The sequence below is a fragment of the Solanum lycopersicum genome, chromosome 8 (genome assembly GCF_036512215.1).
Source record: "Solanum lycopersicum chromosome 8, SLM_r2.1".
NCBI classification, from domain to species: domain Eukaryota; kingdom Viridiplantae; phylum Streptophyta; class Magnoliopsida; order Solanales; family Solanaceae; genus Solanum; species Solanum lycopersicum.
In genome coordinates, this window is record NC_090807.1 from 55786727 (window position 1) to 55895350 (window position 108624).

Sequence of the window (108624 nt, forward strand, 5' to 3'; positions counted from 1 at the left end):
TGCATCTAACTAAGGTACATAGTGAAAAGAAGAATATAAAATTAATGCATAATTCTTTAAACTCTTAAAGATATTATTTTCGATAAACTAATCAACATCCAGAAGTCTTTTTTATCGAATCAAGCTAAATCATAAATTTGACAATAATAATAATAATAATCGATATAAGAAAAACATTATTCAAGTATGAAATGAAAAAGATAGTCTTGAGTAGAAATCATAAAAACTCAAATCAAAGAAGTTACATGAAAAGAACACACAACACACATTTTCCTTAGAACCTTAATCACAAGAAAATAAATAAAAATAGAAATATAGAATCAATGCATAATTTTTTGGACTTTTGTCTGATATCCCTTTTGATAAATTAATCAACATCCAAAAGCCTTCTTCACCGAGTTATGCTAAAAGATGAATTCAATCCTAGAATAATAATATTAATATAAAAATTAACTATGAAATAAAAAGAATAATCTTGAATTATATGGAGAAAACACACAAGATGTATCTTTCTTTGGGACCTTAATCATAAGAAAATACATGAAAATAGTAATACAAATCAATGCACAATTTATGATAGTCTTGTCTGACATCCCTTTTAACAAACTAATTAACATCCAAGAGCCTTCTTCATCGAGTTATGCCAAAAGATAAATTTGATCCTATAATAATAATAACATTAATATAAAGATTCTAACATGAAATAATATTGAGTTACATGAAGAGAACACACAACATACATCTTTCTTAAGACCTTAATCATAAAAAAATACATGAAAATAATAATACAAAATCAATGCACAATTTTTGTTACTCTTATCCAACATCCCTTTTGACACACTAATTAACATCCGATAGCCTTCTTCATCAAGTTATGTCAAAAGATAAATTACTATAATAATAATAATAATAATAATAATAATAATATAAAGATTAATAGTGAAATTAAAAAAAAAGTCTTGAGTTATATGAAAAGAAAACACCTTAATCACAAGTAAATACATGAAAATAGCAATACAATATCAGTGCAAATTTTTGAATATCTTGGCCAACATCCCTTTGACAAACTAATCAAAAAGTCAAAAAACCTTTCTTCATCAACTTATGTTAAAATATGAATATGATCCTATAATAATAATATAAACACTAATATTAAAATGAAAAGAATAATCTTGAGTTGGAGTCCCATAAAACAAAATAAGATAAATTTATAAAGATAAAACTTGAGGAATATCATTATCTTAAATTTTGTAATTAAATAATTGGGGTTATGAATATTAAAATTTAAATTTTTAAGGAGTTAATGATATAATTAAAAATAAAAGTTTAGTGGGTATAAGTTGTGAATATGAAAAAAAAATTTAAAAAAATACAAATAAAAACAAATAAAGGAAATAAAGAAATAATTTTATAGTATTTATAACTATAATTATTTTGGATTGAATAAGTAAAGAAACATTTTCCACCAAAACATAATCCGCTTTTTGAATTGAAATAACAATAAATGTTGCCATGAAGATTGAGATAACAATTCACTAAATGATTCATTATTACAATGTTAAATTTAAGAAGTGGGCATATTTTTTTAAAAAAAGATTTGGTTTTAAAATTAAAACTAAAATTAAATACGATAGAGGAGACGTGATAGCGCATTGTATCAAAATGCTGAGGAAAATTAAATTTTTTGAGAAATTAAATAAATGTCTTTTTTAGTCTATAAATCAATGGCATTGATGATGGAATGATACGTCTAATTAACTATCTTTAATGTTGTAAAATATTTGCAAGTAAAAATATATCTTTTAAAATCAGAAAATGGGAAAAAAAAAAAAAAAGAACACCACAAAAAATGCAGCCCGAGAGCGCCACATCACCATATTCATATTCAGATTTATAAATAGAAATATAGATTTTCAACTAAATATTTATACTTCACGAAGGTTCTATTATCCTCTGAGCTATTTTAAAGTGAAATTATTTTTTAACTGAAATGTCATTACCATGCATGTGTCTTGTGGCGAAAACACGCATCTGACACGTATATTTTATTATTTAATAATTTTTTTTTAAAAAACAGTTCTCCACCTTCTTCTTCCTTTCTTGCCCAATCATTTCTTCAACTCTAACTATAATAAAAATCATGTTTATCTCAATAAATTTCTATATCTCTAACAATTCATAAAAATAAAAAATTCAAGTCACCTTTTCATCTACTCCGAATCTCTAGAGCCTAAAAGATAGTTATCCTAATTAAATATTTCATCCAACCAATTTAACAATTTTTCTAAATATTTTTACACTTCGATCGATTTTCTTCCTTAGACATTTTCATATACACATTAAATGGGTCATGAATATTCGAGAAAAGATTCATCCCCTAAAGATTTCGTCGACAACTCAAAATGAAGACCAATTTGTAATATCAATTTGAAAAATCTCTCTCTCTTGTCCAATTCTTTATTATTTCTCCCTCTAAAATCTTCATGATTAATTTATAATTTAAGTTTTTGATTTTGATTCTTCATGTGTTTTACGAGAATATGTAGGATTCTTCTTTATGAAGGTAGACGAAATTGTTTTGTTTTAGTTCCTTTTAGGCAGAATGGTCTGGTGGACTCTTGTACTTGTATCTATTTGTATTCTCGATACTTCTACTTAGTCTTTTGTCATCTGGACCCCTGAACCTAACCAAAATGAGATTTTTAAGCCCCTCTGACCATGTGTGTAGCTCACTCTCCTTCACATAAATGACATGTCATATCCATGTCAGATATATTAGTGCCATGTCATAATTATTTCATAACTATTTTTAAAAATTATTAATCAAAATTATTTAATAAAATAATAAAATCATAATTTATTTTTTAGAGTATTATTTCATCATTTTCTATTCAACTTTTTCTTCAACTTCATTACTCCAATTTCATGTTTTGCATTTTCATACGTTTTTTTGTGTTCTGTTTGATCTATTAATATGTTTGTTTAATGATAGAAAAAGTGGTGAAGATCTTGGTTAGCTATAATGGAAAAAAGATGAAGCCACCATACATCAAATTCCCCAATTCACTGCCAAAATCAATGGAGAAATTTCATGTCAAACCAATTTTTTTTTTCCTTTTTCATAATCATTTTCAGCCATTTTCATCCCAAATACAACCTTTTTCTTTTCTTCTTCAAAATCTATTAACATCAACTTACCAAATCGGAGCACTAAATCGCGATCGCCGGAGACCACTATTTCACAATGGAGTAAGGGAGAGAGAGGTGGCACCGGTCAATGGAGAGAAGAACGAGGTGGTGAGGGTGCGAAGTGATGGCGGTGAAGAGGTTTTTTGGTCAGATCTAGTGGTGGGATGACTTAGGTTGTTGATTTTGTGGAGGTTAGGAAAGGAAAATGTTGATGGTGTGCGGTGGAGATATAGACAAGTGAGGGAGAGAGTTTATCGATTTTGCCGGCAAAAATGGCGACGACGGTGATGATGAATTTTTCATAGATTTTGGATGAAAATGGCGAAAAGAATAGGATATTTGGTGAAGAAGAAGGAATTTTTAATTAATTGTTTTTTTAAAAAAATTATTTATTATATAATTTTAATTTTTTTTAACCCAAAAGTGTCATTCACTCGCCTTAAGGAGTGTGAAATCGCACACTTTCGCCAACTCAGCCATCTTAAAACAAAAGCGTGCTCAATGGTCAAAAGGGTCCGATATATTGTGTAAAAGGGTTCAAATGACAAATAGATAAGTAGAAGGGTTCAGAATACAAACTGATACAAGTATAAGGGTCTACCGGACCATTTCGCCTTCCTTTTAATAGGTTTGAAAATACTTTTTAAATATACAATAATTTCACTATGATTTTGTTACTCTCGAGTTCATGACTTAAAAAAATTAATTACGGAGTATGTTTTTTTAAAAAATTTAATATGTTAGATATATTCTAAATAAGTCTATTAAAAAATTATTTATTCATAAAATGCTTTAATTGTTAATAATTTTTATGTCAAACATCTATTGAAAAAGTTTCAACATTGATAATGGTGAAAAATATTAAGTTGTATATATAAATAACAAGAAAGAAAGAGAAAAAAAATAAGAAAACTTGAAGGACAAAAAAAACTGAAATTAAAGAAAGGGCAACTCACTCTCTCAAAAAGAGTGAAATACACTCTCCATGCCAAGTCAACACTTAAAGATCATCTCCAACCCATCTCTAAATCATCCTCTATTCTCCATTTGGAGAATTATTATTCACACTCTCTATTTGACTTTTTCACTAATATATTATTATTTCTATTACTTTTTAATTAACATATTATTTTATATATAATTTAATTAATTAAATATCTAATAAACATAATTTTTTTAAATGCAATATAATATTTTTAAAAATATATATATACTACTTTAATTTCAAATTAATAGTTTTTTTTCCCGATGTTCATCATTTTATTATTAATTTTCATTTTAAAGAGTACAAAAAATTAAAATGGCAAGATGAAAAATTTAATTTAAAAATACAATACATGATATGATAATTTAAATACAAGACAACAATACAATACATTACATAATAATTTAAATACAAGATAACAATACAATACATAACATAATAATTTAAAGACAAGATAAAATACAATACATTACATAATAATTTAAATACAAGTAACAATACCACACATAACATAATAATTTAAAGACAAGATAAAATACAATACATAACATAATAATTAATTGATCACAATAATAATTTAGTAATCTGATAGGTCGTTTCAGATCTAGCACTATTCGAAAAAAATTAGGATATGATTTCGTAAATTGTTGCGATTGTAATTGTGATTGTGGTTGTGACTGCAATTGTGATTATTGACTTTTTTTTCAAGTATTCGTTGTCGTTCTCGTTGCATGTAATAACGAACATTTGAATCACTAATAGTTTCTCAATGCACCAATTCAATATGTCGTAGAGACTCCAACTCCAACTATAGAAGTGGTGGTAGATGAAACTCTCCGGTTTGAACAATTTTTAGTTAGATATAAAAAAATTAAGGACAAAAATGCTCATTTTTATCTCTGTAATGCATTAATAGAGCATTTATGGGAGCAACGTCATTGTTTGAAAATTGTGTAAGAGGTCTTTGCTGCTTGACTGCGTGAACCAGGTCCAGGTCTTGCTTTTGGCATTCCCGCTGTTGACGTCCCATTGAGTTAGCTAGTTAAGGGTGAAAGAGATTTAGGAATGAATAGCAGGCAAAGTTTATGTAATTGTATGGCACTTTTATTTGGATTTGCCCCCCCCCCCCCCCCTCGAATTTATGTATTAATATTTTCTTGCAATTTATGCTATTTAAAAATTTAAGATAAAATATAATATTATATCACATTAAAAATCATATAAGGTAATTATTTGGGAAAAGAGAAATAAAAGATTTATATTATGAAATAAGAAAATAAAAATGAAATAAAAATAATAATAGAATATTGAGGAGACAGAAAGCTTCCTTAGAGAGTAAAATAGAGAATTTGGTTGGAGTTGGTTGTCTAAAAAGATAGACAACTCTATATTTGGAAAGTAGAATAGAGGATTGAATTGGAGATGCCCTAAGTGGTTGTTTATTTCATTTCAAAGTAGTTTAGGAGAGTAATAAGACTTTCACGAAGAAAAGATGTGTAGTTGAAAATTCGATAATAGATTGGGAAGTCATTTAGCTATTCTCTTTTAAATAAAAAAAAAAGAAAAATAGGACATAGGATTCAAAAATGTCATCTTTCTAAAACTATAGGGTCTAAAGTGTAAAAAATGAAAAAATACACCAAAGTCCAAAAAATCATCAACTCATTGATGTTTAAAAATAAATTAAAATGATATACTAAGAATCAAAATAAGTGTAATTTACTCTATGTATCAATTATTGACTAAAGAATAAATGAAAGTGAGAATGATATTTGGACATATATATGATTAAATAGTTACTCAAAAGAAATGTATGAATTATTGGGTTGGTGTCTCATATTTATTTTAAGACTAATAATAATTAGAATTATTTTTCCATAAATTTCTTTAAAGGGGAAGTACTTCTTACAAAGCTTCTTTCTTTTCTTTTCATTTTCATGTTAGTTAAAAACGAAGGAATTATATTCATTAAAATATTATTCTATTATAATGTGAGGTAAATAATCCAATATTCACCCTAACTCTTAGTGATTTGAATATTAATTACAACTTAGTCGTAACAAGGAATAATAAACATCTTTTAGATCATAGAGTAGTGATTTAGTAGAAGGAAAAAATCTTTTTACAAAATTAAAAATAATTTGCTCTTTTTTGTTCTAAGTCTAAAAATAAAGAAAAGGCTTTCAAAATTAAATTTGATTTTGGTTCATTATCAAATTCGTCGATTAAAGTTAAAGGAATCGTCAAATTCTGTTAATATTGATATATTAAACACATACATTTTTTGTTTAAATTCTTATTAATCAATATTAGGAAAAAAAGTATGTGATACTATTTAGTTAACAGGGGATTATTAGACAAAATATTAATCAAAAACATTATTTTGAAGATTTACGAGAAGTTTAACTAAGACGCAAGAGAATATATCAAGAACAATGTATAAATAATATGAAAATGTTATTTAATTTAAAATCGAAAATATTGCACGTATAGAGATTAAAAAAAGATTTGATCTAAATGATAATCTTTATGGAATTTTCAAAAAGAATATTAATAGAGAAAGTCGATCATGCAAAATAGAAGAAGTACAAATGATCTGAGAATTTCAAACTCTTTCATAATTTTTCTTAAGAAAATCACGAAATTCAAAACATTATAACTCTCGTATTCACGCTTTCTTAATCGTCAATTGTATCAAACCAATCTACAATCGCTACAACAAAATAAAGAATTTTGCAATAATTATCTCGCAACAATGATATACGTAAATGTTTTTATATTATATTAAGCGACCAAAATAAATATGAATATTTATAATCAATATTTTATATAAGTATAGCTAGAGATTTTAGCAACTCCAAATATAATGACTAACTCAATCACTGTTAACTATTTTTAGATAATAAATTTTATTGCTAAAACAATATATTATTATTACTAAATGTCTCTTTTTACCATGGAGAAGTGTTATATAATATCAAAAATAATATGGAATAGATTCATAACTCAAATTTTCTTTGTTTAATGTTTAACGGCTCCATATTGAAAGAAAAGAAAAAATTATAGGTTCACATATAGAGTAAAAACACAAGTTGAAACTATTTTACCTTTATTGCAACATCAAATTTTGGATAATTATTCAGACAAAACAATCAAATCTTTTGTCATTTTTTCATCAATAATGATATCTTAATTGTACAAATAGAATTACATTTCTTCTTCCAACTCCATTTCAATGCATTTTAAATGACATAAAAGAATCCATTTCAATGCATTTTAAATGACATAAAAGAAATTTTGAATTGGGAATTTTGTCGAATATTAAACGATTGGATATTTTGTAAAATTAGATATCTTAAATAGAACAGATACATGTGTTTATGAAAGAACATGATTATTATGAAAAGTCATATATTCATGAAAAAAATATGATTAACAGATTATTATGAAAAAACATTTCTTAAATTCTATAAATATAAGAACTCTCTAAAAATGAAGTAAGAAAAATCTACCGGTATACACAAAGGCTTCGTTATATTCGAAAGAGAATTGCTTGTATTTTCTTCAATATGTATAAGGACAATATCTCTTTAAGAAAAATGATTGTTTACGCCTCAAAATCATTTTTTATACAATTTATACTTCCTATTATTTTTTTATTTTTTTACATAAATAGAATAATTATCCTTGAGACAAGGACATATTATTAAAAAGTGAGGACATGTGTAAAGAAGAGTCACTATCACAAATTGAAAATTAGAAATGCAAAAAACCAATATATTTAAATTATTGTTGGAACAAGCAACGGACGAACACATTCGTGGAGTTCTATAATGGATTTGCATTGAAAATGTGCTAATATATAATACAAGTATTTGACTATGAATATAAATCTAGGTAGAGAGTGAAAGTCAAGAGGGGTGAATTAAAATTCCCTTAAGTAGATTTCCTGCTCTGGTCAATCGACTCACCTGCACGTTAGTAAAACAGATAAACAGTAATATAACTTGCAGTAAGAAAATAACACATAGTGTTTTTATACTGGTTGGATCATCGATGTGGTGCCTATTCCAGTCCCCTTGGGTTACAAAAGTTTCCTTAAGAGCTTGTTGAGAACTTGAGTGTTACAAAATGTTACAATTAAGAGCACGTCTGATATGCAAATCAGACCTTCTTCTTTGACACAATCTCTACATGTATAACCTAAACTCAGATCTTTCTTTTTTTTTCTTTACAATTGTTCACTCAAAGGTGTACAGAGTTTTATGAAAGATAAAAGAAGATTACAATATAAGTTCAAGTGAAGTGAGTGCCTCATAACTAAGGCTAGACGAGGATTATATAGTGATTGAGGACTGCACTTGTTAAGGAATAATCCAGAGGTGTTTCAAATCAAGGATCCTGGTTAAGTCCTTGATTTTGGCTGATTGATTCATGTCCATATGAGCTAGCCGATTCCTTCCTTCTTTGGAGATTTTCTGGTGATCTTTATTCCCTTCCTTCTTTTGAAGATATTTATGTGATCTTGTGTAACGACCTGTTTAGTCGGTTCGAGCAGTAGAACTATTTTTGATAAAAACTGACTGGGTCGACGGATCACACGACGGACCGTCATGGACTCCGTCGTTCCATACTTGTGTAAATTCTTCTGCTGCTCTCCTCATTACCCTCGACGACAGGTAGGACGAGCCGTCATAGGCACGACGGTCCGTCAAGGGCCTTCGTTCAAAAACACTTCAACTCTGAAATCTGGGTACTGGGATCGACTCTCTGAACTTTGTGACGGACCTGCAGAACGGACCGTCGTAGATACGACGCACCGTCACAAGCTTCACTACTGATTTTAACTCTCTGAACTTTGTGACGGACCTGCAGGACGAACCGTCATAGATACGACGGGTCGTCAAAAGAGGCATAACCCCGACTGGGTCGGATTTCTGCTAAAAGTTTTAAAGGGGTGTTTTGGACTATTCATGATTATAATTATGGAATTAGTGGGGTAAGTTTAATAATTTATTTACTTGGGGGTTAAAGAAGCTAATAAGGGAATAAATAGTGGGTTACTTTTATCATCTTTTATAATTGATTATATGATAATTAGGTTAAAAGAAAAAGAATCTGAAGAAGAAAAATAAAAAGAACAGAGAGGGAGAACGAGCGAGAAAGAGAGAACGAAGAGGAAAGCAAAGGCATTGGGAAGGTAGCTTGCTTGATCACGATTCTTCGGTGGAGGTAGGTTATGGCTTATTTCTATGTGATAGATAAACTCTAAATAGCGATTGATATGTATTGAGTGATATTGTAAAGTCTCCTATGTACTTGATTGTGTAGTTGTATGTTTTGATTGTGTGGTTTGTGGTTGGCCTAAAATTATGAGACTGTTGAATTTCTAATCTTGAAACCTCTCTATTAAGATGGCACCTTGACATAAAGAAGGCTTGATGAATTAAAATAATGAGATAAATGGATCGGAGTGTCACGTTCCGACACGATAGCATTAGGGGATCGGGTGTCACGTTCCGACACGGTAGTATTAGGGGATCGGGTGTCACGTTTCGACACGATAGTATTAGGGGATCGGAGTGTCACGTACCGACACGGTAGATTAGGGGATCGGGTGTCACGTTTCGACACAATAAGGATAAAGAGAATGAACCTTGAATTATGTTAATGTACTCAAATTCAAAGAACCTATTTCCCAAATGAGTATGGTGTGGAGGCTTGAGTCCTCATAGGTGTGCTTGGTGGTGTTGTCAATGGTTCTTATACTTGTTGATTGTCACCTGTTAAGTATTATGGTTGATTTTATATTATTATTCAGTATATATTGTTTTCTATTTTGAGTTGGCCGATGATACCTACTCAGTACGTGTTCCTTGTACTGACCCCTACTTGTAATTTTCTTCTTTGTTATTTGTGGAGTGCAGCAAGCGTGCCATCGACTTCGACTCGTCCTCAACTCTAGCCAGTCTTCAGCACATCAGATTTCAGGGTGAGCTATTATTCCTAGCTCGTGCTGGATTCTCTCCTTCATGTCGTAATGTCTTGAAGTTCGGACATGGACCATCTTTTTACTATTTTTAGCTTCTTAAATACTCTTAGATTTAGAAATTCGAGGGTAGATGTTCTTGGTGTGATGACTTCCAGATTTTGGGAATAACAAGTATTTAACTTGAGAAGTTGATTTAATTGGTTTCGTTAATGAGTTTTGGAGCTTCCACATTATTTATATTATTTATAGTTGAACTATTTATAAATGTTGGGGTTTAGATTTGTTGGTTCGCTCACCTAGGAGGATAAGTGTGGGTGCCACTCGTGGCTCGTTTTGGGTTGTGACAAACTTGGTATCAGAGCGTTAGGTTCGTTGGTCTCATCACACAAGAACGAGTCTAGTAGAGTCTTGAGGAACGGTAGGGGACGCCCTTACTTTTCTTTGAGAGGCTATAGGACTTTAGGAAAATTCCATTCTTTCATTCTTTCGTGCTATTACTTGGATCCAATTGGTATCTAGTTGATACAAATTGGTATCTGACATCCTCACTCTATTTTGCAAGATGGTTAGAACTAGAGCAACAACTGCGCCAACACCAACACCGGCAAGTCAGGGTGTGTCTGAGCCAAATATTGGGGCGGTAGCTCGAGGAGGAGAAGTGGCAAGAGGCTGTGGTAGAGGTCCCAGGAGGACGATCTCTAGAGGTAGAGGACAAACACCTAGTCCAGCTAGTAATAGGGCGGTGACTCCTCCACCGACTGATGAGGTAGTAAGAGAGGGTGAGGAAGGGGAAAATGAACAGGGGCAAGATGAGGAATTACCACCCCAACCTACCCCAGAGATGATCAACCAGGTTCTTACTTATCTTAGCGGGTTATCTGATCGGGGCCAGACACCTCCAGTGTTTCCTATACCAGCACCTCAGGTTCCGGGAGTACAACATGCAGCTGTTGTGGCTCCCCGCATGGATGCCTTATTGGAAGTAGACATGTTTCCTCGATTGACTACAGGGTCTGTAATGACGAGTGATCAGTATGAACTTTTCACTAAATTCTTGAAGTTGAAACCTCCAGTCTTTAAGGGTGCTGAATCTGAGGATGCATATGATTTTCTGGTTTATTGTCATGAGCTGCTACATAAGATGGACATAGTAGAATGATTCGGTGTTGAGTTTGTGACCTACCAGTTTCAGGGGAATGCCAAAATGTGGTGGCAGTCGTATGTTGAGTGTCAACTAGCACAGGCACCCCCTATGACTTGGGCATCATTCTCATCATTCTCTAGCTTATTTATGGAGAAGTATATATCCCGGACTTTGAGGGACAAGAGGAGAGATGAGTTCCTGAGCCTAGAGCAAGGAAGAATGTCTGTTGCTGCTTATGAGGCAAAATTTCGTGCACTATCCAGGTATGCCACTCAGCTTTGCTTCAGTCCACAAGAGCAGATTCGCCGCTTTGTGAAAGGATTGAGGTCAGATTTGCAGATCTCAGCCTTATAGGTAGCTGCTGCAGCAAAATCCTTTCAGGAAGTGGTTGACTTTGTGATAGAGGTGGAGGGGGTAAAGCCAGACAACTTCACCATGGCGTCGACCTCTAAGAAGTTCCGTACGGGAGGTGAGTTTAGTGGTTCTCACTCCAGAGGGCAGAGTTTAGGAGGTTACCCAGACCGACCTATTCAGTCTTCACTACAGGCTGTAGCTGGGGGTCCATCGCAGACCAGTCAACATTTCTCTGAGTTTGGAGGTTATCCCCAGACTTCGTCATTCTCACAAAGACCTATGCTAGACTCCAGAGATTGTTATGGATGTGGAGAGACTGGACATATTAGGAGGTATTGTCCAAAACAGAGTTACAGACCCACAATAGTTAGAGGTAGAGGTGGTCATGGGAGAGGCCGCCATTCTGAAGGACGTGGTGGCCAAGGTAATGGTGGTCACCAAATCAGCCGGGGTGGTAGGCAAGTAGGAACTACTGTAGCACAACATGGTAGGGGCAACGGGCAGACAGGTGATAGGGCCCATTGTTATGCTTTCCCCGGGAGGTCTGAAGCAGAGACATCTGATGCTGTTATCACAGGTAATCTTTTGGTTTGTGATTGCATGGCTTCTATATTATTTGATCCTGGATCCACATTTTCATATGTATCTTGCTACTGGTCTTGATTTACATTGTGATTTGCTTGACATGCCTATTCGTGTCTCTACTCCTGTGGGTGAGTCTGTAATAGTTGATAAGGTGTATAGGTCTTGTCTTGTGGCTTTTGTGGGGAGCAATACTCATGTAGATTTGATTATTCTAGAGATGGTTGATTTCGATGTAATTCTGGTTATGACTTGGCTTTCTCCAAATTTTGCAATCTTAGATTGTAATGCTAAAACTGTGACATTGGCCAAGCCTGGGACAGATCCGCTAGTGTGGGAGGGTGACTATATTTTCACCTCAGTTCGTATTATCTCTTTTCTTCGTACTAAGACGATGATTAGTAAGGGTTGTTTAGCCTTCTTGGCCCATCTCAGGGATGATACTTCCAAAGCACCTTCGATTGAGTCTGCTTCGATAGTCCATGAGTTTCTAGATGTGTTTCCTGCAGACCTTCCTGGTATGCCACCAGATAGGGATATTGATTTTTGTATTGATCTGGAGCCGGGTACTCGCTCCATTTCCATACCCCCTTATAGAATGGCCCCAGCTGAGTTAAGAGAGTTAAAGGCCCAACTTCAGGAGTTGTTAGGTAAAGGCTTTATTAGACCAAGTGCATCCCCTTGGTGCTCCTGTTTTATTTGTGAAGAAGAAGGATGGAAGTTTTCAGATGTGCATAGACTACAGGCAACTGAATAAGGTAAATATTAAGAACAAGTATCCTCTTCCTCGTATTGATGATTTATTCGATCAGTTACAAGGTGTTTGTACCTTTTCAAAAATTGATTTGAGATCTGGTTATCATCAATTGAAAATACGGGCAGCAGATGTGCCAAAGACTGCGTTTCGGACCAGGTATGGGCATTATGAATTCTTAGTAATGCCTTTTGGGCTTACGAATGCCCCTACTGCGTTCATGAGCCTGATGAACGGGATTTTTAAGTCATATCTGGATCTCTTTGTTATTGTATTTATTGATGATATACTGATATACTCAAAGAGCAGGAAAGAACATGAGGAGCATTTGAAAATTGTATTGGAATTGTTGAGAGAGAAAAGGCTTTATGCCAAATTCTCCAAGTATGAGTTTTGGCTAGATTCGGTGTCCTTCTTGGGGCACGTGGTTTCCAAGGATGGAGTGATGGTGGATCCATCTAAGATTGAAGTAGTGAAGAAATTGGGTAAGACCTACTAATGTTACAGACGTAAGGAGCTTTGTTGATTTAGCTAGCTACTACCGTCGATTTGTCAAGGGATTCTCTTCTGTCGCTTCCAATTGACAAATTTGACTAAGCAGAATGTTCCATTTGTATGGTCGGACGAATGTGAAGAAAGCTTCCAGAGACTCAAGACCTTGTTGACTACTGCACCAATTCTTACCTTGCCAGAGGAAGGTAAGAATTTCATTGTTTACTGTGATGCATCTTATTCTGGTTTGGGTGCGGTGCTAATGCAAGAGAGAAATGTAATTGCTTATGCTTCGAGGCAACTGAAAGTACATGAACGTAACTATCCGACACATGATTTGGAGTTGGCTGCAGTCGTGTTTGCATTAAAGCAATGGAGACATTATCTATATGGGGTTAAGTGTGAAGTCTATACAAATCATCGTAGTTTACAGTATGTTTTTACTCAGAAAGATTTGAATTTGAGGCAGAGGAGGTGAATGAAACTACTGAAGGACTATGATATTACTATTTTGTATCACCCAGGAAAAGCTAATGTTGTGGCAGATGCTTTAAGTAGAAAAGCAGGGAGCATGGGAAGCCTAGCCCACTTACAGGTTTCTAGGCGCCCATTGGCTAGAAAGGTTCAGACTCTGGCTAATGACTTTATGAGGCTGGAAGTACTAGAGAAGGGAGGATTTTTGGCCTGTGTGGAGGCAAGATCTTCTTTTCTTGACAAGATAAGGGAAAACAATTTACTAACGAGAAGCTGAGCCGAATTTGAGATATGGTATTACGAGGAGAGGCTAAAGAGGCAATAATTGATGAGGAAGGTGTTTTGATAATTAAGGGAAGGGTATGTGTGCCCCGTGTTGATAATGTGATTCACACGATCCTCACAGAGGCTCATAGTTCAAGGAAGGGTATGTGTGCCCCGTGTTGATAATGTGACCTAAAACAACATTTCTGGTGGAGTAGAATGAAGCGTGACATTGTTGATTTTGTTGCCCAATGCCCGAATTGTCAGCAGGTAAAGTATGAACACCAGAGGCCCAGAGGAACACTTCAGAAAATGCCCATTCCTGAATGGAAATGGGAAAGAATTGCAATGGATTTTGTGGTTGGTCTTCCCAAGACATTGGGTAAGTTCGATTCTATTTGGGTAATTGTTGACAGATTAACTAAGTCTGCTCACTTCATTCCGGTCAAGGTGACTTACAATGCAGAGAAGTTAGCCAAACTCTATATCTCAGAGATTGTTCGATTGCATGGGGTTCCACTTTCCATCATATCAGATAGAGGTACGCAATTTACTTCTAAATTTTGGGGAACATTGCATGCTGAAATTAGGTACTAGGTTGGATCTTAGTACTGCATTTCATCCTCAGACCGATGGTCAGTCTGAGCGAACGTTTCAGGTGTTGGAGCATATACTTCGTGCATGTGTGATAGAATTTGGTGGTCATTGGGATAACTTCTTACCCTTGGCAGAGTTTTCATACAATAATAACTATCACTCAAGTATTGATATGGCCCCATTTGAGGCACTGTATGGGAGGAGATGTAGGTCTCCCATTGGTTGGTTTGATGCATTTGAGGTGAGATCATGGGGTACTGATCTCTTGAGGGAATCGTTAGATAAAGTAAAATTCATTCAAGAGAAGCTTCTAGCAGCTCAGAACAGGCAGAAAGAATATGCAGATCGAAAGGTTAGGGACTTGGATTTTATGGAGGGTGAACAAGTCTTGCTGAAGGTTTCACCCATGAAAGAGGTGATGCAGTTTGGGAAGCGAGGTAAGCTTAGTCTGAGGTATATTGGTCCATTTGAAGTTCTGAAGCGCGTGGGGGAGGTGTCTTATGAATTGGCATTGCCTCCAGGACTCTCAAGAGTGCACCAGGTATTTCATGTGTCTATGCTGAAAAATACCATGGGGATGGAAACTACATTATTCGTTGGGATTCAGTCCTCCTTGATGAAAATTTGTCTTATCAGGAGGAGCCTGTTGCAATTTTAGGTTGAGATCAAAGGAGATTGCATCTATCAAGGTTCAGTGGAAGAATCGGCCAATTGAAGAGTCCACCTGGGAGAATGAGGCTGATATGCAAGAAAGATATCCACATCTTTTTACAGATTCAGGTACTCTTTCTCACCCTTGCTTTTCTTCTTGTGATCGTTCGGGGACGAACGATGGGTAAATTGGTATCTATTGTAACGACCTGTTTAGTCGGTTCAAGCAAGAGAACTATTTTTGATAAAAATTGACTAGGTCGACGGATCACACGACAGACCGTCATGGCCACGACGGACCGTAATGACTCCGTCGTCCCATACTTGTGTAAATTCTTCTGCTGCTCTCCTCATTACCCTCGACGACAGGTAGGACGAGCCGTCATAGGCACGATGGTCCGTCAAGGGCCTTCGTTCCAAAACACTTCAACTCTAAAATCTGGGTACTGGGATCGACTCTCTGAACTTTAAGATGGACCTGCAGGACGGACCGTCGTAGATACGACGGACCGTCACAAGCTTCACTACTGATTTTAACTCTCTGAACATTGTGACGGACCTGTAGGACGGACCGTCATAGATACGACGGTCCGTCACAAGCGGCGTAACCCCGACTAGGTCAGATTTCTGCTAAAAGTTTTAAAGGGGTGTTTTGGACTATTCATGATTATAATTATGGAATTAATGAGGTAAGTTTAATAATTTGTTTACTTGGGGGTTAAAGAAGCTAATAAGGGAATAAATAGTGGGTTACTTTTATCATCTTTTATAATTGATTATATGATAATTAGGGTAAAAGAAAAAGAATCTGGAGAAGAAAAATAAAAAGAACAGAGAGGGAGAACGAGCGAGAAAGAGAGAACGAAGAGGAAAGCAAAGGCATTGGGAAGGTAGCTTGCTTGATCACGATTCTTCGGTAGAGGTAGGTTATGGCTTATTTCTATGTGATAGATAAACTCTAAATAGCGATTGATATGTATTGAGTGATATTGCAAAGTCTCCTATGTACTTAATTGTGTAGTTGTATGTTTTGATTGTGTGGTTTGTAGTTGGCCTAAAATTATGAGACTGTTGAATTTCTAATCTTGAAACCTCTCTATTAAGATGGCGCCTTGACATAAAGAAGGCTTGATGAACTAAAATAATGAGATAAATGGATCGGAGTGTCACGTTCCGACACGGTAGCATTAGGGGATCGGGTGTCACGTTCCGACACGGTAGTATTAGGAGATCGGAGTGTCACATTCCGACACGGTAGTATTAGGGGATCGGAGTGTCACGTTCCGACACGGTAGTATTAGGGGATCGGGTGTCATGTTTCGACACGGTAGTATTAGGGGATCGGAGTGTCACGTACCGACACGGTAGTATTAGGGGATCGGGCGTCACGTTCCGACACAATAAGGATAAAGAGAATGAACCTTGAATTATGTTAATGTACTCAAATTCAAAGAACCTATTTCCCAAATGAGTATGGTGTGGAGGCTTGAGTCCTCATAGGTATGCTTGGTGTTGTTGTCAATGGTTCTTATACTTGTTGATTGTCACCTGTTAAGTATTATGGTTGATTTTATATTATTATTCAGTATATATTATTTTCTATTTTGAGTTGGCCGATGATACCTACTCAGTACGTGTTCCTTGTACTGACCCCTACTTGTAATTTTCTTCTTTGTTATTTATGGAGTGCAGCAAGCGTGCCATTGACTTCGACTCGTCCTCAACTCTAGCCAGTCTTCAGCACATCAGATTTCAGGGTGAGCTATTATTCCTAGCTCGTGCTGGATTCTCTCCTTCATGTCGTGATGTCTTGAAGTTCAGACATGGACCATCTTTTTACTATTTTTAGCTTCTTAAATACTCTTAAATTTAGAAATTCGAGGATAGATGTTCTTGGATGATGGCAGCGTTGCTTCAGTGAGGGCAGCTCGTTGCTTTCTTTCTTTGGCGTTCTTCCTTTTTGATTCTCATGCTTGATTTAATACAAATCTTCTTTGATTGAGTTCCAGCAATGACAGATTTGTCTTGCAAGATTTGATTTGATTCCTTGAGATTAGATTGATTTGAATGAATCTATCTTTGGTTAGATTAATTTGAGTGAATCAAACTTATCCTTAATTGATTGTTGTTGATTTGATTCTTGAAGCATCAATCTGTAAGATTTTGTGTATCTAACACAAATACACTAGTCTTGATTTTCCTGCGATATAAGGTATTTTGTCATTATACAAAACAGTATAAGTTAACAATCTCCCCTTTTTGATAATGACAAAATTTAACTATACGATTTAGTTTAAGTTCCCTATTTATCAATTATTGACTCCCCCTTTCTGTATGCTCCCCATTTATGTATGCTTCCATCTTTTTGTATGCTTCCAGTATAGTTATCTGAATTCTCCCCTTTGACATAATCAATAAGGAAAACAAAATAGACAAGAACAACTTGACAAGTAGTAGACTAAAGAATTTAATTGAGCATGAAAACTTCACGATATTTGAAGGAAATGAAATCTTTCTTCAAAAAAGGATTTTGTAAAACTATCAACTAATTAATTTTCGAATCCAACAATCTCAGCAAGAAATCACCATTTTCAATAAGATTACGAATGAAAAAGATGCCTTGTACAGATGCAGAGTTAGATAAACTAATAGCATTGTACAATCAAAAAATATTGGAACGTCTTCAACAGATAAGTTGAGTTCCAATAATTGATGCATCACCAAAAGAAGTTGAGTACCACAACGTCCAACTGTTTCCCTAGTGCTTTTGCTATACTTTTTTTATCACTTGCAAAATCAGCATCTAAAAATTCAGATAAATCAAAATTTCAGAAATGATACCATGGTCCCTTTGAAAACGTTGATTGATCGACTTGCATTGCGATATAGTAAAGGTCCACTCAATCCTTGATATAGTTTTTCATCAAACATATTTCCTTGATCGATGAGAATTCCATTTTAAAATTTCTTTATTTGTTAGTTGATTTTTCTCGAATTGATCAATTTCTTCTTTTATAGCTTGCATCCATGACTCATCCATTTATTCGTTGGGATACTAGAGCTTCTGATTCTGTCGTGTGAATTTTATCATCCCAAGATAAACTTTCAAGATAGCTTGTGTTTCATCTCAATTCCCTGTGGATAGTAATTTTGTTAGCTGGAATAGTAGAATTCACCTCTGCAAGAGCTGACTCTTCGACAACAGATTCGATTGATTATGCCATAAAATGATCAGGAATATCGCGATCCAACAACATTGTTCTTGCTATATCTTGTAAGGAACGATTATTTCTTTTCACCTCTCCATTTCCTTGAAGTGCTCTAGGTGAAGAGAAATTTTGAGTGAAGCCGTTTGAGCATAAGAGTCTTCAAATGTCGTTCTAATCTAGAGGACTTCTCAGGAGCATGCAAGTTTGTCCAAGATTTTGGTGTCACAACCAATGATCATTATAAGTTGTAGTAAGACAAGAAAGATTAGATAGATTAAAAACAGCTAAGACATATATATATATATTTTATCACTTTGATCTCCTCTGATGAATGAAATTCTTTCTGATGTTTGATTGGGCAACTTGTTTTATTGATGGAAACTTGAAACCAAGCGTCACATAGTTGACTTATGTTGAGGAGATTGTGCTTGAGTCCTTCAACAAGATATACTTCTACTAGATCACATAAGGGTGATAGTTCCAACTCCAATTTCTTCTCATTTGCATTTTCATTGAACTGTAAATACCCTGCATTGTTTTTGTTATGAGTTCTAAAATTCTCTTTCTTTCTGCACATATGTCTAGAGAATCCACCTACATTCCCTTTCTGCAGGTTCTTTTGGCCTGCTCCTGCAAAACAAGTAGATTAATTTCTTTCCGGTACCCAAATAGATTTGGGTCCTTGAGGGTTAGGTTTAAAAACTTATGGTCTCCAAAGTCCATTTTCCAGTAGAAAATTTCCTTTAGCTAAAAGATTTGTGACCAATGTCACCACAGGTATAACAAGAGAAATTAATACCAGATTCAATAGTATGATATGAGGAATTAGATGAAGACCTGTTGGATCTTTTGAAACTTTGATTCAAAGATCTTCTCCCGTTGAATGTAGTTTTGTTATAGATTTTCTGATATTGTTCACCTGCAGTTTTACTTTTTTCAATTCTTGTGCTAGCAAGTCGACTTCACTTTGACTTGCTTCGAGAAGAATCTGCCAGTCTTTCTTTTCTTGAGTAATCTTATTGTATGCGTCGATTACTTTTTGTAATTCATCGGTAACCATGTCCTAAGAGTCCTTTAAGTCATACAGTCAGAACAGCTAAAATATCTTACCGCACTTGTTTCACCTAGTGCCATGAAACATATGTTGGCGGTTTCATCATGATCATCTTCAGATGTTTCTTCTTGACTCCAGGCTTCGTCATTTCTTCGATTATTTCTCCTTCTTTGTTCTGGACAGTTTTGTTTGATATGTCCTTGTTTTTCACAATAGTAGCATCAATCATCATTTCTTTTGAATTCATTGTTGTTGAATTCCTTTTGAGGTCTATGTCTTTTTTGTATAAGCATTTGTTTGACTCTTCTATTTATGAGTGTCATTCCTTCGCTTTGATATTCATCGATTTCATCTCCAACGTCAGATGTCTCGGTCGTAAATGCAACACTCTTCTTCTTTTCATCCTTATTGTACCTGTTAATGTAATTATGCTCATAAGCCATTAAATTACCTCAGAGCTCATCATATGTCATGTTCAGCAAAATCTCCATCTTCAAGAATGACCGCTTTAGTTTTCCAAGCTTTGGGAAGGCTTCGAACAAGCTTATTGACTTGTAACGAGTTTGAGTATACCATTCCAAGAGATTTTATTTCACAAACAATTTTACTTAATCTTGAAAACATGAATTTAACATTTTCATTATCGGACATTTTTAACAACTCGTATTCATTTATGAGTGAGCTGATTCGAGCTTCCTTTACTTTAGTGGTTCCTTCATAGGCTACCTCTAGTTTGTCCCACATCTCCAGTTTCGCAAGTCAATATTTTTTCATATTCTGCTCCGCTTACTGCACAATACAATAAACTTATAGCTCTAGCATTAGTTTGAATTACCTCTTGTTGTTCCTTAGTAATATCAAATGGCTTTTCAGTGCCATCTTTTTCAGTTAATCCTGGAATAGGCTTCAGGTCCTTCTTGATTACTATCCATGCTTGATGATCCTTTGAAGAGACAAAGATTCTAAATCTGTCTTTTCAGTGAGAGTAATGGTGTCCATGTCCATTAAAGTATGGTGGTCGGTGTGAGGAATGTCCGTCTTGAAGTAACGCGCCGGGATTTAGATAGTGTGTCATTGGATCTTTGCTCACGTATGGTTAAACACCGAAATATTGAGACCTGCTATTGATTTGAGTGAATCAATCTTCTCCTTAATTGATTGTTGCTGATTTGATTCTTGAAGCATCAATATGTAAGAATTTGTGTATCTAACACAAATACACTAGTTTTGATTTTCATGTGACATAAGATAGTTTGTCATTGTACAAAACATTATAAGTTAATAGAGAGGTGCTAGTCCATCGAGGCGAAATCAGAATTTTAATATAATAATTGATTTTGACTTTATAATGATGATCTCAAGTGTTAATAACTGAGTTCTAAATTTGATGCTTATATATATTAAAAATTTCACTACAAATACACTACTTGAATAAAATTGTTGGGTTCGGCTGAAAACGCACACACACTTCTACATGATCCATTTATGATTGCATGAGATACGTTATGAAGAGATGATGCAAAGCGGGGCCTTTTACTCAATAGCAGACAACGCATAAGCCTCAAAGATGTAAGTTGTAGAGATAAAATTGTGCAATAACAACAACAGAATATTAACTTAATACTAAGATATGGTAATCAACTAAATAGCAAGATTGACATCAAGATTTTTATGTAGAAACCTTGTATATAAGGAAAAAGACACGGTCTAGAGGAACAACCAATCACTATAATGAAGAGTTTCACATTGCATAGTCCCAAATAAATACTCCAAAGATCACACTAAAAAAAAGTCTACCTCACTACGATATTGTTCACTGTCAATTTCTTTAAAAAAAATACAATGATAGAGGCCCAACCAACAATAGTTGTGTGAGGCTCCATTCATTTTTTTGACACTTATATGTAGCAATTGTATGGAGCATAAAGGCTTGGATCTCTATCCTTGTGTTTTGAAGAGGAAAAAAATCTAGTTATGTATGCTCAAGTGAGAAAGTCCCTTACTTCGGCTAGTAAGGATTTTCATTTTAGGCAAGCAGGCTGCAGCGCGAGTGCCCTTTTTTTTACTTTTGCTACAATAGAAGAGATTTCCATTAGACTAGTTAAAATACTTAGATAACACACCGGATTTACATAAGAAAAAGTTCATTTAGAGAAAGATTAGCCTGTCATTGCACTAGTAGCATCTACAAGCCTCCCCGCTTCGATTCGTTTGCTTTCCCTTTCTCACTCTGAAAGAAAGAAGAAAGTCTTGCTTTGCCTCCTTCCTTCTTTGCAGTATTGAACAAGCGAGTCATCGATCTGAGGAAAGAAAGGGGTCGCCTTTGAAAAAGAAAAAGAAACTCACTAGGCCTTCAGAACAAATGCGATTCTGTTCATGCTTCAGACGATCTGGCTGCTACTCAGGTCAGAGCCTAAGCTAGTGATGCTTTCGGCTACTATACTTCCTCCATCTAGGCTGCAACATTCGGGATGTTTCGTCTAGCTGTACGACGCTTGTATTGCACTCCCACAACCCCGTTTTCACGGTTTAGGCAGCTCATTATTGACCCCGCACTACTACGGGAATCACTTTTGCTTTCTTTTCCTCTTGATACTAAGATCTTTCAGTTTGCCTGATTCTCTCTGGCCTGTCCATTAATTCAGCAGCAGTTCAAAATGTTGCTCCAGAGTTCCCTCCTAAACTGCAATCAATTCCAAGTAGATCCTCTTTCCCCCTTACTCCACTTTGTTTCGCTCATTTTCTCTTTTTTTCTACCTGCAAAAAAAAGTTATGAGATTGGTTTTGTGTGAGTTAGTGATTATCAAAATTGTGACATAGATAAGATTGGAGTTCATGCAGTTGGAATGCATGAGACCATTTTTCCTTTTTTTAGGAATTGCTCATATCTAAAGCAGCTTTCACAAAGCACCTCACCCCATACAACTAGTTGGCGGGGCTGTTCGCGTTTTGAATCAAACAAAGTAAGTAGTAGGGACGTTCAACCAATTGACTGTAAGGAGAGGGACTTCATAGCAACTTTTATTCTAAAGGAAAATGAAAAACCAACGTTTAGTCAATAGGAGACCTACTTCCCTCTTTCCGACCTCATCACTTCAACTCAAGGGAAAACTCATTTCCTAGTCAACGGGCTGAGCGCACCTTTGGTACTTCAAGGACAACAAGCAGGCGCATAACTTATGATAATAATCAGGCTAGGGCACACCCTAAGGAATAAAATCTCGATAGCAGAAGGAACTTTTTCACATGAAAGAATCTTTCTTCATCTTTCTTTATGCAATGGGCGTCCTTAACATCTCATCGAGCCTAGAATCCAATCTCACTCACTTATTCACTTATGATGATATTTTGAGTTCGCCCTTACTTTGAATTTTTGAGAAGGACTTAAGAGATATATTTCCAAAGGCGAACACCCCCCCGTCCTTTACAATATAGTCATAAAGTACTTTTCAAAAAAGTAAGGAAGATGGCATTCGAAAGGCCGACCACTACCACTATCTTATAGGCATTCTTGTGGTAAAATCAACGACTATACGGCTCTATACCAACTCATGAGAGATAGCAAAACCAAGCCGCTATCTATAGGCAAAAGGACGAAAGCCCGACGAAGGCTTATGCTACAGTAAGAAAAAAGTAGGTTGAGGTTATGAAGTCACTTAGTCGTATACTATAAAAGGGAAAGGCTTCGTACGGAGTCACGTCGGCTGTGGATATAGACTAGGCTATAAGGAACGGAGTCTTAAATTATGGAGTCAATTTACCTTCAGGGAATAGAATGGAGCGGACTAATACTCTATTCCACTAGAGGAAAAATCTTTATTAAATAGAATGTCTCCCAACAGCCGAGGGGACAATTGTCATATTCTCAATCGACTGCATGGAATTACATCAGTACATTAGTTAGACGAGCTGGTAGCTAGCTACCCCGATTCACACCAAGTTCTCTTTGTCGGGCATGGAGAAAGCTCCAAGGATTACCTTGGGGTTAGACCACTCTACGGAACCCTTTTTGACGGCTGCTCTGTTCTTGTCGGTATTTTTCGTTCTTCCGGCCAAGATCAATTTGCTTAAGGTAATGATTGAGTCATGACGAGCTAGACTGATGACGATCTTTCAAGGACAAAATGCCCTAGATATGAGTATGACTTTAGTGACTCTTCCTCTTTTTTAGTTTTTTTAGTGTTAAAACAATAGATTTTTCATTTGCCAATGAATTGATCCACCCCGATTCGACTTATAATGGGATTCTTAGCTAGAGAAAGGTTCTGTGACATGGACGCAGCCCAACTTAGTCAGTCGGTTGGCCTACCTAACAGATGATGATATTCTCAATCAATTTGATCGAATTTCATTTTTTCTCACTATTCAAAAACAGTGGAGCTTTTGATCAAGATCTTCTCGCTTCACCCGTTTGGGCTCTCGCTCGAATTGGAACCTTTATTTGTAGATAGACTTTTGCTCAATCTAATAGCTATCTATCGGGGGCCAATAAAAGAGAAAGTTTTCGCATGGGCTCATCATTTGATGCAGAACCGATGCGAGAGGGAGAAGCGGGGGGAGGGATCAAATTAATTCATGTTCATATACATGCTTCTCTGGTACGAAATGGGCCACTTTAAATAGGTTCATTGCTCTGGCCCATAATATGATTAATATAGCATGGGCTGTATGAGCCCCTCTTTTGTTTCATTCCTTCAATAAAAGAAGAATCCATGCCCAAGGCTAGTGCCAGCGCATAGTCAGAGTCTTCCCTGCATACCTAACATCCAGTCCTTCTAGTCGAGTGCCTTACGACGCCTTTAACAATGAGAGAAGGCGATACCGAAGAGAATAACTCAAGGGCACTGGATACTCCATCAACTTAATTTCGTTGCATAAATGGAGGGAAAACCAAGGGTTTACACGCAACTTCTGTGTAAGACCCTAAAAATGACTTAGGTGAAGCTAGAGCCTAACATGGTTGTCGTGATGGTATAAGGTCCTAAAATGGTTTGTAATGTGGGTTTAAGGTAGTGTCTAAGAGTTTAGGTGCATTGGAAGTCAAATGTCAAGGGACGACCAAGATGTTTGACGACTAAGTGACCAATGTGCTTCATATGTATTTTTATGTGTTTATATGTGATTCATGAGTTTATAAGGTTCTTAACTAATTTATTGTAGTGTATATAGGCAGTGTTTCAAGTTTCGTGAAGTTTGGAGGTCAAACGTCCGAGAACGTCCATAACGTTTGAAAGGCTTGCCTTGAGACGACCTTGTGTGTCTATGCATGTTTTGTCGAGGGTTACGTGTTAATTTTGGATGAAAATCATGTGGTATGTCCTAAACTTGTATACGATAATGTTTGGTTTGGAAAATTCTGGGTACGACTCCACATAGAACCCAAAAGGGGCCCTTAAGGAGGACCCTACTTGGAGCTCAACACTGTCAGGCAATGACAATCCACTTGCCTAAACGACTGCCAGTCGACCAGGCGACGGCCCGTCGATGGAGCCACTTGGCCTGCAGGTTGAAGAGTTGCGGGTGCAACCCATGGGACCCCATCGATGGGGCGTGGGTGAGACCACAGTCCGTTGATGTGGGCGTCGATAGTGCTGCCTCTTTTCCTGCCAGCTTTCTGTTAAGTTGAGGGGTGAAGTTGTAAATTCACTCCAAGTCTTATAAAGTTTGAGGACGGTTGTTTTGAGTGTTTATGGTTATTTTAAGAGTATATAAGTCATTAAAATATCATTATAACCCTAACACCTTAATCAAAACATATTCCCTCCAAAAACCTCCTTAAGAGTTCATGGTGAAGATGGAGATTTAAGATGGTTCTTCAATGGAGTTTCTTCTTCAATTTTCATTGGATTCTTAAAATAAGGTGCGATATTTCTTCATCTAAGGCTTGATATCACCTTAGAGAAAATTTCAAAGATGATTTTCAAAGTTTTCAAAAAGATGAAAAGTCAATTTTCTACTCTAAGTCTTGGGTTCTTGGATAAATGGTTTTCATACGTTAAGATATGATGTTATTGATGTTTAATTGTGTTTTTCAATGAAATTATCCATGAACCCTTGATCTTCACAAGTCTCTCAATTTGACTAAAATATGAGTTATGTGATCATGCTTTGATATTATTGAATTCAAGTGTTTGTTATGGGCTTTTGATTCATGTATAGATTATGGTTAATTGTTTTATAGTCTGTTTTAATTTGATCAATTGAATATTATAAATTCATAGATGTATTGAATATTAGGCTTATTGAATTGATGTTGACTTAAGGTTTATGAGTTTTAATGTAGTTTCATATAGGCTTTTGATTGATGTAATGATTATAGTAAATAGATATCTAGGTTACATTAGATTCATGAATGTATATTAATTTGACCTAGTTTCATGAATATTGTTATAATTATGTTGAATTGTTGGTTATGGCCATGGGTAAGGGCCATGTGATGTCGAATTGGATGATTTAGCTTTGAAATCGAAGTGGTAAGATTGAGCAGGGTTATGCTGCCCTAATTCCTTTTTTTCTATGTTAATTAGACTTAAAATTATGTTGTGATTGGTATGATCCACTTATGGTGGCGGTGCTATGTGAATTGATATGGCTTTGTCGGAGTTACTTTATGCAATATGATGATCATGGCCTTGTCGGCACTACTTGAAGTATTATGATGATTTGTGTAGTTGATTTATGTGAAGTATGAGCATATGTATCTACATGTGAAGTAATGTGAAAGTATGTGTTCATTCTATGTATGTTAGGAAATCATGTAGACTATGACTATGTTCTTATATGTGTATTCTTAGATGTTCATACATGATTGTTCCTACTTGAATATATGAGTTGTGATGGTTACATTGACGATTAAAAGAATGTTGTGCTATATGTGATAAAGTAAAGAATGTTGTGTATTGTTTTAGTAGACTTGTGTCCCTTACTTGATACATGTATGAATGATATGTGAATATGTGATATCTTGACTTAGGATGCTTAAGTCTCTTAGTCTTTAATGTATGAATGATATGTGACCTTAAATGAAGTTAAGAGGGTCTTTATGTGAAACCTTAAACCTAGTGATAAGGTTATAAATGTTGAAGTCGAAAGTCGTAATGGTATCCTTTAAGTAAAGGAATGATGGACTTAAGGTTGATTGGCTGGAACAGCATCATATCAAACCTTAGGAAAGTCATCATGAGCTTTTTGTCACCATTGGAAGGTAGCCCTAAGAGGACCTCTTTGGTAGGGTAAATGTGATTAGGTTAAGCACTAGATATGGAACCTAATTGTATAAACCTTTAATGTGAATTACTCTATGAGAACGAAGGCTAGTACCCAGTGAATATGGTAAGGGAAGTAGTTCTAGTTAAGAATGAGACTAGAATACAAAACATGCCCTTCATATTCCTTAAACAAGTGCCTACATGGGATGTGTCCAAGTTCTACCATTGGCAAGTAGAACACCCTCATCAGAGTAGGTTAGAACTCCGGATACCATGTCTAGCTATCATGGTCTATGTCGGTTATTGTCTATTCTCATCATATGGGATACCTACTAGCAATAAAGAAGTTCTATGAAGTTTAGGTGGTGGTATTTTATAAATAAGAAAGAGTTCTTCGTGTGTGAAGAAAGTTTTAAATTCTTACATATTTTAGAATGTTTATTATGCAATGAACGATATAAGAGGCTTAGATGAGACTTCTTGAAGTCTCATTTGCCGTGTGAAGACACAAGGATGCTTTAACTTCTACGGTGTACTTGTGGGTCATGACATTCTGTCCATGAATCCTCTTTTGCATGGTTACGGTACTGACCGCTAGTTCACGCAAATCTGAAGAAGTTAACACGGACGAGCCACATGCAGGGAAACTTGCACGTGTGTTTCTGGTCGAGCTTTCTTGAGGTATCTAATAACCTTGCTTCTGCTCGCCGCTGGCGCACCTCTCCTAACTATTGCCCATTTATTTTGGAATAATCTTTTTAGGAGGGATAATTTCACATATTTCTGTCAAATACTTCTATTATTAAGTACGACTGGTACCATTTCGATGTGTTTTAATTCTTTCAAACAAGAGAGGTTTGATGCTTTTGAATCCATTGTATAAATTCCACTTTTGACTCGAAGTATGCTCTTTATAATCTCGGCTTATGATTCAATTTCCATGTATTTCCGCGTGTTCCATCACTTCTCGTTCATTCTCGATACTGATCGTGAACACGATGAGCAGCAGGATGCTGAGGTCGAAATTCGAAGTGAAATTTTGAATTTGTCTGTTCTTAGTAGTCATGAGAAAGAAATACATAAATAAGAAATAGATTATTCTCTTAGATCTTGTCCAATACTACCAGTATCAGAAACACATCTTATTCGCCCGTGTGAGAGACTTCTGTGCCAGCCGAGAATAACTGGACACTAGTTGTGCGAGTGGAATGACCCAACTGGACCTAGTCAGCCCGAACCGTCTTGCAATTCTAGAGGACTTTGATGTGAGGTCAAAATACACATCATTTTATCATTATTTACCTCATATTTATAATTTATATTTGCCCTTTTTGAGCAAAAATTGTATGGATTATGCTAAATTGTGTATTCTTGTTTGTAGGATTACATTGGTTGAAAAATGAAGAAGTTTGGAGTTAAAACAAATTAAAAATGGAAGGTTGAAGAAGGAAATCAAGCAGGCAGCTTAATAGATTAAAAGTTATAAAATAATAATTTACAACAGTAGCTCACGCGGCCAAAAAAAAAAAAGGAATCCAATTCTTTTTGTTTTGGATTCCTAATTTAATATGGACTCAATTATTTTACTTAGGGTTTTGTTTATTTATAAATAGTCCATAATATTATTATTTTGAGGAGGTAAATTACCAAGAGACAAGACAATTTAATTTAATTTTTCTTCTAACTTTGGATCTTTGTAAGAGCCACCGTGGAGGTCGGAGAATTGTGACTTATTCGGTCGGAGAATTGTGACTTATTCTTTCTTCTCCTTTATTATTTATTTGTATTCGTGATTAATAAAAGATAGTCTAGCTATTGTTCCTAACTTTTTATGATTAACACAAATATATTTATTTTAATAAATTTGGATTGTGTTTTTGAGATAATGAGTAGCTAAATTTCACAATTAGAGTTGTGGGAACCATGTGTAATTAACAAAGTATGACTAGTAACTAAGCAATTCTCTAATAGGTTATTGCATGTATTGATAATTCTTTCGCTTAGAAGTCTTTTTAACGAGTGCACGCGTTAGAACTCACCTTGTTGCTACTTGCTGGACCAAGAAGGTAGTTAATAAGAAAAGAATTATCAACATAGATTTAGTGTGATACTATCTAACAGGCTAGTGTCGATTGGTGTGATGTAATAACTAAGGGATACATCGATTATGATGTCTAATATGAGGTAATGGTAAGGGTTAGTAAATTATACACACGTAGTCGGACCAAGGTGGGGGTAAAATTCTCTAGTTGCCAGACCAAGGAATTAGAGATACCTAACTTATCACTTTTCATGTATTACACTAGGAAAAAATTGTTATTACTAGGATTACTGCATTATGAGCTTATGGTGACACATTGTTAGTTATTTTTATTAAGGGATAATGCACAAGTACCCCCTCAACCTATGCCCGAAATCCCAGAGACACACTTATACTATACTAAGATCCTATTACCCCTGAACTAATTTTATAAATAATTTTCTATCCCTTTTCGACCTACGTGACACTATCATATGGTTTCAGCGTGTGTTGATATTTTATAAATAATTTTCTACCCCTTTTCGACCTACATAAATATCATGCATTTATACACAAAGTATATACTAGAAAAAATGACCAAAATGATTCTTAATGTTTGAGGAATGTTTTAGTTGGGTCTTTAATATATTTCATTTAATTGAAATGAACCTTTATATATAATAAATATGTTTATTTTGATCTTTTACCTCCTAGTAGATTTATCAAAAGAAAAAATAAATTTTAGTTTGGACCCCAACTGACAAAATAAATTCGTCATTGTTGTCTTCTTTGTTTACTACAAGGAAAAACTTCATGAAATATAATATTGCTTCCTCTAATTTTTCTAACAGAATTTACTTTCTCTTGCTTAAAATAGAAATGAGTATTTGTCACGATCAAACTATCGGATAGTGCGCACACCATTCTAACACCTCAATAGGAGAATCCTTACCACCCAAGCCGTTTGGCCATAAATTTTCCAAATAATATTTGGGAAAAATTTGGCAAATAATGTTTGTCCATACAATTTGCCATTATTTGGCAAATATTTTTGGCAAATATCTCAAATTTCCAAATACTAGTTTTTTCTAGTATTTGGGCCAAATCTCATTATTTGGGATATTTTAAAAATTAAAATTTTACCCCAATCTTTTATCTTTTACAAAAACACCCTCTCTAGTAGTTGCTTGCATTGTATTACATCATTTTTTACGTGAACACCAAAATAGTGATGAAATATGTAGTGAATATTAAATAATGATATGATTGTTGATGAAAATTATTAAAAATTGGCTTTAGGTAACAAAGTCATGTACTTTGTCTACTTCACGATGTATGGAATAATTCTTGTTGCACTCGCTCCAAATTACCACATTGCTTTAGTGTCATGGACATCATTGTTATTGTTGTAACGAACATTCGTTGACTTGTAATACAAACTTTTAGTTAATTTTGATAGTTTTTAAAACTTGTGTGTATAAATCATATTTTTCTAAAAAGGTGAAATATATTTCCCAAATTTTATGGCCAAACACATGGTGAAATTTCACCCAAATTTTCACCCAAATAATATTTGCCAAGAATATTTGGAAATCTATGGCCACATGCTAGCTTAAATTGATGATGTAGAAATAACCAAATTCAATATATTAACTTATTTACTTGTGAAAATCAATTTTCAACCTTAACAAAGTATACAATATTAAAAAATACTTAAATCTCTCTCTAGGGACGACTAGCCTAAATAGGTACAAGAGAGAATACAATATATGAAAATAAGGCATAGTTCTCACCATAAGGAAAAAAGAGTAGAAGTTGTAAGATTTTTATCATCATCTTCACCTAAGAAACATTATTGATGATCAGACTATGTCAAGTGATATAGCAAGAATAACATTTGTACAAATAACACGCACTGGTAGGCATCATTGGTCAACTCAAATCCACCACATTATTATATAAAAATAATTAAAAGATTACGTAAGATTGAAACCATTCATTTCTAACTCTTTACCATCGACTTTACTATTGAGTACTACACTTTGGATTACACACTATATCCTCAAGTTACCCACCTCATTCCACTACCAACAATCCACTAAGAGTCATTTTCCTTCTTAACTTTTCATCGCCTAATCCTTTTATTATATATTGACTTTTCGAACTACTCATTCAGCCGACATCAGAATCTTCTTATTGAATCTATTTCTAATCTTGTAACCACCAACTAATTCTATTGACCAGTAAGACTTTTGCTTATTTTCCTTAACTCAACCCTCACGTGATTCAACACCCTCAAGTAATTTATACCATTCAAGGATCCTTTAAACATCATCTACAATATCATACAAGCAATTTCGGCCTACATTACCCATGTTTACATTATAAATTTATTAGATTTATAATAAATGATCAAAATGAACACCTTTTATTATATATTAAGGATCATCTTAACCAAGTAGAATATGTGAATGATCAAAATGAACACCTTTGTTATATATTAAGGATCATCTCAACCAAGTAGAATATGTGAATGATCAAAATGAACACCTTTGTTATATATTAAGACCTATTTCAATCAAGTAAAAACATAGTAAGGATCAAAATAAAGCATTATTCATACATTAAAAACTATTTTGGTCATTTTTTTCATATAAACTACTTGATGTAAATATTTTAAAATAGATATAAATCGTAATTTTCTCGTGTAAGCTGCTTTTAATTTTGTCAATAGTGTAAGCCAATAAAATCATTTTCATAATTTGATTCCCCCCTTTAACTATTACTATTTTATTTTGATTTAATATTAATTGTTTTCTTAAAAAGTTGTTCATTTCGTTCATTTTTACTTGTCACAATTTGACTTGATTCATCTGTTAAAAACAACTTATTGGTATATGTATTTTGCCGCAATATTTCTATTAAATAATATTTTATATAAGATTTTGAAAAATAATTTAAATAAGTATTCAATATTGAGAATAAAACATGAAAAAAATATTATACTTTTTGATATGCCAAAAGTCAAAAGTTACGAATACAAATAAAAATCTAAGTAAAAATGAACATATAAAGCGCAAAATTAGCCATTTTCACTATCAATCTTTTGGACAAGAGAACGTCCCTTGATATTTCTTAAATACTTCAAAACATTTTGAGTCTTCCTTTTACAAAAGTCAAAACATTTTCAATAAAATAAGTATTCAATATTGAGAATAAAACGTGAAAAATTATTTTATTTTTAATACATCAAAAGTAAAAAATTATGAATAAAAATAAAATCTAAATAAAAATACGTAAAAAGCACAAAATTAACATTTTTTTATTGTCAATCTCTTGAACAATAGAAGATCCGTTGATATTTCTTAATACTTCAAAACATTTTGATTCTATTTTTTTTACTACTACAAGTAAACACATTTTCAATAAAAATATTTTCTGCTCAATCCAATTTAATTTGGAAGCTATAACAAATATTTGGGTAGGATATAAGTTATTTCATATTATGATATAGAACACGAGATAAATAATTTTAAAATTATTTAATAATTTTCTATTAAATACAAAGTAATATGATTTTACATTTTTTATCTCGAAATATAATAACTTATAACTCACATGAAATATAAAAACAAATAAAATAATCCGATATTTTATCTTAAAATTATTATAATTTGTAACTCACGTCAATGGTAAATATTTTGAGCTTTTGCTAAAAATATCCCTAAAATTAAAGTCGTCAATATAGTCTAGGCCTGTTGGGCTGAACTGACCTAACCAATAATTTAATTGGGTTGGTAGCCCATTTGAAAAAAGAGTTTTTTAGCCCGGCCTGAATAAGCCTGCTGATTTGAGGGCTTGATAAATATCGGTAGGGCCGGCCGGTGGGCCAATAAAAATTAATTAAAAAATATAATACAATATTAAAATTTAAAATTAAAAAGAGTCCAAACTCAAAACAATTAGGTTAACATTTCTATTTAGATATTTATACTTTTATTTGAAAAAAAACTTAATAAATATTATAAAGATAATTTTATTTGTGGATTTGATTAAAAAGCAGTAACGTTAACATCATGTAATATTGTTTTGTCGATATTTATGATAATATTTTTAAATTACAATTTATAATTTAATTTAATAATTCAAAAAATAATATAATTTTTTTAAAAGTGGGCTGACCCGGCAAGCATGTAGCCCACGTACTTGTGGGTTGGGCCGACCGTTTTCTGGCCCACACCTAAAGTGGGCTATCCCAACATGGCTCGTAAAATGCCAAAACCTGTATGGATTAGCCCGGATGAGGTGGACTAGCACATATTGACAGCTCTACCTAAAATATGACTCAATAAATCCTTATATTATCTAAGTGGGCAAAAAACATCCTTATACTATCCACATAAAATAACAAGAACCATCCTTCACTCTATTTTTTTAATTAAGAAACTGACTGAACCAGTAAAATATATATATATATATTTAATTTTATAATTTGGTCATGTTTTAGCCACAACGAGAGAATCAAAGTTACCTAAAATGAATAAAGATATGGATAAGAAATCAATCTTTCAGTCCCATAATTTAATTTTTGTGTGTTGTTAGTTTAAATGTTTATTGCATTATCAAGTAAATTGATTTGCAACAATACATAAGTTTTGAAATATTTATACAATAGGTTCGATAATTGGAAATAACATGTAAAATATTTCATTTTAAAAATATGACTCCCAATTAATTAGAGGTTTTTTTGAATAAAATATTTAGTACGTATGTACGTTATATACAATGCAGTTCACATTTCATATAATATACATAAATATTAAAAATTTAGTGAAATTACGTAGAGTTATGTTATGAAAATAAAAAATAATTATTTTATTTGAAATTTTTGAAGTTGGAGTTTGTATTTGGCTATACTTTTAACAAAGAATATTTAGAATTTGAATATAGTTTGTCTGAATATGTTAAAACTCTCGATTTCTAAATTTTTTTAAAAACATTCAACTTGACTAGCTTAATCATGCGTACACTTTTTCATTCAATTTGACACATTTCTTTTTGGTGGTCGCTTATGTTTCTTAAAAAATTAGACAATTTAGTACAAGAATATTTTTAGTTCACCTAATATAATATAAAAATGTACTTTAAATTTAAAAATGATTTTAGACAAATATTTTTACTTCACCTAATCTCACAAACCTTTTACCTATTCCCCAATTAAACAAAAACCCCAAAATCCCAATCATCTCTCCCCCTTCCCCTCATCTTCCTTCTCATTTTCACTTTTTTCCCCATTTGCTCACCTCATCTCCCACTTTCCTTTCTCTCTCTAAACACCCTTTTCTCCCTAACCTCTCTGTCTCCTTTCTCACGAGATTCTCCATCCAAAATAGAAAAGAAAAGTTCTAGGGTTTTCTCTGCTACAAAGACTCTGTTTTTATCTAATATTTATAGCTGTTTTTCTACTTTTCTTGCAAAAACCCAGCTGGGTTTTGCTAAATATAAGCTTAATCTTTGTTTGGGCGGAGTTTTTGAGGTGGGTTTTTCTTCTTTCTTCGTTTTGCGATGCAATCCGATCTTTATCACTGTCAGATGTGATGACTATTTTAGTTAGTCAATGGCTTTATCTCTGTCTTTCTTCGCCACACTTCATTTGACTCTGCTCTTCTTACTGTTTTTCGTAAACCCTTTAGCGATTAATGGTTATTCAGACGAGGATATAGACTCTGAGTTCATTCTTTTTCATCAAGATTATACCCCACCGGCTCCACCACCTCCGCCGCCGCACCCCCCGTCGGTATCATGTGAGGATGATCTAGGAGGTGTTGGATCGTTGGATACTACTTGTAAGATTGTATCCAGCGTCAATATAACCAAGAGTGTGTATATAGAAGGGAAGGGGAGTTTTTATGTCCTTCCTAATGTTACCTTTAAGTGTACTTTCCTGGGTTGCGAAATTGGAATTAATGTCACTGGGAACTTTACTTTGGGTGAGAATTCCGTGATTCTAGCTGGAACATTCCAGCTGGTGGCAGATAATGCTACCTTTTGTAATAGTTCTGCTGTGAATACCACTGGCTTGGCTGGTTCAGCGCCTGCTCAGACTAGTGGGACACCACAAGGAGTAGAGGGAGCAGGTGGGGGTTATGGTGGAAGAGGGGCTGGTTGTTTGACAGATAAAAAGAAGATGCCGGAGGATGTCTGGGGTGGCGATGCTTATGGATGGTCCACATTGCAAACACCATGGAGTTATGGAAGTAAAGGTGGGACAACGAGTAAGACTATGGACTATGGTGGGGGTGGAGGTGGAAGATTAATGCTGTTGGTGGACAAGTTTCTAGAAGTGAATGGCAGTTTGTTGGCTGATGGAGGTGATGGTGGTGTCAAAGGCGGCGGCGGCTCTGGTGGTAGCATCCAGATAAGAGCTTATAAGATGTAATATTTCTTTTGCTTTATTTTCCTTTTCTTACTATATATTTAGAATTTCAATTTTCAGTATCTCTGTCCTTGATTTCTTCCATATTATTAGTTTTAATGTTGTTAGTAGTGTACTAGTGTTACTAGACATGTGGATATTCTTGTAATTCCGTAATTAGTTTTCAGTAGGTTCATATTTTTGTGTGTGAATGTGTTTCATTTTCTATAGGATGATGACCCATTAGAGTGTGAGTTAATAGGAGATAGTAGAGTTGTTTTTGAGGGAATACATGGAACTCTGCACCCGTGGGACAAACAAAAGGAGTTTGTCACTTGTGAAAGGTGCCCCCAACATGTAGTTAGTATGACATTCAATGAGCTTTTGGTTTGCACTGGATTTTTTGTGAATGATTATGTCATGTTTCAATGAATATCTTCAGCGAATACATGGTATCATATCACTGTAAAATATGCTTATACCAAATTTTCTTGCTTGTACAAGACTGGACTTGCTCACATGGCTGTTTCCACATCATTAAATATGTTAGCTAGATACATGCAATAGGTTCAAAGCCATGCTTGAATGGATCAAAATAAGTTGGTTTTGAAGAATGGGGTCGGCTGAACTTGCTGAGATATCATCAGGAACACGGAGGCCCAGGAAGTAGAAAAGAAGGATACATGAGGTGGAAACAACTTGCTGGGCCTCCTAGTAGAAAAGAAGGAATAACAGCTCATAAATTCCTTTGTGCTATGCTAGGAACAACATGCATGTACTCTCCATCATGATGACAAAAAAATTCCTCTGTGCTGCGCTAGGAACAACATGCATGTACTCTCCATCAAGACATAGACTCTGCTCATAAAGTTTTGGAGGAAGTGTGCCTGTTGCAAAAAGGAAGATGAAAGTTTGATTTGTATCAATATTTGTGTAGTCATAGGTATTTGAAAGATTCCTTGCTATCTATGCATGCTAGTTATTTATAGATAGATTTGTTGACTAGTTATGTCTTCAAATATTTACACCGAACAAAACAGAGATTCAAATATTTTATATTTTACCTTAGATACTATGAGAAAGAGAGGTGAAGTATTAATTAATTTCTAGATACATTTTATAAGTGCTAGGTCTACATCTACATTTGGTAACGGGTAAAGCTTGGAGGCTGTTCTGGGAGTACTAGCTCTACCCCTCGATAGGTCTTAAATATAAGACACATGATGTTTTCCTGGCGAAGGACACGTTCTCACTTTTTTTTTGAGAAGGTAACATTGTGTATATTCATTGAACCAGTGCATGGGTTGCACTAAACCATATTTACAGCTTGTCAAATAGTACGAAAACTGAATATGAATCCTAACAGCAACCTAGGATATCTGAATCTGAAGGACATTTTCCTACTTAAGACTTAATTCTTATAAAACACTGATCCTTAAGAATTAGCTCTTCTATTGCTTCAATTCTACATGCTAACAGCCTAACACTAATTCTTTAACAATTTTTTTTTGATGAAGTAACACTAATTCTTTAACATTCTAACACTCTCCTTAAAGCTTATACTAGAAAACGAATTTGAGTATGTCTTGTTAAGTGGATAGCATCCCAAGAAACTAAGAAATCTATTTAAAACTGTAGAATTAATAGAAAAAACTCATGTACGATGAACCACTGATGATAATTGAGCAGTAGCACTCATATATTACCTTCACATTGAAAACAAAAGCTTATTTTTTCACTCATACCAAAAGAACGTGCTTTTTATGCCAGGTATATGGATTGAATCGTGAAGTTCATGTCTTGGTTTAGACAATAAATACCATATTAACCTACACTTTGTTGACACCCCCTCACCCAACATCCCTCTCTCTTGCATGAGGAGATAAGATTTTGTTAAATTCTTCTTCTAGAATACTCACTCTGCATCAGTGTGGTGGGTGATATGGAAGGAAGAAACAAGAGAACTTTAAAAGAAAGAAACATAGTCAATTGTGAAGCCCATGAACTAATGTATCTATACTCTAGATCATTGGTGTAAGACAATGGATGCAAAATGATATATGTAGTTTGATAGTTCCGTAGTTACTTCTATGTGTACTAAATAAATAACTGGAATTTTATTTTGTAGTGCATATGCAAATACACCACCCTGGTGGCTGGTGCCAGTACAACTTTTCATAAATTTGCCATGTGATAAAAAAAACGTCCTAATATATTCATGTAGTTTTTCTGTTTGTTAAGTACGGGAGCAAAGTTAAATTCTCAAAAAGAAACTAGACAAAAGTTGTCCTATCAGAAAGAAAAAAATGGAGGATGAAGGGTTTAAAAGGATGTGAAAGATCAAAGAAAGGATTGATATATTAAATGCTGATGATCACATGCCTGTGAAAAGTAACTGAAGCTTTATATGTACTACTGGGAGCTTGCTCTGTAAACTATAAGAATGATAGTGGTAATGGTTCATTAAAAGTGGGATTTTTCCCCTTAAGTTGTAGTGTTTACTTGAACTGAATGTCATCCTGATTCATTGTATCTTTTTATGCTGTTTAATTATTCAAGTCAATTCATTCCTGTCATTGGGGCATCTTGGAAGTGCCTCCTAAAGATCTTGACGTGAATAGATGAGACTCACGGCCTCCACAAATGAATCCAAGCATCTTTAGACTTGAAACTTCAGAAATACCGTGCTGGCTTTGAGAACTAGCTGAATGTAATATTATTGTAACCTTTACTATCATGAATAAGCTTTTGGTTTTAGGTTTTCATGCCGTGTATTTGAATAAGACGGTATTCTAATATCTTGAGTAATGTTTCCTCTTTCGATTTTGGAGTAAATTCATTCATGTAGGAAACGTCGGAGATGGTTGTGCCCTCTTAGAGGCTAAAGTCCTCTAAAACATCACCCCAAAATTTTGTAATTATGTATAAATGTGCTCTTTCTCTAACAAATTCACATGTTATATTTGGCACTCAAGTAGATACTTGTAGTGAGTGGTGTGCAATACTATGATGAGAACTTGCAATTCAACAGGTTATTTTGTTTTTGATAATCGACAAAATGTCCATTGGGTTAGTTAGCCCAACATCTACTGGTTCACAAGTTCAAAGCTTGAACCTTCCTTTATTTGTTGAATCATTAGTCTGGGGGCTTGCTCTATGAATAAGGTATACATTACATTAGAATTACAGTATGTTTTTCAGGTCCTTGATGCATACTCGCACTTTGATTATCATAGCTGCAGTATCCTTATTCTGTTTAGAAGTCTGGTTTCTGTCAACCTTCTAAAATATTTTTTGGTTGTGTTCTTCTGTTGGGGGCAAAGCTTTTCCAAGAGCATTATGGTTCGTGTGATTTTTTTTAAAATAAATAAATTATACAAATATGAACAACAGAGGCAATTGTGTGTGAGAAACAACTTTTTTTAAATTGGGACCACACATTCTTTTACCGAGTTACAGATATCTGAATACGTAGAAATTTTCGACACAACATGCTCATAACACATAATAATATTTTCGAAAATGTTAGAAGAAGATTCCTCTGATGTTCTCTTTCTAATCCTTCTTGGTGCTTTATAATAATATCTTTACCTTTTCATCAAAAAGTAGGGGAGGGATAAGATGACGACTTTTACAGCATAGTCTAATCAAATACCTCAGTGGACATAAGGGGCATATTTTTCTTCATTAATGCATCAGTTTCCAAGGTGTCTTTGTGAATGCATCAATTCCATAAATTTTGACATCGAAGTGGGTATAGTCATTTATACAAAAGGCTCTAAATAGCAGCACATTAAAAAAGAACATTGAATGTGACGCTTGATGTTTGCATCTTCTTGTTCTCCTTGATCTATTTCCTTGTTGATTCTGTTCGTCTTTTCACAAGTTTCTTTTGCTGCTAAAAAGAAGTATTCTTTTTTTCTCAAAAGTTGTTCTTGCACCTAAGAAAGCTTGGGCAATATAAAATAAAATTGTTGTTAATGGCTCTCTTAAGGGGTTTAAACCCCGAATTCTCTGTGAAGCTTACGCTCACTTCGCTTGATTGCCGCTTTGGTGTACACATCAAGGTGCTAAGGCTGCTGCACCTTCACCTATGGGTTCTGTCTTTAAGGGCAAACATTGTATATGTAGCTGACTTAATAGTATTTCCTTTATTTTGTCTAAATATTATGGTTCATATTTATATATGCATTCTCTCGCATTACATTTTTAATTGTTGTTTTCTCCATTGACTCTTCTTTACCTACTCTAAGATATGGTGGTCATGCTTGCTAGCTCTTTTTTTCTGGCAGATATATAGTGAATATGATTCCATGGTCTTCTCGCACAGGCGGGGCACTACCTTGCTGCCGCCATCAACTTTGTACATTAACCTAATAAATTAGTTTTGTTCCTTTGTAGGTAAAAGCTATCATTTCTTAAGGTTCACTTCTGAAAATTGTGTATAGAAGGTTACCCTTTTTTTTAACAAGGGTGTATACTGTGTAGAAGGTCACCTTCAAGGGACAAAAGGTAGAAACCTGCTGTATGAAAGAATACCGACACATTTATCTTATTCTTTGAATGGCTATATATGCATTCATATTTTTTCCCCTTGTCTTACCTTCCTGGGTGATCCCTATTTTTTTCCTCTATCTGTTGGTTATCAGCAGTTTTGAACAGTGAACTAGTGATTTCCTTCTTTTATATGTAAGAGTAATTTTGAAACATTTGAAAATGGAAGCCCAAGTGGCTGACGTAGAAACTTTACTGTAGGTAGTTAATAGAGATGGACTAGATCTTTTCCAAATTTCGTTTTCCAAAACTGCTTGGTGTGTTGCTTGGATCCCATCCCTTGTCAAGCTGAAGTAGTTGAAATGAGGAACAAGGAGAGCCTTTATTCAAATAAATTATATTTTATGATGACCTTCACCCAATTATGCCCGGTAATAAAATAGTGCGTTTGTTCTTTGTCAAAATAAAATAAAATAGGGGGTTTTCTGTGACATGTACTCTGCTTTTCCTATATTTGTGGAGCATATGTATTTCTGACCGAATGTGAGAGGATAGATAGGGATAACCGAAGGGTTTGACCTAGTGATCAATGAAGTTTTAGGTGAAACATGAAGTCTCAAGTTCAAATTCAAATGGAGACAAAAAGCTTTAGGCGATTTCTTTGAATCTGCTATAGTCTTGGTGGACGGAGTTACCCGTTACCTGTGTTGATGGGATGTAGCAGGTACTTGGTGAAATAGTCGAGATTGGCACAAGTTCGCTTGGACACTATCATTGCAAAAAAAGAAGAGGAGCATAAGAACAGAAATTTTTATAGTACAATTCGCGAAAAGGGGTACTTGTGGGTGGAAACATCTCTACTGTAAGACTCTTTCAATAGGATGGCTGCTGCCGTGCATGACCATAGAAGTAATGAAGCAGAAACATATATGGTGTTAGATCATTTGTGTTCGAGTTTTGCTTCTAGAAAAGATGATAGGCTAAAAATGGATCTGTTTTATAATATACACCTAGGTGGTGGTACTGACATAAGGTTAGTACAATATTACCCTAGACCTTCCAAAACTCTAGCAGCCATCTATACAACATGTTATTTCATATTTATACACAACGAACAAGCGGAACAATAGAGTTATATATCCGTTTGTATTTATTCTCCATTCCTGGTTTCCTTCCTTATTTCTCGTATTCCTCTCTGTATGAGACGATAGATACACATTAGGGTGCTCTTCCATATTTTTCTCCTCATATCGTTCATCCTTTTGCTTGCCAATGTCACTCCATCTGTTATAGTTAGCACCTATGGTATGTAGAAAATGGTCAGGGCCAATAACTTTGTAGCAGAATGTATGAAAAAATAACTTTGCAGCAGAGCTGCAATGAAATGAGGTGATCCACATTTTTTCAGTGGGTTTTGTGCATGCAACGCAGAGTGAGAATGGTGCATTTTCTTCTTCATCAATTGTCAAGTGCCGAACATAGTGCACCATAGAGATAGCGTGCACTCTGCTTTCCTTTTTTTTTTTCCTTTTCAAATAAACAAAAATAAATTCTAAAAGGCACATGAAAGAAGCAAGGGGACAGTTCACGGCTGGAAAACCTAAACACAAACTTTATAAAGAAATTTCTTCCATTCAATACTTGAACTTCAACTTTTTATTAGTACCTAGGAGATGAGATGGCTTGCCTAGCTGGATGACAGATAAAATAGGCCAGTTTTAACCTTAAGCATCACTAAGCGACTACAACCTAACTCGAGAGGATCATTGGTTTTCTTCTTAAAATAACTTTTTTCACTTGATATGTAGCCCACATATAGAAATGTTTAACTCTTCGGAAGGTGCAGTATCTCCTTAGTTTACTGAATCAAACCAATGGTTTAGCTTGAACTTTTACATTTGTAATGAAGATATATTTCTCACGCATAGTGTATACCTAATTAGGTGCTTTCTATGTGGTGTTCTCATATGAACAGTGTAGTGGCTTTGTTGACATTTTATTACAATTGCCTAGCCCAGTTATTGGTATGTCTCAAGTTGCAAAAAAGAGTCAAATGCCTTTGCCTGCACTGCCATTTAACCCTTCCTTTTTTAACCAAATGCAGGACTGGAATTGGTAGAATAAGTGCTTGTGGAGGTGACGGTTTTGCTGGTGGAGGTGGTGGAAGAGTTTCTGTGGATATTTTTAGTAGACACGATGAACCAGAAATCTTTGTATATGGTAAGGCTAAGTTTATCTTGCATGTTTCGATAGTTGAGCCTAGGGAGCCAAGCTTTGGAGAATTGACCTCCTCATGCTTTTGGATTTTATGTTGCACATGGTCAATTAAACAACTATTTCTGCATAGCAACTATTCCTTTAGCAGGTTCATGCCTGATCTCTTTTTTGGATGAAAGATTTACTCTAGAAATACTTGTAAATAAGCCTCATCATGTGGGCTTCAGTATATAGTTAATTGTGGCCTTTGGATAGGTAAAATGCTTGATTTTCTATATCATTTTGTTCAGCTGGTACTAAAGGCAATGCAACCTCCGTTTTCTGCCTGCAGGAGGAAGCAGTCGTGGTTGCGCAGAAAATGCTGGCGCAGCAGGAACATTTTATGATAATGTCCCCCGTAGTCTTACTGTCAACAACCACAATAGATCAACTTCTACAGACACACTTCTGTTGGATCTTCCCCAGCCACTGCTGACGAATGTTTATATTCGCAACCATGCTAAGGCTGCTGTCCCCTTGCTGTGGAGTCGCGTTCAGGTTGATGGATCTTTCTTTGTGTTTTCAGTTCTTTCATGGAAGTTACTAGATGTGTACCTCAATTAATTGAACTTTTTTGACACTGAGTCTATTGAGTGAAGTATCACAGAGAAATGAAATTTTCGTTGAGCCTTAGTAAGAAGTTTTTGTTGTTCCTATTATAAAAAAAACTTTTTGTCTTAATTCTCTAGAAATATAGTCCCATCTTTCTCTTTTGCGCTATAGTATTATGTACGCCAAGCTCTTGCCATTAGTTGGTTTTGTGTTTAAGGTTCCACTTTGTGTTTCACAGATTAAGTGTCTTTAACTTGTTTTATTTGATTTTCTACAGACGGGTTTTAGATTGGAGAAAAGGGATTGTTCTGGTTTCCTTAATTTATTTGTACTGATGCTTTACCAATGCTTTTCAGTTGTATAGATAACCTGATGCTTTGTCAGATAAGTTTCGGAATTGAGTTATGTTCCAAATTATGTAACTCATGGTATTTCTAGGTTGTGTGTCACAGGATGGGCAATGAAGCTGAAAACGTTTAAGTTCTGCTTGATGTCTAACTTCTTTTCATCTAAGATGAAGTTGATTTCCTTACATGTGAAAGGAATATGTTAAAGATAGCAAAGCAAAAATCCCAAGAGGAATGGGGGGTCCAAGCGCTCTCAAAGAACAAATGATACAAAAGATTCGGATTCTTTTTTGTTTTTCCAGTAATACAGTTGTCTTATTAAAATTATCTTTCTAACACCCCTTTTAATTGAAGAATTAGTTAATCTGAAGCCTAATAATCAATTTACTTTTGCCCATCAAAAAACTAAACAAGTGAAGGTGTTTTTTTTAAACCTTGAGGTGACCTCATGCCTTGGGAACTTTGCTAGCATATTGCATCATGGTGGTTCTCCATATGCCTTCTGTTTGCACCTCTGCCTTTGTTTTTCCGGTTATGAGCATTTTATCTCTCTTATATAGGTCCAAGGTCAAATTAGCCTGTTGTGTCAAGGAACACTGAGCTTTGGGCTGGCACGTTATGCAATGTCAGAGTTTGAATTATTGGCAGAAGAGCTTTTGATGAGTGATTCTGTAATTAAGGTAAGCGGAAGAATCTTGAAGTGCCCCCTCAAGCCATTTTTGTGGTTGTATCAAAGTGTGGATGGAGTGTTCCAATTGTAAACTCTGATGCACATATATATTTCGTTTACAAATCTTGGTAACTCTCAACTGTTATAATCTAACTTGTGCCTCTACTTGAATCAATTTCTAACTGTTTTTATTTTGATGCATATACTTGTATTGATCAGTGGAAACATCAACAAATTCAATTATATTGTTGTGTGGTATTTTATTGCTGAATGTGTACACTTGTTAGAATCAATGCATGTCTTCCCTAAACCTATACATGAAGGTTGAAATAACAGCTTAGCTAACTATCAGGCCTCCTCGCTGTAGTATTGTAATATACCCTAATGAGCTTAACTAACCATTATCCATAAGCCTCTCCTTAAGTCTTGCGATTTCTCGTACTGTAATATAGAAGCGTGAAAATAATTTTAAATGAAGAGAAAGGCTCCAGGGGTAACTACAGCTGAATAGACTGAAACAGGCCTCGATACCAGCTTTTCACACTGCTGTATAAGGCTTTTTGTACTTAAAAGTGGCTCTCCTTTTACTTAAGATGCCAAAAGTTATCAAGTATTTCACCAACTCTGTATTTTGTGCAATGTGCAGCACCAGTTTTAAAACTGTGGTCCAGCACCATTTTTCTTTGCTGAAAAAATGATTTGCACGTGTATGAGCAAAAGCAGAGTTCATATATTTGCTTTCCTTGTTGATTATTTTTGTGTTCATAAGCAGCCAAATGACTTGTGATCCTCTGTATATTGTTTCTTATTTTATTGAAGATTAATGTTTTTATAGGGAAGAGTTCATCAAAAATAATAATTTAAGGAAGGGTTCTCATAATTATTTATTGAGATCAAAGAGAAACTGGAACCTTATTCACTGATGATATCTGGTCTAAATTGCTGCTTCTGTTCTCATCATATTATATGCTATTATACCAACTTCATCCAGCCTCAGTTTCGCTTTTATGGTTTTATGCTTACTTTTGGTTTCTTTGGCCTTAGTTCTTGACTGTGCTTCTAGAAAACTAGAAGCATTAGTCAGTTGCAGCTTTTGTACTCGTTGTCCCCAATAATGTGTCTTGTATTAATGTAGTTCTGAAGTTTTGCAGTGATGTTATCTGACTTGTTTTTTTTCCCCAGGTTTTTGGGGCGCTACGAATGTCTGTCAAAATGTTTCTGATGTGGAATTCACAAATGATAATTGATGGTGGTGGTGATCAAAATGTTGAGACATCAATGGTTGAGGCTAGTAACCTAATTGTTCTTAAGGTGCTCTTTCTTTTCTGTTCTCTGTTTTTCTTTGTTGTCTTTGTGCGGTTGTTCATTTGAGATGTGTTCTAAATGCCATCTTATGCAGGAGTCATCTCAAATTCGTTCGAATGCAAATCTTGGAGTTCATGGCCAAGGGTTGCTGAATTTGTCTGGACCAGGAGATGCAATTGAAGCTCAAAGACTAGTACTGTCTTTGTTTTACAGTGTCAACGTGAGCAGAAATCTTCTTCTGTGTTGTATTGTATTGTATTGTATTGTTTCTGTTCTTTGTAGGCGATGTGCAATAGATTTCTAACTGGTTCTGAACTTGCTTCGCTTGACACTTGATATTTCCTCCTTTCTTGATTTTTTTAATTTGCTTTGATATCAGTATATTGGTTTTTGTATCGCAGTTAGTAATTCCTTTTCCCTCGCCACCTTTCTGTGAATATCTGATGCATGATAATGTATGCCATAGTTGACACATCATATGCGTTAACTGCTTTTAGTGTTCCACTTGTCTCACTTGCAAGGTGGTAACTGAGCACAGTCTTTGCTCAGGTTTTCACATGGTCCATGTTCTGCCTCGGCTCCTGAGACCCGAGGAGCTTGGTATACCAGTTCCAGAACTTCATATGTAGTTTGAGTTGATCATTTTGTTCTATATATTTTACCCCCTTTTAATCTCTTCCCTCACTTTTCTCTTACTGCATGTAGATTGGCCCAGGATCTGTTTTGCGTGGTCCTTCACGAAATGCGACAGCTGATGCTGTGTGAGTTGCCTTCTCCCTATTCTTTCTTACCTAAGAAGCTTCTTTGATTTGCTAATTGGATATTTGGTGCTTGGTAGGAAACCAAAGTTGAACTGTGATAGTCCAGGTTGTCCTTTTGAATTGCTCCACCCCCCTGAAGACTGCAACGTGAACTCTTCATTGTCCTTTACTTTACAGGTGCCATTGTTTGCCCAGTACTAAAACAAAAATCTGTATATAATATCTGCATTGATTGTACATTACACTTGTCCTACTCTAATACTTCCTTTATCTGCAGATCTGTCGAGTTGAAGATATCCTTGTTGAAGGCCTCATAGAAGGATCTGTTGTTCATTTCCACAGAGCAAGGACTATAGATGTGCAACCTTATGGAATTATTAGCACATCGGGAATGGGTCTGATCTTAATTTCCTTCAGTTTTATATTTGATATGACCATCTTTAGTTTGTTTTATGTCACCCCCCTTTTTTTTAGTATCTATAGGCTTTCTTTAGGCAGGGTCTAGTGATTGTTCAGATCAAATGTTGCACTCTTCCATCTTTAGGTCATTCAAAATGTATGATAAGCTTGAGAAATACTAGTGATATAACTATTCAATGCTTTGAGAGTTCAAGTTCCTTTGCTGAAGGGAGGTTAACTTTATCTTATATAAAAACGCCCAAAGTTTAGATGCAATTTTCAATAATTTATTTCTCAAACAAATCAAACTATAACAATTTACTTAATCTATCTCTAAATTTAATATTAACCCCATATACAGGCTGCACTGGAGGAGTAGGCCAAGGAAAAGTTCTGAGCAATGGTCTTGGTAGTGGTGCTGGTCATGGTGGTGGAGGCGGATATGGATATTATAATGGAAGCTGCATTGGGGGTGGCATCACATATGGAGATCCCAATTTGCCATGTGAACTCGGCAGTGGAAGTGGGAATAGTAGCCTTGCTGGATCAACTTCTGGTGGTGGTGTTCTTGGTAAGTTTGAGTTTGTCTTTTTGACTATAGTCCCCAACTTCCACTTTCTTTTCTGTTGTAGTTTTCTCATAATTTGATCATCTGATGTTTCTGTATATGATAAGTGACCAACCTGCGGATGGATGATATGTTTTAATGGGTAATTGGAACTAATTGCATAAACATCTATAATCTATTGCTTTACTTATTTTGTGTTAAAAGTGGAAAATTCTTAATATGGCTTGAAGTCTCCTCCATATGCAGTAGAATCAGTATCATGGCATGCCGTGTGTGTTACTGCAAAGCGGCAATGTATGTTTTATATTTATAATACAGAAATTTAAATGTTAAGCTGCAACAGTTTAAATGCCACTTTTTTTCTTTGGTTCTGTTTTTAGAATGGTAGCAGTTAGTCTATACAATTATACTCCAATGACACTATCTCCCTAGTAGATGTACTAGACTCAATTTTGGATCAGATAGCTGGATTTGATGAATTGTAAATATTGCTCAGTACTGCCTATGTACTGTTGTAGTAATTTACAAAGTTACCTGTTTCAAAAAGAACGGTAGCAGTTAGTAGGCGTTTGGCATGCGATATGGAATCGTGATATGAAATCATGAGATGAAATCAACGTTTAGACATGCTATTTTATGCTGATTTCATCTCATTGATATATTTACCAATCAAATTGACCAACAAATGACTCAAACTAACAATGCTGGTTCGTTTTCTCAATCATATGAACGATAAACGCAAGTTCAACGTGAGTTGGTCGTCCGTACTTTGTTGGAGGATTATATAAAAGAGTAGTAGACCAAAACTTATGTTTAATTTTATTTTTTATTGAATTAAAACATGATCAATAATTACTGTATTTTTTAAGAATATGTTCGTGATAGTATATTATGCGATTTTATACTTGTGCTTATTTGATAAGATTTTATAAAGAATTGAGACAATTTTAATAGTTTTACAACATTAAGGGTTTTTATGTTTATGAGAAAACATACAACATATACAATCCAAATCGCATGTCCAAACAAAACTTCAACTTCATCTCATGATTTCATATTGAATGGCCAAACGAGCCCTTAGTCTACATATCCACCAGGAATACTACATAAAAATATGTAGTCCCCCTTCAAATGTATTACAGCTCACAGCTTGAACAACTATCTGTTGTTTCTATGAATAATCTAAAGATAAAAAAACATCTTCCATTTGAGGTATTAATTTCTGCTTACTCCAAAAATCAAACGGAGCCAAACAATTCATTTTAAACCCCTGCAAGTTGCTTTACTTGTCTTCAAAGCATCTCCTATTCCTTTTTCTTTCCACACTGTCCATGAAATGCATGCAGGGATAATCTTCCACCTTCCTTCCTTTTTGGCTGCATGGCCATCCTTGTTCCAGCTGTTTAGCAGTCCTTTAAAGTTCCCTGGCCTCACCCTTTTAGTCCTCAGATAAATGAATATTTCCACAGTTGGTTTTTCCACATACAATGTAAAATAAGATGGTTGACTGTCTCTGCCTGTTCCCCACATATTACCCATCTAAAACATAGATGAATACCTATCGAATTCAAACTCTCATGTGTCAATACTCCTACTTTAAGCAGAAGCCAAGTAAAGCAGTCCAATGACGAATCTCCCATTCCCTTTTGTCCCCACATTATAACAATGTCACCCCTAATCCCACTTCTTTTTGTCGCATCTATAGTGAGTCTTAAATTTGATTGAGGTCAGACCCACTCTGCATTCATCGTGTTTTGATCCAAAAATCAGATTTTATTGGATGAATTGATCACCTCATTACTTTAACTTTGAAGTAGATATATCTCATTCAAATTCCCACCCACACCCCTCTGAGTGGTATACATAAGTACAAAATCTTCCCAAGTATATGGTTCTTTACAAATAATACACAATTATATAATACTAAATACCAATTCATACCTCATTGGTGCACCAAAATTTAACCAGTTACAGGAGATTAGCGGTCAGTCCAAAATCATTTTCGCACTTCCCCAAGCTTCCCTCTTTCTTCTTAAGTACCACATATTAGCCAAAGGTTGTTTGTCACATGCTTCTACATCTTCTAATCCTTTATCAGAAAACCCAGCGGAACATAGCTGTAGTATGTGATGTCTGTATTCCAATCAGACTCAGAACCATCCACCATAATTGGCTAGCAGCCAAAAGTGACTTGTAACAATTGGTCCACATCTTCCCTCAAGCGTTGTACATGTGACACTGCTAATTACTCCTTTTTCTAATGAAGTAATAGTTACAGATGATTTCTGTGGTTGGCCCAACTAGTTTAGGATTGAGTCACAGTTGGGTGTTCCTTGATTGAAGATCTAGGGTCTTCGTGTTCTCCAACATGGCAATAATTATATAATATATCTGAATCTAATGCTATTTCTTACATTGTGCTCTTCCTCTTATTCTTCACATCTCCATTTAAGGTCCAAATACCATTTTTTATAAATATAAGACTTCCATTAATAAGCACAAGTTGGTGTTGATAAGTAAGTACAAGATGTACTTGAGACAGTTGTCTTCCACCAAGTTTACCAACAAACGATACAAAAATAATTTCTCCTTACACCAAAGTACAAGTGAAATAAAAAAGATCTCTTAGTGCTTTCTACATCACTTTCAAGTTCCATATACTCCTATAGAGACAAGGTGGTCATGTTCCATGTTGCTTTTCTTTCGTTGCCAATTCTCTCCAATCTTGAACTTGTAATTGCTTCCTCCACTAAGGTTTAAGTACTTTTGTTTGATAAAATGATTTGTTGTCACTCTTTGAAGTTTGATGAGGTAAGAGAGCATGGATCAGGTGATCCATTGGATTGTTCCAAACCAATCATCTTGGACCTAGCTAATTGCTTCTGATGGAAAGTTTGACTAAACAGATAAAAGAGCTTGGAAAAAAGTTATAGATTGTTCTGCTAAGCTCACTTCGCTTCTTAAGCTCTGCTGATTATTTCAAACTTAGCGAACAAGTAAGCGTATTTTGTAAATGTGATACACTCTTTTTTCAAATATGCCGGAGAAAAATATCACATTTGCAACAAATTTTCTACCTGTCAATTTCTGTGTGCTTTTACTAATTTAAAGCCTGTACCAAGTGCAGGTTTTTGCTTGAATGCTTATGATTCGTCAAAGATATATTAGTTCTGGTGTGAATGTTATCCTGGTGCATTACACATTGAATGAATCCAGTTACATGCTATTATTTGACTATTTGTGATGAATAACAGTTATGGTTTTTAATGCTTTCTCGTAAGCCATCTTTGAATATTGTGTTAGTTTGTTTTCTGTCTTTCTTATTTTTCTGTTGCCATCCGAATGCAGTGATAGGTTCATTGGAGCATCCCCTGATGTCTTTGTCGGTTAAAGGCAAAGTTGTCTCTGATGGGGACAGCTTTGAAGAAAGCTTCGGGAAGAAAGGCTATCTAACTAGAGGTCAGTACATAGGGCCTGGAGGTGGATCCGGTGGAAGTATTCTATTATTTCTGAAATCACTGGCTGTTGGTGAATCTGGCATCGTGTCAAGCATTGGAGGGACTAGCAGTTCCAGTGGTGGTGGTGGTGGAGGTGGTGGGCGGATACATTTTCACTGGTCAGAAATTCCTACTGGTGATGTGTATCAACCTATAGCGACTGTGAATGGAAGCATCTATACAAGGTTTGTGCTGAAAAGAACGTATTGCTAATAATTTTAGTTTCACAAGTCGCACTATTTTTAAGGTGATTGGCGATAAACGCGGTTCACTTGATAGGTTGTGGATAGCATGTGCAATCATCTTAGTGTATCTTTGTTTGGTCTAGTTGACGATAGAAATTGCTGGTGCAGACTGGGCTATTTTTTATGTGTGCTAGTGTACTGGTAATACCATGTTTAGATGCATCAAAAGATGGGCAATCTTGTCTTCATGAACAATTTACTTTCTGACAGTCGTATGTTACACTACATCAATAGATGCAAATAGTTAGACCTGAAATATCCAAATATTAAGTCTTGTGCATGCGTCTTTTTTTTTTTTGGGCTGCTACTCTGTTTATTTTGCTATGTAGTTGACTTTCTTATCAAATTCTCTGCTTCTAACTTGACGATGTATGGTTTAACTCCAGTGACTAGATAGAGTTGTAGCGACACTTTTTTATTGTTCTCTTTGGAGGTATGACATTACTGATTATATTGCTTATAATACTTTCTGAGCACCGATGACGCATTCTAATGAATTATCTCTTAGTGATGTAAATTTATCAGTTGCATCTATTAGTATTTGTCAAATGAGCTAATGGGTAGGATCTGCTTCGGAACCTCAAGTGCAATTTTGCTGCTTCAAATATCCAAATATTAAGTCTTCAGTCTCTGATCCAGTTAAATAAGAGATAACACTAGGCTACTAGAGAGTAGACTGTATTATTTAATCCTTCTCTTTTTTTTGGAGAAACTGACTGGATTAGAAGTTTCCCAAGTGTTGATACATTTGTTACAGTTGGATACTATGAATGTATTTAAGATACTCATGACTGATATCTCTCATTTAATTAAAGGTAGTACTAAGAATTCCATTGTAATTGTAACTTCTTTGTGTATCTCAAACATGTGTTGAAATTCTTAAATATACTCTCCTTGCGTTCAGTTTTGAGTAACTTACCAAGTCTTCTCCAGTTGAATTAACCAATTGTTCCTCGAATAACAATATCTGAAATATACAGAGCATAAAAAGTGTTCATAAAGCTCATATCTTTTAGAAAACATCTTTTTATTTGGTTATATTTACAGTGTCAGGAGCAGTTAGCAAGTAGTTAACACAGATTATTTCATCCTTTTTTTTGTTTGGGAAGTTTCTTTAAATTATTGTAAATAACTTATGCTGGAGGTGAGTGATACTCGAAGAGTCTCAGAAGAGATCTTCAATGAGCTTTCGAATCAATTACAAATTCAGTACATTTGTTGACATCAATTTAACAATGATTCCAGGAGTTTATGTTTGTTGTATTTCTGTCATGTGTGCTGTTTCCTCAGGGGTGGATCAGGTGGAGAGCAAGGTGGTATTGGTGGAAGTGGAACTTTGTCTGGAAAGCCTTGTCCAAGAGGGCTTTATGGGATTTTCTGTGCGGTAAGTGCCAAATGATATCTATAAGCTTTTCGTTGTTTAAGGTTTTACTTGAAACAGCTTGAGAGAAGGTCAAAGAATAATTTCCTGGATGGGGGTGGGGGTTTGTTTCTTTTTTCATAACATAGGCCTGTTGCCTTTTCCAACTGTTTTTCTCCTTCTTTGAGTCTCCTGTTTTTATTGGAATTCCTCTGTTGTGTCTATACAGGAATGCCCACTTGGTACTTTCAAGAATGTCACGGGATCTGATAGAAACCTTTGTATTTCATGCCCAAATGATGAACTCCCACATCGAGCTGTTTATATTTCTGTTCGAGGTATGAAAAATGATGAGATGTTTATAGCAACCTGCTAAGGCTTTTTCACCATCTAATAGAGGAAACAAAGAGGCCAGATATGGGGTGGGGGGTGGGGGGTGTTCAGTCTACTTTTAAATAAGTACTCCGCATTGTTTTTTCTCTTTCTTCATGAAAGTCTGCTAGTTGATCGATATGTAACATACAGAACATCTATATCAGTGAGATTTACTCGTACATCTGTGTGTTTCCTGCATTGTTGACATATTTTCATGGTTATCCTGTTGCTTCAAAATTTGTGAAATTTTGTTCTCTACGCAATTTCTCTGCTAATTTATGGTTGATTCATTTTAAACTGACTTTAAGGGGCTTTCCTTGTAATAGGTGGTGTTACGGAACGTCCTTGTCCTTACCGATGTGTTTCAGAGAGATACCATATGCCTCATTGTTATACAGCTCTTGAAGAACTAATCTACACATTTGGAGGGCCTTGGCTGTTTGTTTTTCTCCTTTTAGGTTTTCTCATTTTATTAGCCTTAGTTCTTAGTGTAGCTCGGATGAAGTATGTTGGTGTCGACGAGTCACCTGGTCCTGCTCCCACACAACAGGGTTCTCAAATTGATCACTCATTTCCGTTTCTGGAGTCACTCAATGAGGTTTGTCAGATGTCTTGCTTGCTGACATACAACAATGCACTGTATTAGATTGTATATATTTTTTGCAGCTCAGGTGAAATTTGACATATTCTTTCTTTCAGGTTTTGGAAACAAACAGGGTTGAGGAGTCACAAAGCCATGTCTATAGATTGTACTTTTTGGGTCCGAATACATTCAGTGAACCTTGGCATCTGTCTCATACTCCTCCCCAGCAAATAAAAGAAGTCGTGTAAGATGGTTTCTTTTTTTATTGTCCTGGTATCTTCAGTTTACTCTTTTGTTTAGAGTGTCTTGCTTTGGCTGTTTCACATGTTTCATCCGAGTCTTTCTTCGGATAGGCACTTTTCAAGTTTTCTCTTGCATTAATTACTTCAGAAGGAAAAATGAGGGAAGAGGATATATACATTTCTTTCTGTCTCCATTTTCCCTTAGTTCTTCATTTTTAATTTGTTTTTCCTAGAATCTGGTTTTTAATTTTATCTTCTTCAAAAGAATAAATTACAAACTGGGAAATAGCTATTCAGTGGTTTTGTATTTATCTGCCAGATATGAGGGTGCCTTCAACACCTTTGTGGATGAAATTAATACTATTGCTGCCTACCAATGGTGGGAAGGAGCAGTGCATAGCATTCTTTGTATCCTTGTGTATCCTCTTGCATGGTCATGGCAGCAATGGAGGCGTAGAATGAAGTTACAACGTCTTCGTGAATTTGTTCGGTCAGAATACGATCATGCTTGCTTACGTTCTTGTCGATCACGTGCTCTTTATGAGGGGCTGAAGGTTAGATTATAGTGTGCTTTGATCAAGTATCACTTACCATAATATTGTATTTAAGCACGTTTAGAAATTAGAAGGTGTGAAATTTTGCTTCTATTATTTGCTGTTCAAACTCCATTTTTGTACTCTGGGCTTTGTATGTGATTGTTTTATGCAGGTAGCAGTCTCTTGGGTCTTTTCTAGTGGAACTTTATTTATTCATTGATAAAGTGGTATAATCATTTTGTTATAAGTTTGAAACTACAGCATCTTCATTCTGCCAGGTCTTTAGAGGACACCTTTATCCTATTGAGCAGGAAAAACAGCACCTCTGTTGTGGCATAGCTCTAGCCTCTACTTATTGTTAGTAAAAGCCATACTGATGTGTGCCTTTTGACTTGTATTTCTTCCATCTGTGTACTATAACTCGAAACTTGATTTCATCTGCTGCCTCTTCAGTTTTTGACTGTCTATGTCTTCCTAAAAATTAAACACTTCCATCTTAATTTTGTTGTTCAGCCATATTTAACAGTTTCTAAAGGTTGACATATCATAAATGCTGCTTGGATTTGTCAGATGTTAAATTAAACTTTTTCTTAATACATTAATGATGATTTTCCTTTACAGTTGCGAAAGGTTTTAAGTGTTATTTTTCCCTTTTTTTATCTGGTCTTCAGTGTAGAGTCTCAAAAGCAAATTTTACTGAAGCATATGGTTCGAGAAAGACTTCTCAACCTTATTTATGGTCTCCATGATTGTAGGTTGCAGCAACACCTGATCTAATGCTGGCATATGTGGACTTTTTTCTTGGCGGTGATGAGAAGCGAAGCGATTTGCCTCCTAGTCTTCACCAGAGGTTTCCGATGTCTCTTCTATTTGGTGGTGATGGAAGTTATATGGCTCCACTCTCTTTGAATAATGATAACGTTATTACCAGTCTGATGAGTCAGGTTGGTCATCCGTTAAAAATTAAAAAGGAATTTAGAGACAGAAATATTTCCCCAACTTTGATCAATTTGTACTTAAGATTTGCATTTGTTTTCAGTCCATTCCTCCTACGACATGGTACCGTCTTGTGGCTGGTTTGAATGCTCAGTTGCGTTTAGTACGCCGGGGTTGCCTTAGTACAATGTTTCGCCCAGTGCTTAGATGGCTTGAAACTTTTGCCAATCCTGCTTTAAGGATCTATGGTATCCGCGTCGATCTGGCGTCATTCCAAGCAACAACTGACAGCTATACTCAGTTTGGACTTTTGGTGTGTGTTATTGAAGAAGCTGGACTACTGCCTTTTGAAGATCTTGATGAAGGTTCCAGAAGTGAACAACTATCATGGTATGTTGTGCACTTAGAGTTCCCTTCACACAGTCTATTTGGTTTCTCCTTCCTTTTGTCTCCACTCCCCTCCATTTTGGCATTCCTCCTTATCTCATACTTCCCATCATTCCACTTGTATCTGTTCTTTTATACAAGTCATGAGTACATATTAAATATGTATTAATCGTATATGCATTGTTCGTATTGCTGGCAGTTTCTGTCATTTATTGTGAAATTTCTATATGGATATCTTGTGGTCACTGAAGGAGGAGTTGGAGGGTAATGGCAAAAGACTGCAGGGGTTTTAATCATCTGAAGTCCTAGATTAATTAGTTCATGTCTGCAAGTTAAAACGTTTTATAGTAACATCCAATGTCCCTCTTGAAAAGGAGTTTTGCTAGAAAAGAAGAGCAATTCATAGCTATTGCATACCTTAACATTATCTGTGCCAATCTCTGCCATTTTTGCCATTTGGACTAGGCCCCAAATGGTTTCACCTATTAATGTGAGGGAAAATATTGATTTCACATCATTCCCTTTATTTGACTCCCTCACTGCAAGGGCCTAATAGATCTATTTGTTCCATTGTTTGCAGTGATAGCAGCATAGATGGGCAGAATCCTGCGGGCTATCTAAGAGATGAATCAATTTTAAGGGGGGTTGACAAAGGCACTGTAAAGCGGAACTTTTATGGTGGGATTTTAGACATTGACAGCTTAAAGATGCTCAAGGAGAAAAGAGATCTGTTTTATGTTCTCTCTTTTCTAATCCATAACACTAAACCAGTTGGTCATCAGGTCTGCCCTACTTTCTTTGCATCTCTTGGAGTATGGCCTTTAAGTTTCAATACTGAGGACATTTTGTTAATGTTGCAGGATCTTGTTGGTTTGGTCATTTCGATATTGCTGCTGGGCGATTTTAGTTTAGTGCTGCTAACTCTGCTCCAGCTGTATTCGATTTCCTTGGCAGATGTGTTTTTGGTTTTGTTTGTTTTACCTCTTGGGATGTTACTTCCATTTCCTGCTGGAATTAATGCTCTCTTCAGTCAGGGGCAAAGGCGTTCTGCTGGTCTTGCACGTGTTTATGCTTTGTGGAACATTACATCCCTGATTAATGTTGTAAGTAACCTTTATTCTTGAAAAGAAAAGAGTACATATGCCTGTTGCCTACTTTTTTTAGTTATCTATATGTTCACTTCCGTACTTATATACCTTCCATTGGGCCCAGAAATGGTCAGATTCTTTAAATGGTCCTTATCTTCTGCCTTGCCTTTCCTCTTTACTTAATGTGTCATACTCTGGGATTGACTGATGGAGGGAAAGCTGCAACATCACTGATGTTCGATATAAAAGCATCCCTTGTATAGGACTTCACATTTTCTCTTGTAATATACTTAATCTACTTCTGTTCTTTTCCTCTGTTAGGATTCTTTTTCCTGATAAAGTGCCAATTAATTTGGAGTTATGATCTTTGTATACTTCTGAATGGGATCACTTCAAATTACTTCCTCTCTCAAATTACATATTCTGCAACCATAAAAAGGTTGTTTGATGAAGAACCATTCTGCCCTAACAGTGCACATTTTTGGCACTCGGGCAATACCCTGTCCAAGTTAATATACGTCTCTGTGTGTCAATTACTTGGGATGTGTATTGATCCACTGAGATGGTTGAGTTGCATCTCTGATTCTTTTGTCATGAGAAGTTCTGATCTTTTTTATTGAAAGGTTAGATCATTCAGGGGTCATATGGTAGGGTGTACAAGAATAGCGTTGAATAGGGTGTTGTATTAAAAATGCTGATATCACTTCTTATGTGCTGTTTGTTTTTGTTTAAAAGCATGCATTACATAATTTCTTAAAAATATTGTTTACCTCCACAAATACAGTGGAAAGGATGTGAAAAAGGTTGAGGGGGACAATTGGGTTTTTTACTATACTAATGCATCCATTGCACATGATTTGTCATGTATTAGTTTACATAGCATTATACCAAATAGAGTGTGTTACATAATGGTAGGTTGAAAAAGTGGACCAAACAAGATGTTAGTAACACACAAAGTTATGCATGCAATAGTTTTTCTAATGCATCTTACCAAACGACCCCACTGTCTAAACCCTTTGCTGGGGGTTTTAATCTTTAGTTAGGACTTAGGACTAGTATTTATTTGTTAGGATCTCTGTAAGTAGCTTCCTCCTCTTTTTTTTATCTTCTTTTTTAAGGTCTCCAGCATATCCTTAATGCTGAGGAATACAATATTACCAATTTTTATTTTTTTAAGTAATAACTTAAAGTTAGCCAACCGTTTTCGGGTTATGCCTACTTACTCTGTATATCATCAATTTCATACCAGATTGTCGCATTTGTCTGTGGATATGTTCACTATATCACTCAGTCAAGCAGAAAGCTTCCTTACTTCCAGCCATGGAACATGTAAGCATTCTGAAGTTTGTCCAATGTTGTCTGAAATTTATTCAATTTCGTACTGTTGTGGAACTTTACGTGGCGCTGTCAAACAATGCTGTTTATTCTTGCAGGGATGAAAGTGAGTGGTGGATATTTCCTTTTGCACTGGTTCTGTGTAAATGTATCCAATTGCAGCTCTTAAACTGGCATGTTGCTAATCTGGAGATTCAAGACAGGTCGTTGTACAGCAATGACTTTGAACTGTTTTGGCAATCATAATACTCAGCTGAGCAGGAATATATTCCGCTAACACCCTATCTTTTTTCTGGGTTCATTTTATTTTTTCTGCATCACCCACTTTTTGCCTTTTTATAGTCCATTTAGATAGTGAATTGTCACAGATGTAGAAAGGAATTGGGTAGAAAACAGAAGAAAGTTGAAAGAGTAGATAGAAATACTGAGAGAAGCATTCATTGTGTAACACCCCCCACCCCACTTTTGGTTGTGCAGTTGTGTTTCTTCACTGTAAATATCCAAGAGATCCCTCCCTCTTCTGGAAATTCTCATGTAATCTTTTAAGGGTGATGTTCATTAGTTTATTTTATTCAATAAGATGTGCTTTACTACCTCTTAATTCTTTTTGCCTTTCTACCTGCACTATGTTCTTTCTGAAAGTAAGAGCAAAATTTAGTCAGTATTTTCTCTCTTTTTTCTATGTAACACTGAAGTAGTTTTCTGAAAAATTGCCATTCTTTTTCTCAATTTTTTTTAATTGAAAAAATATACCATCCTTTCAAAATAAGAGATGTTGCTTTGTTGTTGTTAACCTAAGTAAAAATATTGTCCTATTATTGAATTTTTCAACTCCATAAAAGAAAAGAAATATATTTATTTCATTCCAAAATGAGGGCATAGTTAGTGTTATTCAATTGTAGTTATGTTATTGGTACTGGGCTATCGAATTAATGGGTGGTGTGAGGTATGTATTGCTCGATCTTCTTTGTGGATAAGCCATTTAACCCTTGAGTATATTTAACTGAATATTTGTACCCTTTGTTTGTTTACATTAAGAACATGGTGTCAAAACTTGAGTGGGAGGAGATTTATAATAACACTTGAGATACTCTTAGCTCATTTTATATTATCTCCAATGAAACGACATATTCGAGGGGAGGTACAATTTTTTACGCTATTTGTAGATGATATATGTAATAGACTTAAATCTAAAAATGGAGTATGACTAAGACACAGTACATGAAGTACAAGTATAATGATGATGCATCACATGAGACACAATACATGAAGTACAAGTATAATGATGCATCACATGAGATGGATGTGGAAGTGAGGATCGATATGTAGGTCATTCCCATGATAAGAATCTTCAAGCATAATAATTCAAGAAAATGAAGAGATCAACAAGTCATACATTGTATAGAAACAGATGAGACTGAATACTTTAATCTCAACAAATTTTTACTTATTTAACACAAAATGAAAATCAGTGAAAGCATATGTCTCAAACACATACATAGGCGATGGACCAATGACAGATATGTGTCATTATGTAACGACAAGAACAATATGCTCTATTCAAACGTTATATTCATTAAAATAAATACAATACAACAAGATACAATAGAATACAACATAATATTTTTGCTTTTTGATAGCAGTCGTGACCAACAACCATCAGCTCTCAACTTGCTGATAAGGTGAGAGCTTCAAGCTTGATTTCATGTGACGCACCCTCCGCACAAGCACCACCCACCGAAGGGGGACGGAGAAAGCTACATGCCTAAAACTTTCAACTCTTTCTTTCTAGTTTAAAAGTGTGAAAAAACTCCTATATTCATAGAGAATAAAAAATAGTAAGCATAAACACATCTTATGTCACAATCTTCTAGAAGAATCACAACATTTCAAAAATGTCATAAAACTATTAAAAAACCCACAACTCTATAAAAAAAAAGTTATAATCCTTCGAAAAAATCACTACTATCAATTTGAAAAGTGTCAGCTTTTAACATAATATAGAGTAAATAAATCAATCAATAAATATAATATAAAATATAAAATGTATACAAAATTGAATGTTTAAGTTAAAAATATTATAATAATTTAACATTAAAGCCAGACTATTCATACTTTTAAAATAGTATAATATAATATATATACACAATACTAATATTAGTAATCATTAAAATAAAGTATTACTTTGGCTAAAATCCATTTATGCATCAAGAAAATCACAAATTGATTTTTAAAATCTCAATATTAATTATTTGGTACTTTATGAATTCCTTTTGAGGAAAAACAAAATAATCTTAAATAATAGGAGTACTTTAATTAGTGGAACCAAGTATTAAAGGTAAATATCATTTCCCCAAAAATCCTAATAATTAATTTAGGCCGATCAAGATTGAACTCACACGGAACCGCCAGCCCGCCGCCATCTCCAGCCGTAATTGTGATCGGAAAAAGTAAAGAGAGAAGAAGAGTAAGGTGAGAGATATCAACGGCTGTAAGTTGGGATCGCAAAACAAGCTCAGTGGACAACTTATTATTAATACTGAAATCCTGAGAGCTCAAAGGAGTTTTTCGATGTCGCAGAAATTCTCTGCCACACTCAGAATTGGGGATTTAAATGATTACATAGCTCCCTCACAGGGTTGTGTAGTTTCCCTCAAAACTAATTCTAATAGAATCAACAAATCCGAGGTACACATTTTTTTTTTGAAGATTAGGGTTTTATTTTTCATGGAAGGTTTTGACATATTTCCTTTGATGAATCAGCATGAAGTAAAGCAATTTCGTATTTTTGAGATTTTCGGTGTAGGGTAAAAAATGCATTTGAGCTCTTAGACATGGATTTTGTTCTTGTTAATTCAAATTTAGACTTGTAGGATATGGGGGTAAAGAGGAACCTTTATGGTTAAATATTGAATTTTGTGCAAGGGTGTGAGTTAAAATTGACTTGTATCTCTTTGGACTGCAATTGGTTTGTTGCGGTTGAAGAACTAGTCCGCTTAATTAATGTTATTAATGCTTTTTTTTGGCGGATGACCAGAATGTGGGAAAAGCTGGAGCTTTGAGCAAACCAGTACAAACAGAACCCGTCAAAATTTCTCTCAAAGATTGCTTGGCGTGCAGGTATTATCTCTTTTCTCTAGCTAGGATATAGCATTCTAGGTAACCAATAATTATCTGGACAAAGGAGTGTAAACCAATAATTAATCTAATGCAGTTAAAATCATGTCAATCAAGTCCAAAGTCTACTATAAGTATTGGATTTTGGAATAAAAGATGTACTTTTTAGGTTTTTAGTAGCCAGTTTGCTGATACTAAATTTCTAATTTCTTAATTGATTAATTTCAACCACATCGTTTTCTTAACAACTAAGATATCATCGTATCAACTATGTATATATTAACTAGTGTTGTGCTACTTAAGTCTGTGAAAACACGTTAGCCTTAGCACCTTGATGCTACACTAAAGAGCTATGTGAGACAAAGTGCACAACTTGGCTTCACCAAGCTTCGGGCTTAAGTGTGCTTTAAGTGACCCTTTAACAACACTAGCCCTGGCTAGAAATCGACTGACGATTCAAATACTGAATCTTTTAATTGTTTTGGTTATAAGGAATTTGGTGCAATGTTGGTATATTAAAACTCCTGCGCTGGTCCTTGTTTGCTGTGAGTTCAGCTCCTATAAGTTACTCATAAAAATGTTACTTGGTAGGTTTATTAATTTTATTTAGTTTTACTTTGTATTTGAATTTTGTTTCTTGGGAAATTTAAAACAAATGTCTTCCTCTGTATGTATGATTTAACAACGGTGAACAACTGAGCTTGTTCCTTGATTGCAGTGGGTGCATTACATCAGCAGAAACAGTCATGCTTGAGAAGCAGAGCTTAGATGAGTTCCTTTCCAATTTGGAAAAGGGAAGGACGGTTATTGTCTCTCTCTCACCCCAGTCTAGGGCCGCTCTCGCTGTTCATTATGGACTTTCTTCACTTCAGGTTGGTTTTGGTGCGGGTATTTTCATATTTGTAGTTTACTGTCTGCTGTACATCTTCTCACCTGATATGACCGATGTGAATATTACTTCCATCTTTTTGCTCCTTGTCAGGTTTTCAGGAAGCTCACAACACTTTTTAAGTCTCTGGGTGTGAATGCTATATTTGATACCAGCTGCAGTAGAGACTTGACCCTAATAGAATCTTGTAACGAGTTCATGGAGCGATATAAACAATCCCAATGTACTAGTAGTGGTGAGTCAAAGCCACCTTTACCTATGCTTTCTTCCGCATGTCCAGGTAATGGCTTCATTTGCTTTGGTATTTTTCTTAATTTCTCACTTGGTGTTCTATGATATGTTCTAATTCTACTGTTGTTGGTGTTGAAATTGTAGGTTGGATATGTTATGCTGAGAAGACCCTTGGTTCTTACATTCTTCCATACATTTCTTCAGTCAAGAGCCCCCAACAAACTATTGGTGCAGTCGTCAAGAATTTTTTATGCTCAAAGCTAAGTGTAAGGTAGCTTATTGCCATCTCATCTTTTTAGCATTATGCATTACCTGTAAACTGTGATCTTCCATTTCTTTTGTTGTTGGACTGTCCCAAACATATTATGCATAAGCCATTTTATTGCATATATGCGCTAAGCAATTATGTTTTTTTTCTGTTGTGCTTCCCCATCCATTTTATGCATCCTGCTAGAAATAAAAAAAATTACAGAGCAAATTCATGCTGGCCGTTTGATATTTCAGCATATGTGATGTTGCATTTTCGTTGGTGGAAAGTTGAAATGTTTTATAATGTTCCTAAAATTAAGCTGTAAGTTTTTGGAGCTGGTCACAGTCGATTGGTGCTTGATAGAGCTTTTTTATACAGACCAGAGGATATATACCATGTGACTGTAATGCCATGTTATGACAAGAAGCTCGAGGCTGCTCGTGAGGATTTTGTGTTTCAAGTAGATACAGATAGTGAAAAAATTATGGAGGTTGATTCAGTTTTGACAACAGGAGAGGTTTTGGATTTGATACAGGTAAGAGAGTTTCCTGCTTCTCAGTATTCCATTCCTGTAGAGCACTAATGTGAGATAGCTTGCATTTGGAATATTTGCAATTTTTCTCATTTTCTATCTGTTGTTTACTTATAGTCAATATCTCTCCTCATTGATGTAGTTAAAAGCAGTCGATTTTCAATCCTTGGAAGAGTCCCCCCTAGATAAATTGTAAGCATTTTTATACACCTTGCATTTATATTCTCATTTCTTGATGTAAATCTTACATTTGATTGCTTATATGTACTCTTAAAGGTTCACAAATATTGATGAGAAGGGCCATCTTTATGGGGTTCATGGAAGCTCTGGAGGATATGCAGAGACCATTTATCGTCATGTTGCGAAAGTGCTTTTAGGTCAAGAAGTTAAAGGCCCTTTAGCATTCAAGACTATAAGGAACTCTGATTTCCAAGAAGTGAGCCTAGAAGTAAGTTTTGCTTCAGCATTCTCCTAGAAGCATGACTTTATAGAATGTAGTTAACATGTCCCTATAATGTTCTATCAATTCAAGTACCTGTAGGCTGAGACTGATATCTTGTGCGTAGACAATTGTATCTATAAAGTAAGGGTTTCGATCTGTTAACAAGGGTATGATTTGGTGTTTGGTCATTTGTGGAGCTGCTAATTTGATGGCTTATGTCAAAGTTTATTGTATTTGGTGGTGGATGGTGTAGCCCAATCAAGTCCTAAATAGGCTAAGCACTTGAAATGCAAATATAATTGGATGAGAGTCCAAGTCGAATCCCAGAAGGAGTAAATATGAGGTGTTCAATTGATTACTTGTAGTTAAAAAAATGTTCAATTGCACTTCCAACATTTGTTCGGGCTTTGAATTTAACTAAAAATAGCAATAGAATTGAAAACAAACAAATAACTAACAAGAGTGTAAATCAAGTGATAAAAGGTACTAGGGTTATAGCCCCTAATTGATTTGCTTAAGCTAATGGGAAATACTTATCTTGTCTAATTGCTTGCTTATTGATTATGATTCAATTATAATTTGATCCATTAAAATCTCATAATAGTGATGGACATACCCAATTAAGTCCACCAGAACCTGATGGAATGCTTAAAGCTCTAGTTGTTGAACGCCCAAAGTAGAGTCTAGCTATTCCTAATTTGATTCTGTTAACTGAGTTATATAATCCCTTATAAAACCCAATTCCTTGCTAATTAATTCTTACATAGTTGTAGTTCCACCTTCCCACGTTAGAACTAAGACAATTAGGTCTTAATCTTGTGTTGACCACCACAAAGTTGCCTAGTAAGACATGGAATCAATTAGATATCATAACTCAATAAACTAATGACGAACATTTAATAACCCATTGACTTGCAAACCATTTGGGTCGACGATCATAGCTGAGACTGTAGCTACTCATGCTAGAAGTGAATGAAAAGGCAACTAACAGACAATGAATGAGTCAAAGTTGGGTTGGAATCTTCAAATGGTGCTCGAGTCCTTGCTAAAAGAAGTAGAAAAACCCCTCTTGAAAAAAAAAAAGAAGTAAAACAATGGTCCAAAACTGAAAGTGAAAATGGTGTTTTGGAGTTGTGTTTAGAATTTGCATGGCCAGATGCTGATTTTCAAATAAAGTGAAAAGATTTCCTGAAAAATGAATAATTCTCATGGCCAAACGGGTCCTAAGTTTTATAGTAATTAGCACAAAAAAGTAGTAGGCCATTGACAACTACTGACAAGATGTCTATTGCATTGAACACAGGTGAATGATAAATCTGTCCTGAAATTTGCGTTATGTTATGGTTTCCGGAACCTGCAGAATGTTGTTAGGAAATTGAAAATGGGGAAGTCTGACTACCATTTCTTGGAGATCATGGCATGCCCTTCAGGTTGACATGCTGGATCTTTCTATTTGTGAATAATAGCTTTGAGCCTTCTTGCATCAATTAACAGTTTGTTCGTCTTTAATTACCTCCCTCATGATTGTAGGATGCTTAAATGGCGCCGGACAAATAAAGCCACAACCTGGGCAGTCGGGTAAAGAGTTGATTCAGCTGTTGGAGACGGCTTATGTAGAAAATGTAAGTCACATGTTTGATAGAGTTTGTCATAATATAACCATCTTGGACTCTAGGAATTTCCTCTCCAGCTTGAAGGCTTTGCGTATAATTTGTGGCATGTCAGGAAATGTACAATGTGCAACTTGGATTGCAGAGCTTGGGAGATTCATCTCTGACTACTGTAGTAGTCAAAGATGAACATGTTGAACTGGAAGTTCACTTTTGTACTGATTTGTATGAGTGTCCCCCAACTGGGGCTTTTATCTGTCATAAAGACCTGCTTGTTTTGGTTTCTAGTTTTCCCCTGCATTACGAGATGATGAAGTTTATGAACATTGAAGCAGATTCAAATGAATGAAAATGGTTTTCTCTTTAGAAGTTGCAAAGCCATGATTGACGTGGGAACTCATTGTTTTCCTTGCACTTAAACTTTCTGATCTTATGAAACTGAATTGCCTCTGAATTCTCTTTGTTAATGTTTCAGGTTGTGGTTGCTGATCCTTTCAACAATCCCATCGTAATGGGCCTATACAGTGAGTGGCTTGAACAGCCTGGTTCAGAGAAAGCTAGGAGGTACCTGCATACTGAATATCATCCTGTAGTGAAAAGTATCACTTCACAGTTGCAGAACTGGTGAGAAAAACAAAATGTCAGCTTTTAACTGATTGGCTCAGTTCCAACTGTTCCCTTCTGGTGTTTTTCTGCAAGAGCTTCCCAAGCGGGTTTTGATACTACACTGAATTGTTCACAATCTATGTTAAATGAGTCCATGCACCACAATTGTAGGAGTCCAATTTTGGCAATGAGAGTGTTCACCACATAGTGTAAATATTGTCTTGCAAATTATACAGTAGTGTAGGGTGCAAAACATTGTTCCCCATCTGGATTGTAGTAATGTTGTACGCGTTTCATATCTCACAACCCCTGATCTTTGTTAATTTGGTCTCCTAGGGGTCGTTGTACAAAGATTAATAATGTAGGGATTTGTAATGCTAGGATTAATAGTGCATGGATTAGTAGTGTAGAGATTATTTTTACCAAGTGTTTGGTTAATCGTTTTTCTACCTCATTTTGTGTTTGGATTAAAACTTAATAATTTTTTTTCCAATTGTACCCTTAGATTATTATGTATTTGGCTTAAAGTAAATAGTTTGCAGACAATATTATTATTTTATGACCTTCAAACTAGCTAAGAAAGAACAACTTTGTTGTCATGTTAGCCTTCTTTTTTTACTTAAATTATTTGAAAATAAATAATTGTCACCTTAGTACATTGTTCACTTACAAAATGTCAATTTTCAATTTAAAAAAAAATTATCAACTTTTAAAATTGAAAAGACGATAAACAATAGTACAATTAAATAAATTATCTATATTTACATATAAAATTGTAAGTTGTAATTTTAATATGTATCTAATTTTATTGTTCAAAATATAAATAATTGAAAAATTGCACAAATATATATATATATATATATATATATAGTAACAAACAATTCTCTCTAAATAACTTGTAAGCTTGTCCTTATCCCATGGTATTATATACCATATATTACTAATATCTCCAAATGGAAGATATTAGTAATACATCATATAATACCACGTAGGAAGTATAACTAATCCATGGATTAGTTATACATAGACACAATTTTCCACCAAATATAGTACTAAATAATACCATACATAATATATGGACTATCTGTTTTAATGCAGCCTACCAACCGACCCCTTAGTTTGTTATTCGTCAGAAGAGTGACAAGTTTTTTTATGCCTTTCCTTCCTCTAACATGGAATGTGGATTTAACTCAACCATTTGCATCTCCAATACTGGTAAAAATAGCTCTTGTTTATTGCTTATAATATTACTAAAATATGCTAAAACTCGATAAACTATTAGATTGTCGGTGTTTTTTTAAAAAGAATCGACGCATTTCCATTAGTGATTTCATGTATTATTTTTTCACATAAAAATGCATAGAAACTATGCAAATCTTTTTTTAAAAATTAAAAATTAAAAAAATTGACATTTGTTCGCAATTTTTTTCTTTTTCACAAAATTTAAATGGTACATTAACAATTAAATTGATAGGTTTAAATGTAATTGAGACGAAATGAAAATTGGGAGACGAGAGGTTTTGGATTCAAATGATATTTGTGGATAAAGATTCGGAAAATTAGATTGGGAATCGTTTGTATAGATTCGAGTAACCCTTGATTTTGTGTATAATAGTGTTGATACATTATTTATACATATGATTATATAGAACAGACGCATCATTTATAAAATGTGCATATAATGCATTTAAGGTTGTATATGTGTTGCATAATGAGTGTATGTGCTATATGTATAAATTAAGTGGTTATAGATCATATCATATAGATTTAGAAAATGGATAATGAAAAAATAAAGATTATAGGGCTATGCAAGGTGTGAACTGTTTATTTGAATTATAAATTGCATAAGAATCCCATTTTGTATCCCTTTGGACACCAACAGAACAGCAGATAAAAAGAAAAAAACAAGAACTCTTCAAGAAAGGAAGATACTGCTTACATACAACAATAGACGACTTGTAAGGCAACAATAGCAAAACATACTGGCTAAAATATAATGTACAACATCAAATGTTTCCAGGTTCTGTGTCATTCTGCATATCCAACTCCTTGACTTCAACAACAGGGTTGTCATGTGGAGCAGCCAATAAAACCTTGTGTCTCTTATCAGCAGTTACAGCATTTGGAGACGTCGTGCTCTCACCATCAGGCAGAGATAATGACAATGCATCCATTGTGCCCCCCATTTTGGAGAAAGAAGCACTTGCCTTCTCAGTTTCTGGCAGACTGGGAGGGGTACCTTTTTGTGATCCGTCAGCTTCAGAGTATGGTGCATTGCCCAAAGTTGATAATGGGGAACCATCTGGTTCAGAGCTTTTACTCATCCCATCTTTTCCTACACCTACAACAGAGTTAACAATCAGCTTGGAAAGGACACAAAAATGCATACACTACTAATGTTGACAAAAATAATGAAACTAGTTGATCACCTATATTGGAAGCTGTCGCAGGAGATGCATTTGCACTTGAAGGCCACATGCTTCCACTTCCTTTTTTTATCCTTGACTGCAAGGAAAGCAGCATTCAATTTCATCAGTTGTAGAGAAATGATCATATCTATACCGTCTTTTTTTCCCCTTTTAACCTTCTTCTACATGCTCTTAATAGCCAAACAAAAAGCATCCTGAACTAGTATGATAGGCTAATAGAAAAAAAGAATTATGTTGCATGGACTCAATAAGGAAGGATGTAATACCTTCGAGTTCTCTTCACAATACTTAATAGAAGCTGAAACACTTGTGCAGTGGCCATGCAGAAGAGTGTAGGCCCACAAAATTAGCTTCCGTGAAGTGTTCATATCAAGTATGTCAACCGCGTCTATCCCAGGTTGGATATATGTTTCTGTAGCAAATTGAGATGGCACCATATAAAGGTTTATACCTGATGGAAGCAATGCACAATATGTGTCCTTGTAGAAATTATAGCAAGACCTAAGCAACATAGAAGCAGTTTCCAGATCTTCATCTGCAGCTCTCTTTACTATTACATTTTTTATTTTAGACAATGACGGGTTCCACTTCCTCTCAAGATCCTTCACATGATTCATGTCTTCAAAAGATGAACACCATAATTCATCCAGTTGGAGATCAACACAAAGCAGTTGTGAGTTCTCTAATCCATTAACTGGTGAATTTGGACCTTGGACTTCACTGGAGAGTCTTGAATGCAAAGGCGTTATTAAAGCCATGCTAATTACAAGTGATCGACACCAAGCAGCAGAAACATGCTTATGAACTTTTGCGCAGTTACTACTCGACAGCTTTGGGTTCTTCAAACGCTTGCGTATCTTCTCATTTATTCCTTCAAGTGTTTCAACTTTGATATTTTGCTCTAAGGACTGGATATATCGATAAAGATATCTGCAAGGAATGTCAGAATGTTTGCATAAGCAAACTGTTTTAACTGTAATCAGGCAGTGGACTCCATAGCTTTAACGGATTCAAAACTGTATTCCACAAATGCTCATTTTGTTTAAAGCCCAATCCAACAGTTGGGATAAACAATAGATACTTCTGGGATATACTGGAAAACTCATACATTCTCAAAAATGAAAAATATATTAAGTACTTGATCTGAGGACAATATCTTCATAGTTCATGTACTTGTATGAGAATATTGACCAACCAGCTGAGAACGCATATATAAGTGCTAATCCTATTCAGATTGTTATCAAATAACACCTATTTCTTGCAGTTCCTATATGTGCACCAACACATTTATAGAAACAAGATAATACAATTTTCTTTTGCTAATCCAGATATAAGGGGCATGGCGATAAATATCCAAAACAAATCCTTCTCTCTAGTGTGTCTTTACATCAAAACACATTAAAACAAAATATCTCATTTACCATAGTAGAGAAGAAATTATCTTGGCAAGGGTGTGCCTAGTGGTCAATGAAGTGGTTGAGAACCATGAGGTCTCAGGTTCAATTCTCAGCGGAGGCAAAAAACACTAGGTGATTCTTCCCATCTGTCCTAGCATTGGTGGACAGTTACCTGATACCTATTGCTGGTGGGAAGGTGGGGGGTATCCCATGGAACCAGTCGAGGTGTGAAAGCTGGCCCAAACACCACGGTCATCAAAAAAGAAAAGAATTTATCCTGAACATAGTCCTGATATTAAAGAGCAATTAATTCCTTTCCTTATATCATTGTTATTTATCTCCCCTTGCAACTGGTGTAGATCAATATTGAGTCTACAGAGGAGGTAGGGAAAAAATCCTTTTCTAGTTACAATAGAGAGAGAAAACAAGTTTTATTTTTTCAATTGCAATGTGAGCGAAGTTGAAGACCACAGTAAAATATCAACTTGGTACAGCATACATAAAGTTGGGATCACTTTAAAAGGACTTACCCAAATAAGCAGCTCTCTGTCAACTCGGAGCTCTTTATTTCTGGCAAGCAACAAATATCAGACCACATGGTGACCTGTTCCATGAACAGAGAGAACATTTTCTCCAGATGATGCTCACTTGAGTTGCTAGCAGCACAAGATTTACTGTCACTCTGATGTATAGATGAAATTAATGCCTTTAAGTATCGTCCAAGGGCAACTGGTATGAGATCCTCAAGACACGAGGAGAACTGGATGAAATATATATACGTATGTTAGACAAGAGAGTTTTGATTAAATAGAAATGGAGATGAACCAAATTTATAAGAGTGGGATGAATTGATTAAATGTAGTACGGGCAGAGCTTTAGGCTTCATGTTGGTATCCAATAGAACAGGCAACAACGAGAGAATTGAAGAATTGAGGATCTAATTTGAATATCCTAACAATATGAAGTTTAAACTGATGATATGTAACATAGAATAAATGTTCTTTCAAGCACTTTTCATGTTTTTCCTGCATTATGTTCCATGGCATTATAAATGGTAAGACAACTTTTTTTGATAAAGAGAAATGGTAAGACAACACTCTTTGCAATAAACTGTAATTCCAACTTGTAGAGCTCTAAGATATGGCATGAGAAATGCTTTTCCTATAAATAATAAAACTGCGCATTTTTGTCACAAAGTTTAGCCATAAGAAATGCTTTCTTATTCTTATAAATAAACTAGTTCTGGAAACGTGCCTTGCACGTTTGACCTTTGTTACTATTATAATTTATATAAGACCATCTCTTGTTGATATAAAATTACTCAACATTGTCTGAAGTACTCCTATATGTGTTTTTGTGCATATAAAATACTCTTTCTAGTGTTTAATTTCTGTCTAAAACATAAATATCAAAAAAAATTTAGGGGGATAATGAACAACTTGTAAAAATAGAAATATATTTTTACCAATTAGAATCATCACTCAAAAATTCTAAGTTCCGAGGCTTAAGTTTCTTCGAATATAAATACTCCGACTATCATTAAAATAAAAAGATGAATGAAGGGCACAAACAAATAAGAAAAGTAGTGACTAATAAAAAAATATTACATGAGAACTATTAGATGATGTGTTTTTCCAACAATCATGAAAATAAAAAAATGAACGAAGGCACGAATCAAAAAGAAAAATAATGACCAATAAAAAAATATTATATAAGAACTGTTAGATTATGAAACAAAAGGTGCAGTGGATTAATATATTTATCCAGAGAGAAATTAAGTAGAAGAAAGGGTTTGAATGAATGTGTATAATGGTAGAACATAAAAGGTTTATCAATCAAATTCATTGAGAAAGGGAAAATGATAATTTGTAACATCTAATCATGTATTGGTCAAGTTCAATTGTTATTAATGATTTAATTTTAAAAAATAGTGAAAGACTTTTTTAATTTAAAAAATGGGTGAAGGACATTTTCGTAATCTAACTTTGAACTTAAATCCTTCCACTTATAATAATATGTGATAAAGCAGTGAATTTTCAAAATCACCCTCAAAGAGGCTTATTAATAATTGCAACCTCAGAAAGGGTCGATGCAATAAGGAGAAGTGTACAAAGAAGAATATGTTATTTTCATTAGGATAAATATTGATGCTGCTAGTCATTGTGAACAATGTATGCAGCCAATTCATATGGAAGTGTGTACCCTCTTATCTGTCCTGAGACAGAAATAAGCCCGATCAAGGGTGCAAATGTCTCCTGTCTCCTCCAGCAGTTTTAAATAGAATAATATGTACTTGCGGATGCAAGTAATGAACTTCCGAGAACTTTCTGCCAAGTTAACTTCTAGGGCTCTCTTGTTCCCTGAGCAACCTTGGGTTCTGCGCCTGTAATATGAGGAAAAAAATGATCAGCTAATGAGGCAAGAAATATGGCTCCAATATCTGACCAAGTAATGGACCTGAAAAGAGAATTATCTAGGAACATGATTATAATTGACTTTGCCCCTCCTTCTTACCAAGTTCACCAGGTGAGAGAAATAAAATCATGCTGTCACTGTATCATTTGATGGCTACAACAACCTAACAACCTCACATTTCCCTCACAAACATAGGCATTCATGAATCGAACTTCAGTTCCTGTCAGTCTTCTTATGGATTTTCACATTTCCCTAAGTTGCGATAGTAGCATATCTTTCTCTCCTACTTGTGAGTGATGTAACCTATTTTTGGGAGTCGCAAAAACTAGCTTCTGCGAATTCTTACTCACCAAGCCCAATATTTTACAATCATACATTTAAAGGGTCAAATAAATTGACTCAGTTTCAGCAAGAAAATCAACACATACAAACTTTATGACCTGAGGCAGTCCCTTCGAGTGTGGTTCGACAAATTTAACACGGTTATCCAAGAAATAGGTATAACTCATGGTGAAGCTAATTATGCGGTTGTTTATCGTCCTCTGCTCCACATTTGTGCTTGTGTTTGATCGTCTACGTTGATGATATAGATATCACAGGTAATGAAGATGAAACCACCCAAGTTAAAGCGTCAACCTTTTTTTGGTAATTTTAAACCACGAACCTTGGTCGGTTCAGGTACTTCTTATAATTGAGGTTGCTCAATCCAAATCAGCCATTTTCATTATCAGAGGAAGTATGCCATTTAAATTCTTACAGAGACAAGCATGACAAACTGTAGGTTCATTGATACTCCGTGGATCCGAAGATTAACTTTCTACCTGTTAAGAAGTCCCAATAGGAAAAGGTTAGGGAAATTGGTCTCCTTGGATGGACTTTGGACAATTCTCCCCTCATGAGCTAGCTTTTAAGGTTGAGTTACACTACCAAATTAAGGAATACCCTAGTAATAATCTTGGAAGGTATTGGAGATTGATATGCAAGTTAAATTACCACACCATGACTCGCCTTGAAATTGTTTTCCTAATGATGTTGTAAGTGAATACTTGGATTTCCTTGTGATAGTTATTGGAATGCATTTATTTGTATCCTTCGATACCTAAAATATATTCCAGGAAAAGAGAGTACTTCATAAATATCGAGGACATGAGCATATTGATGGATATACAAATGCGAATTGAGCAGACATATGATCTATCTATGGAAATAGCATTATGGTTGGGGGCATCTAGTTTCATGGAAAAGTAAGATACAAAATGTAACTGCAAGATCAAGTGAAGAAGCAGAATATCATGCTACACAATGGCCACATGTGAACTCATTGAATCAAGTAACTGCAAAGAGAACAGTAATTTGGAGAGAATGGTCAAACTGAACTTGTGTGTGATAATCAAGTTGCACTTTTTTTTATGACAAGGGAAACCCGCAGCTACTACCTTTTGGGTGGGCACAAGGTAAAACTCCCGCTCCTATGCAATAGCTCGCAAACCACATAGGAGAGGTAACCCACACTAGGAGATCTGGTGCGACGAGCTCGACCCAGAAGGCAAACCCCTTGCTTTTGCTGACAAAGGGTTTCAAACTTGAGACCTCCAACGTGAGAGTCCCAAGCCCAAACCACTAGGCCACCCTGAAGGGTATAATCAGGTTGCGCTTTACATTGGATCAAATCCAGTGTTTCATGATAGGACAAAGCACATAAAAATTGTGTTGTCACTCGTTAGTCATCCAATAGTTACAACATTAGTTATTTCTTTTTAGCAGAAGTTATGTTCCTGTAATAGTGCACTTTTTCATTCCAGCAGTGTTAGGAAGTCATGTCCTAGTTTTGGTTGTATTTAAATTGTTTGTTTGTCTCGGAAAATGTAAGCAGAAAAGTAATTTCAGTTTTTGAGTACTTTTACTCAAGAGATTGCGGGTCCTCTCTTAACGAACCAACACCATAGGTAGAAAAAAAAGAAAACTTCAGATTTCATCTTGCATCGCCCATAACCAGATCCATTTGAGGGGACCATAACAACTTGGTATCAGAGCTGGGAGTTATGGGAGATTAAATTCAACATCAACTAGCACAATTGGTGAACTTGTTCTACGAAGAACGTGCAACCTATTTGGCCAGACAGGAAGCAATAAATGCTTGTTTGGATGCACTCGCAAAGGATTTAGAGAATTATAAGGTCGATCTTGATTCAAACGAAAATATGTCAGAATTGAGGTTGGAAGGGAAAACATAAAGTTGTTGGAGGGTCAGGTTCAGAAGTAGGAGGAAGTTTCATCACTCCTTGACATACAAAGTTGGATTTCCCACGATTTAATGGCTAAGAGGACCCTTTGGGATGGTTGAACAGATGCGAATACTTCTTTCGACACCAACAAACTCCAAGAAAAGGTTGGACTTGCTTCTTTTCATTTAAAAGGCAATGCACAACTTTGGTTTCTTCAACTAGAGATAGCTATGCCTTAACCATCTTGGGATGAATTCAAACGTCAATGTAACCTTCGCTTTGGGCCATCAATTAGAAGTGATGAGTTTATCTCGACTTTATGAACACAAGGAACAACCCGTTTGTTCACAATCGTTACATGCTTGCAAATCCAAGACAACAGATTTCTCACCCCAACAACATGCTAGATTTGTGAAGAAACTGACCAGATCTAAAAAGGAGGAAAGGCGGCTTAAGGGACTTTGTTTCAATTGTGATGGACCATTCACCCGAGGACCGAGGTCATCAATGCAATAAATTATTCTGGATTGACTTTATAGACGATGAGGAAGAGTTTGTTGGAAAGGAGGGAAATATTAATTTCCGCACTTACCGCTGGAGTTAAAAGCGCGATTTGAAGGAGGAGAGTAATGTTATCACTCCTTAGTCATCCAATAGTTACAACACTAGTTATCTCTTTTTAGCAATAGTTATTTCCTTTTAGTAGTAGTTATTTTCCTGTAATAGTGCAGTTTTTAGTTTTAGTAATGTTAGGAAGTTACGTCTAGTTTCCAGGGGTAGTTACCTTTTAAATGTTGTATTTAAATTGCCTATTTGTCTCAGGAAATGTAAGCAGAAAAGTAATTTTCAGTTTTTGAGTACTTTAACTCAAGAGATTGCAGATCCTCTCTTAACAAACCAGCACCATATGTCGTAAGAAAAAAAACTTTGGATTTCATATTACATCACCCCATAACCAGATCCATATCAGGGGACCATAACAAAATGATAGTTATTTCGTAAGAGAAGATAATCCCAATTCTCAAAAGATATTGTCATGAAGTCCGTGAAGTCAAATGATCAACTTGTGATATATACATCAAGCCCCTTACCTTACATATATAGCAAACTTAATACATATGATTTGTATGTCAGCTTGAGGAGGAGCATTAGGACTTTGTGAATATAGTACATATCAATAAGGATATACAAAATCAATTAGATTGATTTATTTCCTGTAATTTGCAGTTTTGTGTTCGTTCCTTTCTTAGAGCATGTAGACTACATTAAACCGCCAATAGCTTCAGGGAATAATCAAACAATGCCTTTCTCAATCTTCTTTTGCTTGCTTAGTTTTCTCATAATATGGATAACTTGCGAGAAAGGAACAGAAAAAACTTGTATGAAACATTCAAGGCTATCTTTCTTCCATTTTGAACTCTTTGGTAGAAAGAAAATATCTTATTTTATAGATACATGGATGGATATTTTGGAAACTCAGTGTTGATCTTTCTAATAACCTATGTCAACGTGATGACAATCTTTTTACATCGTAAGTTAAAAGCTGACACCGTCTTTGTGGATGTTGAGACTCTGATTCAACTATAAGACAGGCCTTCCCTAAATAAACAGAGAACAATCTATCTATAAGGAATCAGAAAATGTTATCATAGTGATTCCTCGATGTTCCAAAATGTCAGGACAGAAAAAAAAAAGAAAAAGAAAAGGAAATGCGTACCTTCCCTTCTTAACCGTACTGTCAATCTCCCACATGTTAATTGTGAATGAAGAACGAGACGACTTAAAGCAGAAGGAAAGTTCATCCTTTGCCTTCTGTATATCCATATTCCCACCTCTTCGATATAGGCCTTGAGCAAGCATATATCTAGCCTTATGAAAATGTTTCAGGTCTCCTTCCACACAGATTTCGAGAGCAGAAAGGCAATCACTGTAAAGCATCTGCCATACCCCTTCCAAATGTGAATCCCCTTTTCCATCATTGACAGAGTACTCTCCCTGAGTTCTATCCTCAGTGCACGTCGATTCTAAAATTGATGGGCAAACCTTACTGAGGATATCCATCACAGTATCCTGTGTTGGTTGATTGAAACAGTATGCAGCAACAACCTAAAATGCATCCAGGCACTAATTAAGTCAATAACAGTGATAACACATGGAAAATGACCACTTGAAAAAGGTAACTATTTCCAAGTCTGGCCAGAGAAGGGGCATACAGACTAAAAGTATTCAGAAGAAACCATTAGCTTAGACATGCTAAGTCCTCCCACTCCCAGATGCAATGGTCAAGTTTTATTTTTAAAACTCTTTGAGCTGTGAAGTAAAAGGGAAGACAATCCATATGCTGCTGAAATTCATGAACTTATATGGGTTACTGATTAGAGAAGAGTATTATATAATCACAGACCTCAACTCTAAGCGGCCATGTTAATAACCGAGTGAATATATTTTTGTTGCGCTTGCTTATATATTTTGTTTGAAATGTGGCATTGTTGTGTATGTCTCTCAAAATTTTATGGTCTATCGAAAAAGAATTTAATTTGCTAACTGAATTAGCTATTTTCACAACTATCAATACAGACCAGTTCATATCACAGCTTGCTTACATGTGTAACCGTCTCAATAAAGGAGGAGATGGAAAGGAGTTAAAGCAAAGCACCAACCCTTAAGGCCTCCTCATCTTGTTTCCTACACGTGCAAAGTAACTTCAACCGTGAAGCATGCATCCTATAGAATGAATCCGCAGCAGATGGATTCAAAGCAATAGCTTTAGCATAGAACGAAAATGACGTCTCATGAGAGTATCCAAGCTTCTCGGAGAGTTTTCCCAGATAAAATGCATGAGACCAATCCTCTCTGAAATTGCATGCTAGGTTATATCTTAGATGATGAAATAATCAAGGGAAATGGAGTCAACAGACAGACTTACTTGTGCGCAAAGGCCTTATGAAAGTGTCTCAATGAGTTCTGACAGAACATCATCCATGCTGAATCTTTAGATGGTACAACATATCTTTGGTCATAGATTGGTACTACATTCTGAAGACCATCATAATATACTAATGCCAATAACTCATGTATCTCAGCCTGAAAGAAGCAGGAGCAATCACATGTAGACAGTGAGAACTAAATGAGCTAAGGCCCCCTTGACTCAAACAAAAACTTTTTTTCAATAAGGTAACTTATCGTTATCTATATCTATCTATACTACCTTAGAAGCATGAACTCCATAACTTGAATGTTTAATTATTATAATACCTCCAATTTGAAAATTAAATTACAATAATACTCCAACTAAAAACACTCAATTTTATATATTATATTTATGCACATTCATATAAACTAGTTAAATAAAAATTGAGACGACATCGATCAACATAGTCAAATGCCAAGCTAACTGAAAATTGCTAACACCTAAGAAAACATTCAAATCATTATACATGTTTGTCAGGACCACCAACCAAACAATAAAAAACAAGAAATCTAGATACATGAAATTCATGTATATTCAGAAGATTTTTTCCAACTCTGACAGTGCTTCTGTCCTTGATCACTCCAAGGTGGCAATTAGATATAACAAAAGAAAAATTTTCTTCCACAAATTATCAGAGTGAAGCACACCTGTTGATCTGCTGTTTTCGCTAAAGCTGAGGTCATCAACAAACATCGCCTGCTTCTTCGGCGACTTGCCTCAACTCTTTCAGATAAAGCAGCATTTTTCCTCCATCCCAGAACATTTATTTGCTTGCTTCCGTCATTTAGCAGCAAGTCTACCTCCTGTGTTCCCAAAAGTACAGAAAACAAAGAGATTAAGTAACTACGAAGCGCAAGATATGAACTCCCACCAGTTAGAAAAGTGTCTTCCGTTAGGGGACGTATTAGCTGCAAGCCTGGACAGATAGATAGCAGAATATTCTTACCTCATCATAGATATTTGCTAGTTTCTGCCAACTCTCCAAGCGTAGGAGATTGTAAATTAAATCATATTTGATGAGTTTTGCATTTTGCTGCACAAATTCCGCCCCTTCTTTGGTCAGAACAAAGCCAGCCCATTTATCAGTTGCATTCATTTCTTCAGACAGAGCAAGAAGATAATACAAGTTGCTATAAACTTCCAGGTATGGCTCAGAACTGCAAACAACCAATGGCAAATATCTGTTTGATTCCATAGTCCAAAATACTAGTAAGTCTATTCGCCATAGTGCTGATCCCACAACTAACATGTTTACCTTCCTTTTGATGATGCTTTCTGTTGTTCCAGGCTTATGGGGTCTGGTAATAATATCTTTGTCATGGATTCCAGAAAGCCACTGGATCCTGCTTCCTCTGAGAGCTTGTCTTCACACATTTCAGGACCATCTAAGAACTTGTCGATTGCATTTCCAGCTAAAACATCATCTGGTGGTTGTGGAAAGTGCTTTCGTATAGCTCTAAGGACTCTTCGGAGTTTAATGAGCCCTGTCCTCTGAATGACGAGCCAAATCGAGAACTTTTAAAATAATATATTTTACATAAACTTGGGGAATAAGGGTTTGGAGGAAGGTTTGATAAATGGGATTCAAGAAAAAGAAGACACATAGCACTTACAGAAGAAGCTTTAGCATAAGGAAGTATATACTGAAAAACATCAGCACATTGCTCCTTGGTTTGGTAATCACCCCGGCTTGTGTTCTTATGCTCACCTAAATCATCTTCATACGATGCATCAGACCTTAGATTCAATCCATACAGGCAATAAAAGCACTGATCCAAAGCATTATCAATGGCAAATTCAAGCTCCTCTTTTGCAACTTCACTTAGCTCAGTTCCATCTTCGACCAATTGATCCTTAAAGTTTGCCGATCTAGGATACGTACTGTCAGAGATATCATCAACATTCTTACTGTCCTCCATTGTAGTTTTCTCAACCTCCAGAGCTTTTCTGGAAGAAATAGCCTCTGCACTAATCCTCTCAACAGCAACTTTATCTGAAACGGTAGCTTCAGCTCTATCTACCTGACCTGCTTCCACATTCAGCTTCTCCAAATTTGATAAGTTCGATAACACGTTGACGTGACTTTCATGAGTAAGTTGCTCAGATTTCTGTACATTATTATCATGGTTAGACTGTTTGTCACACTGAGACATTTCAAATTCCTTGCAAGTAGAGTGAAAGTTAGACTTCAGTTTCATATCCAAGTTTAAGAGGTGCTTTATTGCAAGTTTAAGAAATGTTCCTTCTTCCTCTTCACCAGTTGCACTTGCACAGCAGACACCAAACTCAGCTAGCATGTCATGTATTGCCACGATCAACTCTGTCTGGCATGACATGGTAGAAGAGATCAGCTTATTTGTAATCACATTAATGTTACAGATGAAATTTGACAGTCTAAACCCTCTAAGAAAGAAAGATGTCTTACTTGAGTTTTTATAGGAACATTTGGGATCAAGTGTTGGAGTTTACAGAATGCAATAACTGCATCTATGAAGTACACGCTTTCTCTTTGTTCCGTATGATCTGAAATTCCTGAAGAAGAAAATTTCTTACAAGAATATGTGTTGGCAACATTACACATAAACATCAGCAGCAACGACTGAATATCACCAATGACAGTCACTGGAACACCATTCTACAAAAAAAAGACGTATCAAGTTCTGCAACATTTGCACCAAAATATATTTATCAAAAGCTAAGTTGCTCAGACTCTGTTGCGGGTGTCCGATAAGGGTGAGGATATAGAGGTGAGATCCTCTATGATCTAAATTTTAGAATTCGGGATACGGATCCATGTATGGATACCGATGAGGGGATTCAGCTAAAAGTAAATCAAATATATATAAATAGACTTGTAAAACCTAAATTATGAGATATTATGTGGAAAACTTGAGGAGAAAATATTATCAGGAAGAGAATCATGGAAGGAGATAAAGGGAGGTAGTGAGTGACAATAGAAATTTATATATACAAGGTGCTCCATTTCTTCAATTTCACCTTAGTTTTTGTTTTTATCACAAAAATCATTGAATCTATCAGAATCTCTCTCAAATTTGGTACCCACACCCGCACCCACATTGTGTCGACACGGGTGCAGCACCAAAAGTGAAGACTCTGAGAAACTTAGATCAAAAGAACACAGAGAGAAAACTAATTTGGTTTCCTAAGATCATTGCTCATCAATTAAATAAACGTCATAATTTCTAGGAAAACCAAATGTAAAGTACCAGTTTACCTTTCTTCTAATATTTGTCAACAAGAACATGGACCTTAATTGTCTATACGACCGAAGTTCAGGATGAGAAAGTGCTAAGCATCATAACCATAGAACTACGGTTTACTATCTAGTATGCAAAGTCAAAACTGTTATAAACAGTAGAAAGTTGAATAAACAAACATAATTTTTTTTTTTTGAGAATTTAACCAACAAACATAATATGACTAATGTTGGTCAAAACCCATAAGAAAGATGCTTCATTTGAGCTTTTCTAAATCTTCTCTCTTTTTCTTTTTTTCTTTTTTTTTTTTTTTTTTGTGTGTGTGGGGGGGGGGGGGGGTCCAAGTTGAAACCAGGAAAAGCCAATGACATGATCATTTTAATACATCTCAATAAAAGGTTCAGTCTAAGAAGAATCTTTGTAGTTCAATTGGTTGGTTGCTTACACTTTCACCTTGTTGGTGAGAGTTTGGTTCACCACCTTGCAGTCCTCTCCCTCATTTCCCCTTCCCTTCCCCTTATGTATGATTTAAAAAAAAAGGTAAATAAAGGTTCATTCTGTGGATGTTTTGTCTAGGATTCTTTACTTGAATGCACAGTTTTTCCCCATCAAATCAAATTATCATTCGCCTTGATATTAATAGCAGTTTAGCATCATCAATAAAAAAAAAAATTAAAGATCAACACATCTGCCAAAAACACAATTCAGACAAAACTAACGTACAGAGTTTTCAGAAGGGTCCGTGATGCTCTTTATCCTTGAGGCACATTGAGATATTGCTTTCACTTCTTGAGCAGCCATGTTCCAGAGATCACTTGGGATTTCCTTAGACTCTGTGTCAGAGATAGATAGCATATTTGAACCTTTCATCTGGTTAGAAAATTGATTCTCTTCCTCACTAACAGCAGTAATAAGCATCTGCAGCTTCCTTTTGTGGCAATTTAAATAGACCTCAATGTTCAATGGCTCAGTTTCCTCACATCCTTTTATTAAAATATCCAAGGCAGACAGTTCTATTGAAGTTAGCCCTCTCCCTGTATGAGTGGTGACATGTGATGATTCAGCAGAGACCTCTTCTGAGGAGAAGAGAAGAGGAGCAAGTGTTTTTACACATTCAGAGTGCAGATTTTTCTCAACTAACTGATGGATACCATCTTTCATTAGAAAATCAACCTCCAAAAGATGAATCTCATGGAGAATTTTATTGACAGTCAGCCTCTTATACGATTTTAAGTGGGATAAAAGAACGAAATCACTCTTGCTTTCCTTATTTGTCAAATGCTCCACCGAAATAGAGAACTCCTCTCGAGCTCTCGCTTTGTCACCATCTGATAGAGATAATTGCCCACTTAACCAAAAAAAGCGAACCCAAAACTCATGATTTTTATTAAGTGGATATTCACTATGACCATGACTCTGAAAATGATCCCCCACTGAAGCACTTTCTTTCCTGCCAACAACGTGGAACGGATAGTCCAAAGCAACGCATTCAATTATTTTGCAAACATGATATGAAGCCTCTGACAAGAAGCTAGATTTTTTTGATGTGTCAGAAGAACACAAACCAAAATCATAATATAACTCAGCAAGAAACAAATTGCATTCAGGAGTCCTCTCCTGGCCCCAAAACCTTATCACCTTCTCTAGATCCAAAAATTTAGACATGCCATCCTGATATAAAATGCCTCGCCTGGCAACTTCTTCCAGGAGCATGTGACCCAAGTGGTAAGCACCATGATTTCTTGTCGTTTTCAGGACAAATCCTACAACATCTCTACATTCTGTGTCCTGTGAATTAGGAAGATCCTCAGCTTGGTCTGCAAGTCCTGCTTGATTGACAACATAGGGTCCTAGAAATTGCATTACAACTTTAGTGAGGTCCCTGCTGGTCTCAAAATCTAACTCTTCTTTGTCTGGTTTACGGCTTCGGAGCCTTTCCAGGCGGCTGCTTCGCCTTTCTTGAGGGTGTTCTCCGCAAATACTTGATTCATTTTCTCTACTAACACTACCTGTCTCAGCCCTGAAATCCATGACAGAAATGTTTTCAGCAGCTGTGGAGGGTGAAATATCTTTCCTTCCTGAAGGATCCCTAATTTTGTCTGGTATGCTTGACAATTTAATGATTATACTAACATCACCAGATACGTCATTCCCTGGTCCAAGTTCAGAACCACATTCAATTGATGGATGTAAAATTTTCAAAAGTTCACTGGCCAGAGCTGTCCAGGAAACTTCTGAAAGATAGAACTCCAAATTTTGCTTCAACTTTTTGGAAACAGGCTCCTCATCAAGGTCGACACCTGCAGCTTTTCTCTTCTCTGGAAATTTTAACCGCATATGTTTAGGTTCTAGCTTGTCTATCCCTCTTGGGGCAAATGAAATTGGTTCAGACTCTTCAATAGTTCTTTTAACAAGCAAAGCTCGAGAATGGGATGGCCAGTTTCTTAAAATTAGTTCCGCGACTGAAAGGCAGGCAACCTCATCGCCTATAGCAATAAGTACTTCTAAAAGTTTTTCCATGCAATTCCCTGCACATAGTCAAGAAGAAGCAAAGCTGAAGTTATACAAAGATGACCTCTGGCATAAGGTGAATATGGGGGCCCTAACAATCACGTCATGTGACCGGAAAACCTTATAAGAAAGCTTATAAGAACTTAAACATGATATAAAATGCTCACAGTTATTGGGACTGCAATATAATCCTTGCTCAAATGCCCAGCGGGAAATGCTCAACATTCCTATTGAGCATGCTAAAGTTCCCAGCTTATTCCAGACAACAGAATCCTTATTATCAATCTCTACAGCTTGAAGATAGCATTGTAAAGCATCTTTGTAGTACGGAGCACCTTGTTGTAGAAAAACAGTGGCAAGATTTTTCAATGCCAAAAATCTGCAGAAATGTGAATTACAATGACCCAGCATCAGATATATATGTTTAAAAAGTAATATTGTCAATAGAAGAGCAGATGGATTGAGAGCTGGCCCGTTATCCACCATGTTTCAACCATGCCACTATCCCTCCGATTTCTCAGTTATAAAAAGAAAGATATTGTCAATTATATTTGAGGCATTTAAGGGAAACTATCTTAGTTTATTAAAAGCCACAACACCTTATTACAGCTCCTATTGCACAAATTAGGTGTGAACTTCATGCTTAAATCTTTGAGAAGTGTGAAGGCCCCTACTTTGAGTATTTAGTTTATGTTGCAACTAAGAAAGAAATAAAGTATTGCATCTTTATCAATAGATTAAGGGTCACAAAATTCGATATGGTACCAAAACAAGATGAGGTCCACATTTTGAGTCTCACCACCACCTATCAACAGAATATTTCCACGTGATTGGACCAAATAAAAAAATTGGCCCGCACATGATGAGCGGTTATAGACCTAATTCAAATAACAGTCCTCTCAACAGATTAACCTTTTAGACGAGGCAACGTACATTTGTTCCATTTGCTTCACAAGATATTTTGTGCCAGAGATATCTTGTGCACGGACTCTTCACTTTGGATGTCGCACCTGTGTCGACACAACGTGGGTGTGGGATCCATATATGGTGAAACGATTTCGGGTACTTCGACTAAAATCAAAGGAGAAATTCGAGACAGATACAAATGATTTCTGATTCGAACTACACAATAAACACTAAAGAGATGCTTGTACTATATAATAATTACCTATTTGAACTTGCTCTTCAAAATTCAGGTATTCCTTACCTTCCAAAGGGTCCACCATAACTTACGGCACATTTTTATAACTCTAATTATTTATTTTTGAATTATTTTTAACCGAATCCATCCATCCATATCAGTACATAGATCCGTACCCCCTAATCTTAAAGTTAGATCATGAAGGATAACCTCTAGATCTTCACACATATTGACGCCTGCACTCAAGTCCGAGCAACTTACACCAACCTCTAGTTCATATGCTTCAACTGGATTACCTTATATGAAGCTTGTCTAACTCTAACACAAGACAACCTTAACAGGAATGAACTTCTGCTAGCTAACAGATGTTACCTAATACCTATGTAACAAGGATCTGGAATCTGTAAATCACTTGTCGTTGCACTATCCAATAGCTACTTGGTGTTTGGAACATGTTTTGCGCCCTTTTTGTCCTGAGTCGGGTTATTCCAATGAGCATGAGACAAGCACCTAAATTTGAGCTGGGGATGATGGAAAGTTAATAAGGCTATCAACAAAATCTGATGATTCCTGCTACTATCTTTTGGTGTTTGTGGACAAAAGAAACAAGAGATGTTTTGGTGGCATCTCAACTCCAGATCACTCTCTTAAAGCTAAATGCTAACTAGCATTTTTTGTTGGTCAAAGTTGACCCCGGTCCTTAGTGCTGGGCATTTTCTAGACTTTGTTAGCACTCTAGTTTTAGATTAACACTTTGTATAGGAGCTGAACTGAGCTAAATCTTCCTTTTTGTCATTCTGCTACTTGTAACGATGCTTCTTGATGATTTTTAATGAAACACATTACTTCTACATAAAAAGAAATACATAATTCTCCTTACATCCAAATTTTATGACAGCTGTCCATTTTGGAACATCCTAAAAATGTTTGACAATATCTTATTTATTCAATTCACTAAACTACTAAACTTTTCAACTTTGACAGGATATTTTGTCTATTAAACTAGCTTTTCACCTATTACTTAAATATATTCTTCCTTTAAGTGTTATCAAAGGCAAAAACCGCAATTGAGCTCTACGATCCTTTGGGGCTTCAAGCGTAAAGCACAAATAAAGGGTGGGCTTAATGGAAAAGGCACAAAGGGGAAAAGAATGTGTTTAGTCCAAGTAATTACAATAAAGTGAAATATCAATTGTTTAGTGTCACCTCTTCAGAGGCTCATTCGCAAGGAAAAGTATGGCTTAGAACCTTGATGACGACACTGGAGCGCACATTAAGCAAAGCAAAGCGCTCAACACATTTTGAGCTGAGCTTCAAGGCTTAAGCGCGCTTTAAACACACCTTTGACAACACTGTTTCTACTGACACTAATATGATATATAAGTTGAATTTACTCACCTCCACCAGGTAAGTGGAAGGTTCAAACCTCATAAATAGTTTCTCTTTTCCTTTTCCCCTCCTCCTCCCTTATGCAACACTAATGTTTCTATTAGGAAAAAACATATAAATCAAATATGATATCTTAAGGGAGGAAGGGCATACATTTTTGTGAAAGTTCCACGTTTTAAAATGTGTGGCAGTTTTATCTAAACTCAGAGAGAACACACTTTTTTATTGACTTAATTTTGTCTTCAACAGGCCCCTTCACATACTTCTTAAAGTGTGTGAAAAATCTTTTTTCTTTTAAATAGTTGGTAAAAGAAACTTATGAGACCTGAACCCAAGACTTCTGGTTGTTTTGATACCGTGTTAAGTGTGTGACTTTCTCATCTAATAGTTCAAAATGTTAGAAAGTGCAGTTTTTATTAACTTATATTTGTCTTCAACATCCAGAAAGGTGCACCAATTTTCTAAAATCAGAGGCTTAAACTGATCCTTTTATATCATGCTCTTTTAGATCTCTTTAAGTTCTTCAATTCAATATAGTCTCACTAACAATAATACAAAACATAAACTACCAATGATAGCGGGAATGAGCAACAAATGGACTTCAGTTTTAAATGCACAGGAAAATAATATGGGAAATGCTGTAAAGCCAGCTAAAAGAGATGGTAGTCCACTTGTAATTCTAGATTATTAGAGAATTAGTAGCCAGGAACAAGCAAGAAAGACAAGAAATTAACAATAAAATTAGAACCGGTAGTTTGAGTTAAAAGTTAAGCCTCAAACACACCTGAGCTGCAAAAGATGACCATCACTAGAATTACTATCCACCTACAGTGAAAACACAAAAATAATAAGAAGAAAAATAACCATTGTAAGAATGTATCAGAAAAGAGGGTGATTCCAGGGTAACCATCAGCATGTACCTGTGAATTTGCGACCAAAGGATCCTTTAATACCACTTCCAAAAGCTCACGAGCCTTTTTATAGTCTTTAGCTTCCAACTTCAAAAGTCCCTCGTGGTATGTTTGTGATAAGTGAAATTCCTGCAGAAACCAAATTATAAAATTCATTATAAAAAGACATAAATCAAAACAGCTCCTCACGATCACAAAATTGAGAGATGCTTTATAATTTCTTAACACAACTAGCATTTTCAAATTCTAAATACTTGATAAATGAATATAATGAATTAAACTAGCTTTTTATATCTTAATCTTGCACAATTAGGGTACTGAAACATAAGGGATTCTTTAAATCAATTCTTAAATCAATCCCAACAACTAAGCAGACAATTAGAAACCCCATTTAATCAAGCGCAAAAGCAAGAACAAGTTTACCTGGGCTTCTTTGGTTGGGGCTAAAGGTTCCCATTGGCTTACTGACTCTGTATCGTTGATGGCTGCAATCGAAAACTGAAAAAAAAAACAAATTTTGAAAGAAGAATCAAACACCCAGTTGAAAACTATACAGCAAAAAGTTGATTTATTTGAATTTTGATAGGTTACCATTGTAGCGAACAAGTATGAATTGAACTCTAATGGATTTTCTCCATTGAAGAATTGAGCGAGGGAACTTCGCTAACAGCCCTTTAGACGCATGAAATTGAATTTCAGTGTTAATATAGTTGTAGGTTAATTATATTATGTTGATGAGTTTTTTTTTTCTTTTTTATATAATTGGATAATTTTTTAAGAAAAAATTATTTATGAGAAATTAATTATAAATGGATACAAGTGATTTGATATTCTATAAACTAATAATATGGTAAAATAAGATAATTATAACTTGGAAAAGAAATGAATCTGTGATTATGTAATAGATTTTATATTTATTGATTTCACTTGTTATTTTTTAGGTGTGAAAATGTGTGTTAAATGTGATTATTAATTTTAATTTTAAATGAAATTTTGAAAATATTAATTTAGTTCTTGTACTTTATGCATAAAAAGATTTATTCTTAAATAATAAAAAAAAAAATTAAAGACAATTTTAACTTGTTCTTTTGAGAAAAGGATCAAAATAGTGCCTTTTTTTTTGGATTAAGGCTTAAAGTGATCCTTGAGTTTTCACATAGAGCAGTAATAGTCCCTCGTGTTTGCAATTTTGGTTCTCATTCAAAATTTTATCTACTTTTTAGCATTGATTTTATCCATAACCTATGTATGGGATGTGCAATCGTCATTTTATATATTTAGTAAAAATAACAACTCCATATGAAAGTACGTGAGAATAAAAAAAATTGTTTTGTTTAGTAGAAATCGTATTGCAAGTAAAGTCGAGAGGTTCATCACGATAATTTCACGTGCAATAGTACAATTTTTTCTTTTCTTGCAAAGTCTTATGTTAAGATGTTCTTAGTTTAGTTGCAGTAATATTTCTAGTGAACAAAACAAAGTGTTTTTCTTATGACCTTCTCTCAGATAGAGATATTATTTCTACTAAATATATAAAAGACGATCGGACATTTCTTATATAAAGTTCTAGGCAAAATTTTCGGGAAGGATCAAAAGTGCACCAATATTGCAAACATAAAGGACTAATAAGTGTTCCATGTGAAAAACCAAAGATCACTTTGAGCCTTGACGCAAAGATGAGGGACTATTATGAGTCTTTTCCTCTGTTTTTTTATATTTCTTATATTTTAAGTTTTTTTTCATGATTATGGCATGTTTTTTCGAAAGATTTAATCTTTTTGTCCTAGGCTTTCTTATTTTATTTATTTTGAATTTTAAGTTATTTTGACAACTTTTACATGTTAATGGTGTAAAATTTCTTTCATTTTTTGTTTGTTTATTTGATTTTTGGGTTTGTAATAATAATGTACGCACTTAATTTAGACCACTTAATTTTTGCTTCTTCTCTATTTAGGGGATTGTATTTCAAATTTTATCATATTTTGAAATCCTTGATTATTAAAATTTAATTTTTTCATGTGTGTGTTCTCTCAATTTATTAAATTTCCATGTGTACGTGTTTGTATTTACTTGGAGAAGAAAGGAAAGAACTTATCATGATTCAAATTTTAGTGATTGATGCTTACACTAATTTTGGAGCACAAAACATGTCTTACCAACCCTTTTAATTCTATATTTTCTCAAGGTCTTAACATATCACTTAATGATTATTCATCTTTTTCTAGTCTTCTTTCTACAACATTTAACTCAATAAAACAATTTTATGTCAAAGAATCAATTTTTAAGGTTATCGCCCAGTTGTTGAAAGTCATGAGGGTTTCAAGTTCAAATTCCAATGAGATAAAAATACTAGATGACCATTCTCATCCGTTTAATCAAAATAAAGCTACCTAATACATGGCAAGAACACTAGAGTCATAAAAAAAAGTAAAATATATATGAACTTGTAGAGTTATGAACATAATTGCAGGGTATCATCTACATATTTGATCTATCATTAATTTATCTTCCAACAACAACTCTATATATGCTCTATCACTATTTTCACTGCTAATATTATGTCACTTGCCAATAAGCCAAGATATGAAAGTGATATCTCTTCTGGATCTAGTAGAGTACTATAGTCTTCACCCTGTAATAAAGCTATTGTATACTAAGATCAAATCAAATTAGTTCTAGTATCAACAGTAGGGAAAAAAATGATTTTTTTGAATAGCTATCACTTTCATATCTTGATTGTATTGGCAAGTATAATACTAGCAAGTCTTGTGAGCACCTGTATAGTAGATCAGAAGTATCAAATCAATCTAGATTGTTAGTTCACAAAAGTAAAACTTGTGAGTCCATCTCAGTGGAAGAAGATTTCGCCTCAACCAACAACTGTGGCCGTGCAATCTCAAGAACGTTTAGATCCTTGATAGCTTTGATTTGGAAAATCGAAAGACCAGCAAAGGGCAAAACAGATTCAATATAGATGAAGGTTGGAACCTCCATGAATGACATTTTGGCTCCTTTGACACTGTGATTTGTTCATAGAGCAAAGCAGTGAAATCCTTCTATCAATCGTAAGCTGGCAGTAGTGATGCAGTTGCTCTTTTCAATGATTCGCTGGCTTTCACCAGATCGGCTTCTGAATGAGCTGCTGAGACAAATAATCTAATTCCAACTGGCAGCTTACATTTATCAAGAGTGGATCTCTTTGAAGTCACAATGAAGACACCGTCTTCCTTCAAGACCTGCAGAGGATTAGATGGGTGCACGAAAACAAACTCGTGAGGTAACTCTAGATGATGAGTTTGAATGTACAGATGGCAAAGTAACGAGCACTAGGCTAATAACTTACATGATCAGCTATATCTTCAAGCACTTGTAGATCACCCTTTGAAGAACCAGTGGACTGCTTTAATGCAAGGAATATAATGGGGGAGAGGGGATCGTTGACTATCTCTAAGCTTTTTATATCTGACAGACCTGCAGTTATACAAAAAAATAATGTTTCTTCAGACTCCCATAATGAGGATAAGGAAGAAGAGAGGCAATTGATTAGGGACAAAAACCTTTAGTCAACAGAGCAATATTTTGCCTCAGTTTGACAAGAAGTTCAGGTTTTTCTTCCACGATATCAATAGCCTTAATTGTAGCACTTGCTAAGTAAGGAGGCAGTGAAGCAGAGAAGACATAACCAGAACTACTGAGACGCTGTCAATGCAAGAAAAATAAACCATTAACAAAAGATGGGTGGAAAATATAAGAGATACAAGTGCATGAACTGAAAATCATGAAAATGGAATTATCAGGGCCTGAAGATAAACTAGTACTACTCAAAACCAGTGGATAGAGTACACCTCAGTACCTGGTGTTCAATCACTCTAGCATTCCCTGTGCAAAACCCACCTTCTGTGGCCAATGCATGTCCCATCGCCGCAGTTATTATATCTATCTTGTCAGACTACATTTGGATAATTCCATAAGAGGGTGTACACAGAGATACAAAGTTAAATTGACCAAATAACGTGATGAGCATACCGGAACTTTACAATGTTCAGTTAGACCTCTACCAGAACTGCCAAGCACACCAATGGAATTGCTCTCATCCAACAACACGCGGAATCGATATTTTTCCTTCAGCTTAATGATTTCATCTAATGGAGCTATTTTGCCAGAATTCTGCAAATTACAGTCAAATAATATCTGGCATTACAAAGTACAATTTTTTTTGAGAATTTCAAAGTACAATTTCCTTAGTAGAGAAGTGTGGTGAGGAAGTTTAAGAAGCAGCTACGGAACAATGAAGCAACAAGTTGTTTATCCCCATCAAGAAAATGTTCTGTTGATGATAAGAAGGCATCAAGATCACAATTTGTAACCCTAAACGATCCTCCTTGATGATTTACTTCCTTACAAAACCTTGGAAATGATTTAGGACACCGTGGATACTCACAAGTTATCCAATTAACTTAAAGAAATTTTCAAACACCATAATTGGACTCGGTATATTCTGCATCCTCTCCAGCCCAGATTGAATGAGGCTCAATATTTGCATATGCCTAGAGTTAACCTCTCCCATTTCCTTACACTAACCATTTTTGTTTCAACTACCACTATGCCGCCAAACAAAAGAAATCAGAGTTACTTGTTCATATCAGTATGTTACATTAACATAAACAGTTGATACCTGATACACCGCTTCAACAACAATATATCGCCGTAGCTTCCTAGCTTGCTTGTTTTCTTGGGTAACTTTCTCCAAAGTATTTCGTAAGGACTCCATATTGTTATGCTTAAAGTATATGATGGTACTTCTAGAGAGCTGAAGGCCGTTTTGAATTCCCCAGTGGACACCTTCATCCCTACAGGAAAAAGGCAGATTGCAGAACAATGTCAATAATAGTGAGATCTGATGACAGGTGGCAATCTCTGGATTGTTTATTTTAACATCAGTACCAACATTAGCAAATGGGACACCAATATATCTTTTGACTCAACTAAAATTAAGTTCAAGGAGTAACGTAAACGTTTAAGGACTGAGGTTCATTAGGTGTTGCAACCTAAAAAGAAAAAACTGAAAGGAGGGAAATGTATTACCATGAATGTTTTAGGAGGAGGTGCATTAGGTGACGCAGCCTAATGGCAAAAACTGAAAGGGCAGGAAGTGTATTACCACAACCAACCCCCTCCAAAAAATAGATAGAAGGAACAGAAAATGACTTGTTACTGTTTTTTTTTTAAGGAAACGAGCGATCTATAGACTAAAAATACATATAACACGACAAGTGCACTTGTGAAGAGCTTTACAAGCTAAAATCCATTTTGTAGCTGAATTCTGTTTCTATGTAATTGATTATGTGAATTCATGAGAAAACACTTCACTGACGCACCTACCTTTCTTTTGTGGAGTGGGAGTCTGGGGAAGGTAGGATGTACAGACCTTACACCTACCTTTCTTTTGTGGCCTACTTTTATCTCTCCTAACTCTTTCTATCAAACTCTCACACCTCCTAACTGACGCACCAGCGCACCTCCTCTCCACAAACCCAAGTCATCTCAATCTCGTTTCCTCATCTTGTCCACCAAGAGGCCACTCCCACTTTTCCCGTATAGCTTTGTTCCTAATCATATCCTTTCTTGTATGCCCACAGATCCATTTGAGCAATCTCATCTCTGCTACCTCCATCTTCCGAGCGTAGGTGTTCTTGACTAGCTAACATTATGTTCATACAACAATGTCGGTCTAATCACCACTAAGTAGAACTTACCTTTAAGTCTCGGCGACACATTCTTATCACACAAAACCCCGGTTGTGAGCCTCCATTTCACCCACCCTGCACCAATACGATGTGCGGCATCATCATCAAAGATTCATAAGTTTTGACTAAGTTCACCGAGGGATAACATACAAAATTAGTTGAAGTAAAAGTTTTTGTCTAGGCTTACAAGCATCAAGATATTTTGACTCCCTCTATCCATATCAAGAGACAAGCCAAAAAGTAATAAGAGATTCTTCTCAAATTACATTATTCCCTCGAGAGTCGAGTCTAAAGGTTAACGCCCTAAATTTTAGGTTACAGCGCACAATAATATCCTTTAAATTCCAAGCAAGCAGTATGTTGATGAATGACAGAACGTATATTTACATAGCAGATGTTGAGGGAGAAAGAAAAGATGAGTAATGAGAAAAACATTCAGGAAATGAAGAACGAGAAGGAATTATAAAGAGTAACTGATGGGCATTTGGTGACACACACAGTACTACCTCAATTTCTATGGAACGGGGACTTTAGGCACTCAGAATAATTTTTCAAGAAATGGAAAGAGATGGCCCCAAAAGCTCCTCCTAATTAGCCACTGCAACCTAGTTTCACTGAATAAAGGTTTATTAAACATGTATTCATAATTGATATCCACCTTGACAGTAAAAATTCTAGTATGGTATATCTGATACACACTAAAATGGTTAAATATAGGATGGATGTGTAAGAAGGGTTCTATCTTGGAGTATAGCTCTTATCATTTTACTCCAAACTTCTCCAATTTCAGTCGATCTTATTATATGTAGCAGTGTGAAAGCTATTGATTATTCAGCGTCCTGGTTTGCAAGATCCATCTTTTGTAACATGGCACTATAGAAAACAAAGCAGCATTAATGGCTAAACATGAGAAAATATTTAACGATCAACAATGTCTCAATGCAAATAAGATGGATCAATTTCATAGAGTCCTCTGATTTTATCCCCCTCTCCTCGAGCCCAGTTCATTCCAAATAAAAGTGAAAGGACCGTCTTTCGTCATCCCTACTGCTTTTCAGACTTTGTATTGAATAATGAATACACGGCATAGTTAGGAGTTAGAACCCTTCAATCTGTTTGAGCCTAGTTCAAGCCAAACCCACCCCTTATTTTATGAAGGCTGGAAAGAATTTTCCAGATTTGGAGAGATACGATAAGTCTTCCATCCCAGATTCCATGGCCGAGGCGATCTAATTCACTGGTTCTACTAAAAAGCATTCTATAGATAGAGGTTCTCTAAGTGTCATATTTGTTCTACAATAACATCCATTTCATTAACCAACCAAAATCCCTATCAAATACTGAACTTAATTTAAGTGTCAACAACTAAACTTAATTCCAAGTAGTTGATATTGCCTCTATGATGTGTTTTTATAATAGAAAAGGTGCAAAAAAAGGCGACAAAGTTCGTGAAGCTTAAAGCAGAAAGCAGACTATGATTAAAGAAATGAATATTTTTATTTTTTTGAGAAAGAGAAATGAATATTTTTATCAAAATATGAGACTTGAGAACTAATCACTTCAATACCAGACAAGACACTGATTAGCTACAAATGGGTCTTCATTATGAAACATAAAGTTGAAGGCTCGATAGAAATATCCAAATGATTGGTGGCTAAGGGATTCGCTAAAACTTATGGAGTGGATTATCAGAAGATATTGTCCCAGTCACTAAAATGAACACTAAGAATGTTGTCTTGCGCATCCAGTCTTGTCTGGTACTTCCAACAGTTTGATGTGAAGAATGTGTTTTTTCATAGAAACTTAATAGAAGAGGCGTATATGGTGATTCCTATCGGATTTGATACTGAACAAACTCAAAGAAAGGTGTGCGGACAGAAGAAATTCTTAGACGGACCAAAGCAATCCCGCTTGGTTTGACAGATCTGCTACATGGTGATCTCCTTCGATACCAACAAAGCAATGTTGATCATACCTTTTCATAGAACATCAAAAAGATAGTAATGACATGAAATGACAAAGATGAGATGACCTGATTGAAGAGTGCTATATCAAAAAGAGGAATCTCTTGAAGGAAGTATACTTTGCATCTCCTGAAACAAACTGGTATGATAAGGTGCAACAGCAAAATCACTCATTGAAAGCAATTACAAACTACGACAGGGGTTGGAGCGTGAGTTGGTAAGGAGAGATATCAGAGGTTGGTTGAAGGCTTATTTATCTCTTCACACTAAACCAGACACAGTCTATCTAGTCAACTTGGTAAGTCAATTTATGCATGAACCCGAGATTCACATATGCAAGTTGCCTTTCACATTTTGCGGTATATAAAATTTCATCCCAGGAAACGTTTGCTTTCTCCAAACAAAGTAACCTCTAAATAAAAGCCTTTACATACACAGATTGGATTGGATCTATAGATGATAAAAAGTCTACATTCGGTTATTAAACACTCACAGGAAGAAACTTAAGTACTTGGAGAAGTAGGAAGCCAAGTGAGTTGTCAAATCTAGTGCAAACGCAGAATATAGAGCTATGGCCCAAGGCGTTTGTGAACTTCTTTGTCTATATAAAGTATTGGAAGAATTGAGTTGCCTCAAAAAGGAGGAACTTTGCTTGTACTTCCGCTACAAAGACGCAGTCATTATAGCTTATAATATTGGTCAACATGACCAAACAAAACATGTTATAATCGATCGACACTTCATAAAAGAAAAGGTTACTAATGGTACCTTGAGTTTGCTTCATGTTCTGTCAGAAAAACAACTAGCAGATATGCTTACAAAAGGTCTCAACAAAAAAAAATTCATACTTTAGTTATCAAGTTGGGCATGAATCTCTACACTAGCTTGAAGGAGTATGGATTGATTAGCTTGATTCTAGGAGATCTCCTAAGTTAATTGTAGAATAATAGAATAGAATATTTTCTTTTATTGTAAATATATATCTTTCCTTAGTTAGTCATAGAACTCATTCTGTAACTACTCCTTCTCATGGGATGTAAAAGTCTACAGAAATATAAAGAGCCCCTTTCTCAAAATTTTAAGATCAAGTTAAGCAATGGAATGAAAACGAGATTACTTTTTTTTTGAAACTGAACATGATGACGCATTCTCCATTAATGACCAAGTATCAGGATCTCCATTCTTTTACTAATACTGCAGGTTCTCTTGTCTCACAGTGCTGGACTGGTATTGTTGTGAGGTCCTTAATGTGGGTGAATTGGCTCTATAAAATGGCCATGGAAACGAATCTGGAAGTCTAGCTCGTTAAAAATTAACTGCTTCATGTGGTTGTTGTCTCACAGTGCATGCCTAACTCATACAATCTACACAAAAGAGTTATTATTAGCAGCAGGTGCTTCATCTGTAAGAGTCGAGTGGAATGCAGCAGCCAGCAGCCACCTTTTATTTATTGCACAGTGATTGGTCAGTTGTGGACTCCCTTTTTTATCTTTTTAGAATTTCCGATGTGATGCCACTCATTATCAAAGAGTTATTGTTCTGTTGGGACTCCAGAGGTAGCAGCAACCACCTGAGAAGATTGGAGCACTACCTGCCCTGAATGTGCTGGACTATATGGAAGGAACGAAATGCCAGATGTTTTGAAGGAGAGTCGGTTAGAGTACAGCAGCTTAAATCAACTGTTTATGGCTTGTTGCTTTTTGGTGTAATCTACAGGATGTAAAGAATGAAGATAGTATGTTGGCTTTAAGGGTTCCCTGCAAGTGTAGGTCTTTCACAGCAGAGGTCCTTTTTGTTTTTGTACGAAAGGTTTCCTGATACAGGTCATGACTTAGCACCCGCTCGGTGCTAGGTAAATTCTCATTTTCAATATACAAGTTACTTACCTTCTCAAAAAAGTAACACCAATTAAGGACATAAAAATAGAATGAGCAGAAGGTCCTCCTATTTCATTTCCCCTCAAACCTCACATGGGAATGAAATTGTTAATTTTCACAAAAAAGAAGAAGATAATGTAATACCTACATAAATAAATACCAAGAAGTTAAAATATTGACAAGGCAAAATGGAGGGATGACGAAAAAGCAGAACATAGAAAAGTTTAGGGAAGAAGACATGGGAACTGATCTAATATGCCCCTGATCTTGTATGCATAGCCCACAATTGTGCCTTTGGTACTTTGCCCAGAAAAATCAATGTTATTTCAATATCTTCATTCTATGTTCAAACTAAAACCTTGGACTGTAGATGAAGCAATAACTAAAGAATGTAAATACTCACGCAATAACAACATCACCCTTTTTGCAAAATGCTGGAATTGCACTGAACATCGTAGAAAGTCCATAAGAATACAGTATGGAATCTGGAGTTCCCAGAAACTTTGCTATTCTGGCCTCACAATCAAGGTGGACATCTGCATGAAATGTAAAAATAATAAGTTGATTTTTTATGAGAATGAAGGAGAGGAGTGCAATGGAACTATAGAATAGTACATAGATACAGAAGATCAAATTATACCAATTGTGCCATAGAATCCCCGGGGACCACAAGAACCTACACCATACTTCTCTAGAGCAGTAGTACAAGTCTCCTGCCATTCAACGTTAGATGTGAATGTTCCGTTCTGCCAAAGAACTAAACAACATCACAGCTAGCTACATAATAAAGAAAACCTTACTAGTAATTCTTGGCTTCCTAATAATCCAAGGTAGTTTGCTGAGGTAAAGTTAACTACGTCTTTCCCTTTAACTATAGTATGAGGCCCTGCAGCACTGGACAAACACAAGATATGAGAAGCAATACATCAAGCTATTCATTCCAACAAGTTTGATAACTGGAACGTCCAAAATCATGAACTTGAACAATAGGTAGAAGAAAGGCTCTTCTAACAATAATTGCTGCTTCAATGGAGCTTACTAACATTACTTATCAGCTCATAACATAAAGAAACTGTTTATAGCTTGTTTTTAGCATATTTTAGCCATTGCACTAAGTCAACTCTAGATACGACCTCTGAAAACTACTAATCATATTTTTCACATTTTGGTGTAAGTTGTAACACACTAAGGGATCATTTGGTAGAGTGTATTAGAAAATATAATGCATGCATTAGGTGTGTGTATTTAGCACCATTTCAATGCTGTTGCGTGGATAGAATAACCTTTACTTATACACACATCTCAATGCTGTTGCATGGATAGAATAACCTTTACTTATCAAATAACAGCTGAATCTAGCAAGCAAGATCACAGCACAACAGTTTTAATTGTTTTCATCCTTATGGCCATCTAATAATCATTTAGTACAAGAATAAAACCCAAGAAAATACAAAAACTGGAGCTCTAAATTATCTACTTTTAAATGATGTAAAACTGGGATGAGCGATGCAGAGAACAGAAAAATATCACTAAAGAGAATGTAAAGCCTTTTAGAGTTGTCTTTTCTGTCATATAGGTCTATTTGAAATTTCTAATTCTCCAAGTGCACACGGTTGAATAAGAGAAAGAGTAACCTGACTGAAATCATCTGAATAAAATGCAACTTTTCTTTATAAGGCCGAGCAAAATACAACCATCAGTGTTTAAAAGAAGGAAAGAGAAACAGCATTCCCACCTTTCTAAAACTGGAGGTTCACGTTTCATATCATCAGTGATGGAAGGGATAAGTGGTTCTGGGGCCCATTCTTCACATAATTCATCAATTTCCTGAAAATCTTGAACACATTCATCAGCACGGTTGAAGTCTGAAGGAAATTTTTCTTTGCATTTATTCTCTTTGCTTTCATTGCAGACAAGAGGTTGGGGCAGGGGACGCAGCATGATTTTACTGACTCTCATTTTGATGCATATGAAATAAATCTAAAGGGATTTTCATGTGAAAGTGAAACACACAAGGAAAGGATGCTTAAACAAAATTGAAAGGATTCTTTATGCATATCTTGAACATAAATGATTCTGGAGCATGCATGTTCCTGTTTTGAGCCTAAATGTCAAATTGATGTATAACTGCGAAACTTATACCAGCATCACGTATTGAAGCTACTTTAGAGAGATAAAACATTACGATTAGCAGAAGCGCAAGGAAACGCTATACTTACATGCAAACGATATAGTTTGATACATTTTAGAAGTTATTTTACAACCTTTACTGATTGCTATGGTTATAACCTCAACATTTGACAGTAGTTCAGTGCATCACTCAGTGCAAACACCTAGCCTAAAAAACTTTTCAGCCACAGGTGATTTAAATCCAGCAAATTAATGCACATCAATGTTGTAGGTGCGGTACATATGTTCAAGACGAGAAATCCTTTCTTTTGCCTTTCCCAATATATATTTCGAAATGAGTAATAATTTCTAGAATAAATATCACCATCTTAGTAAAACGCCAGCCCAGTAAAGTTAATCCTTAGTTGACACAGATATAGAACTATAACCAAGAACGAATACAAATTAAGAGAGCACAGTAATCTTAAACAATTATGAAGACGAAATATCCACAGGGTCATTGACATTTGAAAATGCAGATCTATGACTAACCTTCTTCGTCAATGGTCTTTTAGGTGGTTTGTAACTCTTCTGAGACAGTAGGAAAAGGATGACTATCAGGAGAAGACCTTCCACAAATAGATGTCCTACAGGAAAAAACAACAAAATATATCTAATGCACAACATAAAAGCTTAAAACAAAGAGGTGATTACCATCCAAAGAATGAAGAGACTACCTCCAATGTTGACCTCAAATATCACAGCTCTTGCGAATTGAAATTCAAAAACTGATCTCACCCAATTAGATGTAGCTCCCACTACATTTGCAAGTATTGACACTGTTGAATCCATTATCTAAACCTGGAAAATACAGACGACGGTGAAAAACTTACCCACATAAGAAAGATCAGGATAATTTAATGGGTTTTACCACATTCTCAATACTTTGTCATGCCCAGGCGATATAAATTAAAACCAAATGAACAAGTTAGTGATGCAGTTGATCAGAAAAGAGAAATACTCTAAGGAAGAGGATATTCAATAATATAGCACAAAGAATATATAGCACAAATTATAACAATGATTTTCATTTACACATGAGATCTTCTAGTTTCTTTTTCAGGATTAGTGAATCAATTACACAAATATCTTCTTTTTTGAGACGTCAATCATTTACACAGAAATCTTCTATTGCAAATCTTCTTGTTTTTAATCCTCACTCTCATCCATTCTCTGAGAGAGCTTGCCTGATATCAACATGAGTATTTCATGATATTTGAATCCAGCAAACGTGTCATATCTAAGATAACAATATCAATACTAATTTTACAAGAGGACAATACTTTATCATTCAAACATTGAAGTACTCAAAATATATTAGTTTGTGTTCTTTCAACTTTTTATATGTAGAGTACAGAAATTCTTGTATTACATGGTTTTCATTGAATTTAATATTCTGCACAATTATTACTTAAGCATGACAACAAAACAATCAAATCATAATACATAGAATAACGAAATTAACCAGGTTGGACCACTGCCCATTCACTAAAAAAACTGATAATCTGCACATTCACATAACAAATAAACAAATCCGGTCCATCATACGAGACTAAAGATAACTATCAATGCAATTATTAGTGTGATTATTCCAACTATATTGGCAAGAAGCATAAAGATTGACAAGCAATATCCTCCTGCTGGTGGATAAAACGAAACCACTAAAACATGGTGATACACATATGCATTACATAAAAGTAAATCACCTAAAATAAGCTAAACAACCAGAAAACAAAAGCTTTAACAGAAAAATGAATTTTTTTTTACAAGTAAACTGCTAATTGATTGATCCTCTTCACATTCAGTAGCCTCTTGAATTAATCTACTAACTCGTTAGTGATTATGCACTACGCGGATCCTTCAATGTACATTCATCAATTAAAAAAGGATTAATAACCCCCAAACTGAGATCTTGATCAGATATTAATAATACCCATTATGCTGTTCCCAGAAAAGCTTCTTTTTTTATGCATAAAGTATCCATTTAAATCTTTTTAGTACCCCATTATTCAAGAGCTCACTCTCAATTCAAATGAATACGAGTTGGTAAAAAGTTGTTACCTAAGATTTAAGAAACAGGGCAGATGAGATCCTGGAATATTGAAATTCTCTGAAAAAACAGATCCTTATTAGGGTGAAATTTGAGTAGAAAACTCGAAACCCAAATGAGGGAACAAGAGGGCGGCTTTGGTTGAAGATGGAAATAACCGGGTAATGTGAAGAGGCGCTAAAATGCAAACATCTTATGGGACAAAACAAAAGCTTCAACAATGGTCAAAGGTGGTGGCAATTCGCAACTTGAGCATGTCATTGTTTCAGTTTGAGACAAGTATTTCAAATTTGGTACAAATTATTTGTAGCATTTGGACATGAATAAGAAATAAATATAAAATTATGAGATGAAAATATTATATATATATATATATATATATATATATATATATATATAAATCATTTATTTTATATATGTAAATAAAATTTTTAATTCATATTATTACTTTTTAAATTATTTATATTTCATACAATATTTGAAACGTCTCGTGATCTTCAACCAATTACGCACTTCAATATAATTACCGGGAGTAAGCACTATAGCCTGTTTCCAATACTCAGCGGCTTGATCGAACCAAGCCTCTGCAATTTCAGAATCTCCCTGTTGAATGGCCTGTTCTCTCCGGCCGGAATAGGTAGTTCAATTCCTTCCCTTAGAACCGTACTTGAGAAATTCTTACCTCATACGGCTTAACAGTCAATTCTTTTGGTGTCCCATTTTAATCTATACCATATCTAGTAAAATCTAATCAGATTTCTCATGGATCTACCCCTATTTTAAGAATAGAATGATTATTCTCACTAACATAGAATTTATTATTAATTTAAATCAATTTCTACTATATGATATATATTCGCCAAATTTATTTTTTTTTCAAAAATATTTACTAATCAAATAGATCAATAAATCACTTAAAGTAACAATATTGATTTTTTGTCTTCTCAAAAGAGAAATGCAAGTTCAACGTGAGAAGATTGTTCGTATTATGTGGACGGATATATTAAAGACAACACACCATAACTAATTATGTCTAATTTTTCTTTTGATTGAATTAAAGTTTGATCAATAAATATTGTATTTTTTAAGAATATCTTTATGATATCATATTATGTGATTTTATAAACTTGTGCTTATTTGGTAAGATTGTGTAAAGAATTGAGACAATTTTAATAATTTTACAAAAAACATACAACATAAAAGTTAAATCGCATATCCTTACAAAATTTCAGTTTTATCTCATAATTTCATCACATAGTCAAACAGGCACTTAGATCTCCACTTCAACTATTATTGATAGGCTTAAAAATATCTTTCTATTTGATAAGTTAAATTCAGATAACAAATATATTTAAGTACAGTAGTATGTTTAAGTTTGACAATAGTATAATGATAAAACTAATAATTCATATTCGAGTGTAGTGGTTGATATTGATATTAGTATTTTATCATAATATTCATACTTAATTAATGTATGCATTATTCGAATTAAAATGAAAAACCAAATCAAATTCTAATTTGGATCGTTTTTTTATTTTTATTTGGGGTTTTTCTTTGATTTTGTATGTCTTTTAAAAAATTGAACTATAAATATATATAATATTTAGGTTTAGAATTAAGTCGTAGTTAATCACTTTTGGTCATTTTCAGTTATTGTCTTTTATTATGATTTAGTTCATATTTTATGTTTCGACATGTATAATTGGTATACTTTTATGTATTGTATTTTAAATTTTATTTGTGTTTATCCAAATAAAAAATAAATTGTGATTTATATTAGAAAGTATATTTAAGATATTTAAAATTATTACTTCTCCTTTATATATGTAACGATTGGGTTTTGTCGTTATAGAAATGTCAATGAGAAAAAATCAGGATCGGAAAAAACTTTTTCATAGTACTAGAATTTTCTCAACCTTATCCATATTTGGAGAAAATTGGAGTCATAAAGGTGTAGGAAAATCTGGTAGCAATCGGGTGTTGGGTTTTATTTGCCCTAAATTTCTTACCATAAATAGGTTTTCCTTGTAGGAAAAGGTTTTGGATTGACTAATCCTTTTCTTGTAGGAAAAGGTTTAGGACTCTATAAATAGAGGCATGTTCCTTCTAACTTAATCAGCATTCAAAATGTAGTCTTAAGGGTTTTGAGAGTTTTGGTCAGGGGGAGAAATTGTGATTCACAAGCTTGATACGTTATCACTTGTGTGAACCTCCCATGTATTCCGAGTGAATTGGTTGAGGTTGTTTCCCTCTGTATTTTGTACTCTCATATTTATAGTGGATTGCTCATCTCCTTTGTGGACGTAGGTCGATTGACCGAACCACGTTAAATCTTTGTGTCTTTTGGTATATTTCTCGTTGTCTTCTTCCTCGTGGTCTTTCGAGGTTTGCTTTGCTAGCTTCCGCGTTTACACCTGCTTATTTTCGGTCCTAACATCGGGTGGAGTAAATGTGGACTTGATTACATGAATAGATAGATAACTCGTTAAGGAATACATACGACTTTACGACATCAAATTTGGATAAGTAGATCATCGGGAATTAACTTTGGTGTTAAGGACACTTTTTGAGCATAGTGGGCTAAAAGTTTGTTGTAAAAGGGAGAAATTGAAAATCTATTATAAGCTCATTATCTCGCGTTGTGCCGCTACAACGCGATGGGTGTCGTTGTAGAAGGCGAGGTGGAAATGGAATTGAAGGATTTTGGAATTTTTCGAGGCAGGGCTCACTTGTTCATTTTGTACCGCTACAGCGATACCGCTACAATAGATGAGTGTCGCTGTAGCGAATGACCGATTTTTAAATCGCAAATAAAACCCTTAGACGACCTTATTTTGTATTTTTTGACTTTTTGAGTTAAAAGATGATCCTTGAGTTATTTTAACTCGTTTTTCACCATTTTTGAAGTTAGACGTAAGATTTTCACTCCTCAAATTCGTTTTTTGATTCATAGATTGTTTTAGCATGGGTCAATATTGATGGGGAAGGATTTCTTGAAGAATCCTATGGTGGAATTAACCCAAAATTGACTAATTGGGGTCATGGGTTTAAACTAGAGTTCATAGTTTGCTAGTATTCGGGGAATTTAGTTTTTGTAATTGATTCTCGTATATAAATTGTTGTTTTTAGACCATGAACAAGCAGAACGAATCCAAAAAGGGAAGGATCAAGTTATCTAGGGTTTCAAGTTTGTTTCGAGGTAGGTGATGGTTGTGATTCTTTGATTGTGTGAAATATACTTGTTCTGCTTCGTTGTGATACTTGTATATGTATGCATGTTGCAATATTGATCATAGATGTTGAATGAGATATATGAATATCGATACCATGAAATCATGACTTGGATGTGTGATCTTGATGTGTTATTGTGATGTGTGAATGAGAGTGTTGCCACGTTCCGACATACTAACTAGGATCGAATTGCCACATTCCAGCATGCTAGCTCGGATCAGTTGTCACGCGCCGACATAAAAATGAGATCGAATTACCACATTCCAACATGCTAACAATTCAATTTTGAGTTTCGTGAGAGGATCAACTATGTGATAAAGCATGTGAATTGTGATGTTGATTCTTATGATTATTGAATATGTCGATATTTATGCACGCATTATAATGTTGTAATTGCTTGTTTATGTTACACTAGTGGGATAGCCGCGTGATTCTGCAAGTACACGATGATTGTGTACTGATTCTGCACTTGCTCTTATTTTTGTTGAGTACAGGGTATCTTCACGCGACAGTTGACGGACCTCACTTTGGAGAATGGTGATCGCTTTGAGTTCAAGGGTGAGCCACATCGTTCTGACTGTCATGGAATTCTCTTTACTCCATGTCCATCATTTCAGACCTAGACCTTGTTTTAGTTAGTTAAATAGTTCACTAGAGATTCTTGTTAGATTTGGTTCTCGTTTCTAGTTTTGGTACATTGACTTTCAGATTCTAGGTTTATCTTCCGCGTTGTTAGTTAGTTATTAGATCTTTATTTAGTAATGAAATCTTGTCTTTAGTTATTTAACTTGCTTCCGTAACTTAAATGCCTTAGTTTTTTGAATTTATTGCTCTAGTTGGTTGCTAGTAATGGGTGTCAATCATGACGGTCTGGATCGGGACAATATATTTTTTCCAAATTACAAATATACTTTTAATTATATTATTAATTATTGAAATATAACTAAATACTCAGACCGAAAAAAGTCAAATTAAAAGGATAAAAATCAAATCAAATCTATTTTAATTCGGATCGTGTTACACTTTCTCAATGTAAAAGATAGAAAAACTCAAGTCAAATAATATGAAATCAAGTTTGAAACAACAAATGTAAACCCCTATACTTTTTATTGATATTTATTAGGGTCCGTTTGGAAAGTCACTAGGTAATTGGAATTGGCATAATTATTAGGGTACCAACCTACTAATTACACTGTCTAATAATTACACTGACTTGTTTGGTTGCCACAGTGTAATTACACTCGTCATGTTTGGATGTCATATTGTAATTACACATATTCTTTGGATGCACAATTGCAATAACAAATTATAGTAAATTTTAAAAATAAAAATTAATTATTAAAATTTATACTAGACAAATAAAAAACTTTATAAATGACATTAAATTAAATATTTAAGGTATATGTTCTTTTTGAAAAATATATTAATTAAAAAACATATTTTTTGTAACTAATATTATGAAAAAAAATAATTGATTTATATTTTTTCAAATAACATATTTCAATTGAATTGATCGTAACAACTAAAAGTATGAAGTTTCTACGAACATCGTGAAATGCATGTTTGATAAAAAGAATAATATATAAATAAAATATCATAAATTATTAAATGTTTGACAAAAATATAATTTATCAAGTCTAATTTAAAAATGATGTGCAATGTAAATTCAATATTACTAAAACAAATGAACTGAAAATATAATTTAAGTTTTAAATTCAAAACAAAAATCTTAAAATAATACTCTTGTAACAAATATCAACATAACAATAAATATCTTTTTTTTAATAGAGAAAACGCAAGTCTATAATCTTACTTAACAATAAATTTTATTTTAATTTAAAAATTAGAATACTAATAAAAGTATACTAATGTGAAAATAAGTGTGTCACAAATAAATAGATAATACGAGATTACATAGAATCACGTAAAGTAAGGCTTAAAACAAGAAAAAAATAAAATATAATAATATAATAAAAAATAAACTTTTACAAACTTTAGAATAATAACAATTAAAAAAAGAAGTAAAAAAAATTAAAGTAGAAACTGAAAAGTAATCATGTGGTTATTATACCATGTAATTACCAGCAATCCACAATCTCTGCCTGTGAATTATAAAGTGTAATTACACCTTGCCAATTACAACAATTATATGTTGATCAAGTAATTACCTTTCTTTCCAAATAGGACATCTCAATGTAATTACACCAATTACACTAAATTCAATTACCACAGTGGCCTTCTAAATAGGCCCTAAGCGTTGAAAATGATTTAAAAAAAAATGATATATATATATATATATTTCCTTTTTATAAATGTTAAAAATATCAAAAAAAAAATGAAAATCCACATATATAGTTTCAAACTTGATGACTCATATTTACTTTTGGGTTTTGAGTAATACTCTCTAAGTATAAGTTTATATGGTATAATGATTGACATTTCACAACCTTAAGAATTTTTACTATCCAATCAACTCCCTCTTGTCAATTGTTAATTATTCTAAGTTATTTTTCTTATATATATATATACACAATTGTTAATTATTCTAAGTTATTTTTCTTATATATATATATATAGATAGACATCAAGTGCACAAGCAAATTCAGTATCACATTACAAATCCTAAAATTTCAAATTTTAGCTCTTGAGTATTGACAAATTTTAGTTGTGAAGATATAAATTTCAAGGAAGGGTAGTAAGAGTCACACAACAAAAAGGGGAAAAGTCCAACCAGTGTATCCGCTCTGCCGCACATGTTTTTTCTTAAAAAGGTATTTTGTACTCGTCCTGCTTTGTTTCGCCCCACAAAAGCTCTAACCCGCACTACGCATAAATGATAACCCAATTAATAACTTCATTAGTGACGTGTCATTATCCTATTGATTATCCCAACAATTAATTAAACTAATCAAAAAAATCCACCAAATACCTACCTGCTCCATCCACCAGTTAAAATTGTTTTAACCCAAACCTAAATAAAACACTTATCTCCTGTCTTCTTTATCATGAAAGGTCGGCTGAAACTCAATTGAAAGTTACTACGGACTCAACTTTGCAGCTTGAATTTAAACATAAATAGCAGCAAGTTCCAATAATATTTTATTGAAAAATTTAAATAACAACTTAATTTAACATATGAAATGACAGATTATTGATTAAATGATCAAATGTTTATTGGGCAAAAGACAAAAATCACATACTTTTAAGTCAAAATTATCATTTGTCCCTTTTAAGTTTATAATGACAAAAATCCCTCAAATGATACAATAATATAAGCGCTGATACGTTAATCTGATGCGCGAGATACATTAATTGTTAAGTTAGATACATTTATTTTATACATGATACACTAATTTGATGTACATTTTATACACGATACATTAATTTAATGCACGAGATACATTAATTTGATGCGCCGATACATTAATTTGATGTGTGAAAATAAGGGATTTTGGGAATTTGTAAAACTAATAAGGGATAATGGTAATAAGAGAACTTAAAGGTGAGATTTCTGTCATTTATCCATGTTTTATATGCAATTATTTTAGCTTAATAGATAGACAGCGGTGTCGTCTTAACCCCTAGGTCACTAAAGCTATTACTTGGGCCCCATATATTTTTGGGCCCCATTTTAAAAAAATAATTACTTATATATGTTATTTTCTTTAGAAAAAAATTATATGTACTATGTGTGTTATGATTTATACTAAGGAAACTACACATGAGATGATAATAAAATCTGAATTTCGTAAGAAACTATTTGATAAAAATATGGATAGTAAAATCACAAAGTCCCTAGAAGAATCTTTTAGAGTTGATTGCTTTATATATAGAGAGTAAATCAAAGTTTTTTTTTTCATTTCATAATAGATTTGAACCAATTGAAGCATATGCAAATAATTTTGATTTTCTATTTAGTGGTAAAATATTGAGATCACTAGATAATGAGAATTTAAAAATTATCGTCTCAACCTTAAACTTTCTTTTAACACGTAATAGTTATTGTGATATAAATGGTTTAAATTTATTTTTTGAATTAAAAGTATTAAGAAAAATAATACAAGTAGAAGATAATGATCTAATAAAAATATTCAATCAAATAAAAAGACTTGATTCTTTTTCAAATACACATATTGCTTATTGAATAATGTTAATAGTTCTTGTAATCGTTGCCACAACCGAAAGAAGTTTTTTCGAAATTGACATTGATAAAATCTTCTTTAAGATCATTAGTGTCGTAAGAGAGATCGAATGAATTAGCTATATGATCATTTGAAAGGAATTATTAAAACAAACAAATTATAAAACAGTACTTAATGACTTCACATCTAAACTAGTTAGAAAAGTTTATTTTGTATAAAAGTATATATGATGAGAAATTTTTTTTAGGCCACTCATTTCGCTTTAGGTTCCCAATGTTATTGAGTTGGCCATGCGTTTAGCTAGTTAATGCAGTCGAATTCAATAACAAACTATTTATAATAATGAAAACTAATGTTTCTATGCTTCGGGAAATATATACTTCAAAACATCACAAACTAGAAAAGTAAAAGCTTTTAATATCTTTTCTCGAGCCTTTTTTTGTCATGATAATTATGTGTTTCAATTTTACATCCAAGTTTACCTAAAGCATTATTTATTTGATGATCGAGCAGGAAGCTCATTGTTTAATTTGAATGATCTAAATTAATTTGAGAAAGAATTTAAGTTTCAACACAATTGCTGGTCAAAAAATTGAGTTTCAACAAAGCTTTGAGGATGAAGAGAGGTGATGAACGTATGTTTTGTTTAGGTTTGGGGATTGATAGGTACACATGAATATGTATATTTTGAAGAGTGACAAAGATTGTATCATGGAACAAGTTTAGCAAACATGATATGAATTTAGCAAGGCTTACTGAAAGAAGGATTGGATTCCGAAATTTAGTGTAATTTTATAATTTGCAGTATGCATATGAATGTATGTGTTTACTTACCTATTCAATGCAAACAATAAAATTTTTCATAGTCAAAAAGGAAAAAATTGTTAAAGTCTCGACGTTTTGAGTATGACAAAGTTAAGAAGTTGTAGCAATATTTTATATATTGTTAGCGTTGAATTTAGTTGGGTAGCATATTTAATTTGTGTGCTTGAACTATTTTTTTGATTGGTGAAGCTAAGAACTCCTTTATCTCGATCAATCCAAATATTTACAAGCATAGACCCGAAAAATAGGCCCAACTAAAAGTTGTAGACAAAAATATTAACTAAAGGTATGACATAAAAGATTTCTAAATAATAACATTTTCTAATTGCCTTCTCATTCACTCATCTGCCTCTTTCTTCACAGAATCTTTGAGTAACAATGCTTTGTTTATCCTTATGTTGTGGATTATAGATATTATTCTTCTGCTCTTATTCCCTTTCTTCATTCGTAGCTCGCAGAAGTAAGTGTTCTTCCCTCTTCATTTTTATGTTGGTCTCGTCTACAATTTTATTAGCATTTCAGCCTCCTTTCCTTAATTCATATGAGGGAAAAACTGACAAACGTATGAACTTGAAGAGCATAATTGACATAAAAATTAAGCAAGTAAGTTTATCTTTGAAGAAGACAAATATCGGCTCAAAACCAACTTCGGCAAATTAATCCATTACATTAGGGCTTCAAAAATGAATAGGGTAAAATTAAATTTCTCTTTTCGAATCAGAAAAATTGATCCGTTTCGATGAATTTGAAGGATAGGTTGGAAGTCATTCTCACAAATATAATACTTCTAAACTAATCTAACAAAATGTAATTAGTAGAATAGTTATAAACTAATCTCACTAGTCGTCTGATTGGGCCCATAAATATTTAATAAAATATAATATATTTATTTTTTTACATAAAGTTGTTCTGTTATTTGGCGAAACAATCCATATGACTAAACATTTCTTGTTTAATCTCTCTAGATAAGATTTGGAAACGAATTCAAAAGGAGAAGTATGAAATGATACACAGA

At 34.7% G+C, this 108624-nt stretch overlaps 4 protein-coding genes across 5 annotated transcripts; 2 read left to right on the plus strand and 2 right to left on the minus strand.

Annotated features, from left to right (window-relative positions):
• The first annotated feature begins 34124 nt into the window (after nucleotides 1-34124).
• LOC101243915 (uncharacterized) lies at nucleotides 34125-57921 on the plus strand. The gene is made up of 22 exons (XM_004245083.5): nucleotides 34125-35404; nucleotides 41983-42098; nucleotides 42427-42632; nucleotides 43594-43713; nucleotides 44886-45014; nucleotides 45103-45228; nucleotides 45714-45769; nucleotides 45847-45946; nucleotides 46047-46164; nucleotides 46530-46739; nucleotides 50085-50418; nucleotides 51769-51862; nucleotides 52068-52176; nucleotides 52540-52811; nucleotides 52913-53040; nucleotides 53358-53592; nucleotides 54330-54518; nucleotides 54614-54900; nucleotides 55478-55679; nucleotides 55758-56000; nucleotides 57235-57314; nucleotides 57419-57921. The coding sequence occupies exons 1-22, from the start codon at nucleotides 34587-34589 to the stop codon at nucleotides 57564-57566; spliced, it is 4320 nt and encodes a 1439-aa protein (XP_004245131.1). The 5' UTR covers nucleotides 34125-34586; the 3' UTR covers nucleotides 57567-57921.
• Nucleotides 57922-59604: 1683 nt separating this feature from the next.
• Nucleotides 59605-65459, plus strand: LOC101244212 (cytosolic Fe-S cluster assembly factor nar1). Of its 2 annotated transcripts, XM_069287608.1 has the most exons (12): nucleotides 59648-60008; nucleotides 60358-60440; nucleotides 60930-61024; nucleotides 61156-61309; nucleotides 61420-61606; nucleotides 61702-61828; nucleotides 62186-62342; nucleotides 62482-62531; nucleotides 62616-62787; nucleotides 64085-64211; nucleotides 64312-64403; nucleotides 64867-65423. In XM_069287608.1, exons 4-12 carry the CDS (start codon nucleotides 61184-61186, stop codon nucleotides 65017-65019), a joined length of 1191 nt encoding a protein of 396 aa, XP_069143709.1. In that variant the 5' UTR covers nucleotides 59648-60008; nucleotides 60358-60440; nucleotides 60930-61024; nucleotides 61156-61183; the 3' UTR covers nucleotides 65020-65423.
• Nucleotides 65460-66804: 1345 nt separating this feature from the next.
• LOC101245276 (calcineurin-binding protein 1) lies at nucleotides 66805-86334 on the minus strand. The gene is made up of 19 exons (XM_004245334.5): nucleotides 86196-86334; nucleotides 86028-86102; nucleotides 85614-85733; nucleotides 85478-85518; nucleotides 82331-82542; nucleotides 80376-82180; nucleotides 78860-79069; nucleotides 78048-78758; nucleotides 77690-77925; nucleotides 77381-77591; nucleotides 77082-77237; nucleotides 76390-76547; nucleotides 76124-76316; nucleotides 75181-75569; nucleotides 71026-71206; nucleotides 69354-69583; nucleotides 67693-68356; nucleotides 67427-67502; nucleotides 66805-67338 (listed from the first exon to the last, which is right to left on the minus strand). Exons 1-19 carry the CDS (start codon nucleotides 86196-86198, stop codon nucleotides 67004-67006), a joined length of 6006 nt encoding a protein of 2001 aa, XP_004245382.2. The 5' UTR covers nucleotides 86199-86334; the 3' UTR covers nucleotides 66805-67003.
• A 1680-nt stretch (nucleotides 86335-88014) lies between these two features.
• Nucleotides 88015-99717, minus strand: LOC101244511 (long chain base biosynthesis protein 1-like). The gene is made up of 13 exons (XM_004245085.5): nucleotides 99423-99717; nucleotides 98039-98162; nucleotides 97854-97948; nucleotides 96928-97019; nucleotides 95993-96086; nucleotides 95833-95905; nucleotides 95596-95728; nucleotides 90280-90454; nucleotides 89631-89771; nucleotides 89458-89553; nucleotides 89162-89303; nucleotides 88948-89075; nucleotides 88015-88840 (listed from the first exon to the last, which is right to left on the minus strand). Exons 2-13 carry the CDS (start codon nucleotides 98151-98153, stop codon nucleotides 88664-88666), a joined length of 1461 nt encoding a protein of 486 aa, XP_004245133.2. The 5' UTR covers nucleotides 98154-98162; nucleotides 99423-99717; the 3' UTR covers nucleotides 88015-88663.
• Nucleotides 99718-108624: the final 8907 nt, after the last annotated feature.

What these genes read in the sequence shown, in the direction of transcription:
- LOC101243915 (XM_004245083.5), top strand. Translation starts at nt 34,587, where the DNA reads ATGGCTTTATCTCTGTCTTTCTTCGCCACACTTCATTTGACTCTGCTC. An exon ending in AATGCGACAGCTGATGCTGT is followed by an intron (nt 45,770 to 45,846) that starts GTGAGTTGCCTT and finishes GGTGCTTGGTAG; the next exon opens with GAAACCAAAGTTGAACTGTG. An exon ending in CTCTTTATGAGGGGCTGAAG is followed by an intron (nt 53,593 to 54,329) that starts GTTAGATTATAG and finishes CCATGATTGTAG; the next exon opens with GTTGCAGCAACACCTGATCT.
- LOC101244212 (XM_069287608.1), top strand. Translation starts at nt 61,184, where the DNA reads ATGCTTGAGAAGCAGAGCTTAGATGAGTTCCTTTCCAATTTGGAAAAG. An exon ending in GCTTTCTTCCGCATGTCCAG is followed by an intron (nt 61,607 to 61,701) that starts GTAATGGCTTCA and finishes TTGAAATTGTAG; the next exon opens with GTTGGATATGTTATGCTGAG. An exon ending in TCCAAGAAGTGAGCCTAGAA is followed by an intron (nt 62,788 to 64,084) that starts GTAAGTTTTGCT and finishes CATTGAACACAG; the next exon opens with GTGAATGATAAATCTGTCCT.
- LOC101244511 (XM_004245085.5), bottom strand. Translation starts at nt 98,153, where the DNA reads ATGGATTCAACAGTGTCAATACTTGCAAATGTAGTGGGAGCTACATCT. An exon ending in GGGATTCTATGGCACAATTG is followed by an intron (nt 95,729 to 95,832) that starts GTATAATTTGAT and finishes CATTTCATGCAG; the next exon opens with ATGTCCACCTTGATTGTGAG. An exon ending in TTGTTGAAGCGGTGTATCAG is followed by an intron (nt 89,772 to 90,279) that starts GTATCAACTGTT and finishes TGTAATTTGCAG; the next exon opens with AATTCTGGCAAAATAGCTCC.
- LOC101245276 (XM_004245334.5), bottom strand. An exon ending in GTCTCAGGACAGATAAGAGG is followed by an intron (nt 69,584 to 71,025) that starts GTACACACTTCC and finishes TATTTCATCCAG; the next exon opens with TTCTCCTCGTGTCTTGAGGA. An exon ending in ATTGTGAAGAGAACTCGAAG is followed by an intron (nt 67,503 to 67,692) that starts GTATTACATCCT and finishes CTTTCCTTGCAG; the next exon opens with TCAAGGATAAAAAAAGGAAG.